The 144,179-nt window shown below is 36.3% G+C and overlaps 9 protein-coding genes and 1 long non-coding RNA gene across 10 annotated transcripts; 4 read left to right on the top strand and 6 right to left on the bottom strand.

Moving 5' to 3' along the window:
* The first annotated feature begins 14,949 nt into the window (after nt 1-14,949).
* LOC126709521 (protein NUCLEAR FUSION DEFECTIVE 4-like) lies at nt 14,950-23,643 on the top strand. The gene is made up of 3 exons (XM_050409796.1): nt 14,950-15,365; nt 21,364-22,304; nt 22,768-23,643. Exons 1-3 carry the CDS (start codon nt 15,057-15,059, stop codon nt 23,237-23,239), a joined length of 1,722 nt encoding a protein of 573 aa, XP_050265753.1. The 5' UTR covers nt 14,950-15,056; the 3' UTR covers nt 23,240-23,643.
* A 15,566-nt stretch (nt 23,644-39,209) lies between these two features.
* On the top strand, nt 39,210-39,635 carry LOC126708523 (uncharacterized). The gene has a single exon (XM_050408312.1). It carries the CDS (start codon nt 39,210-39,212, stop codon nt 39,633-39,635), a length of 426 nt encoding a protein of 141 aa, XP_050264269.1.
* A 1,161-nt stretch (nt 39,636-40,796) lies between these two features.
* Nucleotides 40,797-42,858, bottom strand: LOC126709031 (uncharacterized). Its single transcript, XR_007649302.1, has 2 exons — nt 42,063-42,858; nt 40,797-41,324 (listed from the first exon to the last, which is right to left on the bottom strand). It is a non-coding gene; the product is annotated as an uncharacterized LOC126709031 (long non-coding RNA).
* Nucleotides 42,859-47,146: 4,288 nt separating this feature from the next.
* Nucleotides 47,147-49,223, top strand: LOC126709544 (uncharacterized). Its single transcript, XM_050409829.1, has one exon. It carries the CDS (start codon nt 47,185-47,187, stop codon nt 49,024-49,026), a length of 1,842 nt encoding a protein of 613 aa, XP_050265786.1. The 5' UTR covers nt 47,147-47,184; the 3' UTR covers nt 49,027-49,223.
* Nucleotides 49,224-51,119: 1,896 nt separating this feature from the next.
* On the bottom strand, nt 51,120-61,497 carry LOC126708524 (uncharacterized). Its single transcript, XM_050408313.1, has 4 exons — nt 61,207-61,497; nt 51,884-51,937; nt 51,650-51,784; nt 51,120-51,494 (listed from the first exon to the last, which is right to left on the bottom strand). Exons 1-4 carry the CDS (start codon nt 61,495-61,497, stop codon nt 51,120-51,122), a joined length of 855 nt encoding a protein of 284 aa, XP_050264270.1.
* A 20,629-nt stretch (nt 61,498-82,126) lies between these two features.
* LOC126708525 (uncharacterized) lies at nt 82,127-84,184 on the top strand. Its single transcript, XM_050408314.1, has 2 exons — nt 82,127-83,708; nt 83,802-84,184. The coding sequence occupies exons 1-2, from the start codon at nt 82,127-82,129 to the stop codon at nt 84,182-84,184; spliced, it is 1,965 nt and encodes a 654-aa protein (XP_050264271.1).
* A 1,763-nt stretch (nt 84,185-85,947) lies between these two features.
* LOC126708527 (uncharacterized) lies at nt 85,948-89,489 on the bottom strand. Its single transcript, XM_050408315.1, has 7 exons — nt 89,337-89,489; nt 89,146-89,235; nt 88,087-88,299; nt 86,873-87,025; nt 86,731-86,784; nt 86,498-86,632; nt 85,948-86,328 (listed from the first exon to the last, which is right to left on the bottom strand). The coding sequence occupies exons 1-7, from the start codon at nt 89,487-89,489 to the stop codon at nt 85,948-85,950; spliced, it is 1,179 nt and encodes a 392-aa protein (XP_050264272.1).
* Nucleotides 89,490-116,826: 27,337 nt separating this feature from the next.
* Nucleotides 116,827-117,469, bottom strand: LOC126709567 (uncharacterized). The gene has a single exon (XM_050409859.1). The coding sequence runs from the start codon at nt 117,400-117,402 to the stop codon at nt 116,971-116,973; it is 432 nt and encodes a 143-aa protein (XP_050265816.1). The 5' UTR covers nt 117,403-117,469; the 3' UTR covers nt 116,827-116,970.
* Nucleotides 117,470-120,113: 2,644 nt separating this feature from the next.
* LOC126709754 (uncharacterized) lies at nt 120,114-122,052 on the bottom strand. Its single transcript, XM_050410092.1, has one exon. The coding sequence runs from the start codon at nt 121,684-121,686 to the stop codon at nt 120,229-120,231; it is 1,458 nt and encodes a 485-aa protein (XP_050266049.1). The 5' UTR covers nt 121,687-122,052; the 3' UTR covers nt 120,114-120,228.
* A 12,483-nt stretch (nt 122,053-134,535) lies between these two features.
* Nucleotides 134,536-137,966, bottom strand: LOC126710583 (probable serine/threonine-protein kinase PBL15). Its single transcript, XM_050411117.1, has 5 exons — nt 137,479-137,966; nt 136,238-136,373; nt 135,768-135,904; nt 135,535-135,658; nt 134,536-135,293 (listed from the first exon to the last, which is right to left on the bottom strand). The coding sequence occupies exons 1-5, from the start codon at nt 137,893-137,895 to the stop codon at nt 134,845-134,847; spliced, it is 1,263 nt and encodes a 420-aa protein (XP_050267074.1). The 5' UTR covers nt 137,896-137,966; the 3' UTR covers nt 134,536-134,844.
* Nucleotides 137,967-144,179: the final 6,213 nt, after the last annotated feature.

The raw sequence follows: 144,179 nt of genomic DNA on the forward strand, positions 1-144,179 counted from the left end.
AGGTATTGCATGGTCCTCGGACTCAAACCTATGGGGAAACCAACTACTTAAAATGTAAGTTTTGGACAGAACCAAGGTATTGCATGGTCCTCGGACTCAAACCTATGGGGAAACCAACTACTTAAAAAACTAAGTTTTGGACAGAACCAAGGTATTGCATGGTCCTCGGACTCAAACCTATGGGGAAACCAACTACTTAAAAAACTAAGTTTTGGACAGAACCAAGGTATTGCATGGTCCTCGGACTCAAACCTATGGGGAAACCAACTACTTAAAATCTAAGTTTTGGATAGAACCAAGGTATTGCATGGTCCTCAGACTCAAACCTATGGGGAAACCAACTACTTAAAAAACTAAGTTTTGGACAGAACCAAGGTATTGCATGTTCCTCAGACTTAAACCTATGGGGAAACCAACTACTTAAAAAACTAAGTTTTGGACAGAATCAAGGTATTGCATGGTCCTCAGACTCAAGCCTATAGGGAAACCAACTACTAAGGGAAATCTAGATACCAATTTGGTCCTAACAACACATAGGACATCTCGGATGATGCCTATATCTCCACTGAAGTAGGTTCAGACACGAATTCAACATTCTATGGGTGTGGGTAAGTTAGAGTTCCTGGATATGATCCCAAATATTTCATATGCACAACCATTCATATATGTTAAGATAACTAGTTCAAAAATCAGGAGATCCGTAACAATAGTAAGCATCAACAAGGGCAACTAACATGTAATTTAAAGACAGAAAAGAATTTCATATATATGGTTAGTAAGTTCAACTACCATCAAACTACAAAGTTTTCAAAACAAAAGGGAAGCAAGTTAAGTAATTAAACGGGAAACAAATACGAGGGTCGGCCAGGGCGGCTACTTCTTCAATATCGTCTTGTCCATGTCCTCGGAAGGCGGAGCAGGACTAGTCTCGGGGCCCAGGGAGACATCCCCTTCTTGGGAAGGCTGAGCGGGGTCGGTTTCGATGCTCTTGGGGACCTTAGTAAGGGGAATTTCCTGTAGGGGCTGAGCAAGAATGGCTGGCTCCTCAGCAACAGGAATCTGAGCTCTAACCATGGGCTCGGCAACCTCCTTGGGCATCTCGGGATTCATACTTCCAGGTGCTTCTATCGCATCATGAGGCTCTTCCCCTTCAAGCGACTCGCCGGAGGGAACGATGATTTGAGTAGCTTCTGACTGAACAACACTGACCTCCTGAGGACTGCTCCTAGCCTCGGAGCTGGCGAAGGCAGTCTCGCGGATGGCTGGAAGGTAAAATATGTTCTTCGCCTTCCACAGGTCGGACGAAGCCTCCACCCCAGCTTGTTTGAGGGCCTCTTCCCAAACCTGAGAGCAGTATAGCCTGCACACACTCGGGATTTGAGCTTTAAGGGAGGCCTGGGTTTCAGCTACTCCCGCGTCGTAACCCTCATCCTCGGCCTTGTCCCTAGCAGCTTCGGCCTCGTTTCTGGCAAATTCAGCCTCTTGCTTAGCCCTCACGGCTTCATCCCGGGTAAACTCCGCCACGCCCTTAGCGTTGTCTGCCATGACCAGTTTCTTCTTCAAGTCACTGATCTGCTCCTTAGCTATCTGCAGCTGCTCCTCGGCGATGATTAGGCGCTTTGTCTGTTCCTCGGCTTGCGTTTGGGCGCCCTTTAGACCCACTTGGGCACTATCCCTGTCTCGGGTAGCATTCTTCAACTCCTCCCTAGCCTTCGTGAGGTCATTCTCGGAAATTTTGAGGGTCCGCGCGGTCTTACTCTGTTTGTTGACTTCTTCCTCCATCCTATAGGTGGCATGGAGAGCCTGTCAAGTGAGATAAATACATCGTGAGTGAAAGTCTGGGAGCAAGAGTTAATAGAGTTTTAGGTTTCAAGAGTCTTACCATGCCCAAGTACCTCTTCGCGCTAAGGAAAACCTCCTGCATCCTCAGGTTATTCAACTCTTCCATATCGGTGGGAAGCAGCATGGTTCTCCCTAATGCGTCGGCCACATAACCGCCCTCGCCATCTCCAAGGTCCCTCATGGACGCGGTTTCTAGCAATGGCTCCCCGTGGAGCATAGGGGCGGGAAGCCAAGCACTCGGCGCGGATTGGCCTTCGATCCCTTTCCCCTTGCCTTGGGCAGATTGGGCCTCGGTCCCTTTCCCCTTGCTTTGGTGCCCAATCTTTAGTTGTTTTTGGGCTCGCAAGGTCTCATCCCTCTCCTGAGAGGATTAGGATTTTCCCCCTTCCATGGGCTCCTTCCCCTTGGGGCTCCTCTTTCTTTTTGAGTCATTAGGCTCCGGCCGAGGAGGCAGAGTTGATTAGGGAAGAGCAGGAAGTTTGGGACGGGGGGACTGTGGCTGCGACTTATTAGTGGAAGACCTAGTCTGTACGGGCTGAGGCTGAGGTGGGGGAGTTTGAACACTGGATTGCGATTTCTCTTGTGCACCCTTCCCTGGTTGGCCCTCAATGAGGTCGAATAAGCTGGTCGGGGGCTTTCTCTTAAGGCCCATCTTGGCTCGGGAGGATGTCCCCACTGACAACAGTTCCGCTTCGGATAAGGCTGGGTCACCTAGATCACTAGAAGGATCCTCGGATGGGTCGGCTTGATCAAATACCCCAAATCCCTCCTCGGACTGAACCAACTCGCCTTCGTCCTCCGCTGCTTGGTGAGATGGGGAGAGGTCCACCAATGGGATGCCCTCTGGGACAGAAGACCTTTCGGAGATTAAAAATCCTGATTCGACTATGGTAATTTTTGGAAGCCGAGGATGGCTAGCGTTGATCACGTGCCTTGGGTCGGCAAATGACTTCTGAAGGGGAGTGTACCCTAAGATTCTGTGAGCAGCTTTGACTTGACCGTCCTCGTCATTTACGAAAACTGTCGCTTGAAGAACAGTCTCCAAGTCCACCCAGTTAACTAGGTGAAAGTGTCGATGAAAAGCGTTTGGATCTGCAACAAAAAGACATGCACATGGTTAGTAACCGAACCACATCAAATTAAAATGGCGCAAAGAATCGACACCCTTCCATTCTCTATACCCCACCTGGTTCTCCCTCCACCATTGGGCATGGAACGCCATCATGCCATTCACCGGATACGATAAGGTAGTCCTTGTTTAACCCCTTGTTGGAATCAGGGAGGCATTGGATTAGTCGAACCCTTTCGTCTCTCGTCTTCATGTAATAGGATTTTCCCTTCAAATTTTGGAGATTATAGCACCAATTCAAGTCATGGTGGGTCAATCTTAGCCCCATTTTTTCGTTTAAAGCATCCACACAACCCAAAATCCTAAACATGTTGCCGGTGCACTGGGTGTGGGCCAATCGAAAGTGCCTAAGGTAACCCTTCGTTACCGGCCCCATGGGAATTCTCATACCTCCCTCTACGAAGGCGAGAACAGGAATTACCACCTCGCTCGTATTTCTCAGAATATGCCACTCCCCCATCTTACAGTGCCTCAAACTCACGTTGGGGGGAATTCTATAATCGACGATGAACTTTTCCATCGCCTCTTCGGTATCAACCAATTTCCTCAATCTCATTTTAACCATCTCTAAGAACTACTAAACAGACTCAACCAACTACGGGAGAAGGAGAGGAACAAGAGAAAAATAAACCCAGAAAAGAAAAAGCACGAGTAAATGAAGGCAGAGAACTTACGGAAAAGAGGAAAGGTGCCTCGGATAGGCTTTTTGTGTTGGAGGTGGACTTGAGTTTGGACGAAAGTTCGGATGAACCCAGGGTATATGCGCTAGAACTCTTAAGTGCAAAAGTGAAGAAACAAATCAGTTCCAAAAATCATTTATGCCTCCCATCGAAAGTAACTGCACGAATTTTCCTGCCCATAAAGGCAAGGAAATCTCCACCGTTAGATCCCCATCACGCCGTTGAACGTGGGAAGCACAGAGCCGCCCACATTTAATGAGGACACGTTTCACCTTCCAAAGGCTCTAAGAACGTATCTCGGGCAGACGAAAAGTCTCGGGAACCGATAGGTGACAATGATTGACAAGTATTGACAGACGTCTGATGTCATCAAAACCCTCCTATTCGTCTGAGGAGCCGAATAACAGGATTTTGAGGGGCTATTGTGGGGCCAGAGAACTTACGACCCGGCCCGCTTCCCACTTAGGCCCAGGGCCCGTGCCGAGGAGAGTAGTTGCCGAGGACGAGTAGGGAAAGGCCAAATAGCCTAGAGACACAGTCGAGGATGACCCTGTCCTCGGCATCCCAGGACTTCAAAGGGAAGAGTGACATTTCGTCGAAGGCTGTCTCCAAAATGCCCCCAGAAGAAGAGGCGAGTAGAATGGGACCCAAATGAGGGAACAAAGCGGGGATGGTTCAAGGTAAATACGTCACATCCGCATTGAATGCGCCCACAAACGTCTTAGCCATATTAATGAGAAAAGACGCCTGAACAGTATGGCTTCGGTTAGTGCAACTAACAAAAAGCAGGGGGAGGCGACTGATGGGACAGGTACTCGAATAGGAACCTGCCTGATAAACAGGTGGAGGGTCAGGATCAACCGAGAAGGGCTATATAATGTAAAGACTTGTGTGCCAAAAAAAGGGGGCTTCCAGACCAGGGAGTCCCAAAAAATGGAGAATAATAAGGACATGAAGCTCCTTGGACGAGGTCGAAGGACCGGAGATATTCATGGCGTTCCGGAATAGATTATTATTAAACATGCCAAGTTCATCCTCGTGCAAATCGCTACGGAAACCCTAATTAATCACCGTCCGGTGATCAAGGCCTAACCTTTCAAACCCACGCTCTACAAATTATATTGTTTGGGCCCTCAACGTGCGAACCCAATACTATTTTGGGGCCGTCACGAATTGAGTCCTTACAAATATGATATGTGCTAAATATAATTTTTTTTATTATTAATTTTTTTTTTAAAGTTGACACATTAATTATAAAGTTTATGTAGTAATATTTGTTGCATTTACAGCATTACCTTGAAAGGAAGAATTTTTTTTAGTAGAAGATGTAAGAGAGAAAATGGTTATGGAACGAATTTTGAGAAATTTACTTTATATTGATAGAATATGTATAGGTGTGCTAGAATATGGCTCACAAAAAAGGTGCTATAGCTTTTTAAAATAAAAATAAAAATAAAAATTTATGGTCTGTTTGGAAGTTTAGAGAAGAAAGAGTAGAGGGGAGGAGAATAGTAGGGAGGAAAGTAGAGAGAAATGGTTATCCTCCACCTTGTTTGGATGTTTTTAAAATTAGTAAGAGGAAATGGAGTAATTAGCACTTCCTCTTATTTGGATGTTTTAAAAATTAAGATGGAATAAAGAGGAAATGATTTAAATAGACAAATTTACCTCTATTTGAAAATGGACTTATAACATTGATCTATGATTAATTTGTTAGATTAAATAATTATGACTATAGCATGCAATATTTTTTTTGATAATTTTTTTTCTCAACAAGCAAACAGTAAAATAAAAAAATAAAAAAATAAAAAAAAACATGAAAACAAAAGGGTGGGTAAGTAAACTTGATGTTTGTTGACCAACAACAAAAGAAAGTTGCAAACTACAGGTGACCAACCATAAACAAAATCTTAATAAATCTACTTTTTAGATTTTCCTACACTTTTTTCTCTGCAACCAAATAGTAAGTACACCCAACGGTATGGTACTTTCCTAAAAATAAACAAAAAACCTAACCCAGCTGCGTGGAAAATAATTTTTTAATTAGTAGTTACTGAGGAAAATATTAGGAAAAGAAAAGAAAAGAAGGATCTATGTTTTATCAAAAAAAAAAAGAAGAAAAAAGAAGAAGAAGGATCTATGTTAATTTTTTGGTCTGTAATTTTGTTAATTTAGAAAGGGTTAATTGGAGAATTTATTTGTTCAATAATTTATCTACTCTACTCTCCCTCCAAATCTCTCCAATCAGGGGAATTAAAAATGAGGGGTTAGAAGTAGTTGAAACCTCTCCAAACTCCTCTCCCTCATTCTTTAAAAAACTTCCAAATAAAGTAATTGAATTACTCTCTCTCCCTCTACTTTACTCTACTCCCCCCTCTTTTTTATTTTATTTTATTTTATTATTATTTTATTTTTACTTCCAAACAGGCAGGTATTTGATAGCTTTTTTTTTTTTTTTTTTTTGATAGGAAAGCACACACATAATATTAATCAAATAGCAATAGAGTTTACATCATGAAGAATTGCTAATTCTAAGAAACTAGACAACTCTCCATCGACATACACTGATGAACTATGCCCTTGGCATACTTTGCTAGCAAATGTGCGAGGGTATTTGCAGAACGTTTCACATGAGAAAAAAAACACATTATTGAACTCCAAGACAGCTGATCTAATACCCATAATCACCGCATCAATTGAGGCCGAAACTGAGGAGGAAGATATTTGATAGCTTTATTGCAACACAAAGTTAAAAATAAAAACTAACTTCTTTATTCTACATTTCTCCTCCTTTGATTCAAAAACTATTTTCTTCCCCAACTCTTTCTCTCTTCCACCCCAAAGTCTCTCAGACCTCTCACTTTCTCATTTTCCTCTCTTTTGTTATCTCTTCCTTTCACTCTCTCTCTCTCTGATTTTCTCTCTCAATCTCTACTCTACTCTACTCTCCCTCTACTTCTTTTTTAACTTCCAAACAGGCAGGTATTTGATAGCTTTTTTTTTTACTTCCAAACATGCAGGTATTCGATAGCTTTACTGCAACACAAAGTTATAAATAAAAACTAACTTCTTTATTCTACATTTCTCCTCCTTTGATTAAAAAACTATTTTCTTCCCCAATTCTTTCTCTCTTCCTCCCCAAAGTCTCTCAGACCTCTCACTTTCTCATTTTCCTCTCTTTTGTTTTCTCTTTCTTTCACTCTCACTCTCATTTTCTCTCTCTCCCACTACCGTACTCTACTCTTCTTCTTTTTTCTTTTTTCTTTTTTAATTATTATTATTATTTTTTATTTTTTATTTTTAACTTCCAAACCGGCAGGTATTTGATAGCTTTTTTTTTTTTACTTCCAAACATGCAGGTATTTGATAGCTTTACTGCAACACAAAGTTATAAATAAAAACTAACTTTTGTATTCTACATTTCTCCTCCTTTGATTAAAAAACTATTTTCTTCCCCAACTCTTTCTCTCTTCCTCTCCAAAGTCTCTCAGACCTCTCACTTTCTCCTTTTCCTCTCTTTTGTTCTCTCTTCCTTTCACTCTCTCTCTCTGATTTTCTCTCCTCTCTCTCTTGGTTCCGTTTGTGGGTCTCACTGTTGATGGGTTTAGGTGTAGTTTTCTGGGTTCATGATGTGGGTTTGAATGGGTGGTGGATGGTGGGTGGTAGGTGGTGGCTTGGATTTCGGGGGGTTACAGTTTTGCTGTAGGTTTCGATTTTGGTGGTATCAGTTTTGCTATGGGTTGGGTTTCAGTGGTTACTGATTTGCTATGGGTTTCGATGTCGGTGGTTTGGGTTTTTTAGTGGGTGGGTTGGGGTTCGATGGTTATGGTTTTGCTGTAGGTTTCGATTTTAGTGGTTTGGGTGTTTTTGGTTTTGTTGTGGGTTTCGATTTCGGTGGTTTCGGTTTTCCAGTGGGTTGGGTTTTGGTGGTTTCGGTTTTGCAGTGGGTGGTGGCTTGGGTTTTGGTTTTTCAGTGCATAAGATGTTGGAGGGTGGCGGTGGCGGTGGCGGTGGCGTGAGTGGTGGGAGAAGAAAGCTACCCAGATAATCAGAGAGGAAAAGATGCAGATGGTGAACAAAAAAAAGAATTAAAAAATAATAAAGAAATAACATTTTAACGAAGTGTTAAAAAATATAATAATACCTTTGTGATATTAAGTGTATTATAAAATGTATAGTTAAAATAAATACAGATTTGAATTGTTGAATGTTATATTTTATAGAATCTTTGATGTGAATGTTTTTAGTCACGCCATAGACATAAACATATAAATAAATATATATATATATATATATATATATAATTTTCATTAATTAATGAACAGAATCACCAATTAATATATTATTATTATCATTATTTGTTTGCGATATTATATTTATATGTGTACAAAATATTTTTTTGTTAAAATTTTTAATGATGTAATACCTTATACTTTTTTTTTTATAAATAAAATAAATTCTTAACTCTAAAATTAACCGCTCTCCATTTCACTTGAAAGTAACTCCATCTTATTTTCCATAACACACGATAGGATTCTTCATATTTCACTTAAAATTAAGAAGTGCATTTTACTATTAAGATTTTAATTTTTAACTGCTTTTTATCACACAATGTATAGATTGTCATATCAATCTTTATATCTTGAAATTTATAAAATTAAATTTGAGTTATGAAATAGCAAGATTCATTTAACACAGACACAGAGAAATATCCTCCCTGAGCTCATGCAAACTCAGTTATGACCTGTGAATCCTATCATGGAGAGCACCAGGGAATGACGAGTACCACGAGTTAGCTAGCCGTCAGTTACTAGTATTGTTTGACGAGGCTGTACCTAACATTAGTTTTTACACATTTATTTTTTTTTTTTTTAAGAATATTAAATATTTTTAATAAACATACATAAAGACGAGAAAAATCTAAAAGAAATTGACAGTACACTAAAGATTTAACATGAATGGTTATTATTTAAGTGACCAGTTGCTACTTTTCTCTTTCTATTACCGACAGCTGCTCTGCCAATGCCATCACATGCCTCCACGTGAAAGCTATTCACAGGCCTTCCATTCATGAATCCATTTCTATTTTCCCTCTTCTAAAAATTAGGACAAACTTTTAGGTACAATGACTGGAAGAAGATTAAATTCAACACGCCATGACTACTAAAAATTTTACTATGTATAGACAAGTTGATGTGTCATTATCTTAGGAATCTGGTGGTTCTTAAAATAAGAATTATAGGGGAATTGATAGGAATCGTAGAGAAATTGACCTAATTCGAAAAATTGACTTAATTTAAGATAATCATCCTCTATAGAGAAATATTAAAAGAGAGAGAGAAAGAGAAAATGCACTAAACAATGAGTTGGTTTATTTTTCATTGATATCTAATGTTGAATTATAATTATGTATTTATAGGAGACTAGTTCTAATATTATTGATACACATAACTCAAAATAATTGGTTAGTTAATTCAACATGTGCTCTATGAATTAAACCATGTGTTAAATGAGCTACATGTGCTCAAATCCTAACCTAACTAAAGGGATTAACACATGTAATTCATTTAATACATGATTTAATTCATAGAGCATATGTTGAATTAACTAGCCAATTATCTTGAGCCAAGTGAGCCAATGATATTAGAGCTAATCTTCTATAAGTATATGATTGTAATTCAAAGGAAGTAGTGCCCTAGTCTTTAATCAGATTATTTGACTCTTTACCCATGAGACACTTTGAAAATCTCATAAACCAATAGTGCGATGGATTTAACCTGAGATCTCTAAAGGCACGTTTGGTAAATTATAATGGTAATTACATAGGAATAGAAATAGGTATTATAAGGAATACAATATGTCATAATATAATACTTATTACTATTTATTTGTTTGATGACAACACAATAATAGAATCTTGAATACAAAGGACTGAAAGCATTTTTATTTAAACTTAAAATATATTTTAGGAAATATCTTACTCATATAATTATATTTCCTAAAAAAATAATATTTTTTAAATTTGAAAGAGAGATTTTTTTTTTTTTTTTTTCATAATTGTTATGTGCATATGGAAAGTTTGCTTATTTGGAAATATATAATTTTAAAAATTAATACACCTACTAAGGAATAACTATTATAACCCTTTTAGAGATGAATAATTATTTCTCATTTTAAAGAATAGCTATTCATAAGGAATGACTATTCCATATAATAAAAACATAACCAAACTATTGAATAACTATATCATAGAAATAACTATTACATTACAGTGCCTATTACAATCTACCAAATGTATCCTAAGTTTATGTCACACTCTAAACCAACGAGCACACCACCTGAGTATCCCTTTGAAGGAACATATTCATTATTATATCTGTGGGCCAGAAAATTCATGGCCCAGGCCCGCTCTATATCAAGGCCCAGGGCCTGATTTGAGGAGACCTATTGTCAAGGATGAGTTTAATGCATGGATAGGATAAGTGAAAAGACTGCCAATACTGTGGTAGAGAACTCTGTACCTGACAGGCCCCTATTCTTGACCATGCTATTCAACCTTTACGTCTACTCCCAACCACTGGAGGTATGGGCTGATAAGACAAGTCCTCTTCCCCGAAGGTAAAGCTTACACGTGGACCCTAAAGAGAGGAAGGAATGCGAGTATAAAAGGAAACGAAAGCCAAGAGAAAAAGGGGGGGAAGAACTTGATGCTCCTCGGACTAAGTCCGAGGAGTCCAACCCCTCAGGCTATGACGCTGTAGGACTTGAATGTTCAAACCGAACCCCTTTTTTACATGAGCCCCCCTAAAATCAGGGCCGGACCATCGCCCCGTGATCAAAAGCAAGCCTTTTAAGCCCACTCTCTACAAATCATATTGTGAGGGATCTTTTATGTACGAGCCCAACGTCATTCTTGGGCCGTTAAATAATTGTGTACCCACAATTGGCGCCGTCTGTGGGAAGGCTTGCGCGTTGGCGCAGGTGGCGTTTGAGTCAACTCTCTAGCAAGCAGAGATTCGCGGGTTTTCCCCTATCTCCGGTGACATGTAGTTGTTGTTCCGACATAAACTTCTGCCAGGGGCTACGCCCTGCAGTGCCAACGGCACGAACAGCTCTAGGGGCTTCCGGCCTTAAGCCAACTCTCCTCGCCATGGTCAAGGGGCTGACCTTCGAAAAAGCAAATAAGTACAAAAAAGTACACAAAGAAAAAACGCAAGTTTTGGACAGAACCAAGGCCTTGCATGGTCCTCGGACTCAAGCCTATGGGGAAACCAAGTACTCAAAAGAAAAAACGCAAGTTTTGGACAGAACCAAGGCCTTGCATGGAACTCGGACTCAAGCCTATGGGGAAACCAAGTACTCAAAAGAAAAAACGCAAGTTTTGGACAGAACCAAGGCCGTGCATGGTCCTCGGACTCAAGCCTATGGGGAAATCAAGTACTCAAAAGACAAAACGCAAGTTTTGGACAGAACCAAGGCCTTGCATGGTCCTCGGACTCAAGCCTATGGGGAAACCAAGTACTCAAAAGAAAAAACGCAAGTTTTGGACAGAACCAAGGCCTTGCATGGTCCTCGGACTCAAGCCTATAGGGAAACCAAGTACTCAAAAGAAAAAACGCAAGTTTTGGACAGAACCAAGGCCTTGCATGGTCCTCGGACTCAAGCCTATGGGGAAACCAAGTACTCAAAAGAAAAAATGCAAGTTTTGGACAGAACCAAGGCTTTGCATGGTCCTCGGACTCAAGCCTATGGGGAAACCAAGTACTCAAAAGAAAAAACACAAGTTTTGGACAGAACCAAAGCCTTGCATGGTCCTCGGACTCAAGCCTATGGGGAAACCAAGTACTCAAAAGAAAAAACACAAGTTTTGAACAGAATCAAGGCCTTGCATGGTCCTCGGACTCAAGCCTATGGGGAAACCAAGTACTCAAAAGAAAAAACACAAGTTTTGAACAGAATCAAGGCCTTGCATGGTCCTCGGACTCAAGCCTATGGGGAAACCAAGTACTCAAAAGAAAAAACGCAAGTTTTGGACAGAACCAAGGCCTTGCATGGTCCTCGGACTCAAGCCTATGGGGAAACCAAGTACTCAAAAGAAAAAACGCAAGTTTTGGACAGAACCAAGGCCTTACATGGTCCTCGGACTCAAGCCTATGGGGAAACCAAGTACTCAAAAGAAAAAACGCAAGTTTTGGACAGAACCAAGGCCTTGCATGGTCCTCGGACTCAAGCCTATGGGGAAACCAAGTACTCAAAAGAAAAAACGCAAGTTTTGGACAAAACCAAGGCCTTGCATGGTCCTCGGACTCAAGCCTATGGGGAAACCAAGTACTCAAAAGAAAAAACGCAAGTTTTGGACAAAACCAAGGCCTTGCATGGTCCTCGGACTCAAGCCTATGGGGAAACCAAGTACTCAAAAGAAAAAACACAAGTTTTGGACAGAACCAAGGCCTTGCATGGTCCTCGGACTCAAGCCTATGGAGAAACCAACTACTTCAAAGAAAAACTACATTGCATGGACCTTAGAATCTATCCGAGGAGAACTCTCCATTAACAATTGGGTTAATTCCTAAACTGCATGGATTCTCAAGTCTGCTCTCGGATCCTCAGTACCAAAGGGATTGATGCAATATAGAGCAATATGTTACCAAAAACACAACCGGAGTCCCTTATTGCTCGGTTACCCCCTCGGATGAATTATTTAGAGTTTATCTTTCTCGGATGGTCTCCTCGCACTTATTACAGAATATTCAGCTGTTATCTCGGTTAGTTTCCTAAGTTTAATTTATTGTGAATTATCGTTATTATGCCTGGTAATATTGGTAAATTAAAATTAGTTGGACTCTGTTTTGAGGTTTCCTGCTCTAAGTATCATTGAAGAAAAACACACATGGAGCACACCCATTCACAAAGTAGTGTTGCAAAAAAGAAAAATATTCAAAACAAATAGATAAATTTCCCTTTTATCAAAACAAAGAAATAGTATAGCGTACAATGAAAAACTGGAATCAGCTTATATTAAAGCTAAGTACATAATCGAAAAGAAAGATACAAGAGAATAAGATAAAGCCGAGGAGGTAGTACAAGAGAATAAGATAAAGCCGAGGAGGTAGTACAGATGAGAGGTTGGCTGCTACTTCAAGACTTTGTTCTTCCTCAACACTTTTACATGCCCATAACTCAGGCAGCAAAAGAACCCAGCATGGGACCTGCACCGTTGAAGAAAAGGTGCAGAGAGAGCCCAGCTTCGAACTAGCGCAGCTGAAGAAAAGGTGCAAGGAGCCCAACTTGAGGCCCACACCGTTGAAGAGAAGGTGCCGGGAACCGGAAGTTGAGGAGCCTACACCAAAATTTGCCTGCGACAAGGCAGACGGCGCTGATGGCAGAAAATCTTTCTTCTGACACACCAAAAATCTGGCGTGACCAGAACCTGCTTCGGATTTTGACTAAAAGAGGGGAGAACACCGTCCCCACTATGTCTAAGCGGGAAGACACCTTAAATCTGTGCCTCCCCTGCCCAGGCCACATCACTTTGCGTCTCGGAAGGGTCCGGTGCCTCTGTGGCGGGTGAAGTTCCTCCATCTCCACCCAAGCCTCAAACATACGGCGTAAAGGGAAGATGACACCGGAAGAGGGAACTGGGTATGGACAAAGGGTTATGATTTTGAAAAGAGCGGAAGGGTTTATATGCTAGGAGAACAACCACTTGTCCTACTTATATAAAGGGTAAGGAGGGGTCATTCAATTTAATTTGAGCAGATTCCCAAGACGTGCTGCAGACTAGGCAGCTCTGGCTCAATTTCCCACACCATCCACAACCGTAGGATCTCAAGATCCTCGGGAAGGCGCGCTTCAATTGTTGAAACTTCAGAGTACTCGCGAACGAAGGGATGACTTTTGACTGGGCACGTCTCCCATGTGAATGTAAAAACACAAGTATGAGTGGAGTGCAGAATTTGAACGAGCCGTGAGGTGGGCCTAAAGTCACCAAAACCCTCCTCCCCAACTAAAAGTCGGGCAGCAGGATTTTGAGGGGCTATTGTGGGCCAGAAAATTCATGGCCCAGGCCCGCTCTATATCAAGGCCCAGGGCCTGATCTGAGGAGACCTATTGTCAAGGATGAGTTTAATGCACGGATAGGATAAGTGAAAAGACTGCCAATACTGTGGTAGAGAACTCTGTACCTGACAGGCCCCTATTCTTGACCATGCTATTCAACCTTTATGTCTACTCCCAATCACTGGAGGTATGGGCTGATAAGACAAGTCCTCTTCCCCGAAGGTAAAGCTTACACGTGGACCCTAAAGAGAGGAAGGAATGCGAGTATAAAAGAAAACGAAAGCCAAGAGAAAAAGGGGGGGAAGAACTTGATGCTCCTCGGACTAAGTCCGAGGAGTCCAACCCCTCAGGCTATGACGTTGTAGGGCTTGAATGTTCAAACCGAACCCCTTTTTTACATGAGCCCCCCTAAAATCAGGGCCGGACCATCGCCCCATGATCAAAAGCAAGCCTTTTAAGCCTACTCTCTACAAATCATATTGTGAGGGATCTTTTATGTACGAGCCCAACGTCATTCTTGGGCCGTTAAATAATCGTGTACCCACAATATCATTTAGTAAGTTTTATATAATAAATTTTATAGTAGTTTTAGTATATTTCTAAGTTAGGTAAATTGCAAATTGCACCTCTAAATTTTAGGGGTGTTTGGATTTTACACTCTGAAATTTCAAAATTTGGATTTTACTTCCTAAAGTTTAGGGTGTTTGGATTTTGCACATTAACATTTTAAAATTTGGATTTTACTCTCTAAAGTTTTAGAAGTGCTTGGATTTTATACTCCAAAATTATGAAACTTTAAGATATAGAATCCAAACCCCCCAAATTTAAGGAAATAAAATCCAAACATTCTTAAAATATAAGGATAAAATCCAAATTCTAAAATTTTAAGGTGTAAAATCTAATTACCTCCAAACTTTAGAGGTATAATTTACATTTTACCTTTCAAAGTTCAAATATTGATAAATAAAAATCAAATAATATTTTGTTTTTAAGAATAATTAAATTCAGTACATAATTTTTTTCATAATTTACTATACGATAAACTTGCCTTTTTGTCCTGGGCCATAAAACAAGGAACATACGATAGTAAAAGACAATAAAAATTGAAATTTAAAATGAGAACCAACCGGAATATTTTGTATTGTTTATTAAATGGGGCCACGAATGGATGCTATAAAACCAAAAACATCAAGGCAGATAGGCAAGCCCTTTGCTCTTTGTTGTAAGCAGAGGCCTATATTGGCTATCCAACTATTGCTGTTGAGCTTAGCATAAACATTTTTTTTTTTTTTTTTTTTTTTTTGAGAAAGAGCTTAGCATAAACTAGTAATTAAGATTCACATATCATGGCGGGGCAGTCACGTAAATGGATGATATTGGTGGCAACAATATGGATTCAGGCATTTACAGGCACAAACTTTGATTTCTCTGCCTATTCTTCGTCTTTGAAATCGGTTCTTGGGATTTCCCAGGTGCAGTTGACTTACTTGGCCGTGGCCTCTGATCTTGGAAAAGTGTTTGGTTGGTCTTCTGGGCTGACCTTGATGTATTTTCCACTCTGGGTGGTGCTGTTCATGGCTGCTTTCATGGGGTGTCTTGGCTATGGCATTCAGTGGCTCCTCATCAGAAACGTCCTCACCTTGCCTTATTTCCTGGTACTCTCTCTCTCTCTAGAAAACTTCAACTCTAATCATTTCTGTTCGAAATATCAGGAGATATTTTTTAATTATACAGTAATATTTAAAGTTAAATGGGTTTAGAAAACTAAGCATACTTCTTTGAAGATTTCTAATATGGCATAAACAGAAATTGGATTTGCAATTGGATGACAATATTGTTGGCGGCCTTAATTCGCAGAAAACTCCTTATTACATAATTTTCATATTTTTAATTAGAAAAGAAAATTAAAAGGTTGCTAAAGGTCCAAGTGGGACCACCACTGATGTAGAGAGCTACCAACAGTTCTGATTTTTTTTTTTTTGGCTACAGTGAAGGTTAAGATTGAGATTTCAGTGACTGTGGTTGGTTTGGTTTTATCCCTATGTATGGCATATATTACTGTTTTTTTTTTCTAAAACTCTTTGTGTGGCTAAGAAAAGAACAGGGATTACTTCACTAGGAAATGAAATTTGTTGGTTTTTGAATGATACTTTGGGGAGTTGGAGTAAAAATAGTGATGGCTGCACTGCACACTAGTAGTTTGCTTATCAAACTGAAGGCTATATTTTACCTATACTTAATATTATAGTTTTTTAAGTGGAGTTTGTGGAGTATTTTTATTTCTGTTCACCTTGTGTGTGAAAAAGAATTATTTATTATTTATTTTTATATTTGTTGTATGCAAAAATCGTCTCATTTTAGAAAATATTTTATTTTTCTAAAATTGTAAATTCTATTTTGAGAAGTAAAAATAAATTCATCCAAACAAAGTAATAACTATTATAGGTATAATTATTATCCCTTTACAAAGATGTTTTTATTTGATGGGATCCCTTATATAGATTTGATTTATTTAATAGAATTAAGATTTGAATCTCCATCCACTTAAAATGTAAATGAGTATATAATTTTTTTTTTTTTTTTGGTTGAGGAAAGAGGATATATAAATTTGAATACTCTGGTAAGTGGTAACATAAGATACTTTCCTATAAGTTTCTCAAAAAAAAAAAAAAAAAAATTTCTTATTTTAAGTATAACCTATTATAATATTAAATTATTAATAACTTCATGCAACCAAAACTAGTAATATTTATTTCTTAGTATACCTTAACCTTTCATGCCCTTACGGCCGCCCACGCTTCAGAAGCAAATAAATTTATTTACGTGAAATTTTTTTTAATAGAGCTATATGGTCATACTGGTGTCTACTCACATTTTACAAAGTACCCACACAGTTGTTAGGATGGTACCCCATTATATAAGGTGACTAGAGTTGGAGGTTCAAGGGGGAGGAATTTATGATACAAGGTCAACAATATATACCACCACTTCCGTTAGGCGGAATGGTGTTTCCCCATGCCTTAAATGCTTGTGGGGTTTGAGAAACCAAGTTTGAGTGGTCTTGAGTGGAGAGGGGTGGGGGTAGTATATTTGGTTCATTAGATTAGGATTTCTATCTGAGCTCAAAAAATATAAATTTATATATATATATCTATATATATTTCTAACATTTAAAAAAAAAAAAAATTACATTTTACAAGTTTTTATAGACCACAGGCTGCTGGAGGACTAATATATTTGTAGGGCTATTACTAAAATTTTTCGATTTTTTAAGCTAATTGTAATGGGGCCATTTTAAATTTTAATATTTAAATTATTTGCGTAGATAAATTGTTCGTTGTTTTCAAATCCTAGCCATTATTTGCCTTTCTTTTTATTATATTAGTCAAATACATAAGCCTCCCACCAAAAAAAAAAAAAAAAAAAAAATCAAATATATGAGCTGAACTAATTAGCTACATATTTTGAAAAAATAAATGTTGGATTTTATGTTATTATTAAAACATATGTAAAGTTTCTTGTCAATTGAATTTTATATACTATTTGATCTATAAATTTATTTTTGATGCATAATTTTAGACTACTCATGTAAAATATAAAAATATTTATATTTAGCGTTTGTTTGGCTCCAAATTAAAAAAGTTAGCTTATTTTACTGTTCATTTTATTTTTGTTACTTTTCATGGGTTCCACTTCACTTTTTGGCACTATTTATGAGTCTCACTGTAATATTTCAGCTAACTTTTACCTTTATCTACAGTACTTTCAGCAAAAAAATTTCAATTTCAGCAAAATAAGCAGATTCAAAACAAACCCTTAATCATTTTTATTTGCTTCACCAAACTTTGTTCTTTATGTTATTTTCAAGTCCTAGCGTGCGTTTGGATTAGGCGTTTCGCCTAATCTGTGCGTTCTGCGTTTTTTAGTGGATCTCATGGGTACTATTCACTTTTTCACTAAACTCAACAAAACACATTTTTAGATAAATTTGGGTCTCACAACACTATTCACATATTTAAAAATTATTTTACTACAGTATTTTCAGCAATAAGTTTTTAATTTTCAGTAAATAAGCGGTATCCAAATACACCTCTAGCTAGCCAAATCATTACGAATTTATTATGTAGAATATTTTATTTGTTTTTTAATTATTAAAAACGAATCATAAATTTTATTTTATTTTGTAGAAAATACTAAGGTGATTTATTTTGATCACATTTGGATACAGACACGTGTCTAAACTAGACATGTGTTTGCATCCTAACATGTCTAGTACACCGAACACAATCCCAACCTAATTATTAAATACTAGATTAATGGGAGTCAATGTATGCACGAATAGCCAAAGTAGCTGACACACCGTCTACAAGTTCTCTTTAAGGAAAATTGCCTAAAATAATTGAGAGAAATAAGACGAGATTTTTTCACAAGATGTCTCAACTTTTCTTAATAGTTTTGGTATTAGTGTACAATTATTTAGAGAAAGATTTGTGATCTCAAATCATGGTTTTTTTTTTATTATAAAAATGTCTGTCATGCATTACAACTTTAGTCAGATGGGGATGGAACACGACTGTTTGTCTCTTTTTCGAAGATTTAGCCCGAAAGCTCCAAATTAAGAAAACATTATAATATTTTGATCTTTACAAAAATGTTGAAAATTCAAAGAATAATGCAAACCATGCATACACCAAATTAACCAGCTAACCATGACGTGGGTACATACACATTCTTGAATTGGTAATTTTGGTGTAAGCGTACACCAAAAAAAATTTGGTGTTAGCATGTGAGGAATCTAGAAGGGTAGATCAGATGTCGAGAGATTTGACCCCTCTTGAACCTACGGTTTAGCTTGGCTTGGAAATCCAATAATTTAAGTTGAGTTTGGATTACACTGAAATTATTTCTCTCTTTGTGTTTGGTGTTTTTTTGTGGATCCCGTGCACTGTTCACAGGATCTGCAAGTAGAATTTCAATAAATCTAACTTCAAAATTGGGTTCCACGGCACTATTGACACATTTAAAAAGTATTTCGCTACAGTGTTTTTCATTTTCAGTTTTCAGCAATAAACGGTATCCAAACAAATCCTTAGGTTTTTTTTTTTTTTTTCATTTCTTTAATATCTTTTTCAGTCTATAATAATACTTCCAAATATAGTGAAGCAAATAAAAGAGATTAGAATTAATGAATTTGATAAAAATTAAATTGATATTACATAAAGCAAATTGAAAACACAACAAATTGAGGAATATTCTAGTGTAACATGACTTGATCATGTGCAACAAACACTAACTGCACATTGATAGAAACAGTAACACGGAGTTGCGTGAGTCAGGTTAGATAATATCATTTGTGGTGCTCTATATCAATAGTTTGAACCTCACCTCCTCCTCCTCCATTATCTACTAATCTCAGTTGGACTTTTCCTTTAAATTCCATTATTATTTACCTCTTTCTCTCATTAGCATGTCAAGTTTGGATTAGGATTAGGATTAGGACTCTATTGTTTGGATCTTACTCACTAAACAGTTGGACATATTTTTAGTAACCTCAAATAGTCCTTGACAACTTTTTTTTATTGGTAATTTATATACATATATAGTGGGTCTTGGAACCAAGACCTTATTCTCCATCCAATCATTATAGGAGAAGGAAGTGTCAATTGAGCTATAGCTCAATTGGCCCTTGAACACTTGACATTTAGAGCATTTTAGTCTCAAGAAAACTATTTTAGCACCTACCAAATGTAGTCTGGAGTGTTCATTTTGGATTAAATAGGTGATTTATATTGTTCTTGGCCTAGCCTGACCAGTTTGATTCATGTCTCCAGGTTATTATTATTATTTTTTTAGGTAAATAAAAAATAAAAAATTATGACATGTTTTTCTGTAAAACGTTAGTAATTTAAAATTCTTCAGAATGATTCCTCTTACATGGTTTTTTTTACAAGCAATAAACTTTTAAAGGAGAACCTTTGAAGACCTGATCATATTGTTTCACTTTTGAAACAACAATAAAACAGTAATCCTAAACTTTTAGGATCATTATGAATTTTCAAAAGAGTAATTAGGATAAGCCACGCGTATTCTTGTCCGTTATTCTATTATATTTTCAGACTTTCTGTTATCTTGTTAGTTAACATATCATTTTTTACTACTATTAATGCTGTTTTAAGTAGTCTCAAATAAAAAATTGTTGCATACCTGCATGATATCAGATCTAATATTCATTTATATTAATTGAATCTTTCTGCTATTGCCAATGTAAAGGGAATATCCAACTGTTGGTACAGGATTGTGTCTAACCTTTGGCTTATCTTAGAAACGTTGCATGTGATGGATGTTTTTTTTTTTTTTTTACCTGGCAAGTCATGAAATAAAAATATGGATCCATGTCTAAGTGAATTAATAATCTGAAGGTACAGAGATTGCATGTGATTGTCAGCCAGGTGTTTCTTTTCGTTTTTTGAGTCCTTCCAACTCCCTTTTTGTTTCTGATTACTTTGACTTCTGTATAATTCATCAAACATGGACTAACTTTCAAACCGCACAATTTGGTATAAAAGAAGAAAGATAAAGAACAGTTTTTTCTTAGACTTTTAAACCATTTCCATTCATCATTTTCTGTCTGATATACAAAAACCATTCTTGGCATTTTGTTTGCAAGTTCACAATGAAAAGATATCATAGATAGGGATAAGAAAATTAACTTTGTCGCTGGATGGAGGGGGAGGAGATGGGGGTGTTTAATTAACCTTGTTTGGATTTTCTTTTAGAGGCAGGAGGGGAAAGGAGTTTGAGGGGATTTTGAAGGGTAAGATACCCCTTACAAACTCCTCATTTTTTATTCCCTTAATTGGAAGAATTAATAGAGGAAGGTTTCACATATATTAAAAAAATTTAATTATCAATTGCATCTCTATAATGTCAATTTAGATCGATTTCCTTAAATCCAACAAAAAAGTAGTATAGATGTCAATTTATATGGTTTCTTACTTTCTTATCATTTCATCATACTTCCCTTTTTTTCTTAAAAAAAAAAAAAAAAAAAAATACGAACAAAGGAGAGATATATATTCATCATCCTTTTACTTAATTTTTAGAATATCCAAATAAGGAGAAGGTATAATTATTTTTTGTTCCCTCTCCTCTCTTTCCCGTCATAACCTTTACTCCCCTTGCCTTCCAAACTTCTAAACAAACTACTAAATATGGAATTTTTTTTTCATGGAATTGGGCCAGACACATGACATACTATAGTCAATAAGTGTGAAGTATTTTTGTTTGTGTACAATTACTGCAATCTTATTAATTTGCATATCTTCAACATTAACAACTGTTCTAGTGTGATTATCAGTCGTTTAGATGACATCCAATAAGTGATCATAATCCATTTATAATGAGCACCATTGACCGATGTTTTTCATGGAAGCACATAAATATAATTATTAATGTTTGAATTGCATATTCCAGCTAGAGCAAGATTTTAACCCATCTAATAATTAGTGAGATAAAATTTTGCAATCATACTGTATTCCAATTATGTTGTTGCTAACTCAAATTTGATTCACAAATACACTAGCACCATAAATATGTTGTTTGTGGCCTCTGATAATGATAAATCTTTTCCATTGTGGAACTTGTTTGTTTCAGGTCTTTCTTCTCTGTTTGTTGGCTGGGTGTAGCATCTGCTGGTTCAACACTGTCTGTTTTGTTCTTTGCAATCAAAACTTTCCAGCTAATCGTCCCCTTGCCATCTCTCTGACAGTAAGCTACAATGGTGTAAGTGCAGCCTTATACGCTCTTGCTGCCAATGCAATTGATCCTTCATCTGATGCATTATATCTTCTTTTGAATGCCCTCATTCCTCTGCTCACTTCTGTTGTATCACTAATACCAATTCTTCGCCAACCATCTCTAGACCCTCTTCCACCTGATGCAGTTCGCCGTGACTCCCTTATATTTCTCTTTTTGAATTTCTTAGCAGTTGTTACCGGTATTTACCTTCTTATCTTTGGTTCTACCACAACTGATTTAACAACAGCTCGTATCCTCCTTAGTGTAGCCATTTTCTTACTAATCTTCCCTCTATGTATCCCTGGCGTTGTCTATGCTAAAAATTGGTTCCGTACCATTCATTCTAGCTTTCACTTTGACGGCTCTGGCTTCATTCTTGTTGAGGCAGATGATCTTGAGCTTCATAAGGAGCTCCTTTCACGTCATGCTAGTAGTATTGGCTCTATTGGAAATGGATCACTCTCTCATCTCTTAAGTGATAATGGATCTGTGATTGCAATCACCAGACAGAAAACTGGAGAGATTGAAGGATGTTTTCAGAGAATGCTTGTTAGGGATCAGTTGGCAATGCTTGGGCAAGAGCACCCAGCTGGAGTGCTTGTACGTAGGATCGATTTTTGGCTATACTATTTGGCTTATTTCTGTGGAGGCACAATTGGCCTTGTGTATAGTAACAATCTAGGACAGATAGCACAGTCATTGGGACAAAGTTCAAAAACTACCACCCTCCTTACTCTCTATTCATCATTCTCCTTCTTTGGCCGATTGCTTTCTGCAGTACCAGACTACATTCGCGCGTAAGTAATCACAACTATTACTTTTACAGTGCTTTTGGAAATAGATTGATGATGAATGACTACTAATGCACGGTGACTAGTATCAATGTCCTTATTTCAAGGGATATTTTCGAAAAATATGAAGAGAAAAGAACATTAGGAAGAGAGAACATGGAGTCTGCATAATGCTTATGCTTGCATTTTAAAATTTTGACCATAATCTAAGAAAACAGATTCCTCTCTACTTCACGGTTAAAATTTTATTTCTTAGATTTGACAGTGTACGGAGTTTCTTAATTTGAACAATGAAATGGATCCATTTCAAATGGAGAGGATCCTAACACAATGAGATACTAATGTAAAGGATCAATGCATGTGTTGTTGTCAAACTTAATTGAAGTTTCTAAAATGTTGTAAAAAATTTAAGAAGATGTAGCATAATAACCAATATTTTACGACACTTACAAATTCTTACTTTGTGCAGAAAGTTCTATTTTGCTAGGACTGGATGGCTGACCATTGCACTTTTGCCAACCCCAATTGCATTCTTCTTGCTAGCAAGTTCAGACAGTGCGGTCGTACTGCATGTTGGCACTGCACTGGTTGGGTTGAGCTCTGGGTTCATATTTGCTGCTGCTGTATCAATTACATCCGAGCTGTTTGGACCTAACAGCGTAGGCGTCAACCACAACATGCTCATCACCAATATCCCAATTGGGTCACTTGTATATGGATGTCTTGCTGCATTAGTCTATGATGCCAACATAAGCCCTGGCTTAGGAAACATACTAATGTCTGATTCGGCAGTGTGCATGGGGAGGCAGTGCTATTTCTTAACATTTTTGTTATGGGGTTGCATATCAGTTCTGGGACTAGTTTGTAGTATGCTGTTATTTTTTAGAACCAGACATGCTTATGACCTTTTTGAACAGAACCGTATATCACAACTCTATTAGTGGGTTGTGGTTAGGTTCAAATAGAGAGTTGGAGAGGCACTAACTTGTACAGATATGTCAATTGTGTACTATTGTTTAGGCCCTTCCACAAATGAAGAAGGTTTCCTTGTTTTTACTAAATTTTGGAGAGAGAGAGAGAGAGAGAGAGAGAGATGTTCTGAGCAAATATTTTGACAATGATATAGTGGTTTCTGTGGTGACAATGTTAGGATGGCTCTTGTAAACATGGAAGATATATCGCTAGTGAAATTATTCAATATTTGAATGTAATACTTTCTTCTCTTGATAGGGCCTCGTTTGAGACCCTTACTACTTAATACATGATAGTGAAGAAAAGAGATAAATTATGTAGTTGGACAATGTTATATTGAATTTGATCAATCGTAGGATTGATTTGTTTTGAAGTAATTTCCAAACTTTTACTTATTTATTTATAATTTTAGTAATTTTTTATGTAGTCTATGGAAAACTTTTCAGAATTACCATAAAATTATTGTAAAATAGCAAAAAATAATTTACTACTTCGTAAAGTGAATATCAAGCAAATTAGTGGAAACTGGAAATTATCTTTTTAGAAGAAGCCTATGCCTTTTCCCACCTACCTGCTCTAGTCTGAGTTTGTTTAGTTTGCAATTTTGATCTGTGTACCTGTCTCATCTGTTGGGTGTTCAATTATCTTCCTTCTCTTCCTTGTGAGGGGTCTTGAGCTTGGGGTATATTTGCTATATATTTATTTGATTTTCACAAATAATTTCATTAAGTAACCTCAAATGAAACTATTTTGTTATGTAACCTCATTTGGAAGTGAACTCGAGGCGCTGAGAGTTGAGTTTCAAGGGGTAACTCAAGTTTTAGAAATTCAAGTTCCATGGAGAAAAACCTAAATTTAGGTTTTTTATTTTTTATTTATTATTATTATTATTATTATAAATTTTAAAGTTCTCACTAAAACTCGAGTTTCAGAAACTCATGTTCCAAATGAGACTACTTAGCAAAACAATTTCGTTTCAAACTACTTAATGAATTGGTTGTGAAAATAAAATAAATAGCAAAAAAAGGTGCTTAATCCTGTATCTTGTACTTCACCTAGTCCAATTATGGGCCTATTTTTGGGCTTTGCAGATGTGTCTTTGAATTGTACTACAAGAAGTCTGAACGAGATAAAGATTCAACTACAAACATGTAAATAGGATATTTATTGTTATTGGGCCTTCAAATTTAAGGCCCAAATATTGTTTGTGTTTGGCTCTGAGAAAAAGCAATGAATTAATTGCGATTATTACTTTTATTTTATTTTTTTGAGAATTTTTTTATTTTTTATTTTTTATGTTGATTGAGAGTTTATTTGCACTATGTTTTGTTTTGTTTTGTTGTTGAGAATATAAAGTAAAGTAAGTCCATAAATTCAATCTGCCATCTAGTCATATTTGTAACTTTTTTGTTTTCTTTTTTCTCCTCATCTCATCTGAGTTCAAAGATAAACAATGAATTTTTTTTTTTTGTAATTACATTATTTTTCCTTGAGATTTGAAGAAAATAACACTCCCTTCATTTGTGTTAATATTAGGAATGGAGTATTCCAAAATTTTAATGATTTTTTTAAACCAAATTTTAACCATGGTTAGAGTGTCTTCTCTTGTACTGTTATCTTGGATCTGTGATATGTTTGGTTCTACTGTTTGGTAGGGCTGTTAATTTGTATGTAGCTTTGTTTTTGTTCAGTGAAAATTTACTGATTTATCAAAAAGCAATCACCTATTTATTTATTTCAATTGTAAAGAATGCTATCATCTGTGCTCTAAACAATTTAAAACAGAGTTTGAAATGTTAATGAAATTGGTAGTTCTTGTATATACCAATTCTTGTAGATTAGTCATTGCATTCTTCTTTCATACCCTCTTTAAATTTTTTGTACTGCTTTCATTCTTTTCTTTGGTATGATAGCCAGCTAAAGGATCTCAATCTTATGTGTAGGTTCTATAAATAGATTTTTGGAATTATTACCGTGTATTGTTAGGGTTAACTGTATAGCTGTTTCGAGTAGCTTGAAGTTGATTTTATTAACTTGAGTTGGGTTGTGCCTTAATTTGTTGATTTGATTTTTTAAATATGAAAAATTCTATTTATATAACCAAACTAACTGTAGTGCTGTGTTTTTGTACTTGGGTCATAGATACAATGTTTATTTTTTGTTTTCTTGACCAAAGGTTTTGTTGTGGATTATTGATATGTGGATTATAATAGTTTTAGGATTCATTGAGAAAGAGTTTGGTGGAATTTTTTAACTAAGAGGGGTAAAAAGAAAACTTTTGATTGGGTTCATGTTTGAGTGTTTAAATCATTGGTTTTTTTACTGTATTTTTTAAAATTTGATATTGTTCTTATGTTGGACTTTCGGTTGGTTAAGTTTTTGTTATACCATCATAAAACCAACTATGATTATTGTAGGGGTAAAGTCCCAAGATCATACAATGGGCCTTGGGCCCTATATAAAATTCGACCACGTCCGAGGAGAAGGTGTGGGTACCAAAAGGGCTCCCGGCCCAATTCTTATGGGCCTAAAATTGTTTAAAAGGCGGTCCGAGGAGAAATGTCTCCTCGGACATACCAAATGTGGCTCGAACATGCACTTTGCCAGCTATAAGGATTCACTCCAACGAGTATTAGTAACAGGGATGAGTCCCACAAGCCCGTAAGAGGGAGGAAAGTGTAGGATGCCAATGGAGAGACTACAGTTGTCACATTAAATGCAAGGAAGCTACTTTTCCAGCCGCATTAATGTGGAGAGGACTTGTGAACAGTGTTATCTTGGCTACCACAACTCACAGAAAGATGGGCGAGATGTCCGATGGGACGGGCACTTAAGTGAAGGTCTAGATGATTAACAATTGTAAGGTCCTGATGACTTCAAGGGGGCTATATAAGAGGGGGGAGTCTCCATGAAGAAGGGGACGGAAAAAAGGGAGTAACTTAGAACAGAAGAAGAGGGTGAGAACCATAGCCTTTGAGTAGAGACAGAGATACATCCCCTACGTCTCCTCGGACCGTATATCTAATGGACATGAAGGAGATTTTCTTATTTTCGATTGTTGTATGACCCAATGTTAACTAGTATGCACTTTATTAGGGCCTAGTTCTGTAACCCACTCTTTATAAATTCATTGTTTCGGGCTCTTTGGGCCAGAACCCCATACCTGTTGGGCCTGGACCCCGAATCGTGACCCTACAATTGGCGCCATCTGTGGGGAGAACTTGTGCTTCAGCAAGTGAGACCGTTAGAGATGGAAGGATCAGGTCTGCGCCAAACGGGACACGCAGACTCCCAACGGCAGGACAACTTCTTGAACCTCGAACGGGAGAGAGATCAAGACAAGCGACGAGAGGGTAGTGTAAATACCTTCCACACGAGTAGAAGTCGCTCAAAAGGGAAAGGACACGCATCCCAAAAGCGAAGCGATCATAGGGCTCTACAGTAAGAAATCGATGACTTGAAGAAGAAGTTACGCTGAGTGCAGCGAAGGCGTCCTTCCCCCAACCCGGACAATAGCGATGAAGAGGACAACGAGTACAGGCAGAGATCGAGAACCTCGCCAAGTGAAACCTTCTCCTATGAGGAAGAGCAACCTCACAAACGCGACCACAAAAGCCCATCTTACCAGGGTCTAGCAAACGACGCCATGAGTAAGGCCCTGGACCGCATCTCCCAGTCACCCTTCACGTGTAGGATAGAAGGGGTTGAGCTTCCTCGGCGGTTCCACCAACCCACTTTTGCCATATATAATGGTTGGACGGACCCAGTAGAGCACGTAAGCCAATTTAACCAGAGGATGAACGTCCATTCTTGGGATGAGGCGTTGATGTGCAAAGTGTTTTCGTCTAATTTAGGACCCATGGCGATGAGATGGTTCAATGGCCTCAAGCCAAACTCCATAAACTCTTTTAAGCAGCTGACACAGGCTTTCAGTTCTCGCTTCATAACTAGCAGCAGGGTCCCTCGGCCCCTAGACTCCCTCCTGTCCTTGTCCATGCGAGAAGGAGAGACCCTAAAAGCCTACTTAGACAGATATTGGGAAATGTATAAGGAAATAGGGGGAAATTACGATGACGTCGCCATTAGCACATTCAAGAGGGGACTGCCGATAGAGCATGGTTTAAGAAATTCCCTGACTGGGAAACTAGTCACCAGCGTGCGCCAACTCATGGACAGAATCAACAAGTACAAGAGAGTCGAAGACGGGAAATGGAAAAACGAAGGTTGTCCCTCAAGAGAGGAGGGACTTTAGGTCGGACCACTTTAACAACAGTAACCAGCCGAGAAGGGATTACTCGGAGTAATTTGGATCCATAGGGGCATAGGCAGTCCATGCTATGTTCCGAGAACCATTACATAAGATCCTAGAAAAAGTGAAGAACGAACAATTCTTTCAATGGCCAAGCAGGATGGCAGGCGACCCCGCGAAACGTAACCAGAATTTGTATTGCGAGTATCACCAAGAGCCGGGCCACACCATCAATGACTGCTGGAATCTGAAAAACCACTTGGATCGGCTGGTCCGAGAGGGAAAGTTGAGACACCTCTTACATCATCCTGTTGGACGGCAGGAGCAGTCGAACGTCGAAACAAGGCAAAGCACATTGAGACCACCCATTGGCACGATAAATGTCATTCTTGCCGTACCAGGAAGAACCGACTCCCATCCTTTCAGAGTGATGTCGGTGGGTCGACTCCCCGCTGAAGCTGACGACCGGGAGTCTAAGAGGGCTAGAGGGATGGCCACGCCCTAATCGGATTCTCGGATGAGGACAAACTAAGAACCCTTCAGCCCCACGATGATGCTCTAGTCGTCACGCTTAGGATTGGGGGATATGACGTGAAGAGGGTGCTAGTCGATCAGGGCAACGCTGTGGAAGTAATGTACCCCGACTTGTACAAGGGGCTGAAGCTGAAACCAGAGGACCTGACAGCATACGATTCCCCTTCAGTGAGTTTCGAGGGAAAAACTGTCACTTCGAAAAGCTTGATTAGGCTGCCTATACAAACAGGCTCGGACGTAGTGGAGGTGGACTTCATAGTGGTAGATGCTTACTCCCCCTACACCGCCATTGTAGCCAGACCGTGTTTCACGCCCTAGGGGCTGTGTCATCAACCTTACACCAAAAGGTGAAGTATCTGTCGGAGGGTTGAGTGAAAGAAGTAATAGGGGACCAAGCCATGGCCTGGCAATGCATGGTGTCCGCCATCTCGCGACGACCGAGTACTGAGCCCTCCACCTCAGTCGAGAACGGCTTATAGCAATTAACAACCCCGGCCTTGGCCTCGTGTAGTGAGGGACCTGCTGAGGGAGTGAGTTGTGAGGATTTAGAGAAATTTCTTGTGGGCTCCGACTCGGAAAGATTTTTTCAGGTTGGCTCAGAACTGCCGCCATAAGAGAAGGAAACGGTGATTGACTTTCTCAGATAGAATGTGGACATGTTTGCATGGGACGCCTACGAGGCTCCGGGGGTTGATCCAGATTTCATTTGTCACCACCTTAATGTTAGCCTGGCCGTAACACCTAAGAAGCAACCTCCTCGGCGATCGTCGAAAGAGCATGCAGATGCGGTGAGAGAGGAGGTTATAAAATTGAAGAAAGTAGGGGCTATCAAGGAGGTATTTTACCCCGAGTGGCTGGCCAACATAGTCGTGGTGAAGAAGAAGAGTAGGAAATGGCGGGTCTGCGTGGACTTCACAGACCTGAATAAGGTCTGCCCAAAGGATCCTTTCCCTATGCCTCGGATAGACCGATAGGTGGATTCGACCGTGGGACACCCTCGAATGAATTTTTTGGACGCCTTCCAAGGCTACCATCAGATACCCCTGGCTGCTGAGGACCAAGAAAAAACGGCTTTTGTCACCCCCATTGGAAACTACCACTACAAGGTAATGCCCTTTGGCTTGAAAAATGCCGGGTCGACCTATCAGAGGATGATGACCAGGATGTTTGAACTACAGATGGGTAAGAGCATCGAAGTCTATATAGACGACATGGTGGTGAAGAGCAAGTTAGTGTCCAACCACGTCAGAGACCTCGGTGATGTCTTCGGAATTCTGAGAAAGTACAGGTTGTGCCTGAACGCGTTTAAGTGTTCATTCGGAGTGGGGTCAGGGAAATTCTTAGGTTACATGGTGACCCATAGAGGTATTGAAGTCAGCCCCGACCAAATTAGAGCTATCCATAGCCTGCAGCCTCCTTAGAACCCCAAAGAGCTCCAAAAACTCACTGGCATGATTGCCACCTTAAACCGTTTCATCTCCAGCTCGGCGGACAGGTGCAGGCCTTTCTTCCACTTATTAAATAAGTGGAAAGGCTTTGAGTGGACTGAAGAATGTGCCTTAGCCTTCCAGCAGCTTAAGGAATACCTGTCTCGGCCACTAATCATGTCCAGTCCTGAAACCGACGAGGTACTATTCGCCTATGTTGTGGTAGCCCCTCACGCAGTGAGTCTCGTGCTAATTCGGGAAGACAACGGCCCATCTACTACGTAAGCAAATCGTTGCACGAGGCAGAGATCCGTTACCTCCCCCTCGAAAAGGCCGTTCTGGCAATCGTACAAGCCATGTGAAAGCTCCACCACTACTTCCAGGCACATACCGTTATTGTACTAACCCAACTCCCGCTCAAATCAATACTCCGGAGTGCCGACTACACGGGCAGAATAGCAAAGTGGGGGACGATTCTGGGCGCCTTCGACATTAGGTACATGCCTCGCACCACTGTGAAGGGTCAGGTTCTCGCGGATCTGGTAGCTGAGTTTGCTGAACCCACATCAGAAGGAGGAGGAGGGCTACTAAACTCAGACGGAAAACTGATCGGCACAGTCTCTCAGCAAGAGCCCACTTGTTGGAAAGCGCACGTTGACGACGCGGCCAACCAAAGGGGCTCAGGGGTGGGGCTCGTCCTGGTTTCCCCCGAGGGGATTACCATCAAAAAATCGTTAAGACTGGGTTTCTCTGCCACGAATAACGAGGCAGAGTATGAGGCATTGTTGGAAGGAATGTCAATGATCTAGAAACTGGGTGAGAAATCCATAAACATGTTCTCGGACTCAAGACTTGTTGTGTGACAAGTAAATGGGGAATTGGAGGCGAGGGATGAAAGAATGCAAGAGTACTTAGTCCAAGTCAAGCGCTTGCAGGCGCATTTCAACCATTTCAGCCTAATGCACGTATCTAGGAGCGGGAACACCCACGCTGACTCCCTTGCAACGCTTGCCACCTCCTCAGCTCAACCACTCCCTTGGGTCATACTCGTAGAAGATCTATACAGGCCAACGATGGTGAGAACCGACTTGGTACTAGTTCACAGCGTCAGGGTAGGGCCTAGCTGGATGGATCCTCTAGTACTATTTTTAAAAAACGACACCTTACCAGAAGATAAGAACGAGGCCGACAAGATTAGAAGAAAGGCTTCTCGATTTTGGCTGTCCGAGGACTCCAAACTGTATAAGCGCTCATTTTCAGGACCATACTTGCTATGCGTGCACCCAGATGCCACTGAGCTTATCCTGGAGGAATTGAACGAAGGAATTTGTGGAAGCCATACGGGGGGTAGGTCCTTGTCCCATAGGGGCATAACGCAAGGTTATTGGTGGTCGAGCATGCAGAAAGAGGCGCAGGAATATGTGAAGAAGTGCGATCAATGCCAAAGGTTCGCCCCAAATATACATCAACCAGGCGGAACCCTTAATCCGCTATCCAACCCTTGGCCATTCGCGCAGTGGGGCCTGGACATCCTAGGACCATTTCCTAAAGCAGTGGGGAACAAAAAGTTTCTTCTTGTCGGCACAGATTATTTCACAAAATGGGTCGAAGCTGAGCCGCTGGCAAACATTAGAGATGTTGATGCCAAGAAATTTGTTTGGAAAAATATCATCACCGGGTTCGGAGTTCCTCATACCCTAATCTCGGACAACGGTCTCCAATTTGATAGTAAAGCTTTCAGAAGGTATTGTAGCGAGTTGAGAATTGCCAATAAGTACTCCACACCAGCTTACCCACAGGGGAATGGGCAGGCTGAAGCCGTCAATAAAGTCATATTAAATGGGTTGAAAAAGAGATTAGATGACGCGAAAGGGAGGTGGGTAGAAGAACTGCCCCATGTCTTGTGGACGTACCACACCACGCCACGCAGGTCCACAGGGGAGACCCCATTTTCAATGACCTATGGAGCTGAGGCTGTTATTCCTCTAGAGACAAATTTCCCAACACTGAAGACCAGCACATTTTGCCCTAATGCTAACAACGAACTGCTGGAAGAAAGCTTAGAACTCATTGAGGAAAGAAGGGAGAGAGCGATGATCCAACTCGCCTACTACCAGCATAAGCTCAAGCAAGGTTACGATGCCAAGGTGAAGCTAAGGCCCCTGGCACCCGGGGAACTGGTATTGAGGAAGGTCCTGGGCACTGCAAGAAATCCCGCGTGGGGAAAACTCGTACCAAATTGGGAAGGCCTATATCGTATCACCTCGATGGCCGACATAGGGGCCTACTTTTTAGAAGATTTGGACGAACATGTAGTGCCACGCCCTTGGAATGTAAATAATCTGAAAATGTACTATTATTAATGAAAGTTTGTAATTCTTGGCGCCACACCATTGTGCAATTTTATCCAAGTGTTAAATAGAACCCAAGTCTTGGCTGGCTCCTTGGACCACAGGCTTGGGGGAAATTAACCACTACGCGATTCTAGCTAAGTGTTAAACAAAACCCAAGTCCTGCCTGGCTCCTCAGACCATAGGCTTGGGGGAAATTAACTACTACGCGATTCTATCTAAGTGTTAAACAGAACTCAAGTCCTGCCTGACTCCTCGGACTACAGACTAGGGGGAAATTAACTACTGTGTAGTTTTATCTATGTGTTAAACAGAACCCAGGTCCGGCATGGCTCCTCGGACCACAGGCTTGGGGGAAACTAATCATGATGTAAGTTTATCTAGATGTTAAACAGATCCCAAATCTTGTGTGGCCCCTTAGACCACAGGCTTGGGGGAAATTAATCTTGATGCAGTTTTATCTAAGTGTTAACTATCATTTTTTCATTCTTTCATTCATGCTTAGCCGTATTGCTTAAACTTCGAGTAACGTTTGGCTCTCAGTAGTTAGTAACATAACCAAAATTCATTCATTACAAAGGCAGAAAAGGAAGCAGTAAAACAAGATTCAAAGAAGAAGTCATATCATTCATTAGGCTCTGAAATGTATTTTCTTACAAACATTGGCAAAATAAGGAAATAAAAGATAAAAGAAGACAACTACAAGAAAAGTCCTATACTAATGTCCTAAGCTTTATCTTGGGCAGCACTCTTTGCAGGGACCTCTACCTCAGGGTGATCGCCTCCTACCTTGGGCTCAGGTACGGCCTCCTTGGATTGCGCGACAACGTCCCTTATAGTGAAGGCGTCCTCAAGCGACTTGTCCTTTGCAAGTGGCTGCACCTCCTCGGCTTCAAGTATGAAGGAATCCGGAGTAGTGACCCTAGCAGAGAGGGGCTCCTCAGGAGGAACCGAGCCCGGAATCTCGCGAATATCTTCAGGAAAGAAGATATTCTCAATCTTCCTAAGTTCGGAGTCCACGAGAACTGCCACCCGGTCCAAGGCCACCCCCCAGGACATAGTGATGTAGTCCCTACAAACCGTAGCCACCTCCTCGGTTAGCTTGGCTTCGGTGTCCCCCACTCCGTGTTCGTAGGAGGCTGCCACCGCAACCTCAGCCGCCTCCCTAGCCAAGTGAGCTGCCTCTTTTGTCTTTGATAGCTCTGCCTTGAAGTCCAAAACCATCTGCGTCTTGGTCGCGAGGTTTATTTCGGACTGATGAAGCTGTTGGTGCATGTTCTCAGCCTGCTTGGTTGTGGTCTTAAGTCCGACCTCAGCACTGTCACGGGTCTTCAGCGCCTCCTTTATTTCCTTATTCAAGAGATCCTTTTCCAGCCTGAGGACACCGGTAGCCTTCTCCGCGGCAAGGCAGGACTGAACCTCAGTATTCAGATCTTCATGAGATTTCTTGGCCCACTCCTCAGTTACGAAGATTTGTTGAGTGACCTGTGTGGGAGTAATGGAAGAATCATTAAAAGAAAATAACAAATAGGTAGGTGCGGAATAAAGAAATTGGACAAGGAGGAGTCTTCGTTTACCATGGCCAAATCTCTCTTCAGCGACATAAAGAGATCCGGTTGTCGAGTAGCTCGGAGCCCCTCCATGTCACGAGGCAAGAGAAGGGGCTGTTGCAAGGCCTCAGCAAGGTAAGACGCCTGTCCTCGTTGGGTCTCCCACAGAGTCGCGTCCCACGAGATAGGGGTGCCGTCCAGCTCTAGGCGTGGGGACCAGGTCCGCTGCTCCCTCCTTACAACTGCCTCGTCTCGGCTATCAACAGACCTTGTCCTTTTTTCCTTGGGCTCTTTACCTTTCTTCTGTTGCTTAGCCTTTTCAGGGCCAACCTCGCCCTCTTCCAACTCTTCCACTGGTCTCTTCCGCCTCAAATTAGGAAGAGGTTGTAGCGTTGGGTCAGTTGAAGGGGGAAGAGGAGGAGGAAGCTTGGCTGTAACCTGCTCCTTGGGGGCATCCCTGGAAGACTACCCTCTGTTTCTATTGGATAAGAGGCCCCTGAGACCAGACCTTGGCTTCAAATCCATGTCCTCTTCTTCAATCTTTTGGTTAGTGTCAACCTGAGCAATTACTAAGCCAAGAGTGGGAGCCGCCGAGGAACGATCTATGTCCGAGTCGGAGTCTGAGAGCTCTACAGGCCTGGTTGATACCTCTCCCTCCTCGGCGAAGTGGAATTGGGCAATTTGAGCCTCAAGAGATGAGTGCGAGGAATCAACTCCTTCTCCTGGGACAACTACCTCTGGAAGAACGCGCTGAACAGGCAATTGGACGGGAGGTAGGTCTCTCCGAGCAAGAAAGTTTGGTTTAGAAACGTCGATGCGAGCTAATTGGGGACTTCTAGCCCTGATGGCTTGACCGGCATCCACGAAAGCGCGTGAAAGGGGCTCGTAGTCCAAGATAAGAGGAGCAGCACGTAGTTGCCCGTCTTCACTCACAAAGATTTCGGACCTTAAGAGGAAGTTAAGGGTCTGGACATTGACCAAACTTATCCGCGGAGTTGTTTGTTCTTTGTCTGCAAAAACCCAAAGGAAGGGTTATGTTAGTCCGAGGAGGCAAATAATCAAAACTAAAACTGAAATAAGGAAGAGAAAAACTCGAGACTAAGATCCCCTCCAAGGGATCTGACCCTATAGTGCCCCACCTGGTATTCCCACCCTAATTGGGCAGTGAAGACCGTCGTGCCATGCTCCAGAGTCGATTAAAAGGTCATCCTTCAAGCCTTTGTTGGACTTGAGAAGGCAGGATATCAGCCTCACCTCGTCGGACCTAGATTTTAGGTAATACAACTCATTGAGGCTATGACATTCATATAGGTGAACTACATCGTGCCATGAGAGGCCGAGGTTCATCTGTTCGTTCAGAGTGTCTACGCACCCCAGGATTCGAAACATGTTTGCGGCGCACTGGTGGGGGGCCAGCCTATGACCACGCAAATAATCCCTAGTTATTCTCCTCATAGGGATCGTCATTCCTCCTTCTATGAAAGCTATCATTGGAATGACGACCTGCCCCGTCTTTCTCTTGGTTAAGATCTCGTCCAAGGAGCAATATTCTAGACCTACTCTCGGCGAGATATGGTATTTGGCCCTTAAGCCTTCCATACCGGCTGGAGAGTCTACCAGTTTCTTAAGCTTACTCATCCCACTAACCCTAGGCGACACGAAGAAGGTTTACTTAAGGAAGAAAGCCGGGAAAGGCAACGGAGGGGAAATGCTAAGTAATACGAGAAATGAGCACTTACAGGAGCGAAGATCCTAAACCTCTCGAGCTTGTGAAGAACTCGCCGGGAATCTTCAAGGGAGTGTCTGTGGAGTTTTGAATGCTTTGCAAAAGGAAGTACTAGAGTGCTTTGGGATGCTTGAGTGCTTTTTCAAAAAAATGGAAATAATTCCCCTTGGAAATCTTATATAGCGGGGAGAAAATGAATGGGCTTACTCCCGCCCAGAGAATTGGGGAAATATCAACCGTTGATCAGGCGCCCCACCGTTGGATTCGAGGGACATAAAGCCGCCTAACGCAATAATTAGCGCCTCATGGGTTACGAAACGCCAGTAGCAGTAATTGGGTATGTGAGGCTGTACCTCCACACGCGTAAAACAAGGATTTACAATAAGTAATCCCATAAGTGTCAAAATCCCTCCTTTTCTCTTCGGATAAGAGAGAAAGAATCGGAATTTTGAGGGGCTATTGTAGGGGTAAAGTCCCAAGATCATACAATGGGTCTTGGGCCCCATATAAAACTCGACCACGTCCAAGGAGAAGGTGTGGGTACCAAAAGGGCTCCCGGCCCAATTCTTATGGGCCCAAAATTGTTTAAAAGGCGGTCCGAGGACGTACCAAATGTGGCTTGAACATGCACTCTGCCAGCTATAAGGATTCACTCTAACGAGTATTAGTAACAGGGATAAGTTCCACAAGCCCGTAAGAGGGAGGAAAGTGTAGGATGCCAAGGGAGAGGCTACAGCTGCCACATTAAATGCATGGAAGCTACTTTTTCGGCCGCATTAAGGTGGAGAGGACTTGTGAACAGTGTTACCTTGGCTACCACAACTCACAGAAAGATGGGGGAGATGTCCGATGGGACGGGCACTCAAGTGAAGGTCCAAATGATCAACAAGTGTAAGGTCCTGATGACTTCAAGGGGGCTATATAAGAGGGGGGAGTCCCCATGAAGAAGGGGACGGAAAAAAGGAAGTAACTTAGAACAGAAGAAGAGAGTGAGAACCATAGCCTTTGAGCAAAGACAGAGATACATCCCCTACGTCTCCTCGGACCGTTTATCTAATGGACATGAAGGAGATTTTCTTATTTTCGACTGTTGTATGGCCCTATGTTAACTAGTATGCACTTCGTTAGGGCCTAGTTCTGTAACCCACTCTCTATAAATTCATTGTTTTGGGTTCCTTGGGCTAGAACCCCATACCTGTTGGGCCTGGACCCCGAATCGTGACCCTACAATTATGATTGTAGGGTTCAATTCAGGTGGCACAACGATATGATCACTTGGTAAGATAAGAGATTTATGGTGGTGACAAGTTTTGTACTGAACTTCAAGATCAAACATTCAAATCAACCCTTTTAAGAAGAAAATATTGGATCAACTTTAGCGTGCATGGACATGTTGGAGAGAACTATAGTGCTTTGCTTTTATCATTAGGTCAGTTTGTTGGAGTATATAAATAGGTGATTACCATGTTGGGAAATTACCATCTTTTGTTGGAGCTTCTTAATGATAGATGTAGTAAGTAGAAGTTGTTACGGTAGAGCTTTTGTCAGTGTATGGTATAAATATGTTAATAGGGAGGTTGTTGGATGGGGTTTATGGGTTTCCGTGGGAATAAACTACAGACTATATTAATGTATTTTGAAATGATTCTTACTAAACTTATTTTGTATCTATGCTTAGTATATTTTTTTTTATTAGCATTATTATTATTTTTTAAAGACAATAAAGGAAAGGCTAGATATCACAGTTCTTATTCAAGGGTAAACCTTGAAAGTGAATTGTCTATGTTGCTTGCATAAATCTGTTGGGAGGTGTTTTTTTTTTTTTTTTTTTTTTTTTTTTTAAAATTTTATTTTTGTGTGCAATTGAGTCATTTCATTTCTTAGGAGTTGGTCAAGCTCTTGCAATATAATGGGTTGGGAAGGCTGTACATGACTGGCAGAAATAGAAATATATTGAATATATGTATCCGCAAAAGTATATTACTTTGTATTATCTTCAAAGTATGACCTAGACATTTAAACCGATTTTTTTTTTTTTTTTTTTTTTTTTTTGTGAACAATTTATCAATATTTCTTTAAACGTTGTGTTGAATGGTTTGACTAATTTGGCATATCACAAGTTGTTAGGATATGTTTAGTAATTGTAATTAACAAAATGATTTAAGAAATTTGGAGTATAATAATTTTTAATAAAAACTTTAATAACATATGCTTTAAAAAAAAAAGATTTCATTAGAAATTAAGCTAAATGAGTATGTTGGTCAAACTTACATGTTACAAGGTAAAGGCATTATAAAAAATTCACAATTTATAACAAAATTTTCATTGTGCATGATTGTAAGCGTTTAAAGAAGAAATTTCAACCAAACCATGGTACAATGTTTTTTTTTTTTTTGTGAATTTAATTATTGTTTTCTAATTCAGAGCCAATTTATGGTTTTTGTTATAACTTTTGGAAGTTTTTAGAGAGTGATTAGATTTTACCTTTACATTGTATAGCTCTAAAAAGATAACTTAATTATATGGATATATCCATATCTTACGTAGTTATTCTAATCATGTAGAAAAGTTTATTAAGATTAAGTAAATAGTATTACCTATGCATACAATAATCTTGAAGGCAGCAAGGGTGTTGAAGACAATGACTGTCACTATGGACAGTGGGCTGAGCTCAAAGGAGAAGCGTCATGTCTATAAGGAATTAAGTAAGATAAGGAAGTTCCCACTGAGGTTTCGGACTAGTCAAATTGTATATGAAAACTGACATAGCTAAGGATACATTTTGGAACATCCTCTCATGTGTATAAATTTACAGTCTGATGGGATTGTAGGATATGAGTATGGAATAATTAGAATAGACGTGTGGGGATAAAATTTTAAAATGTTACCAAAAAAATGTAAATATCAAAATAAAATGCTGTCATCAGACAACCAAAATTAAAGGCAACATCTACTTAACAATTAAGATAATGAAGATACTTAATTTTTTTTTTTTTTTTTTTTTTAAGAAATGAGATAGATACTTTAATTAGGTAAGCTTATTCAACTGACACACGCATATTTCCTCAAAAGAAAAAAACCAAAACAGTATGGGTCCGGCTCCCCATATTGTTTTTTCAAGAACGGTCTAAAATGCATTTTTTTTCTAAAATGCCGTTCAAACCCACCTCTTCTTTTCCTGTCAAAACCACCACCCTTCACGGACGAAGACAGAGAGATCAACCTGTTTATAGTTTGGGAGTACAAAGTGCAAGTACCCCCAAAATCAAATAGGTGGTTGTTTTTTCTAGTTTCTACTGTAAAAACCCAAAATAAATATATATATATAACCTCAAGCATAGTCTAGCTCTAGCCCCCTAGTGGAACATGACCAAATTGCAAAGCTGACAAGGTTGTAAGAAAACCTGACCATGCTCAACTTTTGACGACCACCTTCGAGTGAGCAAACTGTATCTGGGACTGTGAAGTCTAAGTAAAGTGAACTATCAATACTCAGGTAATCTCTCACTCAAATCTTCATATTATCAATTCTATATAAAGTTTGAGATTTGATATGCTTGATTAGATTGTTGGGTCATGATTTATTTAGTGTGCTATTGCAAAGAGAAATGAGAAAATGTTGGGTATGATAATATTTTTTTGTGGTGCTGAGAAACCACAGAAAGTGAATTCCTTATTTTATGTTTAAGAGTACATTATTTGTTATGTGATTTGGTTCATTTGATAGGATTCTGGGTTGTGATTTGTGATTTGTGCATTTTGTTTGTGCTGTTTGAAGAGAATAATCAAATTCGGAATCCAAACTTCGCTTAAAAACTGAAAAAGCCTGAACAGGCCTAGGCCCGCCTCTGCTTCTAAGGTAAAAAAAAAACTTCATTAAATTTTCAACTAATTGCTTTTTTGTTTGGATAAATGTGATAATTTCTATTAAGGAAATTTCTAATTGCTTTTTTGATTGGATAAATGTGATAATTTCTATTAAGGAAATTTGAAGTTCAAGTGTTGGGTTCTGAGAGTTGCTAATTAATTTGAACCAGTGTTTGCTAATTAGAGCTGTTTTTTATTCATCCCTAGCTACACTAACTTTGAACTGAAGAGTACAATGGCTAGCAATGCAACGGCTAACAGGTTGAATTCCCATTGGAAGCAGGCGCCTCTCTTAAGCCCCGGTGGGATTATTGGGATAGGAGTAGCGCTAGCCGTTGTTCTCATGGTTACCTTGATTCTGTCCTTTATTTGGTGGAAGATGATGAACCAGCCAGAACCGGAAGAGCACAATGCGGAGCTTCCTCATGATCATCAGCCTCCTCTGCCGGAACTACCGCAAAGAGATTTCCATGCCGGTGAAGCTGCCACGGACTGCCCTGTCTGCCTTGAGGAGTTTGTGGAGGGTGAGAGCCTCGTTGAGCTTCCTACATGTCTCCATGCATTCCATCTTGCATGTATTCAGACGTGGTTGACTCGGAACCATGCTTCTTGTCCTGTTTGTAGACTCCACATAGGGCTACAAGTTGACAGTGTTGTCTAATTGGGCTTTTAGTCTAGCAAAAATAATATGGGCTTTTTTTTTTTTTTTTTTTTTTTTTTTTTTTTTTTTTTTTGTGCTGAATATAAATATGGGCTTTTATGAATGTATTTATATTGCTTATAAAAAAAAAAATGAATGTATTTATATTTATATTTATATATAATGTTGTTTAGAATGATTGGGCCTTTGTTTATATTACAATTGATCAAATCCAAAACTATTTGATGTTGTAGAATGATGAATTTTCTCTTGTTGCATTAAATGGAAATATAGATGTGACAAAGATAATGGTTTTATGTAGGCATTGATTTTTTAATTCGGGGTGCTTGGTCATCCTCTAAGTGGACTCAGTGGACTTCCTTTCAGCATGCCCCAACGTGAACTGCCCTTAGACTAGTAGCTTATTACCCTCTAAACTTGGTAGTTTAAAATATAAAAATAAAAAATCAAACACATGGCATATCATAATTGGTAAAACACAAAAAGTGATACAAAAAATTTATATTCCAGCATTTCTACCTCTTTTACTTTCCAAACTTCTATGCTCCTTCAGAGATTTTTTTCTCGTTCATCCTTGCCTCATTCAAGTTCTTCCTGCATCCTCGTGATCTTGTTATAAGTCCGTCTCTTTCTCTCCCTTTTCATCTTTGATCTTTGTAGAGTCATCTAAAAGTTACTTGGTTTATTTCCAAAGTTCAATGGGATGGACAAGCTAGGAAGGCTGATTAGCAACCGAAAAAGATGGCTCAATTTAGAAAGATCTATTCCCTTTGATAGTTCTGATCAAACGGAGAGTTAGGTTCCCTCTTCTCCCCCTCCAATGATGATATGCCTTTTAAGTTTCAGTCTCCATTGATGCTCACGCATATCCAAAAAAATAAAAAAATAAAAATTAACAATGGGTTTGCTTAATTATTTGGCTAATAAAAATATATTAGTTGGTGTAACTCAATATTTTTATATTATTATTGGATAAATATTTTGTCAATCTTCACACGTTATCATCACATATTCACACTTATCAAATTCGAGGAATTTTAAACTAATCGAATGTCAGTTACTCTTTTTTAAAAAAACCTACCAAAGTGATACTCTTTATTTTTCTAATAAAACTTATTACTTGAAAAAAAATCTACCAAAATTGTCTACCCGCAAAATAAATTTCCAATTCTCTCAGTTGAACCTTAACTTTTGTTGAGAGAGAGAGAGAGAGAGATGTGAAAGAAAAGAAAACTATAGGACATTACACCAAGTGTTGTATAGCTCAAAGGCATAGCCTGCTCTCCTTTATTAGGAGAACCAGATTCAAATACCCCCCTCCCATTGTTGCTATCGAATTAGAGCAAGAGATTACAAATATCACTTGCACTGCAAGATAAGTTAGTCCCTGGTAATTTCAAATTCAGCACCAATTGGTAGATGATCACTTGGGTGGCTGTAATTTGGTAATCCACCAACAACATCAGATGAGTCTAGTTCTGGAAGCTCCAGGAAACTGACTGGTTTTATGTTATCAGTAGGGGCAAATAATATATAATCAAGAGTATTGGTGAAGTCCGGAGTGCAGTTTGTAAATGGGGGTTCTCCTCTCGTAAAAGCATAGACACTGCACAAGGGAATAGGCATGTCCTCTAAACACTCCACAGCTGGTGCCAATGGAGAGTTTCCTGGAATAAGGTACTGGTAAACCTGAAACAAGAAGAATGTTATAGCCATTTCAAGAACTTATGAGCTATAAACATTAACTCATCTCTATAAAAGCTTACAAACTAAGGTAAAACATTATCCGAATCTGGCAACCAAACAAAGCCACTTGTAAACTACTTGGGTTTCTTTGACTACCAACTACCAAGTTTATTGGACAATTTGGCTGGCTAGCAGCGAAACCAACCAAGCTTTGCTTCTATTTCTTGCTTAATTTTTGCTTCTTGATACACTTCAATGAAAAACAAATATATTAATTCAATTTAAACGTTACATATTTATCCAATTTACAAGCCAAACCATTCAAGACTTCTCTTTTTTTTTTTTTTTTTTTTTTGGGTGTAATTATCCCTCTAAAAAGAAAAAATATATATATTTTTGGTTAAAAAAGTGATAACTAAAATCATATACATTCATTGTGACTTTTTGTACTTGAAATTATTAAATGTGAAGATTAAAAGATTTACATATACAATTCTTGATAAATAAGATTATTTAAGGGTCTCTTGACCTTCAAAATAAGATTAAAAAAAAAAAAAAAAAACTCAATCATGCACAAAAACCACATAATACAACCAAATACAAATACATCGTCCAATGTATACAACCATATACAAAAACATCAAAAGTCCAATGTATTATAACCAATCAACCCAGATCATTACAAGACAAAAATTAACATCTGAAAATAAGGATATTGTAAAGGTACTGGAAGAGCATGACCTTGGCAATGAATTCTTTCTTTGGAAAGCCAAGAACCCATTTTCAACAAGGTAGCCAAAGCAGGGGCAGCAGCTGAACCAAATTCAAGTGCAGAAGCTAATAATGGAACTAACTGTATAAACAAGAAAACAAAAACATAAGCTGGCATTCAAAGGCATTTCAGGTAGATATATAACATTAGAATTTCCATGTCACACTTTTTTCAGGACGATTGGACGAGGAAGCTGCTCTGCTAAATTTGGAAGCTTAAGGAAGAAGGTATCCTTTTCAACACTGTCTTTTAAATTTAGAGTCTCCATAAAATGTATTGTGTCCACCAGTTGTAACACCATATGTCTCTAAGGGGCAACAAATGTAACTAAAAAATAACACAACCAGCCACCAAGAGATCCATACTACATTAAATTCAACACACAAGTATATTATATTCAAAACAGATGAATTATATCCAACCTTTCCTGCTCCAGAAATAGGGTTAGTAGAGCATACCCACTTGACAAAGATCGAATAATAGTATTTAGAAACCGAAGCTGCCTATGAAGACAACTACAGAGAAAGGGATAGTCCAAGCCATTACTGACAAGGTAAATTTATAGCACTATTTGTACTCCAACTTGTGCACCCTATTTCCACATTGAGATTGCACATAATTTAGTAGATCGTAAGAAAAATGCTTGCATCGTGAACTGAAGCGGAGATGCGAATTAAAGAAAACACATGCCCCTCGTCAAAAAAAAGAAAAAGAAAACACAAGCTCAAAATTTTCCTGACAACTTTTTCCTCACAAAACAAGCATATTAGTTATGAGAGTCATATCAAGAACTAGACAACATAAATCACACAAAAAAAAAAAAAAAAAATCTATATGTTTTGTTCTAGTAGCTCAACTATTGTATTGACAATGTTACTAACACACCACATTGTAAGCATTCACAACACCAAACACAACTGTAATAAATATAAAATACTCAAAACTTTTTTTTTTTTAAATCTCATTTCAAGCACTAAAGGGAGATCCGAGAGGGATGAAAAACTTCCCAAAAAAAAAAAAAAAGAAAAGAAAAGAAAAAAGACACACCTGATCAGTTGGGATACTCACCCTTTAGTGCATAAGCATAACAATCAAACTTAGCTGTGAATGGTTAGAGAGAAAAAGAATTTTTTGCAAAAAACAGTCCTAATTAACCAACCATACTGCAACAATAGTAAAAAAAAAATTAGTAAAATGGCTGGCTGTAATTATGCAGAATCAATTCAAGCATCAGAAGCTTAAACCAGTAGAGTTAGCCACCAAAAAAAAAAAAAAAAAAACCACGATCGCAATTGCACTTGCAGTGGTATAAGTACTTATGTGTAGTGCTTCAAAAAATGCAGGAAATTTGTGAAATGTTAAATTGTATAAACAAACACAGCAAAATCTGCTAGATTTAAACAAAGTTTGGATGATCTAATTAAATAATTATTTGAATTTCGTATATAATTAACAAGGGGGGGGGGGGGGGGAATGTGTAATTTGCATCAATTTATTATTGATTAGATCAATTATGTAACTATAATCAACGTTTCTTGGACTCCTCAAAATCAACCAGACAATGCATGGCATATTGACTTATAGCAGGTGATACCAGAGCCAAAAACTCCTGTTCAATGTAAATTTTAATAAATTTAGATATCCTCTGCCTCGAGACAGTCAAATTCTACCATTGGATTGATGTGACAGTGATCCTTCCTGCAAATTCAAAGCTCCTTATAATACAAGTTCAGACAACAAAGGAATGAGATGTGGCATATTGGGTTTTGGCATACAAGTTTAGACAATTTTAACAAATGGTTTAAAACTTTAATCAAGAGAAACAACACAAAATACCCAAAAATTCCAGCCAATTACTACAAAAAGAGAGTCCCAAAAATTCCCCGTGAAACATACCTTAAAACACAAATCAGTACTTTGCCCCACTTTTGACATCTTTACTTGAAAAAAGGGGCCATAGAATGGATCAATTAGAAGGAAAACATAAAAGAAATAGATGAGAACGTAGCTATTTAACATATTAAAACAATTTGCAGAAATTGAGTTAGGATGGTCTTGTATCCATAACGGGAAAGAAAATTACAGATGAGTAGGAAGGACAATTTGCAGCCTCACAAGCAATTATTACAAATGACACTTTCTGCATCTAAGTACATTTTTGTACGACATTAATCCATAGTAATTACTTTTAATTTTAAGGTAAAGGTATGCTTCATGAGAACTTGGAAGTCATCATTTAAATGTCAAATTGTCCATATCTGCAATCAAAATTTTAACTTAGATGGAAGGTCTTATTCCCGTTACCCACATACTCAATGGTGAATTTTCTAGCACTATAGGAAGTTTTACAAGTTTATAATGCATCAATATGATGCACTGATACCATGCCATAACTAAACCGAGTTAATACTTTTAGGTCAGACATAAACATCTTATCAAAAAGAAAAAAGAATGCAGGCTTTGTATTCATTGGAACTGAACAATAACAAATATAAGGGAAAAATAGATTAACAATTACAAGCTACATAACTTGAAAATGAATTTATAAAATTCATAAGCTCTAGTAAATTTTATAAACAAAATGAGTGTGAAAATCTCTGCAATGTAAAGAAGTTGAATAGAGCATTGAATTGCAATGACCTAAACCAGGCAAAAATTAAATTGATACTATTGATAAACCAATGCTCGTTTCCATAGGAAACCTAAAATTAACAAACACAGCAACACAAAAAAACCTCATAGATCCAACCCATACTTAAATTGATATTATTCAAATACTACACCATTAACAGTTACCAACTCCTTTTTAAGCATTTCTTCAATATGATATGTTCAAACCTCATACATCCAACCTGTACTTCATATTCCAAAGGATAGGTATGTAATTCCATTTCCAAAGTATCCAAACCCTAGCCCCAAATTATATTATTGGCGAGGAAGAGAAATATCAATGGAGAGAATGAGAGAGAGAAAACAAGAGAGAATACCAAAATTCCTTTGCAAAGTTCTACTAGGTAATTTCCAAATTCAAAATTTTTTTTCTTGGGAAACAAACAGAGAGAGAGAGAGAGAGAGAGAGAGAGAGAGAGAGAGAGAGAGAGAGAGAGAGAGAGAGAGAGCTATAATCAAACAAAGGGGCGAAGGAGAGGGTTCTGACTATCAACGACTGGTCGTCATCAGAGATTGGATCGTCGACCACCGCGCCTCAACCTATTGTCGGAGATGAGATGACACACACACACACAAGGAGAATTTTCTAAGAGTTCTTTTAACGACCCAAGGAAAAGCGCTAGCCACATCTGCGCTAATTCTTAACGTCCTCGTTAGGGCCCATTTTGTGGGGTAGTGTCTCCGAGTTCACACGGGATTACCGAGCCGGTTCTGATAAAAGTGCTAACCATATCTGCGCTAATCCTTAACGTCCTCGTTAGGGCCCACTTTGTGGGGTAGTGTCTCCGAGTCCACACGGGATTACTGGGCCGGCTCTGATACCATATGTAACGACCCAAGGAAAAGCGTTAACCACATCTATGCTATACCTCAAAAGGACTAGTCATAATTGAGACTCCTTGTAGTTGTTAATAAAGTCTAGATCTACCTAGTAAATACCCGATGTATTGTGATGTCCCAATTTAATTGATTGTGTGATGTGTGTGGGTATGTGATCAGTCCCACATCGGGTATTTACTGGGTAGATCTGGGTTTTATTAACAACTACAAGGAGTCTCAATTGTGACTAGTCCTTTTGAGGTATAGCGCAAATGTGGCTAGCGCTTTTCTTTGGGTCGTTACAGTTCTCATTTAGTTTGGAGGATGGTTGAACAAAATGAAAATGAGTTTTCAAGGAGAGTGAGCAAAGACTTTATTCGAAAATTGGTTTTCTGAATTCTAAGTTTGTGAAAGAGAGAAAGAGACTTTATTCCAAGGGTTAAAACATTTGGATATCTTTTATTAAGGGTTGTGTTAGAATTCCATTGAAGAATGTAAAAATTTGGGATTTGGATCCAATGCAATACCTAGGGTATTGCACCGGGTGCAATTACTCTAATCCCTCTCACATAAATTTTATTATTCTTAACTTTTAACTTTAACTTTTTAACTTCTCTTAACTGTTTTTCAACTTTTTGTATTTAATGGTTGAGATTGAAAGTTACTTTTTCCAACTTTCAATTTCAACCATCTATTACTATTGCATCAGGTGCTGATCTTAATCCAAAAATTCGGAGGCAACAATTACATGGGATTTTAGTGTTTTAGTTTATTTCAAGGGTTTTAATGACCATTGTAACAAGATTAGTCGTATTTTAATTAGTGCGCTAGCTTTTAATGTTTGTTTCAACCATTTTCACTAAACCCTTGGAAAAAGTGGGTTGAAACAAGTCATGTTTTTTGTAGTGAACAAGAGCTTCCTGAACCTCCAACTTCAATTCACTCTACTGAAATTTATGATTAAGCTGCTACTTCAACAACATTAATCGATGAAGCTAACATAGAACTTCAATTTGATTTAATTATTTTATTGAACTTGGTGTGGAATCACCATTATTACACATTCATTTTTGGTTTTGCAGTTGCAACTTATCTAATTATCTTGGGCCTGTTTGTTACTATTGTTTAAACAGCATTTTTCAATGTTTAAACAATATTACACGTATTTTCACACATTTTTTCACCCACACATATTTTCAAAAAATACAAATAACTTTACTAGAAATTTCTTACCAATTGAGCCCCTCATCTTAGGAATAAGAATTCATTTCCCTTAAAAAAATGCTTTAAAAAAAATCATGAATTTCTATTTTACCCTCCCTTAAATTGTCATCCACATCACCATCTCATAGGAAATTTGAAACTTTTTTCTTTTGAGCTTTTTAAAAACCTATTTTTTAGCCCTTCATGGTAGATTAATGCAAATAATTTGAACTTTATTTAAAAATAAATGGAAGTGAGTATAAATAATTTTATAAAAAAAAAAAACTCTAGGGAGCTCATTGCAATTTCCGATAATAATTTTTTGTTGTTGTCTTAACTAGCAAATAAATAGAAAGCTCATAGCTATGTACAATACAAACCTCAAAAGCAAAAGCAAAAATGCAAAACCCTCCTCAAAACCTCACACTCTCACTGTCTCTCTCAAAAACCCACTTCCATTTTATCCCCTATTTTCTTCGCTTCCCCCAAATCCAATGCCCCAATTCTCTCAAAACCCATTTCTCTGTTCACTGCTCCGCTCGAGCAGGAGCAGGAGGAGGAGGAGGAGCAGGACGAGGTCGAGGAGGCAAGAAGAAGCAGCCGAAGAAGCAAGGAGGCAGCGGTTCAGGAGGCCGCATAGAGGGAGACGCCGCGTTCCGGCGAGCCATTAAGGAAGGCGCCCGCGATAAAAGCAGGAAGATGGCGGAGACCCGGTTCCTCCGCCGCAACAGCGACAAGAACAACAAGGGCCTTAACCAGGCCGACCATTTCACCGAAGACGAGCTTCAAGAGATTGGCTTAGGCTACGACCGTATGGTTCGATTCATGGACAAAGACGACCCCAATCTCCGACACCCATATGACCGGTACAAGTATGGCCAGTACGGCCCTTACTCCTGGCGTGGTGTTGTCGTTGGTGACCCCATTCGCGGCCGCTTCTCGGATGAGCGTGTCACTTTGATCAGTGAAGTCAGGGACCAGGAAGAGTGGGAGAAGATTGAGCAGTTTGAAATGGCTACGGATTTCGGTAAGAGATTGAAGGAAATGGAAAATAATGTCAAAATTGATAATAATACTGATAGTATTAAAGGGTTATTTAAGCATTTCTGGGTGTTTGTGAGACACCCCAAATGGAGAGTTAATGAATTGCCTTGGGAACAATGGACTTTGGTGTGTGAGGTTGTTGTGGAAGCCCCGAAAGGAAGGTTGGATAAGTGGAGTTTGATGGGTAGGTTTGGGAATAAGGCGAGGTCTCTTATAACGCAATGTGCGGCATGGATGAGGCCTGATATTCTGTATGTTAAGAGGCCGGTGTATCAGTCTCGGTTTGAGCCTCAGGAGGATTTTTTTAAGGGGTTGATGCCGTTATTGGATCCGAAAACGGAGAGGCAGTACTTGTTTGAGGTGAGGAATGAGGATGGGAGTGTTGATGCTTGTACTTATTTTGGTGGATTGTGCAAGATCCTGAGGGCCAATCCCAAAGCGTTTGTGGATGATGTGGTGAACAAGTATGAGAAGTTGAGTGATGAGAGGAAGTCTGAGTGTTTGGAGTTTCTTTTGAGTAATCATCCAACGCAGAACTTGTTGCATCCGTATACTAAGGAGTGGAAAGCAAAGTTGGAGGAGATGGAGTTGGGGTGTGATGCCCCGGATGATGATGAGGATGGGCTCAGCAGTAATGCAGGTGAGACTGAGGTTGTAGAGTGGATTGAGGATGATGGTAATGACGAGGAGGAGGAGGAGGAGGATGAATGCATTGTTGAGAATGATGATGATGGTGATGTAGTTATGGATTCAGAAGAAGGTGGAGATGATGAATCTGGTATTGAAGAAGAGGATTTAAGTGTAGAAGAGGATAAGAAGTTTTGGGAGGAGGAGTTTCGAAAGGCAGTGAGCAGCGCGGATGCAATGGAGAAGTTAGCAAAACGGAGTGTCGAAGTGTCAAACAAGTTCTATAAGGAGCAGTTGAGGGAAATGGAATCACAGAAAAAGGGAAAAGTTAAAAACATTTCAGAAGATGGAGATGAAACTGCACTGAGGGGCAAATGGCCAAAAGTGAGTCCAGAGGAATGGAAGCGTGTTGGGTATGGTCCATGGAGAAAAAGGATTAAGAAGAGTAAAATTCCTCCGGAGTTGTTTTTGCGAGCTACAGTAAGACCATTCACTTACAGAAATCTTGTAAAGGAGATTGTTTTGGTGAGGCATGGAATTGTAGATGGTGATTTTAGTTGGAAAGAATAAAGTTTTAGCCTTTTGTTGTTCATATTGTTACTGTGTAAATTCTGTTCAATCTCTGAATTTTGAAGGAAGCTAGAAGGTTGAGTGGTTTATTTACCTTTTGAGCTATGTGGTTAGTGCCAGTTAACACAGATTTGATCAGTGTTTTTGTTTCCATAATTTTGGAAATTTTTACTAGTAAATTGGTACGTTTTTCTTGAGCTCTGTACTCTCTATGTATCTAGTAAAGTTTATTTCTAGAGTATTTTTCTATGACCCTAAAACCATACAACAAGTTGACACCTTAAGAATGGACTAAGTTGGCCGTTCTTGTTTTAGATGATTTTGGTGCCTGCGTTTTACCAGGTAATAGAGGATTTGGCATGAACCAGACAATAATCTTTGTCAATCAGTTGTAGGATTGTTATCTAGTCTCTGTGTGAGAAACCCAAAGCCTCTTAATGCTTATAATGTACATAAGCATCATTTTGCTGACATGATTTGATCCTTTTACACAGCTGTCTCCAATACAAGTACAACACCAGAACCCCTCTCCGTCTCTCTCTCTCTCTCTCTCTCTCTCTCTATGGCACTTGTGGATTTTGTTAAATGATTTAAGATACTTGATGATCCCTCTCTTTGCAGCTTTCAATTCAAAACAAAGGCATTATCTGTCAAAGATTTTATCAGCATTGATGCAAGTTTATCAGAATTAGACCACTGTTTTCTAAGGATGAAGTGCAAAATAGAGGATCTGCACATGCCAAAACCATATACTATTTAAGGTTGTTAAGATTATATTTTAGAGCTGCTTTAACATGCTGGATGATTCCATTGTTAATGAATGTTCCATGGTTCTTATTGAGTTAATGCCATGATACAAAGGAATTTTTTTTTTATCCGTTTCTTAGTTCATACTCAATTTGAAGCTAGTGATCCTGGAACAAATGGCATCTCATCACCCTATAAGGAAGTTGAGGTCAGGGACTCAATCTGTGCGGGTGTGAGTTGCGTTGTCTATTATAGCTATCAAAATAAAGAAATTCATGGTGTATCCAGTGGTACTGTGTCAAACAAAACTAAGTTCACAATAACCTAATCTGTGCAGAAACTTCAAGATGATCCACACATGTTAGGGACGAAGAACAAAGAACATGAGGACAAACATAATGTTCCGATGACTCAGAAAAAAAAAAGTAGGTGGCTCCAATTCTGAACTTGCAAGGTATAACCGTTTTCTTTTTTCAATGGATTTCGCTGTCAATGTAAAACAAATCCATCTTAAACTTGTGAATGAAATCCAGTTAAAATGAGTATATGGCAAAAATTTTAGTGTTATATATAAAATTCTAATTATCAAGGATATAGTTATAACTATCAATCTATCATGTTATATAAGATGTCTAGCTTTTGGTTAAATGTTATATACCTTAAATTATTAGATCAAGCAGATCTCACTTGAGCGTAATTGTCGGTCATCAAAGAAGATACTCAAGCAACCATCCCATCTCATTCTTATCATTGTTATATATGGTTACCTAGAAAGGGAATTTAGTCAAGAAGTTTATGGAAATTATGAACTCAAAATTTCAGGTCAATGTAATTCAGGTGAGATAGAAATTACTTTTGAGTCTTTGTTTCCATATTTTTATTTACTTATTAGTATTAACTCAATTACTTTAGGCTAGTATCATGCTTCTAGCATTCCAAAGATTGACCATGACAGCCATTCCCAACTTTAAACAGAAAAGCAAACAACTGAACAGATTCTATGGCATCAACAATCTGTTTCTGGTATTTTGTGTCAAATGAGAAGTCAGCATGTTATTCAGGCTTCCCATCTGCCATTAAAGGATGTCCTAATATTTTTGCTACACTAGGCAAAGTTAACAATGAGAATCTTCGTTTGTACTTCATTTCTTTGCATCTTTCTCAGTTTCTGATATTCTGCTAATAATGGTCTCATCATCATTTACATTTGATCGCTTATGGTTCACTGTTGGATGGAAAATAGCCAACAATATTCATGCTAGAAGTATTGTGAATTGAAAGTTGACTTGAAAGTCATTTTATTGATAAGAATACATGCACTCAACCAGAAGAAAACTTAGAAACCTTTATTCCCCAATATAACCACCCACACCCCCAAACAGTACTAGGTGCTGATCTGCACCTACTCTTCCTTCATCAATAACTTGATATTGTACGATATCTGAAAAACTTTCGGTATCAACAGCATTCAAAACATAATCAGTCTCATTAATTGTTTTAATTTGCCTGCAATATGCATCATATTTGGTGTTTTCTTTTAACCTTTCACTATACCCAGAGCCCATGGGAGGGCTAGGCACACCAGGAGGACTAAAAACCTCTCCTCCCCATTCAACGTAATTAGCACCGTCTCCTAAAGCAGTGAATACATTTTTTGGCCAAAATCCGATTACAGTTTCATCTTGACCAAATTTTAGAAACCAGTTTCCATTGCTAGAATCCTATCATTCAAGAGAAAAAACACAAACACAGGAAGTAAGAACAAATTATATGCTTTTTTTCTATCATACTTGAGGCAAAAAGAGGTTAGTATGAAAGAAACACACATGCACATGAGCACACACATCTATATAAACACATATATCTATTTATTTACCCAAAAAAGCATTAATTGCAAGTCAAATTGCTGTTCTGGCGTTGAAATTGACTCTAAAGGAATTGCTAGAGGAATATCCGTCCTCACAGGAATTATTGAATTACATAATGTATTGAAGCATGAGGATTTAGCTGTCTGTAGATGGAAACATCAAATATTAAAAGTAGGTAAATAGCGCAGTTTATTACATAATTAATAGAACAACGTATGCATAGAAAAAAATATATTAATTACTTTTGTAAATGTGTATAATCTAGTATGAGTATCGTTGTACAAGGTTGGATTTACCTAAGACAAAAAGAAATGAGTATTAGATTTAACAAGCTCATATACATACATAAATACATATTGTAAACTTGTTTCCTCTTTTACTTACTGTCCATCCAACTTCTATGCTTTCTGGATAATTTTGAACCTTTATGCGGGCAGAACTGTATTGAGTTCCTTTGACTTTTGGGTTGTATATGCCGATGATTGCAGAACCTCCATGGTACACGATGTTTGTATTTGTTACGGTTTTGTTAATGTATCAGTCTATATTGGTTTTAAATCTAGCAAGACCGAGAAAATTTCCCTTCAGCTTGACCAAACCCGACCGATATCAATGCTAGAAAACCATTGTAGTGTATTATTAATTTAAGTGAATGAGGCATTGTATCACTTTCAGCTTTTGAAATCATTGTATGATAACTCATTATTAATGCTATTAGCTACATGTTTTCAATGTATGTAACCAAATAATCATTAAACTACATTCAATTACCAACATCTTGACTAAATAAGTAACAATAAAAAAATACATCATCCTTTTTTTTCGTCCTGACAAGAACTTCATTGTAAATATGCTCTCTTTATTTCATCCTAATCATTAGCATAAAAAGATGAGACATTTTCTTATAGCCTAGGATCTGAAAGGATATTATTCAAGTCAATATAAATTTGCCTAGAAAATGAATCTTACAATACATGTGATAGCAAATGAATAAAGGGTAAATAATAAGTTCATTCAATTTATTCAACTTAGCATTAAACCGTTAAATTAATCATGTTCAATAAAATATTGAGGCATTATTTTAATACATATGCGTATGTACAAGATGTGTCACATAAATCCAACAAATTCAGCTAAAGATTAAAGAAAGTACTAACTGACTAGCTATTTGAAAATATGCATTTTTTAAAAAAATTTAAAAATTTTTCTTTTGAAAACAATTTAAAACATCACAATTAAACATTTAGCTTGGGCTTTTAGGCTAATTTTTTGGTTTGAACAATTTTTAAGAAATGCTATGTCCACAACAATTTCATAACAAATCCTAGGTGGCAATTTGTTACTGGTTATAATTTACATACCACTAAAGTTATTTTTTTGTCCACTAATAACAACTTTTTAGAATTTATTGTGAAAATATTGTAAACATAATATTTCTCATAATATTTTTGTTCAATCTTCAACTTACCAAAATTTTGGAGAGATCAAATTTTATTTTTAATAGACTCGAGTTTTAATTTAGAATGTTCAATTTTTTTATTTTTTATTTTTTTATGGTGGTCAAATTTTTTTTCTAGGGCGGTCATCATCCCATTTTAATTTAAAATTCTTATTTTCTAAGGTATATAATTTTTTATTTTTTATTTTTTTAAAGTCAGGGTGGTCACAGGACCACCCTGAATTACACTTGGCACCGCCCCTAGTTGGGGTGTATTAGTTAAAACTTATGGAGGGGAAAGAAAATAATTTACACAACTATTCCTTGACATAATTAGATACTTATTTTCCTATCAAAAGAAAATAATATACAATAAAGGAACCAACTACAACTACAACACAAAATATATGCAAATGTATGAAATAAGTGAAAATAAATTAGATTGTAGCAATGATAACTCACATGAGTACCAGGTCTATCTATAGTGAGTGGTTTATATTTTGAGTTATGTATCTCTATAGCTAACTTTGCCCTTTTGAGATCAGCCATTTTATTTCTCTTAATGGGAACCATACCATCTGGACAACCTTTACCATTTAGCCAAAAATTAGATGGGTTAAATAGTGGTGAAGACTTTTGGTCTCTGATTCCTTTAGGGTTGGAGGTAGATCTCACCTGTACATTAATTAATTCAATATTGAAGTAAGTGTTACTTTTCTTCATTAAAAAAAAAAAACTAAAAAATTAGAAAAATGTGACATAGTAATAGAAGTTTACTGGAAAATCATAATTACGGTTCTTTATTTATTTAATATTTTTTTGAGGAAGATAATTATGGTTCTTGAGAGAAGGATAATTGAAGAACGGTTGTTCATAGAGATTAATGCAATCATATGTATCGCCGTACTTTGTCTACAAATCACAAAATCACTTTCCATTATAATAGCTGCAACATTATTTCTTCAACATAAATATATATACACACACAAATACACATAAATAGAAATATTTATCTTGCCTGAATAGTTTTCTTGGCCTACTTATTTAAAAGCTTAAGTTGCCTTTTCAACTCCATGTGATCTTCTCGATATATTCTCTTGCAACCAACCTTATTACTGCTGTTAAAAGAGAGAAACAATGTGAACAAAACCAGTAAGACAACCATTTTAGCCATTGGTACGTGATCTATACCACAAACCATGTGTGTTGTCATTTATATACCCGCACATTAAATATAGTTGTTCTGTCATTTGTATTTCCCTTCATATTCCTATAGAAAAGAAACTTATTAATTATAAATAAATTGTTAAATTCTCATTATAATGAAATTTATTTGTAGTTAATTTTGTGGTAAATAAAAAGGTATAAACTTTAATTTTTATGGAGACTTGGATTCTTGCATTTAACTTCAATCTTTGTCCTCTTCTCTTCTCTTCTTAAAAAAAAAAAAAAAAAAAAAAAAAAAAAAACCTTCAATCTTTATTTAGAAATTCTCACCATAACATAGTTAGATATATTATTTATGTGAATAAATGGGTTATAATTCCCATTAGTCTTGATATATCTTTGGTGTCTTTGTATCCCTTTATAGAAAGTGGAGCCGCTTTCTATAATATTTAGAGTGATTATCTAGGCTTTCTATAAAGGAAAATGCTAACGAGTGCCTTTAGAGCACTGGTTAAGAATCCAATTAAAGAAAGTTTTGACATCACTTTTATGGGAAATGAAAAAAGCTATCAAAACATTAATTGTTTTTTTTTCTTTTTCCATAAAAACTTTCTTAAACTGGATTCTTAACCAGTGCCCTAAGGGCACTCGTTAGCAAGACTCTTCTATAAAACCAGCCCACTAAAAATCTCATGTGAACACCTTGATTGTTGTGTATAAGCAATTAAAAATCTCTCTCTCTCTCTCTCTCTCTCTCTCTCTCTCTCTCTCTCTCTCATATTAGATATTTAACTTTGACAATGTAAGGTTGAATTTATTCAACCATCTAATTGGCTTTATTCCGTACCAAATTTGCTTGTATTTCAGTATTTAGTAACCCTGTATTTAGGTGGGCTTGTTGTAAAGGTAGTGAGTGAGATAGAGTGAAGTTTGCTCAAGAGTGTGCAAGAAAACAGAGACTCGCGGCTTGGCCTCGCGGGTGACTCGCGGCTGCAAGCCGCCAGACGTAGCACACGTGCCAAGCATGCCGGAAGGTGAACAGTCATGCTAGCTGGAGCACTACAGGACAAAATAGGACAACTGGCCATACGGTTATCTCGCGACTTAGTCAAGTGTCGAGGACAAGCCGCGAGCCACCCCTGTTTTGTAAATTTTGACGTTTCACATTCCTCTCTCACTCCAGTATAAATACCCCTTTTACCCACAAATGTAAGAGAGCTTCCAGAGAGAATTTTAAGAGAGAAACCCTAAAGAAAAACAAGATTGATTCACCCACAATCTGTACATTAGAGTCTCTTCAAATTCCTCAATTCTCTTCCTCTCCATTGTCAAATCCTTGAGAGGCATTTTACCAAACCTTGTTCTCACCATATTCATCACTGTGAGAGGGCTGTTTGGATTTCTGGGAAGCAGTTAGGAAGGAACCAATCTACATTGGTTGATGCTACGGTCTAGTAGCGGAATCCGGGAAGCTAAAAAAGAAAAAGGTTCGGCGCAACCTCGTTGGAGCAAGAAGCTTGGAGGGCTTAGGTGCACTGAGTAGATTAGGCTTGGAGGGTCTATTGTTGTCCATGTATCCCAACTATATTTTCTAGTGGATTGTTTACCGCTTGGAGGGCGGCGGAGAGGTTTTACGCCGAGGGCTTCGGTTTCCTCTTCGATAACACATCGCGTGTTGTCTTTGTGTTTGCATCTTCCTTCCCTTTTATCTTTCCCTTTTATTATCTGCTGTGGGTTGTGATTTTAATTTGGCTTAGATAGTTTTTCCAATTCCATATTATAGCTTATGTTAATTTTTCGCACACTAGTTGTTTGACATATTGCTTGAATTGGTTAAGTTGTAATTTGGGGGTCTACACGTTCAAGGATGTTTATACACATATTTGAACTTTCAGACAATAAATGGATAGAACTGAAATCTTCAAATGAAGCGCACAACTTTTAGGTAATTTTCTTGCGTTGAAAATGCTAATGAAAAGTGAACTAATGTTATAGAGGGGGAAAAATGAATCAATTTACGTAAGGACAGAAAAAAATTGAAACCCAAACCCGGATTAACAAAAATTAAACCCAAGAAAACTCAAAAATGAAAAGAATTGAGAGAGAGAGAGATATAACAATAACTGCAGATGTGACTCAACTGGAACATAACAATAATAAATGATACTTTTCATACTTTAGATATATATATCTGACAAATATGAGAAGGGCTAGTAAGAACATTCTCATGGTAGCCTCACTCTTGACTTTGAAAGTATAAAACATGCTAGTCTCATCACATGCAATTTGTGCGTGCAATAAGAATTTTTTTTTTTTAGGTTTTTTATTTTTTATTTATTTATTTTTTTAGGAACTTGGGGTATTTTTTTTTAGAACATAGGGTAGTTTTTTTTTTTTTTTTTTTTAAGAGGAACATGGGTGTAGTTTTGGTTGTATACATGGGATAGTGGGAAGTTTTATAGAACATGGTTTAGTTTTATAAACATGAGTAGGTTTTTTTATAATTTTTTAAATCAATTTACGATTTTAACCTTATTTTTATGTTTTAGGAATAAAGATAAGTTAATTAAATTAGGAGTATTTTTAAAATAGAAAAAGATAATAACTAACTTTCTAAATCCTCTTAATATATACAGATTATTTATTACTATAAGGAATTAAATTATGTAAGGATATGGTGTAAAACTAATGTTTTACTTTTCCAATCCTAACATACCACATTATCTTATCACATATTTAAGAAGAAGTACAACCATACCCAATCAATTCTAATACTCATAGGATTCTCAAAAAAAAAAAAAAAAAAAAAAAAATTCTAATACTCATATATAAATCCTAAAATCTAACAAAATTGAGAGTTTATTGAGATATTATTAGGTGTGGTAGAATGTATTAAATTTTAAGTAAAATACTAATGTGACAATCTCTTATTAAATTGTGTAAAATATAAGTTTTACACTTCATCCTTATCAAATTCATACTCTTACTATAAAAATTTTCAATTCAAACAAAGATTGAGGAATTTTGTAGCTAATCGTAATGAACCACCAGAGGTGAGCCTGGACTAGTTATTAGCGTTTGATTGGCTAGTGTGAGTGATGCGTTTACCAATGAAAAATACTGAAAAAGGAAACGAAATTTGATTGTGTTCGTACTTGGGCTTGACGTGACTATTTAGCTTATAATACATTCGGGGGAAAAAAACTTATTAAAAGATTAAAGAGGTCACATGACTCCGTTGGCATGGCAAATCTCTTTATTATTAAAACAAGACTTCAATCGGTTTTTGGTGTAGGTAGAGATTGAACCCCAGATCTCTTATACAACCATCAGAGGTAACATGAACTTCTAGGATGTTTGGAATGTATGTCTAAATTTGAATCCTATTAAAACTCTTTTGTCGGCTACGAATCTACGATCAACATTGATTTATTTATTTATTTATTTATGGGAATTAAGATTGAATTGATTTATTCTTTTTTCTTTTATTTTTTTTAGAAGAGGAATTTAGTTTTTTTTTTTTAATTTTATTTTATTTTGGTAAACAAAAAGTTTAGGTGAAGGAAGGCTACTCCAAGCTGTAAACCTCAGAGAAGACTTATATTGAACTTAAAGATCGCCTATCAAGGAGGACTGTTGACAGCAAAATTCAAACCTAGGCTTTTTGGGCAAAACGTTCAAGTCTTACTAACTAAACTAACCCCGTTGGCAAAAGAATTTAGTTTTTACCATAAAAACAAAGAACAAATTTATCTATACTTTAAAAAAGAAATATGGTTTGATAATTGTTAGAAACATATTTTATGTAATTTGATAATCTTTTGACAAAATGCACTTTACTTGTAATTAGGTAGATCTAGGATGAGTTTAAGACTTCAAGAAACATGTTGTTCAAGTCAAGTGTTAAAGTCATAAAGATCTGACCAAGAAACAAGTGAAGAAGAGCTGTTCATTAAAGCTTGACAGCAATCTTGACAGAAAGTCTTCTATCGAGATTTAAAGTCGAAGCTTGACACAAGCTGTTTCTATCGAGACTTACGAAATCATAAATTCCAGATTTGATTTTCGGCCCATGCTTGTATATTTGTATAGGGTTTCTTTTCTCACAACCCTAGACATATATAAGGATTATTTTAAAGGTCATTATTCTCTCTGAAGAAGCTATTGTGTCTTTACGCCAAGGGTTTTGTGACTAAGGAGCTTCCTGATTTTCATTGTTGATGAACTGAAGAACTTTATAGCCAACTACCTCTTCAAGTTGCTGGAGTTAGTCATGTATTGGGATCCATGCATCATTAGTTAGTCACGTACTAGGATTTGTGCATTGAACTGAAAGATTGCCGCTACAATACAAGTCCAATTAGGTAGTGGGGTAAGGGTTCAACTGTAGGTTGGTATTTCGGGATAGGCCAAAGGGTTTGGTAAGATTCCTTATACTTATAACCGCTTGTGATTGATAATAGTGGATTCTTGGGAGTGGTGACCTTAAAATCACCCGTTGGGATTTTGCCTCGGTGGTTTTCTCCATTTGTAAACAAATCACCTATGTCAAATTTATTTTCTGCTGCATTTAGATAATTTGGTGATTTGTTTGTGTTGCCATGCTATTGCATGTAATTGAACCTAATTAATTAACTTGGGTAATTATTTAATTTGCAAGGGGTCAATACATTTTTACCCTAACAATAACTATAATCATAACATTTGATATTGATCATCTTAATCAAAGAGGGTACAATATCTCATAGGTACCATAGAAGGACCCATTTCAACCTGGGTCTAAAAATTCAAAAATTTTGATGGAGGACACATTCTTTTCTGCAACTTGAGGTTTTTGTCAGCAAGGTTGAGTACAAATTTGGAGGCTTTTGAAAATGGGTTTTGATGGGTCTGGGTTTAGATGTGGAACCCAAGAGGGAGGAAGTTGGGAACTAAGTTTGTGGAAGTGCCAATGGAGGTTGAACAGTCCTTATGTTTCTCTAGCAAATCTACATGCTGCTTATGTTTATCACTATCCTTTTGCAAAATATCTTTTTCTTCTTCTACTTTTTTCTGTATCTCTGACTGTAATGTAATTTCTCTGAATTATCTTTATTCTCATTTTCTAATGCTGAAAATTTTGCAGCTATAAATCTTGTTGCAATATATCATGAAATAAGCTCAGTAAAGCAATAAAGAGTTGTAAAATGTGGCATAAATGAGGGAACAAAACTTGCAAACCATTTTATTCTCAGATGATCTTGAACTTTTCTGACAGAGTATCAATTTTCTCCTCTAATTTGGACACCAACATTTCTGTTTCAATCTTCTTTGAAACCAAAGTTTCTGAAAGATGTGCCATAACATACTCTTGGACTTTCTGAAGTTTGATGAGCTTATTGTTTAATTCCTGATTTACTAGTTGCAATGCATCTTTTTCTGATGTCATGCATATATAAGAAGTTATCATGAAGTTGATCATATTGTTTTTTGGCAATGCTTTGCAGCAAGGTCTTCCTCTTGCTGGACCAACTTAAAGCAAGAGTCATATAGAGAGTCAGATGATCAAACTTGTCTGAAAAAGTTAAGCTTTCTTTGTCCAATTCAATCAACTGTGCAGCAGACACATGGCCAAACCTTCGAGATTTCTAAGTTCATCAAACTCTCTGTCACCAAGCTATTGGCAGCTATAGTTGCCTCAAACTTCTCGATCATAGAAAATTCATGAAAGAACGTATTTATAAAGCAATCAATTGATTACAAATAGAAGTTGAAATTTCGTCAAAATCTAATCAAAATGATCAAAGTTGGCAGGCTTAACATGAGGTTAATGATAGGATATTTAATTTTTCCACTAGAAGCAAAGATGTGAAGAACCTCTCAAGGGGATAATATGTTTCTCAACTCTATGAAGAACGAACCTACTGAGATTATGTATGAATTGTCTTATAGAAATTGTCAAAGTTCAAGCATATTAGCATTTCATTTTGCATGATTGGGAAGTTTTGGACAAAGCTAAGCATCTCAAACTATGCTCCCTGCTATAAGTCGGGAGGATATTGATGAGAAGAGTCTTAAAGAAACTTGAACCATGGTCTTACATAGATAACAACACAGGGCTTTGATCCCTCGTTGGCCATAAGCATTGGTAAAGATTCGCATTATATTCAGTAGGCATAGGAATATCACAATTATATAAATTTGCAAACATAATCAGTTAGGGAGGGATTTGATCAGTTCCCGGTCCATTAAAATGAGAAGCTTTAGGAGGACTCTTGAAAAAAGTTATATATAGGGGGAAACAATACTGTAGAACAAAGCCTATCTTTTATCTTTTTGCTAATGAACATATAAGAATAGCTTATTTAAGTACCAATCAGTTTGGTCAATTGTCTTTTTTTCTATTCTTCTTTTAATTAAACATGTTGTGGGGAACTACCAATAGTAAATTAATTTTTTACGTTTTACTTGAGAACTAGCAATAATGCTTGGTACTAACTACTAACAATAAAGTTGAAAATCCAAAATGATGTATCTAGGCGGTGACATGCTAATAGTGATAATTGTTAGAGATATATATTATTCATATTAGCCCAATGTAATAGGCCCAACCCTAATTCTACTTTGTGTGCAAGTCAAGTCTCCTACTTGTACTAGAAGTCTATTAGTCTAGGGTTTAGTCACCTATATATACTCATGTTAGGGTTCATTGTAACATAGGAGGTTATTGTACTACACTCTCATACAATAAAGATGTAGCCCTTAAGGGATTCCTCCGTGGATGTAGGCCGTAAGGCTGAACCACGTAACCCTCGTGTTCTCAGTGTTCCTCCTTTATGCTTCCTCTTCCGCATCTACTCTAGCATACACAACATGATATAACACATCGCGTTGCTAATATTCAACATGGTATCAGAGCCAAACTTCGTTCTTGGCATCAAACAAACATCTCTACACAACAAAGAAGATTCTCATGTGCACATCACCATCAGAAGTCACATATGCTTCTCTGCTGGATCTAGACTCCACGGCATCTCGCAGCCACCGTGGCGCAGTGCTGTGTCCAAGATCCACAAACTCAAGCAAACCCGTGACATCAATCTCCGATCTATGCAACTTCAAGCTTCGCCTGATGAAACCAACACCACAGACGTGCTCCAAGATCTCCCGCGACCAAAACCCAGAAATCCGGTCACCCGAAGCCTTGCCACGCGCCTCCACGCGCCACCACGCGCCTCCGAAGCCTCTGGAAAATCTCCCACGCGCCGCCATAGAATCCTGCCTTCTAGATCGTATTCTGGTGCACGCGCCGCCCAGTCGGCTTCCTCGTCGACCGATCTAGAGAACCTAAAATTCTGGGCCTCAACCGAGCTGACACGCGCCTTCACGCACCTCCCTAGTTTTCGGCTTCTCCTCCACGCGCCGGTGACGCTGTCACGCGCATCCACGCGCCGGAAAACTCCTGCTGACGTCATCTGACGTCACCGAATGACGTCATCTATCCACGTCAGCAGCCACGCAAGCACGACCACGTCAGCCCTAGTACACGTCAGCGACACGTCATCAGCCACGTCAGCAGTGTCGTCTCGTCAGTACCACGTCGTTGACTCGGACCGACCCGACCCGGACCACCCGGATCTGACCCGTGAGCACTTTGACTGTTGACTTGACCTGGACCAGTTGACTTTGACTTTTGCGTTGACTTTTGACCAAAAGTCAAAATTTCCAAAAGGGCCTATCTTGCTCAGTTTTTCGCGTAGATTCCGATTTTGGGCTCCATTTCTGCATTTGAGGCTCCGAAATTGGACATTTGGCACATTCTTCATTGTGGTTTCTTCGAAGGCATTCTTCAAGGCATCTTCAAGTGATCTTCTCATGCTTATCCAACCTCAAGTCTTCATCGAGCTTCCACCTTGAGTTTGAGGGAGGGTGTTAGAGATATATATTATTCATATTAGCCCAATGTAATAGGCCCAACCCTAATTCTACTTTGTGTGCAAGTCAAGTCTCCTACTTGTACTAGAAGTCTATTAGTCTAGGGTTTAGTCACCTATATATACTCATGTTAGGGTTCATTGTAACATAGGAGGTTATTGTACTACACTCTCATACAATAAAGATGTAGCCCTTAAGGGATTCCTCCGTGGATGTAGGCCGTAAGGCTGAACCACGTAACCCTCGTGTTCTCAGTGTTCCTCCTTTATGCTTCCTCTTCCGCATCTACTCTAGCATACACAACATGATATAACACATCGCGTTGCTAATATTCAACAATAATAATAATGAATATGACAATATGAAAATATGATGGCATTACACCAATTCATACCTTGGGTAAATTAATGCTCTCCAGTATTCGTTTAAGTGTTAAATAGAACCTTAGTCATGTCTGGTTCCTCGAACCACATACCTTGGGTAAATTAATGCTCTCTAGTGTTCGTTTAAGTGTTAAATAGAACCTCGGTCATATCTGGTTCCTCGGACCACATACCTTGGGTAAATTAATGCTCTCCAGTGTTCGTTTAAGTGTTAAACAGAACCTCCGTCATGTCTGGTTCCTCAAACCACACACCTTGGGTAAATTAATGCTCTCTAGTATTCGTTTAAGTGTTAAACAGAACCTCGGTTATGTCTGATTCCTCGGACCATATACCTTGGGTAAATTAATGCTTCTTAACGCTCTAAGTGCTAAACAGAATCTCGGTTATGCCTGATTCCTTAGATCACCTACCTTGGGTAAATCAACACCTGATTTACTAGTAAAGGATGATAGAGACTCTTAATGCAATACCCTTGTTGAAGAAATCTCCATGAGCATCACTTAAAGCAATTGAAAGTATATCCATGAAATATTCTTTGCTGATAAGCATAACTTCATAATGCATTGCTTCTCGGACTACAGGCCTTGGGTATAGGAGCACAATGTAACTTTTCTATGTTAAGTAGAACCTTGGTTAGACTCAACTCCTTGAGTTGTCTACCTTGGCTTAATTGACATCAAGATCATATTGATGATAAGTAACACCTTGTTAGAATTTAACCCCATGAAAGATCTGTCTCAGGTAAGTTAGCGCTTAGGTTGCTTTGTATATTAAACAGAGCCTTTACTAAGTTAAACCCTCTTTATCACTTGCATTGTGTTTGCGACATTTGATATAACCGTGATTATGTTCTGTTTCCTAAGTAACTTACTTAGGGAAATTAACACATAACATGAATACATCTTTGCACGAGCATATGTTAAACAGGGCTTAGGATCCTAAAAAGAAAAATATATAATATTAAGTACAAAGATGAAATGACAAAAGCTAGTAAGAGTTTTTCATTAATTCAAACCACAAAAGATACATAACGCAAAGAAGGAAAGTACAAAATGCCTTTTGTTTCTATATAAAAAAAAAAAAAAAACACAAAAAACAACTAAGAAAAAGGAACAAAGGTCCACTACCATGGTCTTTAGGCTTTAGAAGTCCTTTGTGCCTCAGTTTATGTTGTGGTTTGCACTTCGGGAGTTGGAGTGGGGGCAGAAGTGGCCATTGTGGTTGGTGGCGCATTTGTAGAAAGGTCATTAGCTGGGGGAGGCACCTTGGCTGCCCTTTTAGTGCCTTGGACAGCAATTGTGCTAAGTTTGGAGACAACTAGCTTGGTTTGTTTGGTCTTGGTAGGAATGAGAGTGCTTGGTTGTTGCTCACTTGGTTTGGCCTGGGCTAACACAATAGCTTGGGGCTGTTGCTCGCTGGGTTTGGTTTTGGCTGGAGCAGTAGTTTTGGGCTGCTACTTGTTAGGCTTAGCTTTGGCAGGGGTAATGGTACTAGGCTTTGGATGAATGGCCTCTGTAGAGCTCGCTGGGGTTGAAGTGGAAGTGCTGACAGAGGATTGGAGAGCTGGGCGAGTTCTACTTGCTGGGGGGTAGAAGGCTCTCTCAAGATTCCTCAATTCTGAGTTGGAGTCCACCCTAGCAGTATTCAAGGCCTCGATCCATGTCTGTAGGCAAAAGCTGCGGCATACAATAGGTAGTTGGGACTTTAAGTGAGTCTCAGTCTCCTTCTGCCCTTGGTCGTAAGCCGTTTGCTCGTCCTTCTCTATCTCCTTGTCCTTTAAGACGAGCTCCTTCCTCAGCTTTGTGATGGTTGTCTGAGCAAAGGCGAGTTGCTTCTCAGCCTCCCTCAGCTGCACCAACTACTCCCTAGCTTGCCTTTTTGTGCTTTCTATGGAAGCCTCAGCGCTTTTTCTCACCTTATCACACTCAGCCAATTTTTGGAGGGTCTCCTTCAGCTTCTTGTCAGTGGCTGCCTAGGCCTTTTGCACAGCAAGGTGTTTGGACTTCTCCTCCTTTGTGTCATGGAAGGCCTGGTTCACCAATTCCTCTACTACATGTGCTGCTTAGGTAGCCTGGGTGTAAACAATTCATATTAAAGTTAGTAGGGAAACTTGTGTGGAGGGCCATTAAATAGTAATACAGAGGAGAAGTGTTACCAAGCCCAAGTCCCTCTTCACAAATAGGAAGAGCTCGTGCTTCTTTAAGTTTTGAAGCTCATCCATATCCCTAGGGAGTAGAAGGGCTTGCTCCACAGTGTTGGCTATGTAGCCAACTCTTCCACCGTCGAAATCCCGGATGGAAGCGTCCTCTAGGAGAGGTGAGTCGTCCAGAGCAAAGGAAGGGTTCCAGATTGGAGCCTTGGACCTACGCTCGGAGGCGGTGTTGGATCTCTCTACACCCTTTCTTTGCTGGGTGCGAGTCATCTTGACCACCTTGGTGGGCTCTAAGGGAGTTTCCTCTTGAACCTCTCCCTCATCTACAACTCCTTTGCCCACTCTCCTATCCCTTTTTCGCTTTTTATCTATTGGTTCTATCTGGATGGAGGCTGGAATGATTGGAGTTAGAGGCCTTAGAATGACTGGAACCTCAGGCATTGTAGTCCTAGCGTGGGATTCCAATAGAGAAAGTAGGCCTGGAAGCCTTCTCTCTATCACCATGTCTTCTGGTGCTTCAGTGTGTTCTTGGTCTTCACTGACAAGAATTGTGGTGGACTGGGGGCTAAGTGTTTCCTCCTCGGATGCATGGGTGTTTTAAAAAACTTCAAAATCCTTGTCTCGGACAGGATTTTCAGTATCCTCCTCCAAGATGTCCTCTGATTCTGTATCCTCTCCTTCATTTGAGGATGTGATCTCCTCTATTACAAGTCGATGCCTCTCGGGAGCAGGAAGTTCAGTAGGCTCTAGGTTTGTGAAGGTAGATAGCTCGATTATTTGCGTTCCTTTGGGGGGAGGCTAGCTTATGAAACCTTCAATAGCCACGTCAACCAATGCGAGGTGGGAATCCCGAGCTTTAATCACATGTTTGGACTTTTGGAAGCGGTTGGATATGGGGACAAAGCCTAAGATAACATGAACTGCTCGAAATTGACCATCCTTGTGTAGGAAGATCTCGGATCTTAGGACTTGATTTAGCAACTCAAAGTTTACCAGGCTTCGTCTTTTGGCAGTAGCTCTTTTTTTTTTGAAAAAGAAAAATCAAGGGTTATCATTAGTTAACAGGTCGGGCGAACCTCAATCCAAACAAGTAAAAGATAAATGAGCATACAAAAAAGTAAATTTGATAAAATATCATGTAAAAAGTTATGCGTAATTTCCTAAGCTAACACTATTTTTTATTAAGTGTCCCTAAGCAATCCCACATGGAGTTCCATCCTTGGTAGGGGAATGGAGTCCGTCGTGTCACTCTCTTGACACAATGAGAAAGTCCTCGTCAATGCCTTTGTTCATTTCAGGGAGACAAGAAATTAACCTAACAGTGGGAACCTTAGTTTTTAGGTAGTAGCCCCCCCATCAGCATATTTTTGACAACTGTACACCCAATTCACATTGTGGTGGGTAAGTTGTATGCCCAATTTTTCGTTTAGAGCATCTACACTACCTAGTATTCTAAACATATTAGGGACATACTGGGTAGGACACAATCTAAAAAGGTTTAAAAAATCCCTAGTAACTCTACCCATAGGAATCCTCATGCCTCCCTCAATGAAGGCAATCATAGGAATTACAACTACACCAGTAGGCCTTCTTTCATGCCATTCACCTTGATTACAGTGTTGTATGGACACATTATTGGGTATCTCATAGTACCTCTTAAATTCCTCTCAGTTTTGAGGAGTCTCAACTAAGCTAAGAAATCTACCCATTTAGGAAAAAGAAGAATCAGAAAATGAGAAAGAGTAAAGGGAGAACTCTGCTTAACAGAGATACGCACTTACGAATTTAGGGAAGGAAAACTCCTTGGGCAAGATTATCAGATGAAAAGAGTGTGCTTAAGTTCTTTTCTGCTTCTAGGGAGGTAAAATGGAGAGAAGAGTTTCACATCTCATTATAAAAAAGCTGGGAAAAGAGGGAGTGGTAAACCTCCCTCCCATTCTACTAGAGAATCCTAGGCCGTTCGATCAAGATCTCACCGTAGAACGTGGTAGACAGTAGGCCATCAATCGCATTTATTACAGAGTTGAGGGTTCCAAAGCGTCAGGAGCGCATCACAGTCAATTGAAAAGACATGCTCGTGGGGGGAACCTATTTACGAGTATATCCTTATTAGTGACTTTGCTAGCCAAAACCTCATCTTTCTTGGTTAGGGGTGAAAAATGAGGTTTTGGACGGCTATTGTGTGGATGAGGATCCTTAATCTCATTTAAGTGGATTGCTAAGATGATTTCCAAGGATGCACCTCGGACCTCGAGGACGAGCATTGAATAACCACGAAACGAGCACCCGTTGACCTGGGGGACGAGCAATAACCATGTGAGGCACGTAAAGTTAAAATATCACAAAGGAAAGAAAGTAGGCTTGGCACGAGTTACGAGGAGGGTGAAAGGAGAAGGGAGTGGAAGCTATCCCTTCCGCATTAAATGCAAGACAACTGCTCCTTAGGCCGCATTAATGAGGAAATGACCATGAACAGTGGTGGCACAGCTCAGATTGCAAGGCAGAAGCTTACTAGTGTGTTCTGGAGGGGACAGAAGTGCTAAAAATGCAATCTCAACCCTCCAAGTGTAGGATGAAGATAGTATTTGTGAAATATTATAGATACTCAATTTTGCACTCATAATTTAATCAAGGAGAATGACTTGAATGACCAATCCATGTACCCCAAAAATTATAATTGCATTACATGCATCAATTTGTTCTTGTATTACATACATCATTTTGTCTTTGCATTACATGCATTAATTCATTCATTGCATATCATAAAAATGATCTTGTGATTCTAACGGTTGCAACGGTGTTTCCGGTTTTTAAATCCGGCCATTAGATCGAAAGATATCGCATGATCAAGTTTGCACGGTCAACATGCATTGTGTCTAGGTAGAATCGACCACACATGATCAATTTAAATTAATTTTGATTAGTTAAACAATTAAAATTAGTTAATTAATTTTGTGATTGGCTAATAATTAGCATTTAAAATAGGGATGCATGCACAGGAATAAAAGGGATGATTGGATAACAATAAAACTGTGGATAATTTGAACTTTATGAAGATTTATTTTAAGGTATTTATCTATAAGATAATTGTCCTTACATATCCTAAATTATCCAAAAAGAGATGAAAAATCATAGACGGAGGATGAAAATGCATCTAGGTACAAGGACTAGCCAAAAAACCCTAGAAAAGGAGTCCAAACGACACCCAAACATGAAAAAGTGTTCGAAGCCATAAGGGCAATTTGGCACTTTTGGAGTGTCGAACGGCACTCTAAAAGGGCCGAATTTTCATGTGATGGGCTTTGGCCCAACGGCTTTCGAGTGACGATAAGGCACACCCTTTTCGACCTTTTTGCAAAATGATGCGTTCGGATTCAAACCTTAATCGCTCGTACCTATCTTTTAGAGTCTTCTAGCTTCTATAAATAGAGACAGAACCTCATAATTCAACACTTTTTTTCCACGCTCTAAGAGGCACACTTTTTGGGCTCTCAAATTGCCCATATTTTCTAATCCCTTCTTTGAGTGTTGCTGCTTAAATTAGGGTTTTTAGGTTTCAAAGATAACTGAATAAGTTTCTTTGAACCCTAAAACATCCTCTCATGAACAAGGAGTGCTTATGCAAGAGGTTTTTTTCAATCACCCTTTCTCTTTTATGTTTCATGTTTATGATGATGCATGTTTTCTTTTATCCATAGTTGTTAATTATTGTCTTGCTAAAGCATGATCTTGATTTTTATTATTTTTATTTTTTATGTTATGATCTCTTTATTAATTCCAATTATCTGCATATAACCAATTATTTTTCTTAAAAAAAAAAAAAAAAAAAAAAACAGATCTACAACTTTCTTAGATGTAGAACTGAATTTTTCTTCATAAAATGGATCTGAATTTTTCTTAAAACAAAAACAAATCTACATCTTTCTTAGATGTAGATTTGAATTTTTCTTAATAAAAAACAGATTTGCTCTTTCTTAGATGTAGATCTGAAGTTTTCTTAAAACAAAATAGATCTACATCTTTCTTAGATGTAGATATGAATTTTTCTTACTCAAAAAACAAATCTGCATCTTCATTAGATGCAAATCTAAATTCTTCTTAAATAAAAAATTGATTTGTATCTTTCATAGATACAAATCTGATTTTTTTAACATATGCAGATTTTTGAAATAAAGGAAAAGATTGAACATGATTGTGTTTGTGTTTGTTTTACTTAATTCATGATTGCATAAATTTAAATTATGAGTGAAACTCTCTTCTTAAAAAAAATCTTTTTCATTTTTTTTAAATATATAAAAACAGATCTGATTTTTTTTTTGTCATCAAAAAACAATTTTTTTTTTTAGCTCTTAAAAAACAGATTTGATCTTTTATAAATTATAAGCCATTTTTTCTAAGTTCTTAAAAGCAGATCTGATATTTTTCAAACCAAAAGACTTTATTTCATCATAAAACAGTTCTTAATTTTTATCATCAAAAACCACTTTTTTATTTATTTTTTAATTTTTTTACATACTACAAAACAGATCTAGAATTTTGACAAACCAAAATTAATTTTTTTTAATCACCAAAACAGATCTGAATTTTTTTAAATAAAAGTAGAGACTTCATTCATAAATAAATTTGTGTGATTTAATTTTTGTTTCACATGTACAACATATCATTCATGACATGCATAACATAGTACATTGGTCACAAGAGTCTAAAAGACTAGACTCTGTCTGGGCGGAATGGGTGCCTAACACCTTCCCATTCTGTAACCTAGCCTCCAGATTTAGGTCTTTGGTTAAGTAGATCTTGCCTTGTCTTTGTTTGTTTTGGGTAGAATGTAACTAGGACAACAAGCCATGTAAATATTTAGTAGATTGTAACAAGGACCCAAAGCTATGTAATTTTAAAGTTTTTTAGGATATGTAATTTCCTTTATTCAATCAATGAAGAGTACAGTTCAGTCATGTATTTGTATATATTTAGTTTTTCTTTTTTTTTTGTATAAAAAAAATAATTGACAACTCCATACCACTTACCTAAAAAGAGAGGTGTCCTAAAAGGTACCCGAATCTCTTTTTTGAGGGACATTCTCTTTGGTCGAGGTCTCTCACAAAGATAAAAGGAAAATGAAGACCCTTATGGAAGGGGATCGAGAGAAAAGAGAGGAAAAAGATTTGTAAAGGAGAGAAAGCAAAAACATATATATATATATATATATATATATATATATATATATATATATATATATATATATAAAAGATCTTCCTCGGGTTGGACCGAGGATCCCTTTTTCTTCATAATTGAGTGTTCCTAGTCATTTACTTAGCATTTCTTTTCATTGGGATTTGAAAATAAAATAAAAATAAAGCCAATAACCTAATTTTTTATGGGTTAATACTTTAATTAAAATTTTTTGTCCTCAATCTTTACTCTTATTTTAAAATGATCATTAAACGCTTAAATATTTTATTTTAATCCTTAAGGTTGTCCTTGTAATGAAAAAATTAGAACTAGAAGATAAAATTATTAAAATAATGAAGTGATCAATGTTAAGGTGGATGCCAGATGGCATTTATAAAATTAAAATGAATAATAGAAAGGAAAAACATGGTAAATGTGTTTTTTAATTTTAAGGAAAATACTAATCCAAACTTAACAAGAAGTGAAACTCTGTCTCTCTAACAAGTCCAACTTAAACTCAAACTCATCATTATCATTTTTTTTAAACAAAATTATTTCTGTTTAATCAAAACTTAACAATGAGTGAAACTTTATCTCTCTAATAAGTCCAGTTTAAATTCAAACTCAAACGTTGATAATCTATATAAAAACAAAAATTCTGATAGGACTCAAAAAAAAAAAAAAAGACTCATGTTAGATTAAAAAAAGAGAGAAAGAGAGAGAGACCCCTCCTCAAAGTCCTAACAATTACCACCTCAAAACCCTAAACTTAACTTCACTTTAAGATTCCAAAAAAAAAAAAAAAAGAGAGAGAGAGAGAGAGAGAAGGACTCCTATTAGGAGTCTCTTTTCCCTCCTCAAAACCTTAGCAATTACCACCTTAAAATCCTAAACTTAACTTCATTTTAGGATTATAAAATAGAAAAAAAAAAAAAAAAAATCCCACAAGCAATCTGATTCAACTTTCTTCTTTGATTAATGAATTTTATGTTGAATTTATTTATATTGTTATTATTAATAAAATTTCAATTCAACATATGTGGATATTTGTTTATATTGTTATTAATAAATTTTATCTTTTATGTCGAATTTTTTATTTGCTTTCATATGTGCTTGAGATTTTCTTTCTATCTTATTCTTTTGTTATATTTAGAATTAATTTTCTTCTGAGTATTTGGGTTAATCTCCATATTTATATTGACATTGTTTTCATGAGTTTCATTTTTGGGTTGAAATTTCTACTAATTATTTTTTTATATTGTACATGGTAGATAAAGCATCTCTATTTTTTGGGGGAAAATCAAAGCTGCAACCTATGTCTTCTAGTCTAGGGAACGATAAATTTTTTTTTTGGTATGTTATATATTAATTTGTTGAATCTGGTTTGGTTTTGAAGTAGAATTTGGGAATTCTATAAATTTTGAAGTTTTAAGTCTTGGGGTTTTCGGTATTTGCATCTCAGTAGGTTGATCTTAATTCTTCACCTTAAATGCATTTTATTTAGGTTCATGTGATTTTTTGTTTTCTTATTAAAAGCTATGATTTTTGGTTGATTAATTATTTGCTTGGATTAATTTCAATTAATTATTTGTTTGGATTCAACATAAAAGATAATGGAATTAGGTATTATAATTTTGACATTATTCAATGTTTTGAATTGTCTATATTGTTATTACTACGAGAAAGTCATATTGCTACTCAAATTTGAAACTTGGTGTGTCTTCCTCATATCATGGCCTTTGTTTATATATTTGCAATTTATATTAGTTTTGAGTGTTTGTGTGTATATATAACTATTGAGAGTTTTGCTTTATTAATTTAAGAATTGTAAATTACTTTGTAGGTTTTGATAACTATGCACTTACAACTCAATAATATTCAATGTTAGGCAACACTTCTAAACTATGGAAAAGTATAGAAGTTAAATATTTCTTCATTTTTTTCAGAGTCAATAGTTTTTCCGTGTATCACACGGGTTAGTGATTAATATTATTTAATTGGGAAATGTTTACTAAGAGCATTGGTTTATGAATTACTTTTAGAAATATTTTATTGATAGAATGATAAAACAATAAAGGCAAATGTTAACAAGCACCGGGTTGTTAATGTTAAAATAATGTGGGTCCCACTTAATAAAAAAAATTGAATAAATGGAAGAAATTGTATAAAGCTGACCCTAAAGTTTATAAAGTTAACAAAATATTGACATAAAGCTGAGTAGCTGACAAAAATTCTGACATAAAATAGTAAATTCTTATATAAGGTGGTGTTGTTAACAAGCCATTAACACAACCCAATAATAAATGTTATTGATAGTTTTTATATTTCCCATGAAAGTGGTAATGCCCTAAGGTAGAGAATCAAATAAGAAAGCCTCCTAGCATGGGGATCGAGGAGAGCCCTTAATCCACACGACTTTGTCTGACCATATTCATGGCAAACTTAGCTTGGGAACACTACAAGAAAAAAATGTTTATTGCAACGAAAAAAATCATTGCAATAACATTAGAGTTATTGTGATATTTGATGCAAGATATTGCAATAAAATTTGAGGTAATAGATTTGTGCAAACTCCAAATATTTTAATGACAATATATATATATATATATATATATATATATATATATAGTTGCAATAAATAGTTTACTATTTCGAATATCTTGTAGGTATAGGCTATTACTTCGCGAAACTTATTGCAATAAATTGTAAATAATTGACCAAAATAAGCTGGATTAAATTATTACAATAATATCTTTATTATAATAGATAATTAATTCATTTTGTCATTGCGATAGATTATGAAATAATTGATACCAAGTTATTGCAACAATATATTTGTTGCAGTTTTGCGTTTGTCATCACAATAGATTGTAAAAGAATTAATATCAAAGGGTAAATTACAGTAACATACCCTGAAGTTCACATCCAAAGATTTTTCAAAATGACCAATTTGGTTTTTAAACACTAACACCGTTAGTGTAATGTTGTAATCAAATGGAAAGACAATACTCCCCATCTTCAATAACCAACAAGAAAGAGTCATCTTATAAAACCTATGAACCTCATCCACAAACCGCAAAGTCCTCTTATTATTCGAAATTCTTAGTTTTCTAGCATCATCAACTGCATCCCTAACATCCTTAACTCCAGAAGTAATAGCAGAAAGTGAAACAAATATATAGGAACAAAAAGAAGAGGAAGAACAGGAATTAACAATGGCTTCAGCAATGGAGGTCTTACTAGTACCAGGAGGGCCCCAGAGCACGATAGAAGGGAGATGATTGCATTGAATTGTGGAGTGGAGGAGAGAGTTTGTGCCAAGAAGGTGGTGTTGCCCAACAACGTTGTCTAGGTACGGGGTCTCATGCGCTTTAATAAGGGCTCGTGGGGCTTGTCGTTTTGTTGTTGTTGAAGTGGGATTAATTTTTAAGAGTAATAGTTTGGGATGCTTGGAGATTGGGTTTGCTAATTTCTGTGGTTGTTTTTGTTGAGGTGTGGTGGTGGGAGGTGGTAGAGAAGTGTTGTTGCTGGCGAAGGGTTTGGATTGGAAGTGGAAGAAATGGTTTGAGTTTGGGTTGGAATGGAGATGAATTGTTGTTGATAGGAGGAGGAGTAGAAGTGGTGGTGGTGGATTTTGGTTGAAAATCCATTTAGTGGCATTAAGGGTGGATTTGCTACTGGTGGCGGCCAAGGTTTGGGATACCAATTTGTTAGGTTCTAAAGATTTAGGTATTTATGTATTTAGAACTCTAATGTGTATTGTTGGCAAACCATGATCAAAACAATGTGTTTAGAAGTGTTTTAGTCTTGCTCAAAGTTGTATCTTTTATGTAAAGTTGGAATCGAGCTAATGCAGAAGTTACTGTGCATTTCGGTCTGGCTCGATCGATCAAAGCTTAGGCTCGATCGATCGAATCTCGGGCAGAATGCGTTTTTCTGTAGATTTCCAACTCAGCCCTAGTTGTTTAAAACGTTTAGGGTTTTCTAATTTGTCCTAAGTATAAAAGGCAAACCCTAGCCACGTTTTAGTGTTGCTCATATTGCTGTTTGTGTAAATCTCTTGTGAGATCTAGAGGAGCTTTCCTTTACACAAACTTAGGGTTTTCAAGGAGGAGATTTTATCTACACCTTGATGATCAACTCAGTTGTTGCCATTGGAGCTTAAAGAAACACAAGCGGGTGTGCTTGTAACTGGTGGTGAATCCAAGAAAGAAGGAGTCTGTGGATTCAGAGCTTGCACGTGGTCGTGTCAGTAAGTTCTATTGGTGGGTAGCAATAAAAAGTCGAGCGTGAGAGCTTGTAAGTCTTATTGTATGAACTTCGATTCTTTCAAGATAGTGGATTCAAGTTTACCTTGAGGATAGTTAGGTCAAATCCTCCCCAGGTTTTTACCGGTTTGGTTTCTTGGGTGATCATATCTTTGTGTTATTTATCTTTCCGCTGCTTTGCATGATATGATCTCTGTGATTGTGATAACCTAGATTTGTTAAATTGGACTAAGTAACAACTTGGCTAATTACCTAGGTTAATTCAATTGTGTTTTAAGGGGTCTAAAAACTATCAATCATCTGGAAAGCCCATTCTTAGTAGCTATTCCATCTCCATTTCATTAGTGTTCAAGACCAAAATTTGGTTGGTCATCAAAACAGCGTTAGTGTTCAAGACCATATCGGTCATTTTCAAAAATCTTTGGATGTATTTGGTATTAACCCAAACCTTAGGGTAGGTTACTGTAATTTACCCAATATCAAATTATTACCATGATAACTTTGTGTCAATAAATTATTAGTTCGGAATTTTCGTTACAATAAGGTATTAGTTCGAAATTTTTGTTGCAATAGATTGCAAAAAAAAATTGGTATCAATTTTTTGCAATGATTCTTTCATTTTAGGTTATTACAACAATTTTTCTTAATTTTTTAAAACTTCTTTTGCAATTGAAAATTATAAGTTATTGCAATTTAGCACAACTTTGTGCCACAACTTGCTACATGGCAAGTTATGATTAGTAAAGGTGTGCAAAGTTGTGCCAAAATAGTATCCTAGCATTTCTCTTGTATATATTTCTCGGTTTAGTTTGACACTTTGACTTCAGTTCAGGCAGTTCAATGTGCTTTTTCTTTTTATTTATTTTGCCTTTGAAGTTGAATTCTAAAACAATTTTTATTTTAGCTCAACTATGGTTTCCAACTCCAACTACTAGTATCAATTTCAAAAGCTGATGACACTGCTGCAAAAATTGGTCTTATACAAAATGTATAGAGCATTAAGCAATCAGAGTTCACATTTATTTATGCCTTTTGTATTCTTTTGGTATTGGTATTGACGTCGGTGGGAATTTCAGGCCTGTTTGTATTGTAAATTTGTGATGACTAATGACATCTTTCCATTATGTGTTGTACTCTTGCATATGCTCTCTTTGAATATGCATTTTGTTAAGTTTGCTTTGGTGAATTATATTTTATTTGTATTCATGCTTTTACATCAACATGTAGACCTTTCAAATGAATTTCTTATCCATGAATTTTTTAGCCAAAACTCTTCTAAATTAGGTTGCTATCTCTGTTCATATTAAGTTTACCCATAATATATATATGGGTAAACGTAAGTAAATTACATGTCGATTACATCTCCAAGTCAATCACATCGTAAGTCCACATTTCTACAAGGAGGACATTCATGATCCTAATGAGCTACTCTAATATTTTTGCATGCTTGGCTTTTTGAAACGCGAAATGGGATTTTAAAAATTGTCAACCTTATTTCTTATGTAATATCTATTATTACTAGAGAACGTCTCATTTTTAGTTATGATAGGATATACGGTTTTTTTGGCTAGAGTTTGATTAGTTTTAAGTTTAAATTTTGTATGATTATATTTAGTTGTTGATTATTGATTTAATTAAATGAATATAACGATTAATTTTATTGTATTGTAATTTTTTTAATGTCCTCTGTATGACTATCTCTATTTTTTTTACTCCTCTTGACGGCCCTTTGTTTTCTAATTAACAATTACGAATTGACGTTTGATTTTTTCTTTCTTTCTTTCTTTCTTTCTTTCTTTCTTCATATATTCTTTATTAATTTATATCATTTTTTTTCTTTACTATAAATCTCTCTCCCTCTTTGTTTCTTCGTTGGCAGCCTATTGTTTTCCCAAATTTGATGATGATTCTAATGCAATAAATATGCATTGTAACATTTATTTTTTTCATTCAATTTTGTTGCCCTTAAGTTAGTATATCTGTAAGGATACAATTTGGTTCCTAAGCCCAAAAGGTAAAAGGATCTAGGCCCAAAGAGCCCAATACAATGAATTTGTAGAGAGTGGATTCGAAAACTAGGCTCTAATGAGTTAGATAACAATTGTAATGGATCCAGATCACAAAAAAGTAAAGATAGACTAGTTTTATCTAAAGAAAATCGTCGTCAGCACAATCCGAGGAGATCGGTTCTTGTATATATTTCTTGAATTTGGTTATAAGCACAGTTCTTGTTGCTATAGTGTCTTTCTCTTAATTTCCCGACCCTTTCCTTAGGGTCTTCTTTTTATTTTATACTATCTTCCTCCTTTTATCTCTACCTTCCACATGTAGATTAGATTGCTAGTGTTGATCCTTGTCCCATCAGCACCTTCCTAAAGTCTTTGGGGAGTAACTGTAAGGCTAAAAATTACTGTTCAGGTATCACTTCCTCATTAATGCGGCCAGAGAGTTAGTTACAGAACATTTAATGCATTAGTAGCAGCTTTCTCTTAGATATTTCATAGAGATGTTTTTAAGAGCTTAACATGTTGCTTGGATTTTTGGTTGAGTAGCTTACTTGATTGCATTCTTTTCTGTGTGTTTTCCTCTCTTTGAAAAAATATTTTTATCAAGCTCAACAAATCCTCGATAGCTAGCTATCTATCGAGCCTCTTGAACTTCTTTTCTCGATAGATCTTATCGTTATTTTGATCCATCGAAGCTTTCTGGAATTTTTCTCGATAGCTTTTCGACAGATTCTCGATCCATCAAGAAAGTTTCTGTCTAGCTGATAGCTTCTCGATAGTTGTTTGATCCATTGAGATATTTTTGCTATCGACAGATTCTCGATAACACCTTGACAGATTTTATTTGTCAAGAATTAGTGCTCAACAGATCCTCGATCCATCGAGCTGCGATTTCTTTAAATAGCTTCAGCATGAAATCAGATTTCATTTCTCTCATTCTCTCTCGATAGAAAAGATATCTTTCTCACTCCAAACACTCTTTTCTCACTCTTTTCATCTTCCCCACTTGGATTTAGGCATAGATTATGCATCTCTTCTCTGGTATGTTTCTCTAATCCTTCATTCTTCATGCATTTCACGCATTTAGATCTAGGTTTTGGGTTTTCTTGAAATTTTTAGGGTTTTTGAAAATTGATGAATTTCTTGTGAAATTTTTGGGTTCGGTGTTGTGTATTTGATGCTATATGCTCATGCATTGCATTGCATTTGTATTTTCACAATGTTTCATGCATTTAGATGTGTGTTTATATGTTGAAAATTTGTGTGCTGCTAGGCTTGGATTGGGATTGAACCCATGATGCAATTTCTTTTGCACATCACATGCTCATACACATTTCATGCATACATACCCTCTCTCTTCTTTATATTTTTGTACTTTGTTGTGATGGTGCTTTTCTCTCTCTCTCTCTCTCTCTCTCTCTCTCTCTCACATAGACTGCGCATGGCACCTAAGCGTAAACTACTTTGGTCCGAAACCCTCTTCGTTCCAGATCATCTTCTTTTGATCCTACTCCTCTTCACATCCAATTCCGTGATGAGAAGGCCCGCAAGGACTTCTTGGAGAACTTCTCCACCATGGTATTCATTCAAAATGCCACGTGGTTCTATCAGACTTTTCTGATACTTCTCTACCCACTGTCATTTACAGTCAGGGATGGGAATCTCTATGTGAGATACCCATGAGATGTCCCACCATGATCATACAGGAGTTCTACTCCAACATGCACAGTTTTGATACCTCTATACCTCAATTTGCTACGTAGACTCGAGGTACACATATCATAGTCACTCCAGATCTTATATCCGAGATACTACATGTTCCGAGGGTATCACATCCTGATTACCCCTCATGTCAACGTCTAAGGACCGTGTCCAAAGACAAACTTCTGTCTCTTTTCTATGAGACACCTTCTTCATGGGGTGAGCGCCAAAACACCTTATGCTCGAGCTTTGCAAAAGGTCCGAGATTCCTAAACATGGTGATGACATTCATTCTCCATCCATTGTCTCACTATAACTCCATTACCGAGCCTCATGCTCACTTTTTGCTATCTCTCACAGAGGACCTTACTATAGACTTTCCTTTTCACTCCATTCTCTCTCTCATCGATGTCTATAGAGATACGACAACCCATGATAAGCTCATTTTCCCGTCGGCTATCACACGAATCATCCGTCATTCTTCTATCCCTTATCTTAATTCTCCTCACTTCATCGTCATGGGTGCCATTAGCATAGTGTCTATTCGACAAAGTGAGGCCCAGCTTCGACCAAAGTAGTCACAGACCAAGACGACGACTCCTCTAGCCCCTTCCATTCCATCCACCTCCGCTCCTTCTTCTTCAGCAGGTAGTGTGATGCTTGAGGCCATCATGGCGCAGTTTCAGCGCATGGATGCTCGCCTTGATACTCTCAATGATGAGTTGTGTCAGGTGAACACCGATGTCGGTCGTATCGCACGACGACAGGCCCACCTTGGTGGCTTCGTATCATCTCCCTCTCCTTCTCCAGAGGCTTCTAAGGACGAGGATGCTGATGATGGTTCCAATGATGATGATGAGGATGAGGATGCTAACTCTTCCAGTGATGAGGAGATGACGACCCCTCAGTCACTTTCCCTTTGTCATTTGTGACAAAAAGGGGAAGTAGTTTTGGGATGAGAGTAGTCATGTATTTAGGGGGAGAGTTAGCATAGGACATTTTTGATAGGGGGAGTGTTTGCATTTATGAGGGATGTAGTAAGGTTATTATGTATTTTCTTTTCTTTCTTTTACTTTTACCTTATGTATATCGATCTTGTGACCATTTGACATACATTATACTTATCTTTTGATATATATATATATATATATATGCTAATGTATGTTTATTCACCTATCTTTCCATGTGTTATTTCTTTTCTATCTTTATACACATGTTTCTTTATGTATGCAATCTATTATATCTGTTTCACACTAAGATGCCTTAATGAGTTTTGTTTAAAGTGTTTTAGAAAGACAGGTTGTCAAAATCTATCATGCCATGAATTCTCTTCTTGCAAAGTTTTTCAAGAGTTTGTGTTAGGATTAGATTTGATTGTATTCAACAAGTGATTATGAATTTAATGGTTTATGACTTTTCTCATACTTCATTTGTTTGTTGTGGTTTTGTCACGGATTACCAAAAGGGGAGATTGTTAAGACATATGTAGAACTTGTTAAAACATATGTTGTACACATGTTTCTTTATGTATGCAATCTTTTATTTCTGTTTCACACTAAGATGCCTTGATGAGTTTTGTTTAAAGTGTTTCAGAAAGACAGGTTGTCAAAATCTATCATGCCATGAACTCTCTTCTTGCAAAAATTTTCAAGAGTTTGTGTTAGGATTATATTTGATTGTATTCAACAAGTGATTATGAGTTTAGTGATTTATGACTTCTCTCATACTTTATTTGTTTGTAGTGGTTCTATCACGGATTGCCAAAGGGGGAGATTGTTAGGACATATGTGGAACTTGTTAGAACATATGTTATACACATGTTTCTTTATCTATGCAATCTTTTATTTTTGTTTCACACTAAGATGTTTTGATGAGTTTTGTTTAAAGTGTTTTAGAAAGACAGGTTGTCAAAATCTATCATGCCATGAACTCTCTTCTTGCAAAGTTTTTTAAGAGTTTGTGTTAGGATTATATTTGATTGTATTCAACTAGTGATTATGAGTTTAGTGATTTATGACTTCTCTCATACTTCATTTGTTTGTTGTGGTTTTGTCACGGATTGCCAAAGGGAGAGATTGTTAGGACATACATGGAACTTTTTAGAACATATGTTATGTAATATTGGCCAATCCTTTGACAAAACGCACTTTCCTTGTAATTTGGTAGATCTAGGATGGGTTTAGTACTTCAAGGAACAAGAGTTCAAGTCTAGTATTGAAGCCATGCAAATCTGTCCAAGAAACAAGTGAAGAAGTGTTGTTCATTAAATCTTGACAGATATCTCGACAAATAAATCTATCGAGGTTTAATAAGGAATCTCAACAACTGCTCGACAAAAATAGTATCTATTGAGAATTATGAAATTCAGATTTCCAAATCTGTTTTTCATGTATATCCAAGTTATTTGTGTAGGGTTTCTTTTCTCACAACCCTAGACATATATAAGGATTATTTTAAGGTTCATCTCACTCAATGCAAGGTTATGCAAATTGATTGTGCATGCAAATTGTGACCGGAGACAGAATTTGCCCTAGTTCGTCATATTCTGTGTAGAAGTTGCTGTCTTTGCGCCAAGGGTTTTGTAACCAATGAGATTCTTGATCTTCATCTTTGGATGAACTAAAGAACTTTGCAGCCAACATCTTCCTCAAGTTGGTGTGTTAGTCATGTACTTGGATCTGTGCATCAATTGGTTAGTCACATACCTAGGAGCCGTGCATTGAAAGGAGAGATTGTCATTATATTACAAGTCCAATTGGTTATTGGGGTAAGGGTTCAACTGTAGGTTGATAATAGTGGATTCTCGGGTGTGGTGATCTTAAATTCACCGGGTGGGATTTTGCCTCGGTGGTTTTCCCCACTCGTAAACAAATCACCTGTGTCAAATTTAATTTCCGTTGCATTTAACTTAGTTGGTGATTTGTTTGTGCTACCACGCTTATTGCATGTAATTGAATCTAATTAATATACTTGGCTAATTAATTAATTAATTTACCAAATGAGTCAATACATTCTTAGCCTATCAAAATTGGATATGGCCCTGTTGACAACCATTATTATCCCCCCCCCCCCCCCCTTCTCTAATTATCTCAGAATTGATTTCAAATATGAAGCATTTTTTTGATTACCTATCTCCCACAGTTTCTTTTCTGTGCAATGCTTTTGAGTGCAAAAGCATTGGGTAGAGCCCAGGATGATCTCACTTCTTCAAAGGCAAAGGCATTGTCACAACCTTATGTCATAATTGTCTGTTGTTCACCATCTTTCATTTCAGCAGAAAATTTCATTATCATACAGTACTGGTATTACACTAATATGTGCTTTTGTTTATTGTTTCTTTTTCCCCTAATATTGTTCTCTTCTTTTTTTTTCTTTTTTTACTGCTATGCTAAAAAATTCTAAAGTATGATGCTTAGTTAGTTTTTACGCGTATATTACGCGAAATATTCGCGAGCGTACGTGACAAACAAAATGACTTCCGTTTCACGTTTTCATTCCAAAGTTACGGTAAATAACGCGTTTTATTGAAATGAGAAGTTTAGTTGCCGTGAAATACGGATTACGTAAGAAACGTAGACTGAAACACTGACATAAAAAAGATGGAGTAATTACAAAACTAAAGTAAAAGATAAAAGCTGTTAAAGTTAGTGATAAAGTGATAATTACTTCCCCGAACTCATGTCAATCTATTAACAGATTGAAGAGACTAATATATGAATATATCTGATAAACTGATAAGTGATACACTGATTGATAACAATAAAGCTGCCAAAGCCTAAGGTGTACGTGTAGGCATAGGCTATAGCCTATTATACTCAATTGTGAAGGTTATACACAAAAAGCTATCTTCCATTCTACTCCACTAGGAGAATTTCAATTGAGCCTTTAAGGTTTTGTCTGTGCATCCAGCCATCCAACGCCACTGTTACTGTAACTCTGTAAGTGCAATCTATATTTTATGCTTAATTATTATTATTTTTAAATCTCTTTCATCCATTATACCATTGTATTTGAATCTTCCTTATTATAATATAGTTATGATTTAATTTTACATTCTATTGAATCAAATCAATCAATTATACATATATATATATATTTATTCATTTATTATACAATATAAATATTTGTAATCTGCTAGCAACTAGTAAGTTGTCAATGTCTCGGCAAAAAAAGTAAGCTATCAAATGATTGAATAGTAAAAGTCTAAAAGACATCAAAATTTGATATATTTAATTCTAATCATATTATATTCATTATGTATTTATTATAGGAAAAAGAAATATGGTTAGAAAGAAAGATCACTTTTGGGAGTACGTTGAGGAGTTAGATGGTCGTTTCAAGTGTAATTTCTGTGAACGAGATTTTGCTGGAGGTGCTCCAAGAATTAAATCACACTTAGCAGGTGTTAAAGGTCGTGATATTGATATTTGTACAAAAGTTCCTGATGATGTGCAAGCTGAAGCTTATTTAGCAATTGGAGGGCATAGTAAAAAGCTTAAGATTACATCAAGTTCAAGCAATGTGGAACAGAGCAAAAAAATGTCAACTTCAATGTCCAATGATTTGCATCAAACCACCATTTTAGAGATGTGCAAAAAGAAAGATAAGAGTGCAGTGGACAAATTGCTTACCCAACATATTATATTGAATAACATATCATTTAATGTTGTTCAAACACCAGCCTTCATTCGCTTTGTGCAAGGTGTTGCTGAATATGGTCATGGATACAAGTTACCCTCTTATTCAACGCTTCGAACGAAGTTAATTCCAAATTCAAGGATAGAAGTTGAAGAATATATATCAAATGTTAAAAAGTCTTGGGTTACAACTGGCTGTACTCTTATGTCAGACATATGGAGTGATATGAAACAAAGAGCTTTTATTAACATTATTGCATATTCTCCTGGGGGAGCAGTATTTATGCGTTCACTTGATGTTTCTCAAGAGAGAAAAACTGGATTTTTTCTCAAACAGATTATTTCTGCAGTAATTGAAGAAATTGGGCCTAATCATGTTGTTCAGTTTATCACTGATAACGCGACAAATTTTGAGTCAGCTGGAGACATGCTTATTGGTAAGTATCCTCATTTGTACAAAACACGATGTGCTGCTCATGGGATTCAATTGCTTTTGAAGGATATATATGAGGAAGTTTATTGGGTGCAAAAGGTAATTGATGATGCAAAATCAATTGTTTCATATATGTATAAGCACACTATCGTCCTCTCACTCATGAGAGCACACACAAACAATAAGGAGTTAAAACATCCTTGTACAACTAGGTTTGCTTCTAATTTCTTGATGCTCCAATCTATTTTGAATGTTGAAAGCGAATTGCGATTACTTGTTGCATCTTCTGATTGGAGAGGATTAGATTATAGCAAAAAGGATATTGCCAAAGAAGTTACTAATATAATTCAAAGTACAGAATTTTGGAGTCAAGGACATGAGGTTCTACTAGTTTTGGAGCCATTGGTTCGAGTTCTTCGATTAGTTGATGGTGATGGGTCAACTGCTGGGTACTTATATGAAGCAATGGAAAGGGCAAAAGAAGCAATTCAGCAACGTTGTGGCAACAATCAAGAAAAATATATACGGATGTGGGAATTATTTGAGGGAAGGCGTACTCAAAATATAATCCATCCAATTCATTCAGCTGCAGCCTTTTTAAATCCTGCTTACATGTATAGTGGGACATTTACTGAGAATCGTGAGATGAAAGAGGGAATAAGTTTTATACTAGAGAATTTGGTGGCTCTTGAAGAAAAGATAGAATTTATGGGACAAGTGCAACTTTATCGCATGAAATTATCAAGCTTGTTTACTGAAACTGCAATGACAATGTTGAAAACATCTCATCCTAGTAAGCTCAACAACTTTACTATAGTTTTAATATTTAAATAAATTATTTCTTTATTAATTTATGGGTACATATTAATTGTTACTTCATTTGTAGGAATATGGTGGGATTATTGTGGAGATAGTCTTCCTATTTTAAAAAAGTATGCCATTCGAATTTTGAGTCAACCTTGTAGTTCTTCCTCATGTGAACGTAATTGGAGTGCATTTGAAGCAGCACAAACAAAGAAGAGAAATAGGCTGACACCTAAGATGTTGGATGATTTGGTTTATGTAAGAATGAACACAATGATGATGGAGAAATTCAATACCTTAGAAGCTCGAGATGTAGAGCCGATTGATCTTGACAAGCTTAATGAGCTTCCTGAACATGAATATGTTTCTCAAGAACAAGATATAGAGAATGACACACTAAGTGAAGGGGTTGAAAATATTAATGATGATGTTATAGATGATACAGATCTTTCATGGTTAAATTGATAGGGGTTTTTTTTTTTTTTTTTTTTTTTCCCCCTCTTTCCTATTTGTTGATTTAGTTGTGATGGCTAATAAGTTAAGATCATTTATATTAGATCTTTGATTGTGTAGAACGTTATTTGATATATAATTTAATTATTAGTTTTTGGATGAATATTAGTGTTATTATTGAATTGTTAATGACTATTGAAATCATTTCTTTATTAATAAGTACTTGGTATAATGAACATCACTTTCAGCCATGCGAAACAGAAATATTGTGGCACTTGGACAAATATTTCCGTATTTTTTGTAGCGTTTTTTTAAAATATAAACGTATTATACACGTACTATACATGTACCGTTATTTATCCGTTCTCGTATTTTTCTGCCGAATTTTTGAAACGTATTTTTCTTAAAATGGCCGAATTATACACGTCTGTATATTTTCTGTATCATACACGTACCGTATTTTACTAACTATGGTATGATGAAACTCTCTTTTGGGTAGTATTTTGGACAATATATTGCACAGCTAATGGACAGCATTTTAGACATTATTGCACAATGGAGGAACATCTTAGATAGTACTTTTGACTTGATAATTTTTTAGATAGTATAACTGAAAATTTGGACAAGTGATTGCATAGCCAATGTTGTGGTGCTTGCTTTCAATAGTACGAATATAAGAAAACCAATTGTGAAATTTTCCTTATGTTTAATAATATGAATCTTAATTAATTGGTACAACAAGAAAAACTGTATAATTAGGATTTGATTTTGAAAACCAATAATATATATTATATTATTTACTCCAAAACGAAGCCAAAAAGGGGGCATGCAATATATGTATCTATATAGCCTAAGGATAGGTACAAAAGGATTTATTTTGGATACAAAGGAATAACCTCTCATATGCCAATGCCATCTTTCGTGCAGTAAACATGGAAGTTGCATATTCACAACATGCCGGTCCTATTTTTTAAATCAATTTTTATATGATTTAAAATTGAATAAATTACCAAAACCCACAAAAAATTAAACTTGAATATCTAAAATATTTGAAATGTTTGGTTCCTTTGAAGTCCCAAATCTCATGGCAGAGGAGATATTGTTGATGAGTTGTCACAGTGGTTATTAAATTGAGATCAAGACCTCGTGCACACTAAACACACTCACAAAATATTAGTATTTATTTATTTATTGATTTTATTCCCAAAAATATTCCATTAATTAAATTTCAATCACATGGATTTCTCACTCAGAAAATCCTTCGAATCCCACAACTCAGTCCAGGGGAAGAGGGACTGGATTGCTTGACGTTGATGACAACAACTTCAAGTGAAGGAATTTAGAGTCGGGCTGTGAGTTGTTTGGTTACAAGGTTTTGTTATACACTTATACATGTAGGAATTGCAGACTACAAACATAAATTGCTGACTGTGTTTGATTGTTCTGGTACAGCTGTTTAAGAAATGGAACACGTTCTAATGTAAAAACTTTTTACATAAATAAAAATTAAGTCACATACGCTTTTTTGACGTTGCAACAAAGAAATAAGAGATTAAGGAAACCGCAAACATGGTTATTAGCAACATGATCTTGCCAATTTTTGAATGGATCGGGCTAATACCCATGTACAATGACAATAATAATGATACACATGAGAGTTACAAAACAAAGATGAACAATGGCAATTATGATCATAAAATGTGGAATTTATTGATAAAAATCTTATATGATTTGATAAGAATACATGCACTGAACCAAAAGAAAACTTAGAAATCTTAAGTCCCTGTATAACCACCCACACCCCCAAACAGTACTAGGTGCTGAAAATCAGCTGCACCTGTTATTCCTTCATCAAGAACTTCATATTGTTCAATATCAGAAAATTTTTCGGTATCAACAGCGTTAACAACATAATCAGTCTCATTAATTGTTTTAATTTGCCTGCAATATGCATCATATTTGGTGTCTTGCATTAAGTGTGCACTATAGGCAGAGCCCATGGGAGGGCTAGGCACACCTGGAGGACTAAAAACCTCTCCTCCCCATTCAACGTACTTTGCACCGTCTCCTAAAGCAGTGAATACATTTTTTGGCCAAAATCCGATTTCAGTTTCATCTTGACCAAATTTTAGAAACCAGTTTCCATTGGCAGCTTCCTATCATTCAAGAGAAAATTGACAAACATAGGAAGTAAGAACAAATTATGTGTTTTTTTGTATCATACTTGATGCACAAAGAGGTTAGTACCAAAGAAACATACACGCACACACACATGCACACATCTATATAAACACACACATGCACACACATTATTTATCTATTTACCCAAAAAAGCGTGAATTTCATGTCAAATTGCTGTTCTGGCGTTGAAATTGGCACTATAGGAATGCCGAGAGGAATATCCGTACTTGTAGGAATTATTGAATTACATAATGTATTGAAGCATGAGGAATTAGACGTCTGTAGATGGAAACATCAATATTAAAAGGTAGAAAAATACCACAGTTTATTACATAATTAATAGAACAACATATGAATAGGAAAAAAATATTAATTACTTTTGTAAATGTGTATAGTCGGGTCTGAGTATCGTTGTACAAGGTTGGATTTACCTAAGACAAAAAGAAATGAGTATTAGATTTAACAAGCTCATACACATACATAAATACATATTGTAAACTTGTTTCCTCTGTCACTTACTGTCCATCCAACTTCTATGCTATCTGGACCATTTTGAACCTTTATGCGAGCAGAACTGTATTGAGTTCCTTCAACTTTTGGGTTATATATGCTGATAATTGCAGAACCTCCATGGTACACGATGTTCGTATTTTTTGTCCGCAGTATAGCATACTGAGAATAAATATATAACATTTTAAAGCAATCATATGAAAATTATTCTTAAAGGAAAATGTGTGATTATTCTTAGTGTTACTCCTCCAACTCTATTTGCACGTTGAGTATGTGTGTGCTTATGCACTCCAAGCCAAATTACTAATCATCAATCACACCATATTAACAGCAAACTCTTTTTTTTTTTTTTTTTTTTTTTTGGTGATTTATATGCTAAATTTGTAGGAAACTATAAATATATTTGCATGTCATTGATGATCAAATCAATATATTTAAAGCCAAAGAATACCATGAGATTTTTCAAATTCATTGAAGACAATATCATGTCATTGATTGTTAAAGAAAATTATGAGATTGGCAAATGAATCAAAAGATTGATTTCTAAGGAGAGGTAACGGTGCAACCCACTCTTTTTGCTATGAAAATAGATGATGTAAGGAAACTGAAAAAATTAATCACGCCGAACGTGGCTTTCATGGTTAGTTTGGTACAGTTTTGTTAATGTACGTATTAGTCTGTATTGGTTTTAAATCTAGCAAAACTGAGAAAATCCCCCTCCAACTCGACCAAACTTGACCGATATCAGTGCTAGAAAACCATTGTAGTGTATTATTATTATTATTATTATTTTTTTTTTTTTTTGAGTAAAATTGTAGTGTATTATTAAGTTAAGTGAATGAGACATTGTATCACTTTCTGCTTTTGTTCCTTGTGTGTTGATAAGAACTACATACACTCTCATGTATTCTCTCTCTTTTCTCTCCTCTTTTATTCCAAAAATTATCAAATTTGTTCACATCACAAAATAATCAATCAAATATTCATTGGACCTTTGAAATAATTAATATGGTATTGGATTGGGTTGGGGTGTATTAGTTAAAACTTACAAAGGGGAAAGAAAATAATTCACACACAGCTATTTCTTGACATAATTAGATATTTATTTTCCTATCAAAAGAAAATAATATACAAAAAATGAACCAACTACAACAACAACACAAAATATATGCAAGTGTATGAAATAAAAATAAATAAATTAGATTGTAGCAATGATAACTCACATGAGTACCAGGTCTATCAATAGTGAGCGGTTTATATTTTGAGTTATGTATCTCTGTAGCTAACTTTGCCCTTTTGAGATCATCCTCTGTATTTCTCTTAATGGGAACCATACCATCTGGACAACCTTTCCCGTTTAGCCAAAAATTAGACGGGTTAAATAGTGGTGAAGACTTTTGGTCTCTGATTCCTTTAGGGTTGGAGGTAGATCTCACCTGTACATAAATCAATTCAATATTGAAGTTAGTGTTACTTTTATTTAAAAAAAAAAAAAAAAAAGAAAAAAAAAAAAAAAAAGACTAAAAAGTTAGAAAAATGTGACATAGGCTGCGTTTGAATCGGCTTCAAACCAATTTCAGAAATCAATTTCCGGAAAATGCATGCGTTTGGCTGTCACGGAAAACATTATTTTCCGGAAAATGATTTCCTGTTGACCGAAATTTTCAGTTTGACCACGGAAATGAATTTCTGCCTTCATTTTCACTTCAAAGGATTTCCGGAAAAAGAGAGAGAGCGCGCGCGCGAGAGGAGAAGACCAATCCGAGCTCCAGTCCGCGCCGATCTCCAGTCCGAGCTCCAGTCCACGCACGCGAGAGGATAAGACCAGTCCTTCGACGGCGATCGACGCTTCGAGAGATCGCCCCGTCGATCGCGATCTCGCGAAGCGTCGTTCGCGAGATCGCGCCGTCGATTGTGATCTCGCCTTCGCGAGATCGCGCCGGATCGAGATCGCGATCGACGGCGCGATCTCGCGAAGCGTCGACCGCGATCTCGCGTTCGCGAGATCGCGCCTTCGCGAGATCGCGCCGGTGAGATCGCGATCTCGCGAACGCGATCGGGTTTTCTGGATTTGTGTTTTCTGGGTTGTGGCTTGTGTCTGGATTTGTGTTTTCCTTTCTTCTTTTCCAAACACTAGAAAATATTTTCCGGAAAATTTTTTGAAATGCAACCAAACACACAGAAATATTTTCCTTTTCCAGAAATTAGCATTTCCGGAAAATATGTATTTTCCGGAAAACGTTTTACGGCAACCAAACACAGCCATAGTAACAGAAGTTTACCGGAAAATCATTAGTATGGTTCTTGAGTGAACGATAATTGAAGTGTTGTTCATAGAGATTTATGCAATCATATGTATCGCCATACTTTGTCTACAAATCACAAAATCATTTTGTCAATATAATAGCTACAACATTATTTCTTCAACATAAATATATACACACATACACATGAATAGAAATATTGATCTCACCCGAATAGTTTTCTTGGCCAACTTATTTGAAAGCTTAAGTTGCCTTTTCAACTCCATGTGATCTTCTCTATATATTCTCTTGCAACCAACCTCATTTGTGCTAAAAGAGAGAAACAATGTGAACAAAACCAGTAAGACAACCATTTTAGCCATTAGTATGTGACCTATATCCCTATACCACAAACCATGTCTGTTGTCATTTATATACCCACAAATTTAATTTAATTTGTTCTGCCATTTGAATTTCCCTTCATATTCCTATAAAAAGAAACTTATTAATTATAAATAAATTGTTTAATTCTCATTATAATGAAATTTATTTGTAGTTAATTTTGTGGTAAATAAAAAGGTATAAGTTTTAATTTTTATGGAGATTTGGATTCTTGCATTTAACTTTAATCTTTATTTCCCCCTCCAAAAAAAAAAACTTTAATCTTTATTTACAAATTCTCACCATGACATAAATATGTATATTATTTATGTGAATAAATGGGTTATAATTCCCATTAGTATTGATATATCTTTGGTGTCTTTGTTGCCCCTTATAGGAAGTGGTGCCGCTTTCTATAAAATTTGGAGTGATTATCTAGAGCACTTATGAAACCAAGATTAGGCACAAGGCCAAAACCTATCAACTTAAAAAGCTCATGTTAACACCTTGATCGTTATGTATGAGCAATTATTCTTTATTTCTATAAGTAGTCACAATTCAAGTCTAAGACCATTATATACACGCAGACATTTAATTTAGTTGTTCTACCATTTGTATACAATGCACACATTAAATTTTGTTTTTCTGTCATTCGTATTTCGCTTCATATTCTTGTAAAAATAAACATATTATTATCCTTCTATGAAAGAATTATCACGTTGGCACATTTTAATATTAATTACAAATACATTGTTAAATTCTCATTATAATGAAATTTATTTTTTGTGAAATTTGTGGTAAATAAAAAGATATAAGTTTTAATTTTTATGAAGAGTTAGCATCTTTCATTTAACTCCAAGCTTTATCTTAGAGACTCTCACAATAACATAAACAAGTATATCATTTATGTAAATGAATGAGTTATAATTCCCATTAGTATTGATACTTATCTTTGGTGTCTTTGTAGCCCCTTATAGGAAGTAATTATGCTTCCCATGAAATTTGGAGTGATTATCTACAACACTCATGAAACCAAGATAAGGCACAATGCTGAAACCTACCAACTTAAAAAGCTCATGTTAACACCTTGATTGTTATGTGTGAGCAATTCTTCTTGATTTCCCTAAGTAGTCACAGTTTAAGTCTGAGGCCATTATATACTCTCACACATTAAATTTACTTGGTTTGTCATTTTATACATGTACACATTAAATTTACTTGTTCTATCGTTTGTATTTTGCTTCTTATTCCTATAAAAATAAACATGTTATTATTCTCCTATGAAGGTGTTGTGAAATGATGGAAATATATATAAAACAAAGTAAAAGAAACGAGAAATATATGTTAATAAACTCTTATATTCAAGTGGTCATCTACAATTCTTTTGATCTCTCTTAGATATCTACCATAACAGTAAAGAAATCCCACATATATATAGGACCTTAGAATGATTGTAGAGTTTATGGGATAAGGTTGTAATAATGAGTACACTTATGGATATACATCTCCCCTATAGACTTTACACATCCCAAATAACCTTTTCATTGCCCAAAGTTTACACATTCCAATCAAACTTTATTTCTAACAGAAAGAAATATTACGTTGGCACATTTCAATATTAGTTATAAATAAATTGTTAAATTCTCATTATAATGAAATTTATTTGTAGTGAATTTTGTGGTAAATAAAAAGGTATAACTTTTAATTTTGAGTAATGCTACAGACACAAACTATTTTACAACATTTTTACAAACCAATGATGTGGTAAATTCTTACTAGTTCTAATACGGGCCCATCATTAATATCACATTTTTACTTACAATAACTATTTGGAAAATGCTAAAGTCACATTAACAGTATGTAAAATGTTGTAATATAATTTGTGTCTGTAGCATTACTCGTTAATTTTTATGGAGATTAGGCGTCTTGCATTTAACTCCAATCTTTATTTAGAAACTCTCACCATGACATAAATAGGTATATTATTTATGTAAATAAATGGGTTATAGTTCCCATTGATATTGATATATCTTTGGTGTCTTTGTATCCCCTTATAAGAAGTGGTGCCACTTCCTATAAAATTTGGAGTGACTATCTAGAGTACTCATGAAACTGAGATTGGGCACAAGGTCGAAATCTGTCAACTAAAAAGCTCATGTGAACACCTTAATTGTTATGTATAAGCAATTATTCTTTATTTCTCTAAGTAGTCACAGTTCAAGTCTAAGACCATTATATACACGCAGACATTAAATTTAGTTGTTTTGCCATTTTGTATACATGCCCACATTAAATTTAGTTTTTCTGTCATTTGTATTTTGTTTCATATTCTGTAAAAATAAACATTTTTTTTTATGGAAAAAATAAACACATTATTATCCTTCTATGAAAGAAATATCTCGTTGGCACATTTTAATATTAATTTCAAATAAATTGTTAAATTCTCATTATAATGAAATTTATTTGTTGTGAATTTTTTGGTAAATAAAAAGATGTAAGTTTTAATTTTTATGGAGAGTTAGTGTCTTGCATTTAACTCCAATCTTTATCTTAGAAACTCTCACAATGACATAAACATGTATATTATTTATGTGAATAAATGGGGTATAATTCCCATTAGTATTGATATATCTTTGGTGTCTTTGTAGCCCCCTTATAGGAAGACGTGCCACTTCCTCTGAAATTTGGAGTGATTATCTACAAGGCTGAAACCTGCCAACTTAAAAAGCTCATGTTAACACTTTGATTGTTATGTGTGAGCAATTATTCTTTATTTTCTTAAGTTGTCACAGTTGAAGTCTGAGACCATTATATACACGCACACATTAAATTTAGTTGTCCTATCATTTGTACATTAAATTTAGTTGTTCTATCATTTGTATTTCGCTTCATAATCCTATAAAAATAACATGTTATTATTCTCCTATGAAAGAAATATCAAGTTGGCACATTTTAATATTAATTATAAATAAATTGTTTTTTTAAGAAACAATTATAAAGAAAATTTTAAATTCTCATTATAATGAAATTTATTTGTTGTGAATTTTGTGGTAAATAAAAAGGTATAAGTTTTAATTTTTATGGAGATTTGGTTTCTTGCATTTAACTCCAATCTTTATATAGAAACTCTCACCATGAGATAAATAGGTATATTATTTATGTGAATAAATAGGTTATAATTCCCATTAGTATTGATATATCTTTGGTGTCTTTGTAGCCCCGAAGGTCCCAATTCCTATAAAATTTGGAGTGATTATCTAGAGCACTCATGAAACCACGATTTGGCACAAGGCCGAAACCTGCCAACTTTTTTTTTTTTTTTTTAGGGGAAAAACATTCAAATTTCATTAACCAAGATCGGCCAAATCAGCCTGAATTACAGAAGAAAGCTGTGGTGGAATATCCTCCATCCACACTTGAAAATCCGAAATATTGCTAGCAAACTTAGCTAGACTATGGGCAACAAAATTACATTCTCTCCTGACATGAGAGTAATGCAATTGATCAAAAATAACTGAACTAAACTTAGCATCATCTATCAATGGACCAAAAGAGGATAAAGATCTTTGATCATTTGACAGTGCATTTATTATAGTTAACGAATCACCTTCCAACACAGCCTTAGAAATACCTATCTCTGTTGCAAATGATAAAGCCTTGGCAGCTGCTAATGCCTCAACCTCGTCGTTGCTATATGCTTGTGGTAAGCATTGGGAACATAAAGCAATAACCAAACCCACACTGTTTCTTATTACCACTCTAATACTCGACCTGTTCTCACTAGAAAAAGCAACTCCGTTGAAGTTTATTTTCATAAAATCCGATGGAGGAGGCTGCCATCTAGTTTTGGGTATAACATGTCTCTCCGTTGTGGTTGGCTAACAAGCCAAAAATTCAGCAAACCTGTCTTTAGCTAATTGAGGGATCTGGTGGACTGCAAGATGAAGTCATACCTGATTGCGTTGAGTCCAAATCAACCAAGTTGTCATTGCAAAGACCTCCACCTAATCATGTTGTTGAAGCAGCCAAGATAACAGCTCCTTGAAGTCCAAAAAGTTTGCATCCCGGTGCAACTGAGAGAACTCCGAACCTTCCCAGACCGTGTCTAATTCCTTGCAATCCCACAGAGCATGTACAGGTGTCTCATGTGCTTCATGGCAGCGATCACATAACGGGTCAGTGATGATTGTCCAGCAAATGAGGCTTTCTTTTGTTGGGAACGCATTACGGCATGCACGCCATAGCAGATTCTTGACTTTGTTAGGAACCTGAAGAGTCCAAATTCCCTTCCATAGCTTCGAATCCATGATAGCATCATCCTGGGCATTGTCCATGGCTTCTTCATCCTTAAGAAACCGATAACCTGACTTGCATGAATATTGACCGTCCTGTGAATGAGGCCATATCAAAACATCCTTTGCATCCATTCGGCTCAAAGGTATTTTTTTTATTATTAATGTTGCATCCTCTACATCCTCTGCATCCACTGCCTTGAACTTTCCTCAATCAAGCATGAAACCGTGGCATCTCCCATAGACTCAATCTGGTAGGAAGCCACAAAAGGAGAGTTTTTCCTTGGAATCCAACCATGTTGCCAAATTTTTTAATTGTCCTACCATTCCCAACCCACCACCTAGCTCCCCTTTGTAGAACATCTCTTCCCATGAGTATGCTTCTCCAAGCATATGAACCGAATCTTGAATTTGTGGCTTCCATGATAGAGCAGTTAGGAAAGAAGCGTGCCTTAAACACCTTATAGAAAAGAGAGGTCTTATTGTGTAGAAGGCGCTAGCTTGCTTAGCCAAAAGTACATCATTGTGAAGGGCCAAATCTTCAAATCCCATCACACCAACCAATTTTGATTTTGTCAACTCACCCCACCTTACCCAATGAATTTTCCTCCCGTCACCTCTTTGTCCCCAAAAAAATTTCTTTATTAGTGCCTCAATGTCATGGCATAACCCTAGAGGAATTTTAAAACACCCCATAGTATATGTAGGTATAGTCTGGATCACTGCCTTGATTAAGACTTCCCTTCCTGCTTGTGAAAGTAACTTTCCTTCCCAAACTTGGAATTTTTTCCACACCCTCTCTTTGATGTAATTAAAGCTTGCCTTCTTTCCCTTCCCCACTAGAGAAGGGAGGCCCAAGTACTTCTCATATTGCAAAATCTCTTGCACTCCTAGGGCCTGCTTAATACTTGACTTGGTTTCATTAGGGATTGATTTGCTGAAGAAGAGGGATGTTTTGTTTCTATTCACCTTTTGACCCGAAGCTTCCTCATATTTTTTCAAAATATCCAAAACATGGCCACACTCCTCCACTGTTGCCCTGCAAAAGAAAAGACTATCATTTGTGAATAACAGATGTGTTAGCTTTGACCCCCTCCTACAAAGAGAGAAACCATGAACACCGACCGAGTTGACAAATGTGAGGTTTCAAAGAAACTCAGCTAGGTGTGATGAATAGGAGCAATATAAATACATTAAGGTTTTCTGAGATACAATGTGAGCTTGAGGTGACCCATGATAGGGGCGGTGGTGGATCCGCTAGTGATTGTTGACCCATCACTAGTTTCGGAATGGGATAAAAAGAAAATAGCAAATTCTTAGCTTAGGTGTCTCTTTTGAGGAGAAAGCTATGAAATTACTCGCAGATATTGATATTAGATGGAGAAACAAAGCTAGTCTGACACTCGGCTTTTAAAGAAATCAGAGAAAGAGAACCACAAAATTTGGCTAATTCTGCTTCTGTTTAGGTGAGTTACCCTGAAAAAAGAGTGTCACAATGTGTTGATAAATTTGGAGATGTTTGTTTGTTTGCAAGAGACAAAAGTGGAGAACAGGGATGGTCCGAAGTATTTGTTGATTCGGTTTCCTTAAATTCAGCAGCAAGGTCCTCCTCCTCGAGGGGGACACAAGACAAGAGTGGTGGAATGGAAAGGAAAGGAAAGGAAAGGAAATGATAAAAGAAGCAGATGGTTTTATTTATTTGAGCTTTTTCAAGAGGAGTTATCTGGTGTGATTGGTTGGTGGGGAATTCCATGGTGTTTATAATTATGAGAAGATTTCAAACAGTAACCTACGCCAGAAACTCATGCCTCGAATGTTATCAAACCATTTTCCAGTCTTGTTATGCATTAATGGCATCGATGCAGTAAGAGGGTCATTTAAATTTGAGAATATGTGGCTCCGATCAGAAGGATTGATTGGTGGAGGCAATACAATATTTAGGTTCAGGGGTTCCCTAGTTTTATCTTGGCTCAAAAGCTGGAAGTGTTGAAGAACGATCTGAGTGTATTTGGAATAAAGAGGTCTTTGGGGACATGCGGGTGAAAAAAAAATATCTTGTCGCTGGAAATTCTTAGGAGGGAGGCAGTCAAAGCTGATTTAGAAACCGTTTTGCTTATGGAGGAGATTAGTTGGTGATGATGCCGAAAATATCACCAATAGGTCAGACCGCACTCGCGACTTAAAGCGAACCTGCACAACAAGAACAATCGAAAGAAAACCTTTAGAGAGCACCGGTGTGGTGCCGGCCAAACACTCTCCGAAGGTTAAGTTAGAATTCTTCTCACAACTCTAGAGTGCTAGAGAGGGTAAATTATGCGTACCTTGATTTGCGAGGGTGTTAGGTCTTTTATAGTAGTAGAGAGTTGGCTTTTCCTTCTTGGTCTCGAAGTCTTTTCCATGTGGGACTCTACTTCAAACTCTTCCGAGCGTGGTGAGCAAGGATTTCCTTATAGAGGAAATCTATTTTCAGCGTGCGTGTCTCCTAAAATCACCCTTGTATTTGGATTTCCATTTTCGGATCTTAGGGCTTTTCTAGGCAATGAGCGATAGAGATCTCGGATCATGGGCCCTCACTGTGTCTTCCAGTGATGGGCCTTCAAAGCGCATGGGATCATCTTTACACAGGCCCAACAGTTCCTATCCGTCAGGCCCATTAAGGTAGGCCCGTCAGGCTTTATATTTTATCATCTACAGTTGGCGACAGAATTCATGAGCTGTGTACATTAAAGAAGGTGACAGGAATACGCTTTTTTTTTTCTTTTCTTTTTTTTACAAATTGGATAATTCACACAGGAGGAACAATTTCATTGGTAGTCTTCAGGTGGGGGATAGCACTTCAGTTGACCAAGAGGAGATTCGGAATAGTTTTGAGCAGTGACTTATTCTAGGAACCTCAATCTTGGCATCCTAAACTAGATGGAATTCAGTTTGACATGTTGGAAGATGGAGAAGCAATAGAGATAGAGAATTTATTCACAGAAGAAAAGGTATTTCAAGCTTTATACTCTGTTGATAGTGATAAGGCTCCAGGTCTTGATGACTTTACTATAGATTTCTTTCAGAAATGTTGGAATGTGGTGAAGGGTGATATTGTTTGGTTCTTTCACAATTTCCATCATAGAGAAATGTTTGAGAGAAGTTTCAATCCCACTTTCATCTCTCTTATTCCAAAAAAAAAAGTAGGGGCAGTGGAGTTAAGAAGGATTTCAGGCCTATTAGCCTCATTGGAAGTGTATACAAAATATTGGCTAAAGTTCTTGCCAATAAGGTGAAGAAGGTGTTAGATAAACTAATATCCAACATTCCAAATGCTTTTGCTGGCAGCAGACAAATTTTAGATTCAGTATTAATTGATGAGTGTGTGGATAGTCCACTTTGATCTGGAGTTCTAGGGGTTATGTGCAAATTGGATCCGGAGAAGGCTTATGACCTTGTCAATTGAGAGTTCCTTTATTATTTACTAGTAAGTTGCCCGTGCGATGTGCGGATAATTTTGTAATATTTTATGTAAAACAGTTTTGAATAATGTTGTACATAAATTATAAAGAAAAAGTAAATTAAATTAGAGTAAAGAAACATATACATCTTGAGATATTAAAAATTGGTTTAGTAGCTTCATTGCATATTTATAGCCTTCTTAAGGTAAGATTATTATTTTTTTAAATCATGAAACCAAAAATAAATGCAAAAGAGTAACGGGACCATGAAATAAACTAATTTGTGTTGAGTTCACAAATTTCATACTATGAAATAAAAATATACCCAACTCTCTAACTATCTTTCACTCATCGATAGTGCGACATTAAGACATGGTGTGGGCAAGTGTGTATGCATGTGTCTTATAAATGATTTAAAATTAAACCATGGTAGAATATGACTTTACATTGCGCACTAAATATTCTCCCTACTTATATACCCAAAACAAAAACTAACTAACCAAATTACCTAATCTAAATCATATTTAAGCTCCTAATTTAAAAAGAAAAAAAGATTACCTGTAGGGGTTTCAGTGTCTTGATGGTAGTGGGAGGTCAGTATAACGGAGGTGGTGACCCCTCAAATTCCTCTTTCTCTCTCTTTCAAATGTTTTGTTAGTCTCAGGTCTCTTATTTTTGTAATATATAGTGAAATGGTACCTTTTATTTAATAATCCACAACATTTTTGTGTCTCTATATCTCTCTCTAGAGTCTTATCTCGTTAGTTATTACTATTAGCCCTTACCTTTTTTTTTTTTTTAATACTAAAACAGTGGGTATGCTAAAAGACAAGAAGAATAGTGAAAGGTGTGGTGTAAGCTTAGAAAATTAATGAGATATTAATGAGATAATAGTAAAATAAGATAATGTGAACTTTTGGGTAACAATAAAAAAATTATAAAAAAAAAACTTAATGAAAGAGGTAAAAAAAGGCTAAATGTAAAATTAGAGTGCCACTTGACAGGACCTCATACACTCTCGCATGAGGTCTCTAAGAGAGAGACATTTTATAACAAATTTTATTCTACAATATTCCTCCAAAAAAATTTGTTTTTACTCATTCCTTGAACTGAATAATTATAATGGTTATGTGTGTGCAATTTATAACTGTTGTTTCACTGCATATTTATAGCCTTCTCAAGGTAAGATTAATTTTTCACCCTAAAAAAAAGGTAAGATTAATTTTTTTTTTTTTAAATCATGAAACAAAAAATAAATGCAAAAAAGTAACAGAACCATGAAAATCAAATAATTTGTGTTGTGTTCACATATTTAATACTATGAAATAAAAGTATGTCCAACTCTCTCATTTTCTTCCACTCATTGATAGTGCGACATTAAAACATGGTGTGGGCAAGTGTGTATGCACGTGTCTTATAGATAATTTAAAACCATGGTAAAATATGGTTTTACATTGTGTACCAAATATTCTCTCTATTTATATACCCAAAACAAAAACTATCCAACCAAATTACCCAAACCTAAATCATATTTAATCCCCTTTTAAAAAAAAAAAAAAATACCCGTAGGGGTTTCGGCGTCTTGATGGTGATGGGAGGCCAATATGACGGAGGCAACGTCCCCTCAAATTTCTCTTTCTCTCTCTTTCAAATGTTTTGTCAGTCTTAGTTCTTTTATAGTAAAACAATGCGTTTTGATTTTGTAGTGAAACAATGTGTTTTATTTAACAATCCACAACATTTTTATTTCTCTCTATCTCTCTCCAATGCCTTATTTGGTTAGTTATTACTATTAGTTCTTAATTATTATTTTTTTTCTTTTTTAAAAATATTAAAATGGTGGGTATGCTAAAAGACATGAAAAAGAGAGAAATGTGTGATGCTTAGGCAATTAAAGAGAGGCTAATGAGATAACGGCAAAATAAGTTAATGTAAACTTTTAGGTAGCAATAAAAAAAACTTAATGAAAGAGGTAAAAAAAATGCTAAATGCAAAATTAGAATGTCACTTGGCAAGTGGGTTCCAGTTAGCTCAACTGGTAAAGTCTCTAATGGTTGTATAAGAGATCTAGGGTTCAATCCCCGCCTACACCAAAACTGATTGGTGTCTTGGTCTGATAATAAAGAGTTATTATCAGAAGCGGACGCCATAGGTTGAAAACTCTCTCTCAAAAAAAAAAAAAAAAAAAAAAAGAATGTCACTTGGCAAGACCTCCCGCACTCCCGCATGATATCTCTACTTATATATATATTGATGATTATTCCTTTATAACTTCTAATCACTAATCAACATGAGTATCAAAAAACTTTGTGATTGAACTTTATCATACGTACAAAATAAGTATAGATTTTTTTATCTTTTAAAAAAAAAAAAAAAAAAGGATATTGCTATTGTGTTCATCCTTATAAGAATTTAAGCATAGATTAAATTTTCATTATTTTGACAATTTTTCTTTGATTCCTTTATAATTTATATATTGTGTTGGTTTAAATGAATTTGTTCTCAAACTTTCAGAGGATGGACTTTAGATAAGATATTCAACTTTTATACGCCAAGCGTTGACTATAAGTCTTGTACATGGAACAAATAGAGATAAGAAATTAAGAATATGATCCATTTTGGTTGGCCTTAGCTTGATTAGTCTAGACATCAATTTTCTCTCTTGCCAAAAGTCCGACTTATTTTAGGTGGAAGTTTTCTTGATTATTACTTGTATACAAAATTGCAGGATCATTAAATTGGAATAGGTCCCTTACTAACCTAACCAATTGGAATAGGATGAAATTTCTTCCCATTCACACTAAACGTTGTGTACACTCCAAAAATTTTCTGCATTTCATAATGATACGTTGTTGATAGGTGTCATCCAAGTCCAACATGATTGAGAGTTGTAATTGAGACTATGGCCCAGAAGCTTTACTATTCAATACTTTGCGAAAAAAATTAAATACTCATTTGATGTAATAGGAGACTATGGAATTTGACATTGTATACATTGGTGTTAGTTCTTAATGTTGTGAAATTGCTGTAGACACTAACAACTCTAGTTTGATTAGTTGGCAAGTCATGTTCTTTAATCATGAAAAGTCTACAATGGAAAACTTTTGTGTTCCTACAATAAATGTTTTGGAGAGAAAATTGTTAGCCCCCTCATCCCATTGGGACCCCCTATTTATACAAAGGAAAAAGGGTCCAATATTCCTAAGTGTGACTTAGTTACATGGAATTTTTGTGCAAATGTGCCTAGATTTCTTTTAAAATTTAATTATAATTTTAAACTCTAATTTGGTGATTTTTATATGATTTTTGTGGTTTGATTTTGATTCAGTAAAGACATATTAGCCAAAAGAAACAAAGGTAGAGCTATTAAAGAAATCTATACTTTCAGATTAGCAATTACAGATGGCTAATGCTACATTGTCATTTGTGGTTATGATATGAATAAGCGGTATGTTGTTTAGGCGATTGATTGAGGCAAAGAAATTAACCATATTAAAAGGGATTAACAACTTTTTCTTTCTCCTTTACCATTTGTGGTATGTATATGCCTTTTTCACATATGCTTAACTGAAGTACCCATTAGGATTTCCCTTAATTATGATAAACATATTAATTTTTTTTAAAAGAAGTTTTATATTTATTAAATGATATATATATATATATATATATATATATATGTCGAGGGCCATGTAGCTGAATTGGAATCTCCCCATACACAAAGTGTTTGGCCTTTTAGGGAGAAAAGGTTCAAATTGCGGGAGTCAAGGAAAAATGTTCAAGTTGCGAGGTTACCAGCATATTGTAATTATTTCTTAAAAAAAAAAAAAAAAAAAAAAAAAAAAAGATGTAGAGATATATATTGTTTTCCTTAAGCTAAAGCAGTTGCGATGGAAGTGTAGAGTGGATGGTTTTTTTTTTTTTTTTTTTTTTTTTTTTTTTTGTGTCCTTGAGTATTTTGGATTGTTTCAATGAGTAATGGCTCCTCTCAAGCTCCTAAATTTTTTGGTTTATTGATTTTGCTATCTATAACTTTGATTCTTCTTTACCTAATAAAGTTTGGAATTTTCTGTAAGTAAATTTTTTCTTCAAGAAAATGAATAGACCTTCATGTTCCTGCTCATGTTGATGTTCATATTTGTATCTTTTGCAATACTCAATAAGTTGTTTACTCATTTTGTGAATTATCAATTGTAGTTAAGAAAAAAAGTATAAACACAATACTATTCAATTAAACTAAAGTGAAAAATTAAATCTATTAGATTAAAAAAATGGACATGAAAATGAAAATTTCACAAAAAATTTCTTAAATAGAATTAAAATAATTTTTACTCAATATTGTTTATAAAGCAATCATGTACTAACTAACAACATTCCAATCATTACGTGTATAACGGGGTGATGAAATGGTTGTTCAGTTTATTTAAGAAATGTTATCTAGCTAATAAAAATTAAAAAAAATACAATAACTTTCATGCGTAGTCATGAATTATACCTTTACGTATATCTTATGCATTTTATGAGTTTTATTTTATATAAATGTATTTCATAAAATTAACAAAATTTATCATAAAACCCTTCATTGTATTTTTTAAAATCACTACATAAAAATAAAAGAAGCTTTTTTCCCAAAAAAAAATGTTCTTCAATCATAATATTTACCAAAAAAAAAAACGTGCAACACATAGGCCAATAACCAGTCTATATATATATATATATATATAATTAATTAATTAAAGCCAAAACTGAGATAAAATCCAATTAGATTTCAATTGTTGTCTAATTTTGTGTATGTGTCCAATTTAAGGTTTTTTTTTTTTATTAAAAAAAAAATTGATTCCAAATACCAATGGACTCACCATTCCAAATACATTGCAATATACTAACTTTTTTTTTTTTTTTTTAATGAGATAGTGGCTCCTAAAAAAGGGCCATATATGGGAGTGTGATTTCATAAACAACATGTAATTTTAAATAGACTGATGGTAGGTTGCTATACACACACACACACACATATAGCCAAAACTAAGAGAAAATTTAATTAAATTCTAAATTGAAGTCTAATTTTGCACCACATGTCTCATCTAATTTTTAAATTTGTGTGTCGAGTGAATTATTAGGTGCAAAAATCAAAGAGTCTAAATTCAATTAGATTCTAAATTGAATTTGAATTGGAGTTCAATTTTACGCCATGTATCCCATTTAATATTTTAATTTTTGTAGCAAGTAAATTATTTCGTACAAAAACCGAAGAGTCTAGATCCAATTAAATTATAAATCATATATATATATATATATATATATATAATTGTGATTGTGATTGTTTTTAAATGTACATGTATATATGCACAGGATTACACACTACTTTTATTAAATGAATGTATCAAATTTTAAACACAAAATAGAAAAATAATTAGGAAATTGATTTCTTACCTTGTTGACATGACACTAATTATATTTGTGGGGCCAGAGAATTTGTGACCCCAGCTCATTTCATGTTAAGGCCCAAGGCTTGCGCCGAGGAGATACAGGGCCGAGGACGCATCATGAGAGTCATGGACGGCCTAAGGAAATGGCCGAGGACGAGCTCCTGCTCGGCATGCCATAAATGCCCCTAAAAGGAAAAGTGATCACAGTGCGGGAACAGCACAAGTAAAAGGCTACCAAAACTGCAATAAAGCATTCTGCACATGACAGAGCCATGCCCTTAAACTTTCACAACCACCCCCAACCACTCTGGGTATGGGCTGATGGGACAAGTATCAGTCTTGGAAAAGTCAATCCTACACGTGGACGAAGGATAAGGAACACAGGCTAATATAAAAGGAGGAACAAGCAATCCGAGAGAAGGGGCTGGGAAAAATGGCCAAAAACCAGAGCCTCCCACCCCGCCTCTAGGAGAAAGACTACTAGAGCGAATACGATTTAATTATGTATGAACACCACGAAAAACCACCGTCCGGTGACCAAGGCCCAGCCTTTCAAACCCACGCTCTATAAATGATATTGTTTGGGCCTTTTTACGTGCGAACCCAACATTATTATGGGTCGTTACAAATCGTGTCCTTACAATTGGCGCCGTCTGTGGGAAAGGCTTGTGTCTTGGCACAGGTGGTGGGTTGAGATAATTACTCACATCATTTCCAACAATCGGGTGTAGTGTTCTAGCGTAAAGTCCCACTAAGGGCTACGTTTCTTCACTAGGGGCTGCGCTTCGTAGCGTCAGCAGCTCGGATGGTACTAGGGGCTTGGCCGAGGGGCTAGTCCCCCTAAACCAAGATCCCACGCCATAGTCGAACTACTTAAATATCAAGTTTTGGACAGAACCAAGGTATTGCATGGTCCTTGGACTCAAACCTATGGGGAAACCAACTACTAAAAAATCAAGTTTTGGATAGAACCAAGGAATTGCATGGTCCTCAGACTCAAACCTATGGGGAAACCAACTACTTAAAAATTAAGTGTTTGACAGAACCAAGGTATTGCATGGTCCTCGGACTCAAACCTATGGGGAAACCAACTACTAAAAAATCAAGTTTTTGACAGAACCAAGGTATTGCATGGTCCTTGGACTCAAACCTATGGGGAAACCAACTACTTAAATATTAAGTTTTGGATAGAACCAAGGTATTGCATGGTCCTCGGACTCAAACCTATGGGGAAACCAACTACTTAAATATCAAGTTTTGGACAGAACCAAGGTATTGCATGGTCCTCGGACTCAAATCTATGGGGAAACCAACTACTAAAAAATCAAGTTTTGGACAGAACCAAGGGATTGCATGGTCCTCGAACTCAAACCTATGGGGAAACAAACTACTTAAATATCAAGTTTTGGACAGAACCAAGGTATTGCATGGTCCTCGGACTCAAACCTATGGGGAAACCAACTACTTAAAAATTGAGTTTTTGACGGAACCAAGGTATGGCATGGTCCTCAGACTCAAACCTATGGAGAAGTCAGCTACTTAAGAAGAATTCTAAGTCGCTCAGTCCTCGGACCAAATACCAGAAAAGGTTAAGGCTATGAAAGTTATTAGGAAGATGGCGAAACGCCTTATTACTCAGCGACCTACAGGGGCTGTACATTTTGGGTTATATATCCTCGGATGATTACTTCCTACATGGCATCGAGCATTCAGCCATTGCCTCGTTCAAGTTTGGGGTATACAACCCATTTTCAGGTCGGCATCAAGCATTCAGCCATCACCTCGTTCAAGTTTGGAGTATACAACCCATTTTCAGGTCGGTCTTATTGTACATGATACCTCTAATAAGTTCGTAATGACATCTTTTTTCTTGGTAAGGGATTTCGGCCCTAAGTATTGTTTTCTCAGGTCGGCGTTATTATGCCAGACAGCTCTAATAAGCTCATCATAATATCTTTTCCTTTTCTTCTTAGTAAGGATTTCAGCCCTAAGTATCATTTGGTCAAATCGGCATTATTATGTCGGATAGTTTCAATAAGCACAGGGCAAGGTCTTTTTATTAACTGGGATTTTGGCCCTAAGCATCGTTCAGAGTATAAAAATAAAAAAAGAAGTCACAGGGTAGTACGTCTATTCACGGCATAACCATTTCAAAAAGAAGAGATAGAATATACGAAATAAAGCAATAATGACTCTTATTAATATAAAGAGGTATTACAGCGTACAATGAAGGGCTTAAACAAGCCTATGTAGGAAACGAATTACAAAAACAATAAAAAACAAAACAAACAAATAGCCAAAAGTCTTTTTAAACTCTGCTCCCAAGTCTTTCCAAATTCTGCCCCAGTAGTAACCATATTGAGAGGAGAACCTTCCTTGGTAGAAGAGGAAGAAGGAAAAGCACCAGGATGGATCTGGTGATGGGAAAGAAGAAGAAGGGGAGGCAAAAGGAGGCACCAGTGAAGGAAGAGAGGAAAAAGCAGGGATACTTTGTCCTTGCGTCAGCCCTGACTCCTAACACGCTGGTGCCATGTTAGCTATGCTCATAAGAGAGCGGCTGGTACTAATAATGGGTGACCCCAGCTCAGTCGCACCAAAAGTTTGACGCGACGAGCCCCTGCTTCGGATTTTGGCTGAAGGAAGGATGAGAAGTATCTTGAGTCTCTGCCATCCCTGCCCTGACCGAGCCATTTTAAGTTTCAGAAGAACATGGCATTTCTGGAAAGGGTATGGTCCCTTCATTCCCGCTCCTATCTCGAATGTATCACAATTCAAGGTGTAAACTAGCGGATAAAGGAAACTCTGGGGGGGGGGGGGGGGCTAAGGGTTTCAGACTTTAAAAGGATTAAAAGGTCTCTGTGTAAGAGAAGTAACCACTTGCCTTTCTTCTTATATGAAGGGCAAAACGGGAGGCATTCAATCTATCCAAATTTCCAAGAAAATCTGTAAACGAGAATATACCCACTCCACTTCCCCACGCCGTCAATAACCGTCGAAATTAAATGGTCTCGTAAAGGGAAGTCATTAAAGGCGTGTTTTGGATAATGAAACGGCAGGAACGCAGCGTGAATGAATTCAGAGGAATGTCTCGTAGTCCGGTGTGTTTCCTGGATAGATGAAGAGACACCCACATTGATGAAGGGCAGATCTAAGCAGGCCGCAATAAAGGCGTGGCATCACCCAAAACCCTCCTCTCCGACCAAGAGGTCGAACTGCAGGATTTTGAGGGGCTATTGTGGGGCCAGAGAGTTTGTGACCCCAGCCCATTTCATGTTAAGGCCCAAGGCCTGCGCCGAGGAGATACAGGGCCGAGGACGCATCATGAGAGTCATGGACGGCCTAAGGAAATGGCCGAGGACGAGCTCCTGCTCGGCATGCCATAAATGCCCCTAAAAGGAAAAGTGATCACAGTGCGGGAACAGCACAAGTAAAAGGCTGCCAAAACTGCAATAAAGCATTCTGCACATGACAGAGCCATGCCCTTAAACTTTCACAACCACCTCCAACCACTCTGGGTATGGGTTGATGGGACAAGTATCAGTCTTGGAAAAGTCGATCCTACACGTGGACGAAGTATAAGGAACACAGGCTAATATAAAAGGAGGAACAAGCAATCCGGGAGAGGGGGCTGGGAAAAATGGCCAAAAACCAGAGCCTTCCAGCCCGCCTCTAGGAGAAAGACTCCTAGAGCGAACACGATTTAATTATGTATGAACACCACAAAAAACCACCGTCCGATGACCAAGATCCAGCCTTTCAAACCCACGCTCTATAAATGACATTGTTTGGGTCTTTTTACGTGCGAACCCAACATTATTATGGGTTGTTACAAATCATGTCCTTACAATATTCATTACCATGTTAGTTTACAAGATTTTTATAATATAATTGGTAATAACTTTCACTTCTTAAAAAAATGATAATGTAAAAAATTGACATTTGGCTTTTGTTTTGTTTTGTTTTTTTTTTTAATTTTCATTTTAAAATTAGGTAAATAGTATGTTTTTTAGATGATGTTCATGAGCACTTTAACTAAAAAGTCAAGACTTAGACCCCATTTGGTTGCCAAGAAAGCAAAGGAAAAGAAAAGAAAAGAAAATTTCAATTTCTGCTAATAAAATGACATCTCATTTACTTATGGAGATGCAATTAATATATTTTCAAATATTTTATTTTATTTTCTAATTAAGGACACATGATAATTCAAAGGATAGCTTAGATGGTATAAAAATATTATTTTGATATTAATGTTAGATACATCAATTCTTTTCATGTACTACTTAATAATAAGGATTATTTTGACACAATACCAAAAGTTTAGAAATAAAATTGACACGTTTAAGATGTTAAAAACCATTTTGATACATAGTACAAGTGTTAAAGACTAAAATGGTAATTAAACATGTTTTTTACATATTTTTATTAAAGATTAAATTCTATAAGGATGTGGTTTAAAACCCAAGTTTTACACCCTCCAATTCCAACATGTCACGTCATCTTATCACATATTAAAGAATAAGAACAACCACACTCAATCAATTATAATGTTTATCTGAAAATTCAACCAAATTGGGAGTTTATTAAGATGTTATTAATTGTGGTATGATGTACTGAGTTTTAAGTAAAAAGTATATGTAACATCTCTTATTGGATGGTGTAAAATATGAATTTTACACCCCATTCTTACCAAATTCAAACTCCTTTTATTAATATCCTCAAAACACTTTTTTTTATTAGCTGAATTTGGAAACTAATATCCTGTTTTGTTGTAAGGGAGATGAAAAGGAAAGAAGGGAGGAAAAAGTAAGGGAAGGGAAAAGAAAGAAGAGAGAGTTATACATAGAAGGATTGCATTAAACAATTTCTTCAAAAGAAAGGTCTTCTTTGAAAAAATAATGGGACCGTCTGAAGGATTGTGTTAAGAAAATTTCTAGAACATAAACTTTTCTCAAAATTATGGGTTGTGAGAAAAGTATGGAACTTCTTCGAAAAAGAAAAAAAAAGTATGAAATATTGGTGAATTGATCAAATTGTGCATTCTCACTTTTTAATAAAAAACTGAAAAATAAAAATACTTGGGACCATCACAGCATGTATTAATATAAAAAAACTTAATAAAAGAGGTTAAAAAAAAAAGGCTAAATACAAAGTTAGAGCGCCACTTGGCAAGACCTTATACACTCCCGCATGAGGTCTCTGCTTTTATATATATACTAGTATTATGTCCGTGTGATGCACGGCTTAGTAAAAAAACTTATATATAAATTATTATTTTTTTTGATAATATAATCAAATTTAATAACAAATAAAATGGTAAACATATTTTTAAAATTAAGTACATGGAAAATGTAAATTATGTAAGTATTTTTTTTTTTTTTGCAAAAAAAGATATTATAAAATATTTTAAAAAAATTATGGCAAGTTTTAAATTTCTAAAAGATCTTAGTATTAAAATTGTAATTTGATTATGTGTGTGTGTGTGGCACTTAAAAATATTTCCATTCTAGTTATAGATAAATTTCTTGCATATATGGCCAAAAAAAATTCCATAAACTACCAAAAAAAAATCCATAAATTACAAAAAATGTAAGTATTTAGACTACAATATAAATGTAAAATTTTATCTATAAATTACCAATCATAACCACTTTAATGTTTCCATAAGGGAGGAGATAATCTGTATAATCAATTAAGAACACCAAATAAAAAAATAGTATCAATAATTAAGATAAATTGCATTATCTATTTTTTTTTAAATCATATAATTTAAGCAATAATTGAACTACTTTAATAGAAAAATAGAAACTAAAAAAAAATGAAGATAGCTCTTCTCACATAAATCTCATAATTTCATATTGTAGATGAGCTCCATCCCAAATAGATTCAGTGATAATATTTTGACCGAAACAAATATTCCATAAATTACCAAAAAAAATATAAGTATCTAGACCTTCTAGAGTATCACAATCAAAATAATTTAAAAAATAGATAAATGAAAGTACATAAAGAAAAAAGAAAAATTGTATTGCAATGTAAATGTGTAAAAGTTTACATATAAATTACCTGTGTCTAACTATTTTGATGTTGTCATTTGTATCTAGCCATCTTGATATTGCTATAAGTGAGGAAATAATCTGCACAATCAATTAAGAACACTAAATCAAAAAAATACATCAATAATTAAGATGAATTGCATTATGTAAAATATTTTTAAAAAAGCATAGAATTTAAGCAATAATTGAAATACATTAATAGAAAAATGCAAAAAGTAAAAAGTAAAAAGAAGATAGCTATTCTCATTGAAGAAGCCAAATCCTTCATTTAGTAGTTCTTCACTTAATTAATTTTGGTCTTTTATGTATTGATTTAGCATTCTTAAATAGTAGAGTGGAGTAGGTTTAGTAGAGTTTTAGTTCAACTCAATTTCTCTTGAATTCAAACTTGATAGTTTTTAGACCCCTTAAACAATTGATTAAACCTAGGTAATTAGCCAAGTTGTTACTTAGTCCAATTAAACAAGTCTAGGTTATCACAATAATAAAGATCAAATCATGCAAAGCAGCGGAAAATAAATAACACACGATATGATCACCCAGGAAACCAAACCGGTAAAAACCTGGGGAGGATTTGACCTAGCTATCCTCAAGGTAAACTTGAATCCACTATCAGAAAGAATCGAAGTTCATACAAAAGGACTTACAAGCACCCCCGCTCGACTTCCTAATGCTACCAACCAATAGAACTTACTGACACGACCACGTGCAAGTTTCGAATCCACGGACTCCTTCTTTCTTGGATTCCCACCAGCTACAAGCACCCTCGCTTGTGTATTCTTTAAGCTTTAATGGCAGCAACTGTTTTGATCATCAAGGTATAGAGAATATTTCCTCCTTGAAAACCCTAAGTTTGTGTAAAGGAAAGCTCCTCTAGATCTCACAAGAGATTTACACAAACCGCAATATAAGCAACACTAAAACGTGGCTAGGGTTTGCCTTTTATACTTAGGACAAATAAGAAACCCTAAAAATATTTTAAAACAACTAGAGCTGAGTTGGAAAATTCTACAGAAAAGCAATCTGCCCGAGCTTCGATCGGTCGAGCCTAAGTTTGTGTAAAGGAAAACTCCTCTAGATCTCACAAGAGATTTACACAAACTGCAATATAAGCAACACTAAAACGTGGCTAGGGTTTGCCTTTTATACTTAGGACAAATAAGAAACCCTAAAAATGTTTTAAAACAACTAGAGCTGAGTTGGAAAATTCTGCAGAAAAGCAATCTGCCCGAGCTTCGATCGGTCGAGCCTAAGCTTCGATCGATCGAGCCAGGTCGAAAGCCACAGTGCTTTCTGCTTTACACTCGATTCCAACTTTACATTGACATACAACTTTGAGCTAGCTTTAAACACTTCTAAACACATTGTTTTGATCATGATTTGCCAACAATACAAATTAGAGTTCTAAATACATAAAGTCCTAAACTTTAGAACCTAACAAAACTTAATTGGTAGAGCTATTTTCTTTTTACGTGTATTATTATATGTTTTTTTTATTGGCTGTTTTCTTTTTAAGTGTAGCTACATCAATTTTTTTTTAAATCATAAACGTGCTCTATGTTGCTATTTTTTTTTTAATTAAGATTTGTTTTTCAACTTTTCTTTTTTTTTTTTTTTTTTTTTTGATAAGATTTTTTTTTTCAACTCAAACGTGTGCTATGTTGCAGGTTTTTTTTAAGTAAATTTTTATTTTTATAAAGGATTAGATAAAGAATTTAGATTGAAATCAAATAAAGATAAAATTTTGATTGTAATTAAATTATGATTTTTATCAACTTAGATTTTACCTTTTTTTTAATTAAGAATTTTTTTATAAAGGATTAGATGAAGAATTTGGATTGTAATCAAATTAAGATAGAACTTGGATTGTAATCAAATTATGATAGAATTTGGATTGTAATCAAATTATGATTTTTATCAACTTAGAAATTATAGGAGAAGTTAAAATCATATAAATGTGTACTATGTTGTTGGTTTTTGTTTTTATAAAAAATAAGGTTCTTTTTATGTGTAGTATTATTATTATTATATATTTTTTTTTTTGCTATTTTCTTTTTAAGTGTAGTTATATCTGTTTATATATATATATATATATATATATATATATATATATATATATATATATATATATCATAGAAACATGTACTATGTTGTTGGTTTTTTTTTTTTTTAATTAAGATTATTTTTTCAACTTTAACGTGTACTATGTACGTATTTTGTTTTTATTGTGTACTATATTGTTTTTTTGTTACATGTGATAATATAATTTAAATTAAAAAAAAAGGATTACATGAAGAGTCTATTAATTTTAGACTTTGTTGATAACATTTTAGATAAACACAACCGATATAGTTGTAAATCAAATATTACTTTCTTTCATTACTTGATTTGTCATATTTATCCAAAAAATATGTATATATCTATTCTTAAAATCTAAAAATTTATTAAAATTTCTGCAATTTTGTGAAGCCACTTGGCGCAACCACGGCGTCTAAGCCCAACTTTTATTATATATAATATGATATATATATATATATATATATATATATATATATATATTGATTGATTTGCTAATATAGATTTGCTTATATATATATAGTTGATGTCCCGTGTGATGCACAAGTACCGTATAAATTTATTTTTAAATATTTTATAAAAAGCTATATTTTTTTATATGAAATTATCTTTATGACCATGCATAATATTTATTATTAATATTGCTACCTCTACCATGGAAAAATCTCTTTCAGCTCCGTCTACCATTTCTCCCAACCAAGAATTACCTTCCTCCTTTGATTGAAGCATCTAAATCCAAATTTCTCTCCCTTTGCAACTCAACGCTGCAATGAGCAACTTATTATCATCATAAATCAGAACTCCTGCTTTTTGCTTTATTCTTAAAAAATAGCTCCATCAAAGTTTATTTTGAAGCACAACTCTTAAGGAGGTTGCATATTTGATTGGACAAATGTGTAGAGATAAATAATTATATTACCTAATCCATTGAATCTGACTCTTACAATTCTACATTGAACTTAGTTCTTGAAGGACAACGGTTAAGTAGGTTGATATTTATGCTTAACTGGTCAAATGTGTAGAGACAAATAATCATATTACTCAATTCATTGAATCCAACTCTTGCAAATTTACATTGAACTTTGTTCTTATAAAGAAAAAAGTAAATAGAAAAGTTATCATTAACTCTATCTAAAGCATTTAAAGTAATAAAGGCATATTAAAGATTTAAGTTGATTGGCTAATATAAAACATCAGCCCATTTTTTGGAATTCAATGGGAAAAGCATAATTTTTGTTATACTCTTGATTGCATATGTATCAATTGTTGCCGAAGAAACTAAATATGAGTAAGCTAATATCATAATTCAAATCAATAGTAAAAAACAAAAATGAATAAAAATTTTTTTGAATATGGCTTAATGCATTCTCACATTCATGGAATGACAAATCAATAGATACTAATTTAATTGATTACACTAATTATATTTTTAATCTATTAGAGTATGTCGCAAACTTTCAATAACATAAGCACTTGTTGAATAAATTCTCTCTAATAAAACAACTTACATATCTCATGATATGACACTACCAAGCTGCCTTTGATGGTTCTTCCTGCCAAAATCGATCTTGAGCACAAAAACTTCAAAACTACAAATTAAAAGTATTAGTTACAATGTAAAAAGATTAGACTACATGCATTTTCATATTTTTAAGAAATGCTTTTTTAAATTGTTTTTGGTCATTTAGTAACTTTAGCTCAATGAAGTAAATGTCAGCATACTTAATTTATTTATAATAGATATATGTTTGTGTGGTTTCTCCTAAAACATATATCTTTTTGCAATCATCAAAGTATTCATGGTGGCTAAAACTTTTTAAACCTAAAATGAAAATGAAGCACATAACAACCTCAATTTTAATATATCTTTATGAAAGTTACTCTTTTGAATGTATAATATCAACCAACAAATACAATAGAATCAAATTGTGTATAATGAAATTGAAGCATCATCTTAACACCTAGACTAACTTGAAAAACCAAAAGGAAAAAGGATCAAGAAAACAACAGTTAGGCTCATTCCATTGAAGTTGAAATGATAGATCCTTCTACACATTGAGCAATACATTGATGAGTTTAGAAAGTTTTATATCTATCAAAAACAAAATGTAGAAACACAAATAATTTTTTTATTTTTTTAACCCATAAGTTTGTTATGCTTAAAATTACCCAAAAAAAAAATTAACAATCTTATATAATATATTAACAAAACTTGATAAAAATCATAATTAGCAAATAAAAAATGGCATAAAGAGCATCCTATTTTATGACTATATCACTTTATAAAGCCCCAAATGCCCATAAGAATGATAATTAGCAAACGAAATGTATAAGTAAAAGAGCATCTTAGTATCAATTTAAAAAATAAATAAATAAATAAACAATTTACAATATTGAACCACGACCATTATGACATGAAGCAAGTGGAAGATGAGCATTTCTGTTGTTTATTATCCCAAGTGAATAAACATATGCTTTTTTGGATGATTCATGTGTTCTTAAATAATCTTAATGCTATTTCAGTTTGTGCAAATTATAGAACATAGAATTGGTAATTTAGCAACATAGGAATAGGAGAAGGCATGTAGTGGTTTAGAAAGAGTAGGCATTTAGTTATAAGGGAAGAGGAGTAGACATAAACATAAGAAAACCTTTGGATTGAGGAATAAGGAAAACAAAGAGTTTTTGATGATTAACATCCCTCTATCTTATCCATTAGTCTTATTTATTACTAATTAAAATCTATTGAGTTTAGTAAATAACTAATGTGGCATCTAATAAGTGTAATAAATTAAGAATGATGTATTTTATTTATTAAAAAAAAAATCAATTATCTTTTCAAAGAGAGTGCCACTTGGCAAAACTTCATGCTCTCCTGCATAAAGTCTCTGCTTTTATATATCTACTAGCCACAAACCCGTGCGTTGCGCATGATAATAATTTTTATGGTGGTTTTATTTTTATTTTTTTTACAATTTAAACTAATTTAATAAAGAATAATGTATTTCAAAATTATATTTTTATTTATTATAGGAACAATTATAAATGTAATATAAGAACAATCATAAATCATAAATATAAATTTTGTCGTACCAAAATGAAAACAATACAATTTTTCTTAGAAATTCAAAAGGCAAGTTAGTGAAAATATTCATTTTTTAATAAAATTTATTTATAATATTTTGTGAATCATTAAAAAGAATATAAAATTTGAAAATTATTCTTTTAGTTTTAAACCAACTTTCTCAAACCTTATTTTTTCTGCCTACAATCCAAAACACCAAAAAATATAACTAAGAAAATTAATAAACTTAACAATGGTTAATTGGACCAATTAGGAAAAACAATTTGTTGTTAATAATCTATTAAGGTTATTTTCTTTGCAGAAATTGTAATTTCATCCACCTAAAACATATTATCAAATAAACAATTATTAGCAAAATTTAAGAATTAAATTTCTATATATGCATTGTAATAAAATAATAATAACAAATAAAGTAAAATTGCAAAATAATAATAACAATTAAAGGAAAATTGCAAAAGCTAAAATTTGTAGAAAATTATTAATGGTAGAAGATTATTAAGTCAAGTCTATGATGGAGTCATCATAGTCAAGTCTATGATTTAATGACCATGATGGAAAATTATTAATTCCATCATAGTCAAGTCTATGATGGAGTCAAGTCATGCCAAATTAATAATTTTCTACAATTATTAATGGTACTCGTAAAGGCTTCTTTTCCAGTACTCGTGGGTTGCAACAAGGTGATCACATTTCACCATTGTTGTTTGTTTTGGTAATGGACGCATTTGGTAGATTGATGTTAAAAGCAAAGGAGGAAGGTTATATATGGTTTCCCAGTCTCTGCATCTGGTGGGGACTCTATGTCTATCTTCCATTTGTTGTTTGCAGATGATATACTGGTCTTTTGTGATGCAGATATAGATCAGATACACCATCTCAGATGCATTTTGTTGTGTTTTGAGGCTGTTTCCGGCCTTCATATTAATCTGGCTAAGTCTGAGATGGTACCTATTGGGATGGTTGCTAATATAGAGAGTATGGATGGTTTTATGGGTTGCAGTAATTCCTCTCTTCCTATGAAGTATCTGGGTCTAGATGCTTCTTACAAATCCTGTAGTATCTAGGATGGGATTGTTGAGAAAATGGAGAAGAAGTTAGTGGGTTAGAAGAAATTATATCTTTCAAAGGGTGGTCATTTGACTTTGATAAAAAGTACACTATCTAATCTCCCTACATAATTTTTATCCCTTTTTCTAATACCAGCCAGTGTTGCTAAGAAGTTAGAGAAGATTCAGTGGGATTTTTTGTGGGGAGGTCTTCATGGCGAGCACAGATTCCACTTGGTTGGTTGGTTTATGGTGTGTAAGCCAATACAACAAGGGGGATTAGTCATCAGCCAACTGTTATGTTTCAATCGTGCTTTACTGGGTAAATAGTTATGGAGATATGGTTTGGAACCAGAGTCTCTTTGGAGGAAAGTCATTGATAGCAAATATGGTTATGATATTTGTCAGTGGACTCCAAAGAGGTGCAAGGGACTTATGGGGTGGGGCTTTGGAATTATATTAGAAAGGGATGGGATCAGTTTGCTTCACACATCTGATATGAGGTAGGGGATGGTTCCCAAGAATTGTTTTGGAAGAATCATTGGGATGGTAATAGTTCCTTTCAAGATAGACATCCGGAGCTGTTTAGATTTACTAGAGACAAAGATGCTCGAGTCTTTGACTGTATGGAATGGGTACATGGCAAGGCACATTGGAGACCTATTTTTATTCAAGATGTTCAAGATTGGGAGTTGGAGTCTATGACTCGGTTTTTAGATGATTTGTATGCTGCACAGGTTGGTTCATCTGGTGGTGATAAGCTGGTTTGGCTCCCTTCCACCAACAAAGGGTTTCAAATCAAGAGTTATTACACAGTGATCAATACTAGAGCAGCTCATACTCTTAATTTTCCTTGGAAGTGTGTCTGGAGAGGTATATCCCCACCTAGTACCCGTATTTGTCTGAGCGGCAAAACTGGGAAAATTTCTAATGGCAAATAACCTCTGTAAAAAGGGTATTGTAATCACGGATTGGTGTTGCACGTGTAAATTATCTGGTGAAACATCAAGTAATCTGTTGTCCCATTGTTCAATTGCCTATGATTTGTGGGGTTTTTTTTTCTTCTGTGCCATCAGGATTGCTTGGGTCATGCCAAATTCAGTCAAGTCTATGGAGTCTTGAAGTGGAATGATGGGGTGTCGTAGGTATGGAACTCTATGGCGGGCAGGGCCAGCCTCTATTCTATGGTGCATTTAGAGAGAGAAATCTATGGATATTTGTGGAGAAGAAGCTGTCTATACCGAATCTTGTGTTTCTTTTCTTGAAAACTCTCTTTGAATGGTTGACACACTCTTTTACCATCTCAGCCTTTTTTCTTATGGAGTTTTTGGACTCATTGTACTTGTATCGCTAATCTTATAGGTTCCTTTTCTATCTTTTGTTTCTTTCTATTTATTAAATCTCTGAATACTTCCAATATACGCTTTTCCAAATTTAATAATTTACAATTTCTTATACAAAAAAAAGAAAACCTCCTTTTTCATCTTGATAAGCTATTTGATTTTAGTTGTGCAAGAACTAAAATCAAATAGCCTTGTGCATAGATGGAGGTGTGGAGTGTATTTCTTGTGAGTTACAAAAGTAATGCAGCAGTTCAAAAGGGATCAAAATCAGAAAAGCTTCACTTCTTTGTGATATTTGTTCATTCTTTCTGCAGATTTTGAATCATTAGGCTTGCTGCATCATCTGTGTCAGTTTGACCTCATGAGCATTTTGTCAGTCATCAGAGTGCAATTGGCTACTTTCACTGCTCATTTTGCAAGGATGCGCCGAAGACTTTTCTTTCTTCACATGAATGGATTTCAACACGATTGAGTTATTTATTCATGCTTTCCGATTTCCTAATCTGTAATCTCCTCCAGCATTTGAATTGTTACTCAAAATTACGTGTAAATGAAATCTGTATAAATTGAAAATGCTCTCATGATTCTTGTTTATTCCATTATCATAATTTTGGACTTGATCAATTGTAATATATACAAAGGCCAAATCATTCTAAACAACATTATATATAAATATAAATACACACATAAAATCACATATTATTTTTGCTAGACTAACAGCCCAATTAGACAACATTGTCAACTTGAAGCTCTATGTGGAGTCTACAAACAGGACAAGAAGCATGGTTCCGAGTCAACCATGTCTCAATACATGCAGGATGGAAAGCATGAAGACATGTAGGAAGCTCAACAAGGCTCTCACCCTCAACAAACTCCTCAAGGCAGACAGGGCAGTCCGTGGCGGCTTCATCGGCATGGAATTCTCTTTGTGGTAGTTCCGGCATAGGAGCATGCGGCTGATGATCATGAGGAAGCTCCGCATTGTGTTCTTCCGGTTCTGGTTGGTTCTTCATCTTCCACCAAAGAAAGGACATAATCAAGGTAAAGATGAGACCAACGGCTAGTGTTCCTCCTATCCCGATAATCGCAAGGGGCTCTAAGAGAGGCCCTTGCTTCACATGGCAATTCAAGCTACTAGCCGTTGCATTGCCAGCCATTGTGGGAATTTTTCTTTCTTTCTTTTTTTTCTTGCTCTCTCTCTCTCGGAATACAAACTCTCATACGAAAAACATAGACTCTACAGTGTTTGGTTGGGTGAAAACAAAGAAAAATAAATAATAAAGTTAATGTGTTTTTCTCCGAACCTATCAAAAAGTTTTCTCTCTAAAATAGATAGAAAATTAAGAGGGAAAAGTTCATGAAACGAGCTTCCAAAAATACTCCCATCTTGAAATTTAGCTCCAAATCTCTAATATGTTGGGTTTTTTTTTCTTTTTTTTCTTTTTTTTTGTTTGTATCTAACGATTCTAACCTGTTGACTTTTCTTTTCTTTTTTTTCCTTTGATTTTTTATTTCTGTTACTAACTAACGTGTTGGTTTTTTTTTTTTTTTTTTTTCCTTTGATTTTGTCTAGACAATTGGGCTTCTTTTCTTTGATTTTTTCTGGACGTGCAGCTTTCTTCTTCTTCTTCTTTTTTATTTTTTTGGTGCTCATATGTTTATTTTCTCATTAATTTTGGTTGGTTTTTGTTTTTGTTTTTGTTTTTTTTTTTAAGAAAACAATTTTGAGTTAATTTCTTATGCTATTTCTTTTTTACTTTAATGAAGTGTCCATCTATTCACAATTTTTTTAAAGTACAATATGTTACTTTTTGTTTTATTTAATAAGGATATGATGATAAATTTATACAAACTTTATTCTCAACCAAACAAAAAAGTTTTTCATCCCTCTACTTTTCCACCATTCCAACCAATACAAATGAGGTAAACTAAAATTTTTTTTATCCTCCTACTTTTCCATCCTCTCTCCATTTTTTATCCTTTCATTTTTCCATCATTCCAACCAAACGAACCCTAAGAGTTAAGACAGACAGAAATACTCTGGCGTGTGTTGGTGAGTTAGTGGGTTAGAGGAAGAAAACAAAATTAAGAGAGTTTAATTGTCTAGTTCTCTTTGGGAGAAAGTATACGATATGTTTCAGGAACTCCAGCATCTGGTGTTTCTATGCCCAACAAGAAATTGACATCTATTCCAGATGAGACATCAAATTAAAAAGACGAAATTGACATATGGTGTTTAGTATGATGTAGTTTTATAAGTAGAGAAATAAAGCCCTCTCTTTGTTTATTAGTTGATTTAATGTATTTGGTGGTTGTGCTTGATTTTCAAGTATTATTTATTAGTTAGATTTTTTCAGGTATCACATTAGGCTCAGCCAAAATCATTTCAAAGTTCACTTTTTTAATGTACAAAACAATCCCCTTTTTTAAAAAAACTGAAAAATAATATGTTATTTAAATTCAAATTTACACATTTATTTTCATTCTACAAATTCTCAAAAATCAATAGGATAAAGATTTACTTGTTGGTTTTCCTTGACACAGTTATAAGCGGTGTATATTGATAAACATGACAAATGTTGTTTGTTGTTTGGGAACTTAAATCAATTCTTTGTTTTCTTTTTCTTATGGATTAAATCACAGTACTGTGTATGAAACTTAAAAGTACTGTGATATATTCTAATTGCAATCTTTAGAATGAACTTTTGCGATCACTGATATATTGGACACTCAGGATAGCTACAATGTGATCAGCTATGTTGCTATAGTGACAAACCTTATAATAATTTCTACAACATAGATTTTGAGAAATTGGTGATTGGTGATGTTAAGACCTTATCAGTTAGACATATAAAGGGAATAAAAGGGAACAATGGTGGTGACAGTGTGAAGAGTAATATTGGTAGTATGAGAATGTTTATTTGTTGAATTTGCTTAATGATACCTTTCAAATGAAGTTTGAACTTGGGGTTTGGATGCATAAAAATTCCAAGTTCAAAGTTTCTCACGAATTTTGAAATATAGTGTTACCCAAAAAAGGGATATTGGTAGGTTAAAATTTTAATTATCAACTCCAAAGTAAAATCTCACTTCAAAATATGGAATTAAAAGTTTCAGATGCAGACCAATTATTCTAAGTCTTGTTGACAAACCGAGGAGGTTACACAAACTATAGTATATCATGAGTTCAACGTGAACTTCAAGTTGAAGCTAGCTAAATCAAATATGTTTATGGTGAAGCACTTAATGGCTATGGCTAAGTAACCTTTCATGGAAACAAACTTCTAATCTGCATATATGATCCATTGATCCCCTATCAGGCTCTCCTTGCATACACACGATAGCCTTTGCAAGAGAAATATGGCTGTGTTAGTTGATTTTTGTGGTATGTTTTTTATTATACTAGAAGCATATATACTCATTTTGGTTTGTATTTGAGAAGTACACTCCCCCCCCCCCCCCCCCGCATCCTTCTCTAATTATCTTAGAATTGATTTCAAATACAGATTACAGAGCATTTTCTGATTACTTATCTCCCATAGTTTCTTTTACTGTGCAATGCTTTTGAGTGTTCTCTTTTTTTTTAGGGCTCTGCTAAAAAATTCTGAAGTATGGTAAAAGTCTCTTTTGAATAGTTTTTTGGACAATATACTACACAGCTAATGGATAGCATTTTGGACATTATTGCACAGTAGAGGACATCTTAGATAGTATTTTTGACTTGATAATTATTTAGATAATATAACTGAAAATTTGGACAAGTGATTGCATAGCCAATGTTGTGGTGCTTGCTTTCAAAAGTATAAATATAAGAAAACCAATTTTGAAATTTTATTTATGTTTAATAATATGAATCTTAATTAATTGGTACAACAAGAAAAACTGTATAATTAGGATTTGATTTTGAAAACCAATAATATATATTATATTATTTACTCCAAAACGAAGACAAAAAGGGGGCAATAAATGTATCTCTATATAGCCTAAGGATAGGTACAAAATGATTCGTTTTTGATACAAAGGAATAACCTCTCATATGCCAATGCCATCTTTCGTGCAGTAAACATGGAAGTTGCATATTCACGACATGCCTGTCCTCTCTGTGCTAATCTCTCTGATCCTTCCTCCACCACTGCTTCAAGTGCCTCTAACAATGACTCTACATTTGGGGCAAACATGTAACCAAATTCATCATCCACAACAATTGTACCTTTGATGCTAGGAAACCTTGATGCCATTACAGGCTTTCCACTCATCATGGCCTCCATAAGAGTTAGATCAAGCCCTTGAGGCCTAAGTGTCGGATTTACAAATATATCAATGGCATTATAGAAAGCCTTCAATTGTGATGGACTCATAGAGCCCAAAACCAGAACTTGAGGCCCCAAATCTTTGTACCTTTGCTCCCATGGTCCTGACCCAGCAACAATCAAATACACATCAGGGTGCTTTGAAATCAGTTTGGTGAATGCTTCATAGAGTAGTGGATGACCTTTGTCTTTTACCAATCTTCCAGCCACACCAAGTACTAAACTTGCATTACCAGGGACACCAATTCTAGACTTGAACTCAAGGCCTAAGCTCAAATCTTTTCCAAACTCATCCTCATCAACACCATTGAGAATCACATGGACTCTCTTATTAGGAATTTGATACACATCCCTAAGCATTTCCCCACAACTATCACTTATAGCAACATGATGTGCGTAGCTCTTGAAGAACCTTATTTCATTTAATACCTTTGGGACTACCCCTTGTAAAGTATTGTTGAAAGCTGGAGATATGGGCTCGTTTGGTCTTCGAGCCAAATCTTGGAAAATATCAGATTGTAAGCTCTCAAGTGCTATGCCATGCCATGACACAGCAAGGTTTGGAAGTTGTCTTGCAATATAGTGAGGAAGTGCTACACTTTCCGAGTGAACCACATCAAAGGGTTCACGTTTGTTCTCCTCCATAAATTGCTCCCAAGCTTTGTTATATCGCCAACGCCCTGGTTCGCCTTCATGGCAATGGATATATGGTGAAGATGTTGTACTAATCATTCCAAGTTGACTAGGAGAGGTGAAGACATGAACTTGATGGCCGCGGCGTGCTAGAGCGGTGTGTAGAGTATGTGCGTGGCGTTCCATGCCTCCCGGTGTTGTACCAATAGGCCATTTTCGTGAGAATACAGCAATCTTGAGAGCAATAGGTGGGGGTTGGTCAGGGTATTGGAGGAAGAGAAGACGGTTCCAAGCAAATTGGGCTGCTCGAAGATCACCCGACCAAGGCTTGACATGGTTGGCAAAGGTTGTGCATATGGATGTGGTAGGTGTGTGGAGGAGAAAAAGGGCTGGGATGGTGAAGAGAACTATGAAGAAAAGGATGGTACATAGATTGGATTGGGAAAAGGAAATGGATTTCTTGGGTTTGTTGTTGCTATTGTTAATGTTGAGAGCCATTTTGGGATGGTTTCTCTAATCGATAGGGAATGAAAATGTGGATGTTTGTGTGGTGGCTTTTCACTTTGAAAATTTGGTATGGTAGTACTATTACTATACTAAATTTCATTGCTGAAAAGTTAAGAAAAGTTTTGGCAGGTTTTTTGGGGAGTTAGGCACGCACTCAAGCAAGTGCGCTTGGGTTTTGATTACTTTAATAAGAATTTTCTACTTTTCTTCTTCAAAGTGCATTTCTCACGCTTCTTTGAAGAAAAAGTGGGATTCATGTGCCAAATAGTTTGCGACTTTTATGTATTTATGATGGGTGATATTATATGATAGTATATGAGCTTTTCATGTGGTCACATGAACCACCGTGAGAGACTCTAAATACATTCCACTTTCGTTTTTCAGCTCATGAATTATGCCAAATGCACATGACAAAGAGAGAATTTAAAGTACTCAAATTTCAACTTTTGAGCGTGACTGATTTGATGTGTTTTTGAATAAGGTTATTTTTATTGACTAAATTTGTTTAAAATTACAATTGTATATAAAATAAGAGTATAAAGTTGTATATAAAGTATAAACTGGACATGATATTACCTGGAATTTTAGGCTAAAATATACAGAGACTCACGGACTTCTAAAATCTATCTGATTCTTTTCATAATACCTCTAATTTTTTTTTTTTTTATGCACTCAAAAAAAAATCTTATTTTTTAAACATACTACAAGAGCTGTCTCATACAAAAAATTGTAATTATCTCATACGTACAGTATGGCACTTTAAATTTACTGAATGGATTACCAAAAACAAAAAACAAAAAAACAAAAAATCTACAGAATGATGTTCGTATATTAGATAGTATTATAATAACGACTGAAAGCCTAGCTAATACATTATAAAGCTTCATCCTTTCTACCAAAAAAAAAAAAAAAACAATTATATAGCTTCCATTTCCAAATGGAATATACAGCATTAACATATACTTTTAGGGCATACTTTAGTAAACTTTTTTAGAAAACTTTTTTATAGAAAAATAAAAAAGTGACTAACTTTTTTTACAACTTTTTCAATTCTCTATAAAAAATTTCTAAAATGAATGATTAATATATCCTTTTCTAAAAATAATTATCACTTTAAATTATATTTAGGGCTAGTTTCATTCAACTTTTATGTTTTAGGCTTTTTGAAAATGTGGCATTTTTGGAATTGTAAATATGAAGTGTCAATGCAAAAACGCAAACAAATATGCTTCATAGCCCAAAATGCACAATGTTAAATCTTACTAAACATAAAAATTTTCCTTTTACAAAATGGTATATTAAAATAAAATAAAATAAAAAATTACGAGATACCAAGTGTTTGTTTGGAAGCAGTTTATTTAAGTTTTTTTTTGTTGAAAAATTTTTACTAGAAATGACTAAAGTATACTTGTATTATGAAAAAATTTTAAAAATGAGAAAAAAAAAATTGAAATTTTAAAAGGTCGTATGAGCTGACCAAATAGAGAAAGAATGAGCAATTGATTTGGTAGAGATCCGAATGGGGTAAAAGTCAACCAATTTAGGCGAAGACGCGTCTGCACGTCGTTCTTGACTCGGAAAAACCGCCTCATGAGGTGCGTTGTTATTTTCTCTAATATGATAGTCAACCAAGAAATTAGGCACTTGGCATTTGGCAAGTGCTATTTGCTTCGTCTCAAAGCCACTCATCAACTTCTTCTCTTTAATTGTCCGCACAGATACGTATAACTTTGAGTGACTTTTATGCAGCTATAGCTAGGTGCCTATGCAAAAAGCCTATAATATCTTCCTATCACATGGAGGGCCTTATATTGGAAGATATGGATCATGGTTTATTTTAATTCAACACCATTTTGCGGCCAAACAATCTGTTCTAATATATTGTATAGGAATGCTACTTGTCACAAAAAAATAAAATAAAATAAAATAAAAAAAATGCTACTTGTATAATTTTTTAGAACAAAGTTTGGCTCCATTTAAAGCTTTGGGCTCTAATGGTCAATAGGAATATGATATTTATTTTTGTCGTGTGGAACATTTAGTCTAATTATCTAAGTGAGTCACGTACATTGTATATAATGGGACACATGTTATTTTTATATTGGTAATTAGAGCTTTGGGCTTATTTTTTAAAAGTGTAGAACTTAGGTTAAAATTTTTTGACACGATATATTAAGCTTCTCAATTAAATTCAAATACAAAATTGCGTTAAATTTATTTGTTATTAGAAAATTATAACATTAATTGTACTTGATTTATTAATCAATGCAACCATGTGTTTAACTTTGATTGAAAAATCTAATGTATTGCACCTTAAAAATTGTACTTAAGTTTTGCTTTTTTTTTTTTTTAAATAGTAATTACTGTGTTAACAAGTTGTTATTGATTTTTATATGGATCTACCACTAATTTTACTTTAGACTTATTGTATGTATTATTAAAATTTTGACATTTCAACAAATTGTAAAAAATGTTGTGATTCTAGACGTATTATATAATATATCTTATACTTTGCTTCCAACAATCATATGGCATCTTTTTTTTTTTTTCCTAAAAATAGATTTTAAAGGTTATTTGAAAAAAGCAATCCAAGAATTTGGGACAAAAAGCTATTAATGGTAGCTTGAGTTCGGTTAAAATCATATATAATGTATTTACGCTATCATCATTTTCAAATAAAGTATTTTCTATAGTGGTACTACATATAACAAATACAAAATAGAGAAATGCCCAAATACATGGTTAAACTCCCTATCAAAGGTGGCTCAACTTTTAGGCCATTTAGGCAATGACCTAAGGCCCTCAAATGGAAGAAGGTCCCCTAAAATATATTATATTATTTTCCTTATAATATTGCACAATAATAATTGTAAGGACACGGTTTTCGTTAACCCGGTCCTGGACGATCAGGCCCTGGCCCAAGAAGTCCCACACAATGAAGTTTGTAGAGTATGGGCTGAAGAACTCGGTTCCAGTTGGCTCAGACGGTTCGTTGCATGTCCTTAGTGGATGTGGAGACGTAAATCAAGAAAATGGATGTGAAAGTGGAAGTTTTATTCATGGACATGCTTTCATACAATGACTTCTTGCCTTTCTCTCTCCTCTCCTCCCCTTTTTTCTCCGTCCCCCTTTCTGGGGGACTCTTACATATGATATAGGCCCTCTTTTATCATCTGGGCCCTACACTTGTCGATCATCCAAACCCCTACGTGAGCATCTGTCCCATCAGACGCCCTTACCAGTTCTTTGTGAGTTGCAGTGACCAAGGTAACACTGTTCAGGGGTCTTCTCTTCATTAATGCGGCCAGGAGAGTAGTTGTGATGCATTTAATGTGGTGGTGACAGCCTTTGCTGGGATATTTTGAGCCTTCTTTCTTTTTACGTGTTTGGAGTGAGGGCTACAGTAACTGGGATGCATCATTGATCTGGGCTTTGGAATGTCCGAGGAGGAGTTACTCCTCGGACGTGTTTTCTTCGCCCCAGTTGGCTTGGGCAGGGATTATGGGTCGCGACGTCTCCTCGGACAGAATCGTCCTCGGACGAGCCCAAGGCCCAGCCAACTTGTTATTCTGGGCCGGTCCCCACAATAGCCTCTCAAAACTCCGGTTTTGATCTCCTTCCGAGGAGAAAAGCGGGGTTTTGACATTTATGAAGGATGGAACGGATGAACTCTTGGTCCGCGCGCGTGGGCGGTTACTTTTGACGCGCCACAATTTACGAGGCGCGGCCATTTACTCCAAACAGCTTTATGTCTCCTTCATCCAACGGCAAGATGTGGATCTGACGGCCAGCATTGCTCCTTGAATTCGTGAGCGGGAGGGATTTTTTCTCTCTCCCTCCTGCTATATAAAGTGCCTGAGAGGCTCCTTTTTTCTTTTTTATCCGCACATCAGAACAGAGAGCTCCAGAGAACTCCAGCGCCCAGAAATCCTTGAGCACCTCCTTCCTTCAAATCTCCATAATTGTTTCTACGAAGCGCCCTCCCTAGAAGATATTTCCGATCACCTCACCGGTCATTTGTGAAGATATCCGTAAGTTCCGTTCGCTTCGTCGCTTCGATTTTCTCCACGGATTTTATTTTTCTCCTCGGTCTTTATTTCCATTCCTCCAGTTCAGCTTTAGATGGGTAGATTCAAAAAACTAGTAGACACTCCGGCTGCTATGGAGGCTTTTAGGGCAAAATACCATATCCCGCCGGGAGTGGTTCTGCGGTACTGTCCCCCAGAAGGAGTACTGTTAGATAGAGGCGTGGGTGAAGTGGTCATTCCCATGATTGCCTTTATTCAAGGGGGAATGACGCTCCCCATGCGTAGGATTACCCGGGACTACTTGTTCCACCATAGGTTGACGCCACACCAGTGCGCTCCAAACATGTTCAGGGTATTAGGCCGCATAGATGTCTTGAATGAACGAATGGGTCTGGGTCTGACTTGGCATGACGTGGTACGCATGTACGAGTGCCACTACGTTGAGAATGGAGGGTATTACCTTAAATCTCGATCCGAGGTGGTTAGGCTAATCTCCTGTCTCCCCATATCCAATAAGACTATGAAGGATGACTTCCTCATTGCCTCAGGAGAATGAAGCGATGGTCTTCATTGTCCAACTCAGGCAGGAACCCCAAGTGTGGTGCCTTTAGGCCCAATCCTTTAGGGAAGGGGCTTAGCTCCTTGGACTTACTCTCTTTTCCGCTTGTCATAAATCTTTTAGTTTAATTCTAATTTTCTTCTCGGTTGTATTGCAGATAGAGCTTTGGTTGCTCCCAGGCTGAGCCACGTGAACGTTCCGGCCCTAAATTATCTTTTAAGGTCAGAAATCTACGTCCACGAGGACGGGCAGCTGCGTGCGTGTCATTTGGTTTTGGGCTATCAACCACTAACCCATGCTTTCCAACCTATTGGCCGCGCCATTAGAGCTGGTAGCCCTCGGTTAGCTAGGATTGACGTGTCCAAGCCCGGGTGTTTAGCCCGAGTAGATCTTAAGCCAATCGTGCTACCTGGAGTTCGGGATCCTCCACCGGTCGTGAACGTTCCGGCCCTAAATTATCTTTTAAGGTCAGAAATCTACGTACACGAGGACGAGCAGCTGCGTGCGTGTCATTTGGTTTTGGGCTATCAACCACTAACCCGTGCTTTCCAACCTATTGGCCGCGCCATTAGAGCTGGTAGCCCCCGATTAGCTAGGATTGACGTGTCCAAGCCCGGGTGTTTGGCCCGAGTAGATCTTAAGCCAATCGTGCTACCTGGAGTTCGGGATCCTCCACCGGTCGTGCAACTGCCTCCAGAAGACCTTAAAGCCGCCGTGCCAGCTGAGGAAGAGGCTGAATCATCTCGTCTTTCCCTTGAGGAGGAAATAGACGAGTTTTATTTTGAAGAGGAGGTTGACAAAGTCCCCGTAGTCGAGCTCTCGAATCCTGAAGGAGAGCAGGATCGAAATTCCGTGGTTGCCGCTCCAATCATTATAACTTGCTCGGACAACTCTTCAGACGAGGAAGTAGGCAATATGGCTGGCAAGGGAAAATCTTTACGAGAACTGATGTCCAGCCGAGGAAAGGGTCAGTCTTCAAAGGCGCCTGCTAAGTCACAAGCCCAGGACCCTCCCCCAACCGCCCCTCAGGTTCCTTCCGACCTTGGCCTCAAGGTTAACCCTGACCTAAAAAAGAAAAGGCTGGTTGACGTTTTCGAGGAAGGTGAAGTGGCCCCCCGCCCGGCCAATCAGCAGAAAGCCACTCGGGGGCAGAGGAGTAAAAGGGCTAACTCCACAGAGAGCCGAAATGAGGAGAATCGGGCTGAGATGCGCGTTAATCCCCGCGCATGGAGTTCGAAGATGGAGCTAGACGGGGTTGCTATCCCCTACACTGCCTCGGTTCGAGAGTACAACAGAGGCAGAGCGGGCTACATAGTTGAGGCCCTGGAGCAGCCAGTGCTCCTTCCTCGGGATATGGAGGCCTACAGACGGTTCTCCCAGCCCGAGCTTTTTCTGTCCCTTAAGAGGGACCTTGCGATGGTGAGCCCTTCTTGCATCCTTTTATTAAGTCATCAACATTGTTGCATTCTATCCTAATTCTCATTTTGTTTTGTTGGCAGATCACCTAGTAGGTGTTTGTGGTTGAGGAATTTTGCCGCAGCAACCGCAGCTTGGCTGAAGCTGAGGTTCAATCTCGGGCTGAGGTGGAGAAGACCGTGGGGTCCCTCAAGCAAGAAATCTTTGAACTGACGGAGAAGTTCAAAGAGTCAGAGAAACAGCGCAAGAGCGCGGAGGCTGGCCTGAAGAATGTTGAAACCCAAGCAGAGGATCAGCGCCAGAAATTGTACGTAACTGAAACCAGCCTTGCTACTGAGAAGCAGAATGTACTGGAACTCAAGGCCGCTCTGCAGAAAGCTGGGGATGAGATGAGGCGGGTTAAAGAAGAGGCCCAGCTGATCCGAGAGGCCGCAGAGGCTGAAAAGAAAGCTTCTCATCAGCTCGGGATCCAAGAAACGGAGGCTAGGCTATCCGAGGAGATCCTCGAGGTGTGCAGGGACTACTGCAGCATCTCATGGGCTCACGCCCTTGATGCTGCAGGAATTCCTGCAGATTCGGCGCTAAGATTGCCTGAGAACGTCTTCTATCCTCAAGAGATCCGAGAGAATCCTGATGGCGCCCAAGCAGTTTCCGAGCAGAACTTGGCGGTGCCAGATGCCGCCCCTGTGCTTGATAAAGCGAAGGATCCTGCCACGGACTCTATCTCCGAGGCTCCTCCTCCTCAGTCAGAGCAAAAGAAGGATCCTCCTGCTAAGGCTTAGCTTTTAGGCTTTTAATTTTTGTACTTCTCCTTTTTTTTTTGAATGAGAGTCGTCCTGTTTTTGTGTTCTTTTGTAAGGACCTCTCTTTGTATTGACCTCGGAATATTAATATAGAATGTTCTCTTTGTTTTCTATGGATGTATGCTGGTACCATCCATTTATTTAACGTTTGCAATGACATAAATAAATATAAATGGTCGAGATAGAAAGGATGCCGTGCAGTGAATTTGAATAAGGGTTGCAATGATGCTAGACTGCGCACACACCCTGAAATGATTTCCCTTAAGTAATAATTTCCCCTAAGTCTATGGTCCGAGGAGCCATGCAGGACTTAGGTTCTGTTTAAAACTATGAATAGTTGCCATAAGTAATAATTTCCCCTAAGTCTGTGGTCCGAGGAGCCATGCAGGACTTAGGTTCTGTTTAAAACTTTGAATAGTTGCCATAAGTAATAATTTCCCCTAAGTCTGTGGTCCGAGGAGTCATGCCAGACTTAGGTTCTATTTAAAACTTTGAATAGTTGCCATAAGTAATAATTTCCCCTAAGTCTGTGGTCCGAAGAGCCATGCAGGACTTAGGTTCTGTTTAAAACTTTGAATAGTTGTCATAAGTAATAATTTCCACTAAGTCTGTGGTCCGAGGAGCCATGCAAGACTTAGGTTCTGTTTAAAACTTTAAATAGTTGCCATAAGTAATAATTTCCCCTAAGTCTGTGGTCCGAGGAGCCATACAGGACTTAGGTTCTGTTTAAAACTATGAATAGTTGCCATAAGTAATAATTTCCCCTAAGTCTGTGGTCCGAGGAGCCATGCAGGACTTAGGTTCTGTTTAAAACTTTAAATAGTTGCCATAAGTAATAATTTCCCCTAAGTCTGTGGTCCGAAGAGCCATGCAGGACTTAGGTTCTGTTTAAAACTTTGAATAGTTGCCATAAGTAATAATTTCCCCTAAGTCTGTGGTCCGAGGAGCCATGCAGGACTTAGGTTCTGTTTAAAACTATGAATAGTTGCCATAAATAATAATTTCCCCTAAGTCTGTGGTCCGAGGAGCCATACAGGACTTAGGTTCTGTTTAAAACTTTAAATAATTGCCATAAGTAATAATTTCCCCTAAGTCTGTGGTTCGAGGAGCCATGCAGGACTTAGGTTCTGTTTAAAACTCTGAATAGTTGCCATAAGTAATAATTTCCCCTAAGTCTGTGGTCCGAGGAGCCATGCAGGACTTAGGTTCTGTTTAAAACTATGAATAGTTGCCATAAGTAATAATTTCCCTTAAGTCTGTGGTCCGAGAAGCCATGCAGGACTTAGGTTCTGTTTAAAACTTTAAATAGTTGCTATAAGTAATAATTTCCCCTAACTCTGTGGTCCGAGGAGCCATGCAGGACTTAGATTCTGTTTAAAACTATGAATAGTTGCCATAAGTAATAATTTCCCCTGAGTCTGTGGTCCGAGGAGCCATGCAGGATTTAGGTTCTGTTTAAAACTATGAATAGTTGCCATAAGTAATAATATCCCCTAAGTTTGTGGTCCGAGGAGCCATGCAGGACTTAGGTTCTGTTTAAAACTATGAATAGTTGTCATAAGTAATAATTTCCCCTAAGTCTGTGGTCCGAGAAGCCATGCAGGACTTAGGTTCTGTTTAAAACTTGGATAAATTGTCATAAGTAATAATTTCCCCTAAGTCTGTGGTTCGAGGAGCCATGCAGGACTTAGGTTCTGTTTAAAATTATGAATAGTTGGAAATAGACCAGTGGGCACAGGATAATCACGAAACAAAGCATGGGCAAAGCCATTTTCATTAATAATAGTATCTTCTTAAGTTATTTACATTCCATGGTCGAGGTACAGTTTTCTCATCCAAATCTTCTAGATAATAAGCGCCTATCCCGGCCACGGATGTGATGCGATACGGTCCTTCCCAATTGGGCCCCAACTTGTCCCAAGAGGGGTTTTTTGCGCTGCCGAGAATCTTTCTCATTACGAGATCACCCGGACCTAAAGGTCGCAGTTTAACATTGGCATCATATCCTTGTCTTAGCTTCTGATGATAATAGGCCATATGGATCGTTGCTTTTTCCCTTCTTTCCTCGGCTAGGTCTAGACTTCTTCCCAATAACTCGTCGTTACTGCTTGGGGTAAATGAGTTGGACCTCAGTGTGGGAAAGTTGTTCTCGATTGGGAGCACGGCCTCAGCCCCATAAGTCATCGAAAAAGGGGTTTCGCCGGTTGACCGTCGCGACGTTGTCCGATAGGTCCATAAGACGTGTGGGAGCTCTTCTACCCATCTCTCCTTTGCCTCATCCAGTCTTTTCTTCAGTCCATTCACTATGACCTTGTTCACGGCCTCGACCTGCCCATTTCCTTGGGGGTAGGCGGGAGTGGAGTATCGGTTAATGATCCAAAACTCGCGGCAATACTCCCTAAAGTTCTTGCTGTCGAATTGGAGACCGTTGTCCGAAATGAGTGTGTGTGGAGTTCCAAAGCGAGTAATAATGTTCTTCCAGATGAATTTCTGGGAATCCATGTCCCTAATGTTGGCCAAAGGTTCAGCCTCCACCCTTTTGTACTTGTCGATCCTATCCCTCAACTGATGAACGTTGGCAACTGGTTTACCAGTAAGAGATTTCCTTAAGCCATGCTCGGTGGGGAGACCGCTTTTGAATGTGCTGATAGCAACATTATCATGGTTATCATCTAATTCGTTATATACCTCCCAATATCTATCCGAATATGCTTTCAGGGTCTCTCCCTCGTGCATGGATAAGGACAATAGCGAACTGAGGGGTCGAGGGACTCTGGTATTTGTAATAAAGCGGGAGCAGAAAGCCTAAGTGAGCTGCTTGTACGAGCCTATGGAATTTGTCTTCAGGCTATTGAACCACCTCATCGCCATTGGTCCCAAGCTGGATGGGAAGACTTTGCACATCAGGGCTTCATTTTGCGAGTAGATAGCCATTTTTTGGTTGAACTGACTAACGTGCTCTACCGGGTCTGCTCGGCCATTATAGACGGCGAACGCTAGTTGGTTGAAGCGTCGAGGCAGCTTAGCCCCTTCGATTCTATACATGAAGGGTGACCTTGAAATCTGGTCTAGCGCCCTCTTCATAGCATCATTTCCCGAACCCTTGCTGGATGGGCTCTCATACTTCCGTACAAGGCGTGGTTCTCTTTCGTAAGAAAAGGTTTCACTTGGGGGGGTCCTTGACCTCCGTCGGTAACTCGCATCCTCCCCATTAGAGGACTCACCTGAGCTAGAGGGAGATCGTTTTCGCTGCACACGTCGTAACTTCCTCTTCAGGTCATCTATCTCTCACTGCATGGCCTGATGACTATTTCGCCTCTGGGATACGTGACTACCTATCTGGGTGTGACTCTGGCTCGTCTGGATAGTATGCACACTTCCCTCACGATTCCCTCTGCCGCCTGGGTTGGCAGGGTTATTTTGCCTCTGGGACTCAATGGGTTATGTCTGTTGGGAGTTAGCCTAGTGAGGATTCTCCTGGTGTGGACCGAGTTCTGCCATGCTCGACCGTTGTGCTAGCTGATACCCTAGTTCTTCCCACAGACGGCGCCAATTGTAGGGACACGATTTTCGTTAACCCGATCCTGGACGATCAGGCCCTGGCCCAAGAAGTCCCACACAATGAAATTTGTAGAGTATGGGCTGAAGAACTCGGTTCCAGTTGGCTCAGACGGTTCGTTGCATGTCCTTAGTGGATGTAGAGACGTAAATCAAGAAAATGGATGTGAAAGTGGAAGTTTTATTCATGGACATGCTTTCATACAATGACTTCTTGCCTTTCTCTCTCCTCTCCTCCCCTTTTTTCTCCGTCCCCCTTTCTGGGGGACTCTTACATATGATATAGGCCCTCTTTTATCATCTGGGCCCTACACTTGTCGATCATCCAAACCTCCACTTGAGCATCTGTCCCTTCAGACGCCCTTACCAGTTCTTTATGAGTTGCAGTGACCAAGGTAACACTGTTCAGGGGTCTTCTCTTCATTAATGCGGCCAGGAGAGTAGTTGTGGTGCATTTAATGTGGTGGTAACAGCCTTTGCTAGGATATTTTGAGCCTTCTTTCTTTTTACGTGTTTGGAGTGAGGGCTACAGTAACTGGGATGCATCATTGATCTGGGCTTTGGAATGTCCGAGGAGGAGTTACTCCTCGGACGTGTTTTCTTCGCCCCAGTTGGCTTGGGTAGGAATTATGGGCCGCGACGTCTCCTCGGACAGAATCGTCCTCGGACGAGCCCAAGGCCCAGCCAACTTGTTATTCTGGGCCGGTCCCCACAATAATAATAATAATAATAATAATAATAATAAAGTAAGGCTTCTCACTTAGGGAAAAAAATCTTCTATTGGCCAATAGAATGTCTTGTATATTTGCCTTACGATGTAAAACTTTTAACTAAGGCCCAAAAATTTAATAAATAAAAATTATTTTTAAATATTATACTCTTTTAGAATGTTCAACATTTTATTAATACGTTTCATTATGTTTGGGGTAGTTTAAGTCTTTAGGAGAGTAAAAAAATTTAATCTTCCAAAAGTTTACTCTTCCTTTCTCTCGCTATCAAAATAAAAATTAAAATTAATAGTTTTGAAGAGAAATTCATTATTAAAATACATTGTTCAATAATTGAAATCCAATATTGCCAAGAGAGACCATGTCCATCTAAAATAAGATATTTATTCTAATACTAATTGTTTCGATATTTTTAGAATTAAAACTTTTAAAATACTTTTTATGAATATATATGGAAATAGTCTAATTAATGTATCTCTTATAAAATATTAAGTAACAATATATTTTACATTTGTGTCTAACCCCAAAATGCATTGAGTTGACCTTAGACTAGGCCCTATTTTTGTAGATTGTAAATTTATGCGAGATTTGAAAAGAATCTGTTTAAAACTTAATTGAGATATTCAATAGAAATGACACAATTTAAAATTTACAAGTTTTTAAAACTTTTTATTTAACATCTAAAATACTCTATGCATATAAAAAAAAATTATAAAAATGTAACATGATTAATATTTCATTATTTTGGCATGATCGACTGATCGTAGTGGTATTAGTACAAAGAAACTAATTAAATCAAGTTTAAACTTGTTAAAGAAACAACAAATATCAAATTGATTTCTTTTTGTAAAGAAGTGTTCAATGAGTACCATAATTATAATACAATTCTTATCCTGGCTATGTAGTTTTTGTTTGTGAATTACCTTTTAAACCAAAACAAAAAACAAAAACAAAAACAAAAAAACAAAACTAAACAAAACTTAACAAGTGTTGAGCGACTTTGACGACGAAGGAAAGAAGACTGGTACGGAAGGCAAAGTTGCCACCGTAATCACTAAGGACAAACGAAAAAAAACTAACCTATCAAAAAAAAAAAAAAAAACTAAAACAGAAATTCAAACCTATGCTGACTTGGATTGGGCTCGGCAAAGCACGGGTCTGTCCCTATATCATTTTTTTCCGTGCGTGGCCCAATTGCTTCAGCTACAATTAGGTCCAATTGCAAGACATGTACGATATTGTAGATTTTTATTTTTTTATTTTTTTGAGATCCGGTTATTGAACTATGCAATTACCATCTTATGTGAGATATAAAGTTTGTTAAGGGTTTTTTTTTTTTTTTTTTTTTGACACATAATTAGATGGTTCAACAATCCTATCTATTGCATCAAATCCAAATCCCAACCGGGGCACGACTTAAGGGATTGGGCCTGCCGTCGCACAAGATCAAGAGCTGCCAATGGATTTGTATAGCATGGAGGCACATGAAGTATTTAGCGGCAATGAAATTTTAAAATATGAAATTCAAATTAGCACATGCATCTTACTACCTACACCATATTATTAACCAAGTCCTTAGATATCCTGAACCAATAAGTGAGTCAAATGATATGGATGATGGAAGATAACAAGTTCCTCACGTGCCTAAACTTTTATTTTTCACTACTTACAATTTTCCACTTTAACTAAAATTGTTTCAAAAGAAAAAAGAATAGTAAAATTAATTTGAGCTGTTCATAAGACCAAAATAAAAAATTGAGCAGTTCATTAGTCATCAGATCAATGGACCCTGATAATTAAGCAAGCAAATCATTGTTGTAATTAATCAGAAAAGCAAGTCTAGCTAATTGATGCTAGAACATCTGGTATCGAACTATATATAACAACTTTATCAAGATATTATTATACACTCATGGGGCTATATACTTATATATGCTTGCTATGTGCGATTCAAATATTTACATTGGCAGCCAGACATGCCCAAGGAAAAAGTGTATACTTAATAGACACCCCCATGCTACTATAAACTTTCAATTGCCTCTTCCCTTGGAAATTATTCATGCTTTCTTACTGGGAGTGATAGGAGTGGACTTTCTATGATATCCACCTTTACTCTCCATCCTCACTTTTGTAGAGACTCCATTTCTAGTTGATTTTGGTGATGATGCTGGCCATTGTCCACAAGTGATTGCCATGTCCTTATAATGTTGGAGGTTTTCAAGTGTTTCAACAACGCCTGGCATTTTTGGTCTGTCTTTGGGGTTCAAACTTATGCATTGCAATGCCAGAAGTGCCATTTCCTTTGCTCCCTTGACTGAATACTGACCTGCAAGTCTTGGGTCAATAATGCACCGCAATCTTCGTCTACTGGTCAAGTATGGCTTCGCCCAATCAACCAGGTTTTGCTCACTCTTTGGTCTTGTTTTGTCTAATGATCTTCTTCCTGTAAGTAGTTCAAGTAGCACCACCCCAAAGCTGTAAACGTCACTTTTTGTAGTTAAGTGCCCTGATAAATATTACAAAAATATTGTTAAAATTATAATTAAATGATTAAATTCAACATTTTCAAATATCTTAAGCTTTTGCAACAATTGATAATTTATCATGATATTATGATAAATGTCAACATTTCCTAAATTTTTAAGCTTTACAAATAATCTGTAATTTATCAAATAGAAACAACCAAATTGTTACAAGATTAGCCTTTATCATTGACAAGTCCACTAACTGTATGCCAGAAGCAGTACCTGTTGAGATATATTCTGGGGCAGCATACCCATAGGTACCCATCACTCTAGTGGTAACATGTGTGTTAGATCCTTCTGGTCCCATCTTAGCAAGCCCAAAATCTGACAATTTGGCTGTGAAATCCTAATAACATAGAGAAAAGCAGCATTATAATCAAATTAGCGGTTTGATTGTAGGGACTTTGTCAATCAACTTATCTGACTGAAGAAAAGGGAGATATATTGCTACACACAGAGTCTAGCAAGATGTTCGAAGTTTTGAAGTCGCGGTATATGACAGGCTGCTCAGCACCATGTAAAAAGGCAAGGCCTTTAGCTGCTCCTATTGCAATCTTCACTCTTGTGCCCCACGGCAATGATATTGATATCCCTTCAATCATAATTAATGACTTGTGAAATCAAATATTAATTGGAGCAAGAAATGAAAAATATTTAGGATGTCTCAAGCTGGCTAGATTGATTTTTTTAAGAAAAATCACCTCTAACCTATTCATACGTATTTTAATCATATAAGACACATTAAGTTATCATAGGCAAGTTCCATATTAACTTTTTCCTAGTCCTATAATCTCATTCTCATTGAAGATAAAACAAACTTATGACTTCTATGAGGGTTTTAATTTTAACTTTATTAATCAATCCCTCCAAAATCCAAGTGTTAGATAAGATAAGAGCTTAAGTTGGTGACAAAAATAGAACTCACTTTTGAACAAGTGATTCTCTAGGCTGCCACGAGGCATGAACTCGTACACAAGAAGTCTTTCTTCATCCTCGCAACAATACCCTATCAGTTTAACTAGATGTGGGTGCCTCAGCTGCCCCAGAAATATCACTTCAGCCTACATGGAAAAATATATGATTGTTAATCAATATGGCAGGGGCCAATTTTTTATGTGATGTATGGGAAAATCAAACATAAAATAGAAGAAATCGTATATAATTGAAGAGAGAGACAAAATAAATTATGCTGTATGATATAGTCAAAATGATACGTTTGCACTTCTTAAGTCTTATTCAATTGAAAGCAGACCAGGAACTTTAGCAACACTCTCAGAAAAGAATGAGAAGTAGGTGACCTAATAACCCGAACCATATATGTATTTTGTTTTCTTCATTGTACATATATATTTGGTACAGCCTCATTAATAATTGGCCCATACGATTGAAAATGTTCCGGTACCAGCGCAATTTGCATCCTTCATCCATGGAAACATCATATTCTGTGGAAGGGCTGATTTGACTTCAGCTCTCTGGTTGTATAAACTAGACACAGTAGCATACCTAACAGGCTTTTGGCGTAGACTGTAGCATGTGCACACAGACTGTCTAACGAGGTTGGTCCAAGGAGGCCTAATATATTCTATGGAATATGGATCAATTTAAAACAATTTCATGCACTTGTTTGAAAGAAAATTATAAACCTGAATAGATAGATTAAAAGAAAAATAATTGTATTATAATTTTAATTATATTACTATATGTTCTTCTATCACGGGTAATCATTCAATAAACAATACTCCCTCTACTCTGACATAATATTATCCACTAATTAAATTTATGTTAATATCTATCATTTACGTGAGAAGATGCAGTACCATGTTTCTTTACTCATAAAGTATCTAATAATTTTCTATGTATTACATGACATGCGTATGTGTAATGGACAAATAATTTTAGAACCAATATCTAATAAAATATAGGAGAATCATGCTTTGAAAGAAAATTTTGATACACCAATCATATCATAGATGAACCGTGTCATCATAAATTATTTTTTTGTTATTCACACAGAACAGAGCTACATCAGCAAAAAGAGAATATATGATTTCTATTTTCTCAAGCCAACCTACTTCTGGGAAATCTTCAAAAATGGAAAGTGTTTGATACAATAAGAATATTAATTATTGGGTACAAAATTAATAAATTATAAATGAATTTACTTACAAGCCATTCACGGTGTCCTTGAAGGCCTTCAATGTCCAAAAGCTTAACAGCAACTGCCTGAGCCTTCAAACCCTGTCTTAAGTTTTCATCAATATAACCCTTATGCACTGTTCCAAACCCACCTTCTCCTAATAAGAAGTTGCTTGAGAAGTTCTGAGTTATTGCACGTAGCTCACTTAGCTGAAAATCATGCAAGTCCGACCCAAAAGACAGTGCAAGATCTTCATTGATGCGTGTTGATGAAGAGCGACTAAGATCAGAGAAAGATAGTCTCCGAAATGAAGGTAATGGAGCAATGTCCTTAGAGAACTCTGACCTTGATGGCCTGCATCGGCTGAAGTTGCAAAAAATTGTTTGGTCTTCAACTGAACAGCAATTTGCTGTAAATGGTCTCCATGGCTTTGATTGCTTTGTCATTGTAGGAGTAGGAGGAGAAGTAGAAGAGATTGTGGAATAGGATAGTGGGTGTGCATGCCTTAAAAAGAAATCACCATACTTATCTTTAAACTAATGAGAGAAGAGGGTCTTTCTCCAACTACTCTAACCACTCTACTAAACGGGGCAATTTGTTTCCAGTCTCTTTCAACAACATTATCTAAATCTTTGTTCCTTCTTTTGTCACCTGCACACTGTCTTCATGCATAGGTTCTAAATATCTTTTCAATTCATCTCAAGGAGACAAAATTTTAATCATTACAAAAAATTTTAATAACTTTTTTCACTACTTGTAGAGGTCCCAAGTTGTATTTGGTGTGATATTACTTTTACATGAGATACTTATTAACACTACATTCATTAATTACAACATATTATCTCAAAATAGTTATAAATTTTTTTGTCACTAAATTCATTACATTTTTTTTTTTCACTTTTTTCATAATTACTGAGGTGGCTTCTGACACGTTAGACAACAAGATGCGAAATTATATAAGTAATTGTGTATATCTTAACTTATAGATTGGGTGGACCTACTGACACATTCTTGTGTGTAGGTTCGAATTAGCTTGCGTTATGAGTATCAAGACTAATGTCCGAGGTAACGCCCAACTCCATCAACTACTTCTCAATTCATTGTACTAAGACCTAATTGTTTTATATATATATATAATTAAATTAAAATCTTAAACCTACTTGCAATATCATTACTTACAAAGCAAGTTAGTTTAGAGTTAGGCTAAGGTTTAGTATATAGTATAGGGCATCAAACCATCATATTCCCAACATGAATACTCACATGGTATTAAAGCTATATTTCAACAATTTAACATGGTATTATATCGTAGCTAATGTCTTGATAATCCCTCTGTTTTTTGGCTTTTTTCGCTTTTTTTTTTTTTCCCCAATTGTGATGCTCTCTAGTAGCTTGGCAAATCCTCAACACATGTACCCCCAAGCACCTATACTCCCCAGCACAATTCGTATCACATATTAGGAACAAATGTCACTACTAGAGAGTGCCACATCAGCCCTTGAAACATATTAGCAACCACTGTCACATCAATACACCATATACCATGTCAATAACCTACCATATTGGAACCCATCGATAGTTGATCTCCCCCATTTGGCTGCCCACTACTGACTACCCTTTCATATGTTGTTGCATATACAATGTTCATCGACATTACAACCATTGTCACCTATACCTGCAAACGATGACTTTGAGCCTTGAGGCCACTCTTTCGTGGGTTTTGGTCTCTTTTATGTGTGAGAGTGTAAACATTAATTCACTTAAGGGGTGTGTAAGTAGTCTCTATCGGTCATTGGAATTTCTTAAGATGCGATTGGTCACTTGTTTTAAGATTGGTCTTTCCTAAAGCCCAGTTCTAAGGGTCATTGCAACTTTTGTGGATGAAAATCATTTTTTAGGACTCCCCAAATTAAGGATGGTTAGTAACCGTAAAGGTTTTCCAATCTTTGTTTGCATTAGGAATTCCTCAAAAGTTGGTCAGAAATTCCTAGTGTCTTCCTATATGAGTTCCCCTTTGTCTAGTCAACAACTGTAAGAATCGTCCTTAACTAAGTATTCCCAGAAGATTGGTCAATTTTCCCAAAGAGTTTTTGAACTATAATTTGCATTCAACAGAATTGCCCATAGTTGGTCAAGAATTCTAAGAATATCCCAAACTATTTTTTTCCTACATTTAGACCTGATGATCCTCCTAACAGAGGTACTTGGGCAAACTTTAAGGAACCAATCCGCCCCCTTCAAGATCATTTAGGATTCCTTGTTATACAGAGACAGTCAAGAGTCCGTAAATATCCATAAGCCCCACAAGATCATTTAGGATACTCCTGTTAAAGAGTCCCTAAATGCCTTCAGCACATGTTTTTTAGGATTCCCTTGTTTAACAGATAAAGAGTCCTTAAAATGCCCCCAAATAAGTTTAATAACTTCCCCTATCAGGCTGTTAAATTGTTTTAAAAATACTCCTCCCAGTTATATTCCCTAGTGATAACCAAAATCTCCAGTGGTAATAATACCTCTAAGACTTCCATTGTAATATATAGCTAGGTTGTTCTTAAAATAAAAATTAAAAAAATAGATTTTTTTTTTTTTAAATTAGGATTTCCTTTGTCATACAGTTAGTAACTTAGTAGATTTTAAACACAAAAAGCTCTATATTATTAAATGTTCCCTTGTCATACAATTAATAGATTCTAATAAATATCCCAAATTATTCCTTAGAACTCCCCTTGTAAATATAGCTAAGTCCTAAGTTGCTGTATGACTCTTTTAAGAATCCCCTTGTTCTTATCAAAAAACAGAATCCCCCTGTTATACAGTTAAGAGATTCCGAATAACAGCTTGATGATCATGATTTCCACTACACACCTAGGTTAAAATCTAGTCACAAAACTTGGTATCCTCTCTTTACATTGGTGTTGCTTGTTCAAGCTTTGAAAATTACGGAAATTCTATGAACACCTCATTTTTAACCTCACCTCACCAAGAGAAAATTGTAATTTTGACCATTGGATTTCTAAATTCTTAATTAAAGACAAATCTAGAAGAGATTTGGATGAAAACAACATATCATGTGATTAAATCAGACCACGGATTAAAAATTATAACTAAATCAAAAGTTAATGGTTAATACCTAATATGCATTCCATAGTCAAAGTGCTTGCTGTGATTCATCATGTTTCTCAAATTTCACCAACGCATAGGGATTAGGGAAGGCAAATTAGGATGTGTTTGAATGTCACTCACACTTTAATTCATCGCAAAATTCACAACTTACAAATTTCAAAATTTATCATAGTTTTGGCCAACTATATCTACACATGATCTTCAAACTGGGGGAAAAAGCATTTGAAAACTTCTCCTAACTCATGTTCATATCATAATTACACCATGAAAATGATAATGAATTAAGAATCCATTCTATTTATAAATTGTCTGTATACTACTATAGGCTGCAATGTTAGAACAAACTCGTGCTCCCCATCCAAATATTGAAACACTTTTTAATCAAAGTTCATAATTTATTAGTACAAATACACCAACTTTTTGCTCATTTGAATGCCATTAACCCCTTAAAATAAGGGAATTTTGACCACCTTTCAACCAAAAAGAATGTTAGTATATGAATTACTAGTATATATATATGGATGAACCCCACACAAAGCTGGCCTGATATGTATAACAGCATGAGCAGTAGCGTGATGAGAGATGAGAGCAGCAAGTTTGTTTGGAACCGTAAAGAAAATCCAAGGGGGAGCAGTTGAAAGCTGATGTGATGAATGATGTGTGCACTGTGCTCTACTCCTCTTCCAGCCCCATTATTAGGGCATCATTACTAACAACAAATTTTATTCTCTCATGTCATCCTCACTCTAATATCAATCAATATATCTCGTTAGGCTTTTGGGTTTGTTAACACACTTACAAATGGGCAACAAGATAGGTTTTGACAATGAGATGCTATTTTGTGCAAGATATTTTATTTTATTTTATGAATGGTTCGATAGTTTTTGGAAGAGGATTTGGAGTTTAGAAGTTTGTTTGGGATCCGCTTATTTTGCTGAAATTGAAAAACTTTTTGTTGAAAATACTGTAGATAAAGGTAAAAGTAAGCTGAAATAGTATAGTAGAACCCTTGAATAATACCAAAAAGTACAGTGGAGCTCATATATAGTAGCAAAAATAAGCTAAATAGTAAAATAAGCTAGCTTTTTAAGCTGAGCCAAATGCACACTAAATGTCTTAGTTGAAACACCAGAAAATACCAACCAATTAAGTTACAGGGGTTTTAACTAATGCAAGAGAAATTTGTTACATTACCCCCAATCTTTTGGTCTTAGATATACATAAGTCAATTGTTGCAAAATATAAAATTTGACAAATAAAGACTTATTATTCTCTATAAAATAGCCAAATACAACAAAATTTGGCTACAACTTTACTCGATATCTTTTTATTGAATATGAATTTTGACAAATTCACCATTAAATTACATTTTCTTTTTATATCATCAATGTTTGCAAAATCTTCAAAATATCAAAGATTAATAGCTATGTCATTAATCAAATGTTTAAATTTTAAATTTTTATAATCTATAATTATGCATAAAAAATAAGCTTGGATCGAATAGTAAATAATTCTAATTGACACGATATTCGACATGCATGTCAATCGGATGCTACCATGGATCTACATCTATTTATAAGCTTCTTCACATTTTTGTGTGTTCTTCTGATACTCTAATCTTTGAATTATGTGTTCTTACACTCTTAATATACATGTCAAATTTTGTATCAGTTAGATATTTTTATAGATCTATAAGTTTATATTTTATGCATAATTTTAAACTACAAAAACTTGCAATTTAATAATTTATTGATGACATAGTTATTAATTTTTAATTTTCTAAAAATTTTGCAAACATGAAGGATATAAAAAGAAGATGTAATCTAATGGTGAATTTGTCAAAATTCACCTCCAATAATAACATATTGAGCAAGATTGTAACTTAAGGCTACAACCAATTTTGTAACTAAATTTTGTCATTTTTTTTTTTTTTTTTGGCTTTTTTGATGAACCATGGCAAGAAGCCATGAACAATTTGATTAAATCCAAAACTGAGGCAAATACAAAATAGGTCAATTAAGCCAAACTGTCCTCTTTCTACACGCATTTGAGCACTCAACTTCATTTATGCTTAGTTCTCCACACACAAAACATTTCGTTTATGCTTACTAGCTTTTTTTTTTTTTTTTTCAATTTCACTTTCGAAATGCTAGATGAAATATTCGAAGAACTTTTCTCTCTAAATTGCTAAAGCGAAAAAACAAAAACAAAAAATCTTAAACCTAATTTTTTTTTCCTTATTTTTTATTTCACTATGCAGAGAAATTATCTTGCTTAAATTTTGTAGAGAATTTTTGGTCGAATCAACAAATAATATGCTATTCATACCGAATTGGATGATGTCTTTGAAATTGTGGAACTTAGATATGGCATCCATGTTTAGGGGGATTTGAAGGTTTTTCTCAAGGTTTTTCTTTCTAATTCAAAGAGCAGCAACTTGTGTAACTTTGATGGGTTTTTAGCACTTGATCAAGTTTGCAAAATTCGTAAAACTAGCTAAGTTATGAGCGGTGCAACTTATTATTAGTTTTCTCCAATATTTCAATAAGATTTATCTTAATTGGTTGGCACCTTAATTTCTAATAAAAATATTCAAGATTCAGATCCCCACCCTCAACTATCAATGTATAAAAAAAAAAATTGTTAATAATTTTCCCTTTAAAAAAGGGTAAGCTTTAGTTATTTTATAGATAAAATAGAAAGACACTAAGAATAGTGTAGTGATTTGATCATACTATATATGTGTGTTTGTGTGTGTGTGCGCGCGCGTGCCTCAACTATCAATGTATAAAAAAAATTGTTAATAATTTTCCCTTTAAAAAACGGTAAGCTTTAGTTATTTTATATATAAAATAGAAAGACACTAAGAATAGTGTAGTGATTTGATCATACTATATATATGTGTGTGTGTGTGTGTGTTTACAAATTAAAAATTGCATGATATAGTGGCTCATATAGATAGGCATGTTTCACGCCTACTAAAAAAATGTAAATATCCTTCAATTATTTTTTTTTACATTCTTGATTTTATGTTACTAAAGTTTTTTTTTTTTTTTTTCCTTTTTGTTGGACATTGTTTCAATTGTTTCAAAAACAACTAATTTGAGTAAGAATACTGATGAAGTGCAAATCGTCAGTCTTGTAGGTTTGTCCAGATGGAGCCGTATCTTCGTCGGTGTCACTGTGAAACTGGTAAGGTAGCTCCCTTAAGGTGGACACCGGTGTGGTGCCTGTCACAACGTCTCCGATGCCAAAATCAGTATAAGAGAACTTTGAGGAAATAACAAAGTATCAGAATAACTAGAAATGCTTTGAGGTGTGTCTGTGTCCCTTGTGTTGGTGTTGTGAGGGCTTTATATATGCTCCCACAGCCCCTAGCCGTTGTGGTTGTTAATGTGGTTTTAATGTCTCTTTTGGTAACGTCTCATGCTTAGTAATGTGTGCCTTAATGAGGCATCCAACGGTCTGTACAGCTGGTCTGGTAACCGGTCGGGACATTATTGGCTGTATTGAATGGTTTTGTTACCTTCGTCAGTGATATGGACATGTGGTTAGTTCGTCTCAGAGGACAGCCTCGTCGGTCTCGATGAGGTCGTCCAAGAAAGGT

This window comes from Quercus robur, chromosome 12 (genome assembly GCF_932294415.1).
Source record: "Quercus robur chromosome 12, dhQueRobu3.1, whole genome shotgun sequence".
Taxonomy (NCBI): domain Eukaryota; kingdom Viridiplantae; phylum Streptophyta; class Magnoliopsida; order Fagales; family Fagaceae; genus Quercus; species Quercus robur.

Coding starts and splice junctions, on each gene's coding strand:
- LOC126709521 (XM_050409796.1), top strand. CDS start 15,057: ATGGCGGGGCAGTCACGTAAATGGATGATATTGGTGGCAACAATATGG. Junction 15,366..21,363: donor TCACCTTGCCTTATTTCCTG/GTACTCTCTCTC, acceptor TGTTTGTTTCAG/GTCTTTCTTCTCTGTTTGTT. Junction 22,305..22,767: donor GTACCAGACTACATTCGCGC/GTAAGTAATCAC, acceptor TACTTTGTGCAG/AAAGTTCTATTTTGCTAGGA.
- LOC126708523 (XM_050408312.1), top strand. CDS start 39,210: ATGGCTAGCAATGCAACGGCTAACAGGTTGAATTCCCATTGGAAGCAG.
- LOC126709544 (XM_050409829.1), top strand. CDS start 47,185: ATGCAAAACCCTCCTCAAAACCTCACACTCTCACTGTCTCTCTCAAAA.
- LOC126708524 (XM_050408313.1), bottom strand. CDS start 61,497: ATGGCGGCGCGTGGGAGATTTTCCAGAGGCTTCGGAGGCGCGTGGTGG. Junction 51,938..61,206: donor ATGTGACTTCTGATGGTGAT/GTGCACATGAGA, acceptor TTTTTGTCTTAG/GTAAATCCAACCTTGTACAA. Junction 51,785..51,883: donor GATTATACACATTTACAAAA/GTAATTAATATA, acceptor TTCCATCTACAG/ACAGCTAAATCCTCATGCTT.
- LOC126708525 (XM_050408314.1), top strand. CDS start 82,127: ATGGTTAGAAAGAAAGATCACTTTTGGGAGTACGTTGAGGAGTTAGAT. Junction 83,709..83,801: donor GTTGAAAACATCTCATCCTA/GTAAGCTCAACA, acceptor CTTCATTTGTAG/GAATATGGTGGGATTATTGT.
- LOC126708527 (XM_050408315.1), bottom strand. CDS start 89,489: ATGGCTAAAATGGTTGTCTTACTGGTTTTGTTCACATTGTTTCTCTCT. Junction 89,236..89,336: donor TGGCCAAGAAAACTATTCGG/GTGAGATCAATA, acceptor TGTGATTTGTAG/ACAAAGTATGGCGATACATA. Junction 87,026..88,086: donor TTGATAGACCTGGTACTCAT/GTGAGTTATCAT, acceptor ATTTATTCTCAG/TATGCTATACTGCGGACAAA.
- LOC126709567 (XM_050409859.1), bottom strand. CDS start 117,402: ATGGCTGGCAATGCAACGGCTAGTAGCTTGAATTGCCATGTGAAGCAA.
- LOC126709754 (XM_050410092.1), bottom strand. CDS start 121,686: ATGGCTCTCAACATTAACAATAGCAACAACAAACCCAAGAAATCCATT.
- LOC126710583 (XM_050411117.1), bottom strand. CDS start 137,895: ATGACAAAGCAATCAAAGCCATGGAGACCATTTACAGCAAATTGCTGT. Junction 135,905..136,237: donor AGAGAATCACTTGTTCAAAA/GTGAGTTCTATT, acceptor TTATGATTGAAG/GGATATCAATATCATTGCCG. Junction 135,659..135,767: donor CGAACATCTTGCTAGACTCT/GTGTGTAGCAAT, acceptor CTATGTTATTAG/GATTTCACAGCCAAATTGTC.